At 54.9% G+C, this 118,152-nt stretch overlaps 3 protein-coding genes across 3 annotated transcripts; 2 read left to right on the top strand and 1 right to left on the bottom strand.

Annotated features, from left to right (window-relative positions):
- The first annotated feature begins 3,860 nt into the window (after positions 1-3,860).
- On the top strand, positions 3,861-4,461 carry Diras1 (DIRAS family GTPase 1). Its single transcript, XM_048342067.1, has one exon. The coding sequence runs from the start codon at positions 3,865-3,867 to the stop codon at positions 4,459-4,461; it is 597 nt and encodes a 198-aa protein (XP_048198024.1). The 5' UTR covers positions 3,861-3,864.
- Positions 4,462-11,646: 7,185 nt separating this feature from the next.
- On the top strand, positions 11,647-93,708 carry Gng7 (G protein subunit gamma 7). The gene is made up of 5 exons (XM_048342072.1): positions 11,647-11,702; positions 36,982-37,038; positions 74,235-74,284; positions 90,897-91,014; positions 93,377-93,708. Exons 4-5 carry the CDS (start codon positions 90,934-90,936, stop codon positions 93,500-93,502), a joined length of 207 nt encoding a protein of 68 aa, XP_048198029.1. The 5' UTR covers positions 11,647-11,702; positions 36,982-37,038; positions 74,235-74,284; positions 90,897-90,933; the 3' UTR covers positions 93,503-93,708.
- A 20,947-nt stretch (positions 93,709-114,655) lies between these two features.
- Gadd45b (growth arrest and DNA damage inducible beta) lies at positions 114,656-116,736 on the bottom strand. Its single transcript, XM_048342069.1, has 4 exons — positions 116,379-116,736; positions 116,179-116,280; positions 115,629-115,851; positions 114,656-115,378 (listed from the first exon to the last, which is right to left on the bottom strand). Exons 1-4 carry the CDS (start codon positions 116,420-116,422, stop codon positions 115,265-115,267), a joined length of 483 nt encoding a protein of 160 aa, XP_048198026.1. The 5' UTR covers positions 116,423-116,736; the 3' UTR covers positions 114,656-115,264.
- Positions 116,737-118,152: the final 1,416 nt, after the last annotated feature.

Below are 118,152 nucleotides of genomic sequence, written 5' to 3'. Positions count from 1 at the left end.
CAGGATGGGCCAACAACCTCCTGGTCCTCAGGGGGGAGGGGATGGGGAGTGACTTCTTGTTATCTTTCCCTCAGACACACAGTCACACAAGCATATGTGTTCCAAAGAGCAATGTTTATTCCAAACCATGCATGGTGGTATACTCCTGTAATCCCCACCATCAGGAGGCTTAGGCAGGAGGATGGTGAGTTTTGAGGCCAGCCTAGACTATCTAAAGAGACTGTCTCAAAACAAAATAAAAGGCCAGACTCCAGGGGTTCATGCCTGTCATCCTAGCTACTCTTGAGGCTGGGATCTGAGGATCGTGGTTCAAAGCCAGCAGGGCAGGAAAATCTGTGAGGCTGTTACCTCCAATCAACCACCAGTGGCTGAGAGCTAGCCTTGAACAAAAAAGCTCAGCAACAGCATCCAGGGCCTGAATTCAAGGCCCAGGACAGATACACACACACGCACACACACCTGGCACACACACACACCCTGGCACAAGACAAGACCAGCTGTGTCCTAGTAAGAACCTGCAACCCGGGTTCGCCCACTAGTCCTCACTTTGAGCAGGACTCCACCTTCTGGAGACTCCCAGAGCCCTTGGCCGCCCTCCAGTCCTGACCCTTTCCCTTGTCCCCCATGGGATGTGGGCGGGGCCTCCGGGGACCCGCCCCCAGGCCATTGATTGACGGATGGATGGATCCCCACCCTGGGATGTCCCGGGGCGTTGCCCAGTGACCCCCCCCTTCGGGCGGAGCAGGGGTCGGGGCCGTCCACCTCTTCCTCCCATCCCCGCAGTCGGGGGTCGGTGACCTTGGGAGGGGCGGGGCGGAGCGCGCCATGGGCGGGGCCTTCGGGGGCGTGGTCAGATTGGGGGCGGGGCCAGCGCGGGCGTGACGCCGACGGTAGCTGCGGCGGCGGCGGTGGCGGCGGCAGCAGCGGCGGCGGGCGGGGGGCGCCGCGGAGCCAAGTGCACACCAAACGCATTCGAGGAGGAGGAGGAGGAGCAACGGCAGCCAGGTAGGCGGCGGGGGTCCGTGCGCGGCCCCGCGCCCCGGCTTCCCGGGCCTGCCAGGGTCGCCTGTCCCCCACCCCCCATCGCCCGCCCGGCCCGCCACTCGCTGCCCGGCCCGCCCCCCCAATCGCCCGCCCGCCCCCCGCTGCTCCCTCTCTCTCCAGCCTGGCCCGTCCCCCATCGCCCGCCCGCCTCCCGCTGCGCGTCCCTCCATCGCCCGCCCGCCCCCCCCCATTGCGCCCCCATCTCCCGCACGGCCCGCCCCCCGCTGCGCTCGCCCCCAGCTGACCCGAAGCTGGATCCCCTCCTGGGGCTCCCTCCATGCTCTCTCTGCCGCTTTGCGGCTCCCCACCCTCCCGACCCCGGGCCAGCCCAGTCCCTCGCTCCGCCCAGGACCCCCTCCCTCCGCCAAGGCCCTCCTTGAATCCCCGCGGATCCCGGCCGCACCCCCTGTTCCCCCCCTAGACCGTCAGCCTTCCCTGGAGCACGCTTGTCTCCTGCAGGGAACCCTCGCTGGTCAGGGCCTCGCTGGTCAGGGACCCTGGGTCAGAACCCCCCCTCCCGTCAGGTCTCCCACCTCAGGCCCCTGCGCTCTGGCTTTTCTTGTCCCTGACTGAGGTTGCTTCTATCTCCTGGGGCTCTGCCTGGCACTCACTGGCCGGAGGAGGACTCGGGGTCCCTGCAGGCCTGCCAGGCCTGGGGTCTCAGGGTGCGCTGCCTGGCACAGGCAGAGACACCATGGTACCTGCAGGTGCACAGGATGGGATTCAAATCCTGTCCAACCTTGTCGCCTCCAGGCTCTATGACCTTGAGCCAGCCCCTACAACCCCCCCCCCCAATTCCAAGTTCAATACTCCGTGACCACTCTATCCAAATGGAGCGGGAGGCCCATGACCAGGGGGTCCCTGGGCCTGTGCATGGTGATGGTCCTCATGGTAAATCCTAGGACCCAGTGAGGGGCCCCTCCCTGAGGACACCCCACCTAATGGAGGCTGCTGCTCACAGCACCCCCAGTGAGGCTCTCCCCCCTGTCAGTCACCCAGGTCCCCAGGCTAGTAGTGACAGTTTATCTGCACACTCGTGTGCCCACTTCTGAGGTGACCCCCTGGAAAGTGCACTGTGTGCAGAGCTCGCTGACTCTCCCCACTTCCAGCCTCCTTCTGGGGTGCACAGCATGCAGCCACACACCTACCTGTCAGTCACAGAGTTAGTGTTCAGCTTCTATAACTTTGCCCTGCCTGTCTCTGGGGTGTGTGTTAGCTTGTCCCTTTCAAGCTTTGGTTTTTTTCTTTTGTGCCAGGGGTCTTGAACTTGGCCTGGTCACTATCCCTTAGCTTTTTTGCTCTAGGCTGGCGCTTTACCACTTGAGCCACAGCTCCACTTCTGGCTTGTTTGTGGCAGTTCACTGGAGATAAGAGTCTCACAGACTTCCCTGTCCAGGCTGGCTTTGAACCACAATCCTTATCTCTCAGACTCCTTCCTGAGGAGCTGGGAAGACAGGCATGAGCCACTGGTGGCAGCCCCCCCCCCTTTTTTTTTTCCTTTTCTAACATGTCTGTTGCCTTTGATCATCAGAACCCCTGGGACAACACCCTGCATCCCTACCCCCTATGGAGCCCTAGGGGTTGTAGTAATAACCCTGACTCAGTATCTGTCCCGGCTCCTCCATGTCAGGCCAGCACCCCTCTGCCTAAAGGCCCTGTCTACAGTCTGCATCGGGGCTTCCAGCCTCCTCACGAGCTGGGCGTGAGAACAAAATTGACTTGGATCTGCTTATTCTGGTTCACACGGTAGGGTCCTGCCTGATTCTGAGATCACCATTCCCACACATGCCTCAGAGCAGGAACCTGCCCACAGTGCCTGGGATGGCCGCAGGGAGGGCTTAGAAACAGATTCCTTGTCTCTGCTTTTGCCTAGACACATTTGCCTTCCTGTGCCCCTTTCCCTACAATTCTTCTCCTCCCCTCTCCAGCCCTTCAGGAATCTCTGTGCTGTGTGACCTTCTGAGATGGCCAGACCTCTCTGAGCACAGGCGAGTGGAGAGAGGCTAAGAGGACTCTCTCCCTCTCAGGGACTTCCTAACGCAAAGAGCATGTTAGAGAGCAGGTGGACAGAATGGGCCAGAGCGTGCAATGAGGGGCTTTATCTTTAGCTTCAAGTTTTGTTTTTTTTTTTTTTTGTTCTTAGGCTTGGTCTGTGAGTTTTCGTCTCCCTTGAGGGTGGAGGAGCGGGAGGCAGGTTGATGGCGCTAGAGGAGATGAAGGACGTGGTTGGCAGTCGTACAGTGCAGATGCCAAGGGCTGTGGCTCCTGATCCCGTCCTTTGGGGGAGCTAGAGCCCTGGATTTGAAACCCTCTTCCTCCCTCTCCTGAGCGGAGCTGACAGGCTCCGGATGCTGAGCGCATCAGGGTGACTTGCTGAGCTGGTGAAACCACTCGGGTGCAGTGTGCCTGGTTCTGGTCGCCAGAGAGGCGAGAGAGAGGGGTGAGTGACCCAGCTAGAGAGGGGACCCCTGCAGTCAGGGGAGGGAATCAGGTACTCAGGCACCCCCCAAGCTTCTTCCCGCTCCCAGTACCCTTGGGGAGAAGGCTCAGGCCCCAGATTTTGTTAGAGAGAAATTAAGCCACAGAAGGGGCTGGCACTCGGCCCGCCTGTGAGACAGAAGTGCTAAGTCAGCCTGGCCGGCCAGCAGGGCGTTCCAGGACACCTCCCTCTGAGGATCCCCCCCACTCCTGCACCCTGGGGCTCAGCGCTAGTCCCCTGGCAGGCTGGGTGGCCTCTGACCTTTGTCTCCACACAGGGTTCACCCAGGGTTTTAGCAGCTGCCCCCTCTTCCCCCCTGGTGTCCACTCCACCCCAGGAAGATGCCGGAGCAGAGCAATGACTACCGTGTGGTGGTGTTCGGCGCCGGCGGCGTGGGGAAGAGCTCGCTGGTCCTGCGCTTCGTGAAGGGCACGTTCCGGGACACGTACATCCCCACTATTGAGGACACCTACCGGCAGGTGATCAGCTGCGACAAGAGCGTGTGCACACTGCAGATCACAGACACCACGGGCAGCCACCAGTTCCCTGCCATGCAGCGGCTGTCCATCTCCAAGGGCCACGCCTTCATCCTGGTCTTCTCAGTGACCAGCAAGCAGTCGCTGGAGGAGCTGAGCCCCATCTACCAGCTCATCGTGCAGATCAAGGGCAGCGTGGAGGACATCCCCGTGATGCTGGTGGGGAACAAGTGCGACGAGACGCAGCGGGAGGTGGACACCCGCGAGGCCCAGGCCCTGGCCCAGCAGTGGAAGTGCGCCTTCATGGAGACGTCTGCCAAGATGAACTACAACGTGAAGGAGCTCTTCCAGGAGCTGCTCACGCTCGAGACCCGGCGCAGCATGAGCCTCAACATCGACGGCAAGCGCTCTAGCAAGCAGAAGAGGGCCGACCGCATCCGGGGCAAGTGCAGCCTTATGTGAGCCCTGAGGCCGCGCCCACCACCACCATCACCACCACCACCACCACCGTCATCATCATCTTCTCCGCCTCCTCCTCTTCATCCTCCTCGTCCTCCTCCACACCCTCTTCCTCCTTCTGGGTCCTCCCCAATCCATGTCTTCCTTCCTTCAATCCCCCCCACCTCCCAGTCTCCCTTCCTCTTCTTCAGCCTCCTCCCCTCATCCTCTTTCTCCTCCCCACGGGTCTTCATCCTCTTGCTTCCCTTCCCTTCTCTTCTCTTCTCTTCTCTTCTCTTCTCTTCTCTTCTCTTCTTTTCTTCTCTTCTGTTTTTGGTGTGCCAGTCCTAGGGCTTGAACTCAGGGCCTGGGTGCTGTCCCTGAGCTTTAGTGCTCAAGGCTAGCACTCTACCATGTTGAGCCACAGCGCCATGTCTGGCTTTTTGGTGGCTCATTGGTCTCATAGACTTTTCCTGCCCAGATCCTCAGATCTCAGCCCCGAGTAGCTAGGATTACAGGCACAAGGCACCATCGCCTGGCTTTTTCATCTTCCTCCTGAATCTATATCCTCCTCCTCCTCCTCTTCCTTTCTCCTTCCTATTTCTCTTTCCTCCTTCCTTCCTCATCCCACACCCTGACTGACCTAGGGCAGGGCTGGGGTCCCCACTTCTATCTTCCTCCTCCTCGCTAGGGTTCTCCCCTGTTCCCTTCTACTCCTCTGTCACCCCCTATTCTGCCTGTACCCCACACTCCAGTGCTGGAGCTGGGCCTGGGCCCCCTTACCCTCAGATAGGAAATGAGGAGCCAGCAAAAGGAGCTGGGACCAGAGAGAGGCCAGCCTTCCTCCAGCTCCATCCCTGTCCCTCTCTCACCCCCCCACGGGCACCATCTGCCCTCCCTCCCCCGCCCCTCCCCCACATTGGATCACTGTGACCTTGGGGGGGGGGCCGCGGGAGGTGACATGCACAGCGACCTCAGATTCTCTTTCTCCTTTCTTCTCCTCTTCACTCTGGTACGCACATCCCCCTCCATCCTTTTTGACCTCTGACCTGTGCCCACCCCCACCCCAAGTCCCAGAGCACCCCTTTCACCCCATTTGCACACTGGGGGTGGAGGAGCCCATGGGATGGGCCTCAGGCCACCAGGCAATAACCACAGGGCCTGCAGCTGCCTTGCCCAGCACCAATCCCAGCCGTGGGCCAGCGGACAGCCACCACAGGAGCCTGGGGCTGGGCAGTTCGGCTGGCTCCCCAGGGAGGCAGAGGGGGACACCCCTCCACGGACCCCTTTCCACTCAGGATCGCCCATCTGTGGACACAGAAATATTGGCCCAAGAGCAAGTCATCGCTGGACCCCTCTGTGGGGACCTCAGGAGGCTTGAGGGGGACACAGGTGTGTGTGTGCAGGGCCTGGCCAGATGTAAAGCCTGATGTATTTGGGGGGCTGAGATTGGGCCTGGCACTAGCAGACCCCAGAGGGCTCCTCTGGCCACGTGTGCTCCAGAGACAGACTGTCCCAGGCTTGAAGAGTCCCCGCAGCAGTGAGATGTGGGGTGTTTGAGTGCTCACATGAGCCCGGAGAGTGCGTCCCAGGTGTGCGAAGGTGGGTGTGAGCGTGGCGTCTCTTGCCGTGTGCATGGGTGGGTGCGTGTCTTTGTGCAGGTGTTGGTTTTTGTGCCAGTCTGCACAGAAGGAAGGTGTGGGGCATGGTGGCAAGCAGGGCTGGCGTCAGCGGGGTGGGGTGTCTGTGCCACTCTCTGTGCCCATTCCAGACTGTGGCGAGCTAACTCACAGCTGTATCAGTCAGCTTGTGCTGCCTAAGGAGTGAGAGCCAGTGTAGCACCGATATGACACCACGGGGGGTATTATCTTGCAGGTTCTGGGGGCCAAAGGCCTGGGTGGGCTGAGCTGGGCCCCTAACCTGGGTTCTTGCAGGCTGTGATCACAGTGCTGGCCAGGCTGGGGTCTCCCCTAGAGACGCAGCAGGGGAGTCTGCCTTCAGCTCGGGCCACTGTGCCTTGTGACACCCCATGGAGGGCCTCAGCCCCTTGCTGGCTGCTGTCACCTCGGGGCCTCCTGTGGTTCCTTGCCATGGGGACTTCTCCACAGGGGGCTCAAGACAGGGCAAGAGAGAGAGAAAGGACACTTACCGGGGTGAGTTGAGCCTGCCCTGGAGGGCGAAGAGGCAGCATGTGCGTGCATGGGTATGCGTGTGCCCAGTGTGGGGATGTGCCATGGCCTTACGGAGGTATAGCATTGTCTTTGAGTGTAGCTGACCCCCTTGTCTTTTAGCCAATCTGGGGTACCCAGCAGCAGGTAACCCCTCCCCCCCACAAACCCACTGCCCCTAAGTGGCTCCTGGCTGGACAGGGGCTGCAGCCCTTACTCAGGGACACACCCTGATAGCACAATCTCCGGGGGTGGGGGGGGTCCCTGGCCGCCCCAGGTCTCTCCTGTCCCAGCCTGCCAGCTCTGGGGGGAGAGGAGGGCTGTGCACAAGGAGGGCCCGGAGCCTGCCCGGCTGCTGGCCGTGCCACCTGGGCATCCCTGGTGCTGGAGACCCTGCCAGGCCACACTTGTGGTGACCCCCATCCCACTCCCTCCACCCCGCATGTGGGAGCCCCCCAACCCTGCTGTGGGGTCTGTGTAGCATTCGCTCTAGACATAGTCTTCCTGCAATAAAGACGTGGATCCTGCGTTCCCCAGCAGCGCCCTGGCCCTTCTTGTGGGAGCGGGTGGCGCAGTGGATGTGAGGCTGAGGGAGGAAGGGAGGGAGGAGAGAGGGGAGAAGGGAGAAGGTTCTCTCCAGGCAGGGTAGAGTAGAAGGCAGGCGTTCCACTGGGTTTAAGAGGCGAGGGAAACAGCACCATTGGCTCACGCCTGTCATCCTAGCTACTCAGGAGGCTGTGATCTGAGGATCGCGGTTCAAAGCCAGCCTGGGTAGGAAAGTTCATGAAACTCATCTCCAATAAACCACCAACAATGCCAGAAGTAGAACTCTGGCTTACGTTGCAGGGTGCTAGCTGTGTGCAAAAAAGCTTAGGAACAGCACATAGACTTTAAGTTCAAAACCCAGGACTGGGACACACGTACACAAAATTTCAGTTTTAAAAAAAATTGAGTTGATACTGCCCAGGCCCTGAGTTCAAGCCCCAGGACTGGCAAAAGAAACAAAAACCAACTGAGTCAGGTGCCAGTGGCTCATCCCTGTAATTCTAGTTACTCTGGGGGCTGAGATCTGAGGATCGTGGTTCAAAGCCAGCCCAGGCAGGAAAGGCTGTGAGACTCTTATCTCCAGTGAATCACAGTGGTGCTGTGGTTCATGTGGTACAGCACTAGCCTTGAGCAAAAGGAGTCCAGAGACAGTGCCCAAGCCCAGAGTTTAAGCCCCAAGCCCAGGAAAAAAAATGGTATGAGCCAAGCCTGTTTGTACACACGTGTAATCCCGGCTATTTGGGAGCTGGAGATAGCATTGTGGTTAAAGCCATCCCAGGCAAAAGTTAGTATATGTATATTTCATAAGCAAGCTGGGCATGGTAGTATGTGCTTGTGTGGTCTCAGTTATGTGGGAGATGGAGGTCGGTCTAAGGCCAGAGCAACAAAGACTTTTATTCACATATAAGTTTGTGCTTCCAGCAGATTTGTTTGTCAAAGCCCCAACTGGAAACAACAAATTTGGTCTTCATTATATAGGTGGATGTTTAAACAAACTGGTCTCTTCACACCATGGAATATTACTCAGCATTCAAAAGGAGCAGTCTAGGTACACTGCTTAGCAGTAGAATGCATACAACAAGCTCTGGGTTCAATCCTGACATGACAAAAGAAGCAAGGTGTTGATACAAGCCACAACGTGGGCACCATCTCCAGATAATTATATCAACTGGAAAAAGAAAAGCCAACAGACAAAATTTTTACACCCTTTATAACCATTGATCGTTATCTTTGGAGATAGGGTCCTTCTGCCCTCCACCCCCACCCCCTGTGGAGCCCTGGGATTACAGGTAGTTGCTTCTAGGCCTGACTGCCTGTACAGCCTTCAGGAAATGACAGACCTGTGGTTGGCCACCACTGCTGGGAAGCGACAGAACCACCAGGGGGCCCAGGGCCCCCTGGTGGTAGAAACTTGTTATTACAAGGTGGGTGTCCTGGCCATGACATTGCATGGGACAGAATTTCTCATAGCCCGGAACTGAGAGAGCAAACACAAGCTTCCTCTCTATTAATTCTGCATGACTGTGTCCTGATCTCAAGCTAAAAATAATATAATTTAAAAATAGTAGCAAGCGCCAGGCACCAGAGGCTCATGCTTGTAATCCTAGCTCTTCAGGAGGCTGAGGTCTGAGGACTGCAGTTAGAAGCCAGTCCATGAGACTCTCCAGTTAATCTCCAGTTAGCCTGCAAAAATCCGGTAGTGGAGTTGTGGCTCAAGTGGTAGAGCACCAGCCTTGAGCATACACACACACACAATAATGCGTAGACTATTTTAATCTTATAACTTGTTAAGTTGGCCTCCAGCCTAATTTATCAATTTATAAAATTAAAATTAGAAACTTGCTGGGGGCCAGTGGCTCAAGCCTGAAATCTTTGCTACTGAGGAGACTGAGATCTGAGGATTGCGGTTCAGAGCCAGTCAGGGCAAGAAAGTCCATGAGACCCTTATCTCCAATTAACCATCAGAAAACTAGAAGTGATACTGTGGCTCATGTGGTAGAGTGCTTGCTTTGAGCTGGAGTTCAGAGACAGCTCTCAGGCCCTGAGTTCAAGTCCCAGGACCAACAAAAATAAATAAATAAAACTTTAAAAATTCTGCTGGGGGGTCAATGGCTCATGCCTGTGATTCTAGTTATTCAGGTGGCTGAGATCTGAGGACTGGGGTTTGAAGCCAGCCTGGACAGGAAAGTCCATGAGACTTTTTTTTTTTTTTTTTTTGCCAGTTTTGGGGCTTGGACTCAGGACCTGAGCATTGTCCCTGAGCTTTTTTTTTTTTTTTTGCCAGTCCTGGGGCTTGGACTCAGGGCCTGAGCACTGTCCCTGGCTTCTTTTTTGCTCAAGGCTAGCACTCTGCCACTTGAGCCACAGCGCCACTTCTGGCCATTTTCTGTATATGTGGTGCTGGGGAATTGAACCCAGGGCCTCATGTATACGAGGCAAGCACTCTTGCCACTAGGCCATATCCCCAGCCCCTCTGAGCTTCTTTTTGCTCAAGGCTAGCAATCTACCTCTTGAGCCACAGCGCCACCTCTGGCTTTGTGTATATATGTGGTGCTGAGGAATTGAATCCAGGGCTTCATGCATGCTAGGCAAGCACTCTACCACTGAGCCACATTCCTAAACCTCAAGGATTCTTATCTTCAATTAAACACACACACACACACACACACACACACACACACACACACAGAAGTGGAGTTATGGCTCAAGTGGTTGATTGCTAGCATTGAGCAAAAAAAAAAAAAAAAAAAAAGCTCAGAGACTGGGCCGAGGCTCTGGGTTCAAGTCTCAGGGCTGGTACCCACCCCACCAAAAAGAAAACCAACCCTAAATTCTGGGTCTGGATGAGATGTCCACTTATCCACCTGGCCTGGCTCACTGCAGTGACTTCAGGAAAATTCTAGATGTTCAAGAACCCCTAGAGAGCAGCATTTCTTTGGGGGAAACATTCTGATTTTTTTTTTCTTTCCATTTTCTGAGCCAGCATCTCTCTGTTGTAGGCTAGGCTTGCCTAGAACTTGAGGTCTGGGAAGGCAGTGTGACCACCATGCCTGGTTCATTCACAAGGAAGTGAAAAATGGTGGACTTTTGGATTTCATTGTCAGATTTCTCTTGAAGGATTGGCGGGGGGGTGGGGGTGGGGGGGAACGACGACGACAATCCAGGGGACAGACAGGCAAGGGAGGGAAACACCCACCTCCAGGGGACCCATTTTCCCTCTGCCCAGAGGCGAGGATAGCTGGGGGCCAGCACATGGAAAGAGAGGTTCCTTCAGGGGTGACAGGCTCCCTGAGGAAACTGTCAGCTGGGATCACAGAACACCAGTGCCGGACCAAGTTCTTAATATCACCTGCTACGATGGCTGCTTTCTCCTTCCTAGCTAAGGCTCCTTTCCAGGACTGCACACTGCTTTCAGAAACACTTTAAATATCTCCCCCTACCATAGCAGGCATGGTGGGGCATGCCTGTCATCCTGGCTACTCAGGAGTTGGAGATCTGGAGGATGTAGGTTCAAGGCCAACTGGGGCAAAACCAAAAAGTAGTGAGATCTCATTTCAGTCAATAAGATGGACATGGAGATGTGTACCTTTCCAGGTAGGAGGCACTGGTAGGAAGATTGAGGTCCAGGCTGGCTCTGGATGGGAAAATAAAGCAAATAAGAGCTGAGAATGTGGCTCAAGTGGTGGAACGGTTGCCTAGCAAAAGCAAGGATTAAATTTAAACCTTGTTACGACCTTTTCTTAAAAAGTAAGTTAATATTTTCATATCCAGGCCTTATGCCGAGAGGTTCCACAAGAGGGAGCCTAAGCAGTACTCATGAAATTATCTTTTTTTTTCTCGGTCGTTGGGCTTGAACTCTGGGCCTGGGTGCAGTCCCTGAGCTCTTCAGCCCAAGGCTAGTGCTCTACCACTTGAGTCACAGCTCCACTGCAGATTTTCTGAGGGTTCTTTGGAGATAAGAGTCTCATGGACTTTCCTGCCTGGGTTGGCTTTGAACCGAGATCCTCAGATCTCAGCCTCCTGAGTAGCTAGGATGCCAGGCAAGAAATTATCTTTTATTGACATTCTCTCCACTCAAGAGAATGCTCAGAGCTAGGATTCAGGAATTGGAAGCTGTGCTCACGGCCCGGGATTCGAACTCGAGGCTTGGCTCTCTCCTCCTCGAGGTCATGCAATCCCCTGCGGAAAGCATCACCCAGCTTGCCGCGAAGTTCACCACAGAGCCCCGCTGCGTTGATTAGCATATCCCCGCCCACCCGCGCCTTTCCCGCTCGCGGGTGGCCAGGCAAGCTGCCATTCACAGCTCCGCCCTGGACCCTGGCCGCGCCCGAAGCCCCTCCCCCTATTCTCCGTGCAGCCTACCCCGCTGCCGGCCCCGCGCCCCGCCCCCGGCTCCGGCCTCCGCAGCCGTGGCTTGTGATTGGTCCCGCTGGAGTTTATTGGGGTCCGCCCCCTCCGGCAGGCCCCGCCCCGCAGAGAGGAGAGCGCCGGCGGGCCGGGGCGGCAGGTTGGGCTGCGCGGCGGGACTGAGGCGGCCGCGGCCGAGCTCAGGTAAGGTCGCCCGCCTCGCCGGGGGCTCCATCGGCCGGCCAGGGCTCGGCACCAGCTGAGGGGCTGGAGCTGGAGTTGGGGCGCGGGGATCGCTGAGGAGGGAGTGCGGCTGCGGGAGTCGAAGCTGGGTGAGCAGAGCGAGCCTGGAGCCGGGGTCCGGGATAGCGAGGGGGCTGGAGCCGGGGTCCGGGGGGTTGGAATCGGGGTCCAGGTTAGCGAGGGGGCTGGAGTCGGGGTCCAGGTTAGCAAGGGGGGCTGGAGTCGGGGTCCAGGTTAGCGAGGGGGTGGAGTTGGGGTCCTGGGTGCTGAAGTTGGGGTCCAGGTTAGTGAGGAGGATTAGAGTTGGGGGCCGGGTTAGTAAGGGAGACTGGAACTGGGGGTCCAGGTTAGTAAGGCGGCTGAAGTTGGGGTTGATGGGGGGCTGGAGTCAGGGTCCAGGTTAGCGAGGGGTTAGTGAGGGGGGCTGAAGTTGGGGTCTAGGTTAGCGAGGGGGCTGGAGTTGGGGTGGGGGGGCTGAAGTCGGGGTCCGCGTTAGCGAGGGGTGCTGGAGTTGGGATCTGGTGACTGGAGTTAGGGTCTGAGTTAGTAAGGGAGACTGGAGTTGGGGGTCCAGGTTAGTGAAGGGGGCTGGAGTTGGGGCCTTGGGGTGGAGTTGGGGTCCAGATTAGTAAGGGAGACTGGAACTGGGGGTCGGGGGTAAGTGGAGGGGGGTGTCTGGAGTTGAATCTGGGTTAGCGAGGGGGCTGGAATTGGGGTCCGGGTTAGCCAAGGGCTGGAATTGGAGTCAAGAGGAGGAGCTGGAGTTGAGGTTCAGGTGAACAAGGGGAGGCAGGAGTTGGGGTGGAGATTAGCTGGTGGGGACTGGGGCTGGAGTCTGAAATGGGGTTTTTGCATGGGGCGCAGCAGAAGCTGTTAGAGGTTGGGGGGAGTTGGGCAGGGGTGAGGGGTGTATTTTAGTCCCAGTTAGAGAGGCTGCAATTAGAGAGGAGTGGGAGGGTCCCTGGATGGGGTTTGCTGGCAAGGTCCAGCGAAGTTAGGACAGAGCTTGAGGAACAGAGGCTTTACATGGGGGTCAGGCTTGATCTGGAGGAGTGTGAGGGGTCATCAGGAGGGAGGGCTGGCCCCTGGCTGGGGTCCTCCTGAGGACCTGGGTGGGGCATGAGAGCGGAGGTGCGGCGGGGGCAAAGGCTGGGATGGCCTGGTCCAGGTGCCCGGCTGGAGGCTGACCAGTTTGGAGAATTGGGAGGGGCTGGGGTGGGCTTGGTCCTAAAGATTTGGAGAGTAATCAGGCCTTGGAGGGGAGGGGGCATTAGTGACTCGGGGTTCAGATTGAAATGGGGTGAACCCCCTAGAAGAAGGGTGCATCGACACCCCAAGGTCTCTTTCTAGGATGGAAAGGCCCTTGGAGAAACGTTGGGCTCATGGTGGGGATGGAATCTTTTAGGAATGACCTTGGGTGTTTGGGGGTGATGATACTGAAGGATGTGGGTGGCATTTCTTCCTCCGAGGTAGCAGGGAGGTTGCTGGGGTTGAAGGAGGGCAGCTGAAGATTAGCTGGTGACCCGCTGAGAGGCTGTCATGGTTGCTAGGTGTCAAACAGCCAAGGCCAAGTTCACAAACTTGGTTTTGTGCGTGCGCATGTCCATGTCCATGCGCATGAGCATGCCCTGGCACAGCTAGGGTCCAGCCAGGGTTCGGCCAGACTGTGACCCACCGCTGGGAGATGGATGAACCAGTGTTCGGAGTTTGCCTCTAGCTGATGTCACTTTCGTGTTCTTCTCTTCTCCCCCATCTAGTGGGCGTGAGAAAGACAATGGTGTAGCTGGTGGGGACGCCCCGCGCATGCGTCCCCTCCCCACGGGCGCCCCCCCAAGTCAGGGCCCCCTCCCCCAGGCTGGCAGCATGCTCTAAGCTTTGAACACATGTTCTAAATTAAGGGCTTTCTGGAGGGGGGCGCTGGGAGGAGATGGGTGGTGGGGGGAGAATGACAGGGTTGTCACAGAAGAGAGAAAAGAATTACAGCTCCAGGCCTGCCCTACCATATTGGGGTACATGGGAGAAGAACTCCAGGAGTTTCAAAAATGAATTTGCATATGGGGGACAAAAGGAAAGGAGAGAGGGAGAAAAAAGGAAGGAATGAAAATAGGCAAGCAAGCAAACATTTCCATATTATTAAAAAAGAGAGGCCAGGCACTGATGGCTCACACTTATAATCCTAGCTACCCAGGAAGCTGAGATCTGAGGATCAAGGTTCAAAGCCAGCCCAGGGAAGGAAAATCTGTATGAGTCTTATCTCCAATTAACCACCAGAAAACCAGGAGTGGGGGCTGGGAATATGGCCTAATGATAAAGTGCTTGCCTTGAATACATGAAGCCCTGGGTTCGATTCCTCAGTACCACATATATAGAAAAAGCCAGAAGTGGTGCTGTGGCTGAAGTGGTAGAGTGCTACCCTTGAGCAAAAAGAAGCCAGCGACAGTGCTCAGGCCCTGAGTTCAAGACCCAGGACTGGCAAAAAAAAAAAAAAAAGAAAAAAAGTGAAGAGAACACTAAATAGGAAGACTCTGTCTGGACCTAGCAGATAGTGGTGAAGAAGCAACATGTCTACTTAAGAGAAGGGTGCCTGATTATTCTGATTTAGGGTTAAGCCATAAGAAATCATTGCAAGCTCACGCCTGTGTGCTGGTTGCTCACGCCTATAATCCCAGTTATAGGAGGGTGAGATCTGAAGATCATGGTTCAAAGCCAGCCCAGGCAGGCTTGTCTGTGAAACTCTTTTATGTCCAATTAACCACCAAAAACCTGAAAATGGAGCTATGGCTCAAGTGGTAGAGTGCTAGCCTCAAGCATAAAAAGATCAGGGACAGCAGCACCCAGGCCCTGAGTTCAAGCCCCAGGGCGAGCACAAAAAGAAAAAGAGTATCTCCCTTGGAGAGGAGAAAGGAATCACACTGCTTCTAGCAAATTCTCCACAGAGTGACTTGGTTTTCTTTTGTGACTGATTGACCAGCAGTGGGCATGGAAAGATGGCCATGGGGACAATTTAATTTGTCTTTGGTTTTCAGTGGAGCTTGAGGGGGACGGGAAGGAAGTTTGAGGTCCCGGGGTGATTCTTGATCTTTCAGGGAACTGCATTTAGGGGGATATCTGTTGAGTAATGCTCTTATTTTCTGTCCGTGTTTCATGCTTAGTCAAGCATGGGGCCTTGTTGTTTGAATGAATAGCAAAGTACACAGAAATTATCTTCACTCATACACCTCACTGGCTTAGTGGTTACTGAATGGATTTTTTTTTGTACACTGCATAGTAACATTTTAAAAAGCTGACTTTCTATTCAAGGTGTTGTAGCAGCTTTTCTCATTTGCATTTGGAAGCAGATGGTCTTTTCAGTGATACTGACTGGGCTGAGGTGTGGCTTAGTGGCTAGCACTTCCCTAGGACCTGGGTTCTTATCCCAATACAGCAAAAATAGACCCCCAAAAGGTGTTGATGGCAGGGGTGTTGGTGGCTCACACCTGTCATCCTAGCTACTCAGGAGACCAAGATCTGAGGATCACAGGTCGAAGCCATCCCAGGCAGGAAAGTGTGAGACTCTTATCTCCAGTTAACTAGCAAAAAGCTGGAAGTGGAGCTGTGGCTCAAGTGGTAGAGTACCAGCTTTGAGTGAAAAAGCTAAAGGGTAGTGTCCAGGCCCTGAGCTTAGGACCCATTAACTGGTATATATACACACTTAACCAATAAAAGTGTTTACTAAATTTTAATTTTCAAAAAGCCTTTGTAACTCTCCCTCCCTCCCTTTCTTCCTTTTGTGCTGGAAATGGAACCCAAGGCTGTGTACATGGTAGGCAAGTTAAACTTCATACGTCTACATCTTAACCTTTGTAAATACTATTATTTATTTATTTATATTTTATTTTGTTTCTAATGTAGCCCAAGCTGCTCTTGAATTGGAGATCCTCCTACCTCAGTCTCCTGAGTGCTGGGATTACAAGTGTGTCCTACTCCACCTGATTTGAAATTTGTTTTGTGTTTGCGCCAGCACTGGGGCTTGAACTCGGGCCCTTGAGTATGCTCAGGTTGCTTGCTTGATGGAGCTCTACCACTTGAGCCACCCCTTCAGCTTGGACTTTCCTGCCTGGGCTATCTTCAAGCTTGGACCCTCAGATCTCAGCCTCCTGAGTAGCTAGGATGACAAGGGTGAGCCACCAGCACCTTGGGGGCTTGTAATTTCTTTCAAAATGGCTGTGCCTGGCATCTGAATTTGGAATTTTCTAGAGAGGGCCGTTGCTGTGGCCATCATCGCAGTGGTCAGGGTTGACAGAAAGAGAGTTTCTGCTTTGTGTTCTGGCAGCAGCCCAGTGAGTGAGTGAACGCCTGAGCTAGCTTTTCCTCGAGAGGAAGTTTTGTCACAGAGGAACCTTCTTAAGTCTCTGAGTTCAAACCAAAGTGTCTGTGCACTATCCCTGTCCCCTACGAGCTGGGGGAAAACAACAACACTGTGATGACTAAATGGGAGGCACTAAGATTTGGGGTGAGTTGTCCAGGGGCACACACCAGCCTCCACATGCTTGCTCCCCTTTTCCTGTGGGGATGGGTTCCATTCTCTCTAGGTTTCTGGGGGATCACTCATGTCTTGTCATGCCACTAGTGGGTAAGGAGCTTCTTGAAGCCATTGCAGGTTCTTCTCAAGATTTCTGCAAAGGGAGAAGTCTTATACAGCTTTTGAATTTTAAATGGATGGAGGCATAATTTGCATATCTTAAAATTCAGCTGTTTTATGCATATAATTTAGGGGGTTTTGGTAAGCTCATGCAGCCATTTCCGTACATGGATTTTGAGGGGGAGGCAGTGGTAGGGTTAGAACTCAGGGCCTCTCACTTGCTAGAGAGGTGTTCTACTACTTGAGCTACATCTCCAGCCTGTTTTGGCTTTAGTTAGTTCAGGTACGGTCTTGTGTTGTTGCTGGGGTTGACTTCAGGCCTCAGTTCTCCCGCCTATGGCGTCTGGCATATCTGGAATGTCAGGTTCATGGCATGTCTGGAATGCCCAGTTCACTGGTGTATGGGGTCTTGAGACCTTTTTATCCAAGCTAACCTCAAACCACTATCCTCCTTATCTTGCCCCCTTGAATAGCTGGGATTATAGGTGTGAGCCCCTGTTCCTGGCTCGTAAAACTGATTGTTACAACTTGCTATTACCTTGGTAAGGTCCCTTTCCCCTAAGCCTTTACCCCATCTCCTCCCCAGCCCTTGGCCCCCAGGAGTCTACTTCCTGCCTCTGGACCTGCCTGTTCTCAGGCCACACACTGTGGGTGCTGCTAGTGTCTACTTTTCTTACTGAGCATGGTTCCCTCTGGTCTCTCCACACTGTGGCATGGGTCAGAGCCTCATCCTGTTCATAGGTGGCTAGTATTCTAGCATGTGGATGGACCATGCTGTGATGTCCCTCCATTCATCCACCCACCTATCCATTCCCATATCTGTCATCCATCCATCCATCCATCCTTCCATCCATCTATCCACATATCCATCCATCTATGTACCAGTCCTGGTGCTTGAACTCAGGGCCTGGGCACTGTCCCCAAGCTTTTTTGCTCAAGGTTAATGTTCCACCACTTGAGCAACAGCTCCACTTCTGGCATTGAGTAGTTAATTGAAGCTCAAAGTCTCATAGACTTTCCTCCCTGGGCTGGTTTTGAATTGTGATCCTCAGATCTCAGACTCCTGAGTAGCTGGGATTACAGACGTGAGCCACCTTTGCCTGTCTTGGGTCACAGGACTTCTAGGGCTATACAGTAGTTTCGTCCAACCCTGTAATGGTGGATTCATGTCATTGTACATTTGTCCAAACCTATAGAATGAGCCCTACTGTCACCCACCCAGTCAACAATGGCATAACAATGGTCCCCTTGGACAGGGACTTATAGTGGCAGAGCCGGGGGGGGCAGTCTATTTTTTAAAAACTCAAATGTATCTGACTATTTTAATGCAGTCACAGAATCATAAACTCTTATTACAAATGGTTGTCCTGATGCTTCCCCCACCCCACTCTTTCTCCTCTCTCTCTTTTGGAGGTCTCCCTGTGTAATCCAGACTAGCCAGAAACTCTCCATCCCCCTGCCTCAGCCTCCCAAGTGCTGGGATTACAGGTGTATACCCACCACCATGCCCCACACTTGATGAGATGCCCAGGCCTGAGGCCCCAGATCCAAGAGCCAGTTGAGCAACTGGGCCCAGCAAACCTTTGACCACTGAAATGGCCCCTGGATTGCACCCTTACTCCCCCAAGGCATCTCACAAGCACCCCATTCACGTGGCACTCCCAGGAGTTGGCACAAGTTCTGAGGCTTAAAATAGGCATACAACGGGCCTTTGTTGAAGAGAGGAAGGAAGGAAGGGACACTCACACAGAGGAGACAGCCACAGAGGTGTCCAGGAAGCTGGGGTCAGTGCCAGGGGCGCAGCCGGGGGAGCTGGCAAAGGGGGCTCCAGCCAAGGGCGTCCTGGGAGCTCTGGTAGCACCAGGGCTGGGGAGGTGTGTGGCTGGACTCCAGCGGTGGTGACTGATGGTGAGGGCGCAGGCGCTGATGGCCAGCCTGGCTGGGATTCTGGTCACGTGGAATGGACTGCTGGGCTGGAACAGCAGAGCATGCGCAAGCTCAGAGCCCCTCTGTAACATGGGGTGCTTGCAGAAGCAAAAGCACCCCGAAACGATTACCTCAAGTACTGTTCAGTGAAACCCCAGCCCCCACCTCCTAGAACAAAGCCCCTTAAATAGCAGCACAATTCACAAAAGTCAAAAGGTAGGAACAGGGACCAATGCTGGTGGCTCATGCCTGTAATCCTAGCTCCTCTGGACTGGGAATGTGGCGTAGTGGTAGAGTGCTTGCCTAGCATGCATGAGCCCCTAGGTTTGATCAACAACACAACAACAAAATAAAATAAAAATTTAAAATTCTTTAAAAAAATAAAAAAGGACTAAGATCTGAGGATGGAGGTTCAAAGCCAGCCTAGGCAAGAAAGTCCATGAGATTCTTATCTCCAATTAACCATTAAAAAAGCTGGAAGTAGGGGACTGGGAATATGGCCTAGTGGCAAGAGTGCTTGCCTCGTATACATGAAGCCCTGGGTTCGATTCCCCAGCACCACATATATAGAAAATGGCCAGAAGTAGCACTGTGGCTCAAGTGGCAGAGTGCTAGCCTTGAGCAAAAAGAAGCCAGGGACAGTGCTCAGGCCGAGTTCAAGGCCCAGGACTGGCAAAAAATAAAAAAAATTAAAAAGCTGGAAGTAGAGCTGTGGCTCAAGTGGTAGAGTGCTAGCTAGCCTTGAGCAAAAGAAGCTCAGGGACAGTGCCCAAGCCCTGAGTTCAAACACCAGGACCAATACACATACACACACACACACACACACACACACACACACACACACACACAAATTAGAAACAAAATCCTGTGTTCCACCTGCCCATTTACCCTCCCCAGTGTATTATGTGACATAAGCTCAGCACAGTGACCTTGGGTAACCTTGGAGGGAGCTGACCCTGGCATATTTTGGAGTGGAACTCTGGGCCTCACATGCAGTAAAGTCCAGGCTCTGCCACTGAGCTACACCTCAAGCCCTCTGACAGATTCTTCTACACCCTTCACCCCCAAGAAACTGCACTACTCAAGGCAGCACAGTGAAACATTATACCTACTCTTTCTCATTTCCTTTTGGGTTTTGTTGGCTCACTCGCTTGGTCTTATGGTGATTTTGGGATTTGAACTCAGGGCCTTGCATTTGCTGGACAGATACTCTACCACCGGAGCCAAGCCTTCAGTCCTTTTGACTTCCGTTAGTTTTTCAAACAATTTTGCATGTATGACCAGATCAGCCTGAACCATGATCCTTCTATTTCTGCTTCCCACAGAGCTGAAATGACAGGTGTGTGCCATGACTGTGCCCAGCTATTAGCCGTGATGGGATGTGGGAGGTCTCACAAACCTTTTGCCTCAAATCACAACCTCCCCAGTCTCTGCCTCTTGTATAATTGGGACTATAGGCACAAGCCACATTGCCTGCCTTTAAAATTTTTTTTTCAAATTTTATCTTTGTTATTGTTACTTTTAAGGATTTGTACAAAGGGGTTACAATTTCCTAAGTCAGGTGCCTTTTTAGTTTTTGAGGCAAGGCAAGGCTTCACTCTGTACTTTAGGCCTGGAATTGAACAATCCTTTGTGATCAATTGTTTGCTTTTCTTTGAAAATGGGTTTGTAATAATTGTACATTTATCTATCTATCTATCTATCTATCTATCTATGTATCTATCTATCTATCTATCTATCTATTTATTTATTTATGCCAGTCCTGGGCCATGGACTCAGGGCCTGAGCACTGTCCCTGGCTTCTTTTTGCTCAAGGCTAGCACTCTACCACTTGAGCCACAGCATCACTTCTGGCCGTTTTCTATATATGTGGTGCTGGGGAATTGAACTCAGGGCCTCATGTATGCGAGGCGCACTCTTGCCACTAGGCCATATCCCCAGCCCTAATCGTACATATTTAATGATTATTTTTATGGTGCTGGGGATGGAACCCAGGTCTTGTGTATGTTAGATTCCTTTCTGAGCTACAGCCCAGATTGGCTATTTAAAAAAAAAAAATTGTTGTAGAAAATCTGAGCTGGGCACCTAGTGGCTCATACCTGTAATCCTAGCTACTTTGGGGGCTGAGATCTGGGACTCATGATTGAAAGCCAGCTCAGGCAGGAGTATCTGTGAGACTCTTATGTCCCATTGTGCTGTTCCTGAGCTTGTGTGCTGTTCCTGAGCTCTTTTGCTCAAAGCTAGTGCTCTACCCCTTTGAGTCACAGCTCTACTTGCCATTTTCTGGTGGTTAATTGGAGATAAAAGTCTCTTGGGCTTTACTGCCTGGGCTCGCTTTGAACCACGATCCTCAGATCTCAGCCTCCTGAGATGACAGGTGTGAGGCGCCAGTGCCAGGCTAACTTGGTACATTCTCATGAACTCCACATCCTATTCAGATTTCATCCATTTCCCCCTAATATCCTTTTCTGCCCAGAATCCCATGTGACATTTAGTGGTCCTAGATCCTTGGTCTCCTTTAGGCTGGAATATATTCTTCAGTTCCCAGTGTCTCATGATCTTGACCATCTTGATCCCTGGCTGGGGTCTTTGTGGACTGTCCTCTGGGCTAGGCTGGTAGGGTTGTAGGTTCCAGGTACCTTTTTCTGTGTGTGTTGAGCACAGGGGCTTGAACTTAGGGCCTGAGCATGAGCTGAGAGAGTGGCAGAGAGACCCAAGGCAGTCGTAGTCCCACTGGGGCCATGTCCTAAGCACCTCCACTAGGGCCCTACTTCCCTCCAGGCAAGCCACCACTTGTGCCACTCCTCTAATCTGGCTTCATTGGTTAATTAGTGATGAATCTTGAGGCCTTTTCCTCCTGAGCTGGCTTTGGAACCTTGATCCTCCAGATCTCAGCCTCAGCCTCCCTAGTGGCTGAGATTACAGGTGAGTCACCGGCACTGGCTTGTATTGAGTTCGATTGTGGCAGATTACATAGAACACAGGCCCCGTAATGAGTTGTCAGTGTCCGGCGCAGCAGCCGCCAGCCTTCTGCACAGCTGTGCCGCCCTCACCACTGTCTCCACCAGTGGGTACACCTCTTCTGGACATTACTTATCCCCGGGGTCACATCCTACTGTGTGGCCTTTTATGTGAGCTGCTTTTATCTGCACCAGGTCCTTGGTGTTCAGCTGCCTTTAGATTTTCTGGTCTAATAATCTTCCATTGTGCGAAGAGACCTCCATTGTGCCAATCCACTCAGCTGTCGTGGGACAGGGGGCTGCTGTGGACATGGGTGCCCTGTTCATTTTCGTCTCTCAGATCCACTCCACAAGGGTCACAGCTGGACCGCCATGCACTTTGCATAACCCACTGAGCACGCTCTGTGTGTGTCTTTATGCCCGCTGGGAGTTTTGTCTATTTGTATCTTCTTTATCAAGCCGAGCCTTTCCGGACTGAGTTCCTCTGGAAGCCAGCTTCTCCCCCTACCTCTGGGGTTCTGTTTTTCTCCTCACTCTTGACTTTGATGAGTTCGCCCCCCATGCTCTCCACCCACGTCTTCTCCTCATCACCCTTTAACTTTGTGCTCAGGTGACAACTCTAAAAGACACCCACCTCCCTGGTGCTGGGGGGTGGGGGCCGCCCTGTCTTCCTTTATTTTTGCCAATCCTGGGGCTTGTTGTTTTGTTTTTTTGTTTTGGCCAGTCCTGGGCCTTGGACTCAGGGCCTGAGCACTGTCCTTGGCTTCTCTTTATTCAAGGCTAGCACTCTGCCACTTGAGCCACAGCGCCACTTCTGGCCATTTTCCATATATGTGGAGCTGGGGAATTGAACCCAGGACCTCATGTATACGAGGCAAGCACTCTTGCCACTAGGCCATATCCCCAGCCACCAATCCTGGGGCTTGAACTCAGAACCTGGGTGCTGCCCCTGAGCTTCTTTTTGCTCAAGGATAGCACTCTACCACTTGAGCCACAGCGCCACTTCCGGCTTTTTCTGTGTATGTGTTGCTGAGGAATTGAACCCAGGGCTTCATGCATGCTAGGCAAGCACTCTACCACTAAGCCACACTCCCAGGCTTCCTTTGATTCTTTATGTCATGTGGGGGTGAGTCTGCCACAGAGAATGGGGCAGGGCGTTGTGTGTGTGTAGGGGGGGGGTCTGCATTCTGAGAAGAGCCTGGGACAATGAGAAGAGCAGGAGGAGGCTTTGGTAGGCTGCCAGAGTACCTGGAAATATGTCTGCCCCAGCCTGTGGCTGTCCCATCATCCACAATCCCGTCCCTCCCCATGGCAGAGGGGACCCAGCAGGTGGAATCAAGCTCAGCATCCTGGATCTGATCATCCTGGGGGACCCGGAATCACCACAGGGTCCTCATGAGAGGAGGCAGGAGGCCCAAGGCCAAGAGACTGAGAGCATGAGCTACTCTGAAGAAAGAGGAAGGGGCCGCGAGCCAAGGGCTGCGGGACCTCAGAAATGAGGCGGGCAGGATGCGCATCCTCCCTGGAGCCACGGGGGGACCAGCCCTGACACACTCAGGTTTATACTGTTGTTCTCCACACTCTCAAATGGCCAGTTTTGGTTTTGCTGGCCCTGGGGCTTGAACTCAAGGCCTAGGTGCTGTCCCTTTTTTTTTTTTTTTTGCCAGTCCTGGGCCTTGGACTCAGGGCCTGAGCACTGTCCCTGGCTTCTTCTCGCTCAAGGCTAGCACTCTGCCGCTTGAGCCACAGCACCGCTTCTGGCGGTTTTCTGTATATGTGGTGCTGGGGAATCGAATCTAGGGCCTCGTGTATCCGAGGCAGGCACTCTTGCCACTAGGCCATATCCCCAGCCCTTTTTTTTTTTCAATCAAGGCTAGCACTCTACCACTTGAGCCATAGCTCCACTTCCAGCTTTTTGGTGGTTCATTGGAGATAAGAGTCTCACGGTGGGCTGGGGATATAGCCTAGTGGCAAGAGTGCCTGCCTCGGATACACGAGGCCCTAGGTTCGATTCCCCAGCACCACATATACAGAAAACGGCCAGAAGTGGCGCTGTGGCTCAAGTGGCAGAGTGCTAGCCTTGAGCGGGAAGAAGCCAGGGACAGTGCTCAGGCCCTGAGTCCAAGGCCCAGGACTGGCCAAAAAAACAAAAAGAGTCTCACGGACTTTTTCTGCCCAAGTTGGCTTCAAACCATGATCCTCAGACCTCAGCCTCCTGAGTAATTGGGATGACGGGCGTGAGCCACCTACCACTGAGCTCTGTGCTGTTTCTTTTCTTTTCTTTTTTTGCTAGTCCCAGGGCTTGGATTCAGGGCCTGAGCACTGTCCCTTGTTTCCTTTTGCTCAAGGCTAGTACTCTACCACTTGAGCCACAGCGCCACTTCGGCTTTCTCTGTGTATTTGGTGCTGAGGATTTGAACCCATGGCTTCATGCATGCTAGGCAAGCACTCTACCGCTAAGCCACATTCCCAGGCCTCTGTGCTGTTTCTTGGGCCTTCATCCCAGGGTTAGATTCTCCTGCATTTAGAGCCTGTGTCAGCTGCTTTGAGTTCATCATTCTCTGCATTTACCTGGAGTGCAGCCCCCAGATCCCCTTCTGTGGGCCTGCATCCAGGTCAGACCACTGAGGCAGGTAAGGGAGTGAGGACAGTATTGCCTGCGGCCCAGGCCCTTTGCTCTTTCCTGGCCTGTGCTTCTCGAGGTGCTCTGGCTTCCTGGTGGCTGTGGGATTACCGCAAGGCTTCCATGTATTGCAGATGACAGGAGGTTCCAGGCCATCACGGGAGTGAGGGACCGCCTCCCTCCCACCCACATGGCTGCAGCTTCAGGCCTAGCCAGGATGTGGAGCTGTCAGCCCAGTGCAGTGCCACAGGCTGGTGGCACTTCCAGTGGTCACATGCAGAATTTCTGTCAACCTAGTTACACTGGTATGTGTGCAGCTAAGGGAAGGAAAAACCCTAGTGCAAAGCCAGTTGTGCTAAGGCCACCTGCAAGCCCAGCTCTTGGGAGGCTGAGGCAAGAGGATCAAGAGTTTGAGTCCAGGAGCTCCCTAGTTGTGACAGCCACACCTACTGCCCAATATGGCTCAGGGTTCCCTGGCTGTACACAAGGAATCAAAACACACACTTAGTGTGGTTACGCATGCCTGTGATTCCAGTCATGCTGGAGGCAAAAAGCAGGAGGCTCTTACTCCCAGCCTGGGAAAAATTGTAAGACCCTCCCTGAAGAAACACTGGAAGCAGGAGACAGCTGTGGCTTAAGGCAGAGTACCTACCTAGCTCTGGGTGAAGCTCTGGGTTCAAATCCTAGTACTGCCTAAAAACAATCCGTGTGGAGCTTTGTTGGGCTTTGTGTGGATAGACTGCAGCTGGGATAAAAGCCCCAGTGCCACCCCGCCTGCTGGGCTGTGCCTGCCCCTCTCCCCAGGGCGGTGGCCTGTAGCCCTGTTCTCTGGGAAGATTTGTCTGCAGAGCACTGGGAAGTGTAATTAAGCGGCCGCTTTTCCTCTAAGGTGGTGGCACAGATTTGTTCCTTTGCTAGATGAGCAGTATTCACGTCCCTTCAGAGCTGGGTGCAAGTCAGGCCAGGAAGCTTCCCGTGCTGAGATTGCGTGGAGATCTGAGTTTGTGCCTCACTGGGTCTCCCTGCCACCACCCACATGAAAACCAGACTGCATTCTTTTTATTTCTTTTTTTTGCCCCAGTCCTGGGGCTTGAACTCAGCCTCCTGAGTAGCTGGGATTACAGGTGCGGCCACCAGCACCCGGCATCACACACTCTATTCTTTCCAGGGGAAGTGACACAGGAATGGCTGGCCATTCTGGAGGACTGGGAGGGCCTGAAGTGGGGACTATTAGTGTGGGAGGGGTGTGTCCTTGTGGCTATAGCTGGGCCTCTGTGGAGGTGCTGTCTGGATACTTGGGGGGGGGGTGTTTATTCCATGGGACTGTGCTAGTCACTATTGCATCAGTGTGAGAAATAACTGAGTATGACTGTGACACATGCCTGTAATCCTAGCTTGGTTGCTTCTAGATTGTCAGTGGTGAGGCCAAGCCTCATGGCAGGAGGGGGAGGGGGAGTGAAGCTGCTCACCTCTTGGCCTCTGGGAAGTAGAGAGAAGTGGGGGGGGGGGCAGAGGAAGGGGCTGGGGCTAAGATAAACCTTCAGCCAGGTACTGGTGGCTCACACCTGTCATTCTAGCTACTCAGGAGGCTGAGGTCTGAGCCAGCCCAGGCAGGAAAGTCCCTGAGACTCTTAGCTTCAATTGACCACCAGAAAACCAGAAGTGGAGCTGTGGCTCAAAGTGGTCGAGCACTAGCAAAAAGAGCTCAAGGACAGTGCCCAGGCCCTGAGCTTAAGCCCCAGGACTGACTCTCTCTGTCTCTCTCTCTGTCTCATGCCCACGCACACACGCACACACACACACACACACACCCCTTTCAAAGGTCACCCTCAGTGAGTCACATCCTCCAGCCAGGTCCCACATCCTCCCTTGATGACCCCATTGGGCCCCTGGGTCCATTCAGTCTCCTCTTCTCCTGCTGGGGACCAGCCCTTCCACACTGGAGCCTGGGGGGGGGGTGCACATTATATACAAACAACGGCCTCCATGAATGGTTGGAAATGGAGGGAGAGCCTCAAGATGGCAGGGGTTTCTTCTCTTTCATTCCTGCCTCAGTGGTGAGGATTTACCCAGCATGCATAGGCTCTGGAGTTCATGCCCAGCACTGCACATACAAACGTGAGACCCCCAAAGGAACAGTGCCGGAGCCTATGAGTCTGAGATCCAGGTTCTGGCAGAGCTAGGTGTGGTCCGGAGGGGTGGGCACTGGCTCTTTTCTGTGCCAAATCTAGCTTCTGTGGCTGTGGATGTTGAAGTTGATGCTGTGTGGCCCCCATCCCTCCAGTTTCTGCCTCTGCCTTTGCGTGGCCAACCCGCTACCCCCCGTGACTGTCCAGACCCAGCTTATCTTTGAAGGGCACAGGCCACCAGCTTCTGGGCTCTGTCCTCTGTGTGCTCACTTGAATTATTAAAGTCTGTGATTTATTTCCAAATAAGGTCATATTCTGCAACATCCAAGTGAAAATCGGTTTTGTCAAATAATTAACCCAGGGTCTTCCCTTTTGTGGGCCCTGGAGGGGGCTGAGGAGTGGCTCTGGCCCCCCATCCAACTTACCCCCTGACAGCCACACATGGCCCTGGAGGCCGCCACCCCCTCCCACCCCGGGGACTTTGTCATCTATTTTCTAGTCACTAAACAGCCCAGTTGCTCTAAATGCTTCTGGCTTCTTTTCCTCTCAGTAGCCTCGCTTTTTCTTTTTCTTCTTTTTTTTCCTCTCTTGGTGGTACTGGGGTTTTGAACTCACAGCCTTGAACTTACATGCTGGCTAGCCTGGACCTTGATCCTCCTATTTACGTCTCCTGCACACCAAGACCACACAGAGACACCAGCCTGTGTGCTGTGATGAGTTCTCCTTAACACTTCGTCCAGGTTGGTCTCAAAGATCACTGTGATCCTCTCAAGGTTTGTCTTCCTCAAAGCTGGGATTGCAGGCATAAGCCACGGTACCTGGCCCTCTCTTGCTCTGTAATTGGGGGTGTTTCCTCGTCTTTGTGATTGTAGCTTTTCCATGATGACAATGGAATTGCCGAAACAGTTGAGAAAAGAATTGTTCTTGCTGGGCACAGGTGGCTCACACCTGTAATCCTAACTACTCTGGAGGCTGAGATCTGAAGACCGTGGTTCAAAGCCAGCCCGGGCAGGAAAGTTCAGGAGACTCATCTCCAATTAACCACCAGAAAATGAAAGTGTCACTGTTGCTTAAGTGGTAGACTGGTAGCATTGATCTGTAGAGCTCAGGGACAGCACCCAGGCCCTGAGTTCAAGCCCCATGACTGACCAAAAAAATAATTAAAAACAAAAACAAAAACAGGTTCTCATTGTGGAGTCTTAATTTTTTTCAAACTATTCTTTGTCAGATGTCTCAGGGGCTAAGTTAGGTGCCCTCTGCTACAGAGAGCTTTGCATTAGTGGAAGGGGGGCAGGGACAGGAAACCCTTCGCTGTACATCTGTCTGTCTGTCTCTGAACACATGATCTGCTTTGGCTCCTTTGCCAGAACCCTGACTGCTGGAAGTGGCTGGCACCCCAGAAGACACATTTGGAAAGTAAGATGCAGATTGTCGGCTGTGGGTTCTCCATGTGTTACAACATTTCCAGTCCCCCATGTGTACAATCTGGATCTCTGTCTATTCTAGTCCTAGCCAGAGGGAGAGGCGTTGGAGAAGTTCTGTTTTAAGCAAAGCATCATGGTATATATAACAATATAGCGTTCTTTCTTCATGACTGGATTCTTCCTCATGTAGAGAAACTGCCCCCTGTAGTAGCTGGTACAGAGCCCACAAGTCTGAGTTACGAGAGTTAACTAAGGATTGTTGTTTATCTGTAGGCCCCCACTGTCTGTCCCATCTCATTTTTGAAAAGGCACCTGGGAGGTGGGGGGGGAAGGGGGGTATCCTTATATTTCTCCCTCCATGCCACAGGTGTGAATAGTATATTTCCTGGGCTCAGATTGTTGTCTTTTTCAAATATTTTTCAGGTTTTTCTCTTTGGAGGGTAGATCTGATTCTTGGGGGATAGCCTGTATGAGTTAGCTAACACTGCATAATAAATACTGCTGGTGTTAATGAATTGAAACAACATCATCTCACCATGATCAGTTCTCGTGGGTCAGGAATCTGGAAGGATCTTGGGCTGGCCTTCATCCCAGGGTCTCTCATGCGCTGCAAGAGAGATGCTGGACCCGGGGCTGTGGTCTCATCTGAAGATGTATCTGGGGGAAGGATCTGCCCACGTGTTCACCCTTGTGGCTGCTGGTGGACTCTATTTTCTCATGGAGCCAACTGTGTTTATTGGCTACTAGTGCGGGAACTTCTTTAGATGGAAACTTACTTGGGAGAGTTTGCTACTTAGATGGCAGTCACACTCTAGTGTGAAATAATCATGGAACGGACAGTCCCATTCCCCCCCCCCCCCCGCATGTTGTGCTAGTTAACACGAGTCATGGGTCTCCTCACTCTCAAGGAGATCCATTATGAATGTCCTGAGGACGGAGTGGGGGCGGGGGCGGCTGTCTTTGAGTGTCTTCCATGTTGCTAGATATGACTTGGTGGAGACTGAGGTGGATGGCCCAGGGAGAACGGGGCAGATTTTGGTTGAATAAGAGGTGTTCTTGCTAGGCTGTGAATTCACTGTATTTCTTTCATTTTCCTTTATTTGTTTGTTTATTTATTATTGATTGATTAATTGATTTATTGTACTGGTCTTGGAGCTTGAACTCAGGGCCAGGTGCTGTCCCTGAGCTAGTGCTCTACCACTCGAACCACAGTGCCACTTCCAGCTTTTTGGATGTTAATTAAACATCGGGATTTCATGGACTTTTGCTGTCCCAGGCCGGCTTCACACTGTGATCCTCTGATCCCAGCCTCCTGAGTAGCTAAAATGACAGGCATTTGTGGGCCATCAGCACTCATCCACACTGACTGTATTTCTTAGGACTGTGATTTCTTTTTCCTGGTGCAGACAGCAATAGCCTCAGATGGTGGATTGCTTCAGGATAATCTGTCAAGGTACCTATTTGGGGGGGAAGGATTTCTAGAATTTTCATTGTCAGCCACTCCAATGGATCCTGACCTGCATCTCCTGTTTGTTTTGGGGAGCCAGAGATCTGAGAATGGGATGAGGGCGTGAGGTGTGGTGGGCTTAGCTGGATTGCAGTGTCTGGCCTGGTTTAGGTAGGAGACAGGGACTCTGCTTTCACCCCCCCACAGTGCTCAGGGCACACTCCCCCCCTCCCAGATGGATCCAGCCTACTGCACACAGGGCAGGCCCTGTGACGAAGGTGACCTTGACACTCAGAACATTCTGTGATCTCAGCACAGGACACAACGCTGAGCTGGGGACAGCACTGAGCTCAGGCCCTGGGAAAATGTAGCATCTGGCACCAACTCAGCAGGTCTTGTCCCCCACCTCCATATACGTCACCCACATGCCTGTGGCCAGCTGACTTTGTGGGGGTCACAGAACCGGCCCTGCAGACCCAGAGGTGGCTGCAGAGTCCCTGGCACCCCACATGACATTGCAGCCTATACAGGAGGCCCTGACAGGGTGGCCCAGTCTCCCCCCACCCCCAGGCTGGGCTATGATGGTCACCTTAGCCAGGACCAGGTGGAGCTCATTCTACTACCCAGGAAGACTTCTCTTTTTTTGTTTTTTCTTAAATCAGTTGTGGGGTTGAACACAGGGCCTGAGAGCTGTCCCTGAGCTCTTTTGCTCAAGGCTAGCTAGCATTCTACCACTTTAAGCCACAGCTCCACTTCCATTTTTATGATATTTAATTGTAGAGAAGAGTCTCATGTGACTTTTCTGCTCAGGCTGGCTTTAAACTGCGATCCTTAGATCTCAGCCTCCTAGGTAGCAAGGATTATAGCCATGAGCCAACAGTGCCTTTTTTCTTTTCTTTTCTACAACAAAATATTACCCCAGAGTTTGCAAAAGGACAGTCAGAGGTCTTAAAATGACAAAGGTAATGGTCACTACCTTTGCCCCAAAGCAGCAGAGAGCTGATAACTTTAGTTTTACTGACCAGGAGTGTCCTTGCTAAAGTCGTTCAGCTCTGCCATTGCTATGGGAAACATGGTTTGTAAAGGAACAGACATGACTGTATGAATAAAACCTTATTGATACCAGGCATTGGTGGCTCACACCTGTAATGATAGCTACTCAGGAGGCTGAGATCTGAGGACCTCAGTTCAAAGCCAGCCCCGGCAGAAAAGTTCATGAGACTCTTATCTCCAATTACCACCAGAAAACTGGAAGTGGTTCTGTGGCTCAAGTGGTAGAGTGCTTGCCTTGAGCTGAAGAGCTCAGGGACAGTGTCTGGGCCCAGAGTTCAAGCCCCACAACTGAAGAAGAAAAACAAAAAAGCTCAGGGACAGAGCCCAGGCCCTAAGTTCAAGCCCAGGACTGGACAGAGAGAGAGAGAGAGAGAGAGAGAGAGAGAGAGAGAGAGAGAGAGAGAGAGAGAGAGAGAGAGAGAGAGAGGGAGGGATTGCTGTTACTGGTGTTTCACATGTGTCACCCTTAGGTATTCAGGAGGCTGATATCCAGGGGATTGTGGTTTGAAATCAGCCTGGGTGAAAAAGTCTGAGAGACTCCACCTCCAACTAACCAGCCAAAAGCTAGCCTGGAGGCATAGCTCAAGCAGTAGAGTGCCCTCCATGCCCTATCATATCCCATGGTATTGGGGTCTGACATGGAGGTTTCCCCCTCCCCCACCTTCCCAGGAGCTGGCTCAGCCACCTGTCTCCTCTCTCCTGTTCCTCTCATGCGAGCTTGCCAATTTGCATATCCTGTTTTTAGCCCTTTTCTTTTCTCAATTTTATATAATCGCCTCATTATGAGGCTGTCACAGCCCTGGGGGCCCCTCCCTCACATCCCAAAGCATTTTCTGTGTAAGTAGCTCCTTGCCTTGTCTTGCCTGTCTTCTCTCCTCCCTGTTGCTTCTTCTTCTTCTTTCTTCAAATAAGCTCTTCATTTCAGAAGCATTTTAGATGGTTAAATCTGAATCTGCTGGGTGCAGAGGCTCCCACGCGCAGCATACCTCCCATCCCTGTGGTTAAGGACCCCATGTTCCTGCACACCAGGTGCACGCGGCACTTAGATGACCCCGCATGGAGCCCCGTGGCCTCTTTTCTGCCTCGGAATTTGATCCAGGATCCACAAGTTACTTGCTTACTGATCTATTTTCATTGGTACTGGGGTTTGAACTCGGGACCTTGAACTTGCCAGGCATGCTTCTCTACTACTTGAGCCCTGTCCCCAGCCTTGTTTCTTTATAGAGTCCTATGTTTTCGGCTAGGATTGCCCTTGACCTCTGATCCTACTACCTGTTCCACCCACATAGCTGGGGGTGACAGGAGTGAACCACCACATTCGGCTTGTTGGTTGAGATGGGGCATGGGCTCTATGACTTTTTGTTCAAGCTGGTCTTGACCTATGATCCTCCCGAGCTCTGCCTCCCAGATAGCTGGGATTATGGGCAGGAGCGACTGTGCCTGCCCTTGGAATGGTGCTGTTATCACGTTGTTCTCAGGCTTTTTCCATTGGGATTCCTTGTTCTGGCCAGTGGTATTTAAAATGTCTACCCTTGGGAGTTTATCCTTTTTCTTTCTATGGTACTGAGACTTGAACTCAGGCCCTCGTGCTTTCCAGGCAGGCTCCTTGCTAAGCGAGGCATACCTCTAGCTGGTATTTTCTTATGTTTAGATGTAATTTTCTGTGGTGGTTTTGAGGGGGAAGACTACAGAGGTAAAGCGAGTCCTTGTACTCCAACAAACCCCTCTCTGACTTATTTCTGCTGGTGGCCTAGCTGTGTTGACCCACACCTGCTGGAGGTGGGTCTGTCAGGTGTCCTGCTATAACGAGCCCCTCCCCACGCTTCCCATTCGGTTCTCCACCTCCACATGGTAGGAGCAGGTCTCTATCAGTTTCCAGGTTTGAGTGATTGGAATGAGAGTCCCATGTCCCCACCATCCCCTTCCTGCCTTTTGCTTTGAGCTCAACATTACTAGAAGCAGAGATACATAAATCAAACAGGCCGGTGTATATATCGGATATTGCTAAAATCCAGCTGGTGTGGTGCCCATCTACAATCCCAGCTACTGAGAAGGCAAAATAGGAGGATCAAAGTCGGAGGCTGGCCCTGAACAAAAGAGGGAGACTGTATCTGAAAAACAAATGAAAAGCAGAATGGTTTGGGGGTGTGGCCAACATGATAGGGGTGTGGTCAGATGCATGGGGTACTGCTTGAGTGGTAGAGGCAGAGTGGTGCACTGGGGGTGTGGCTCCAACAGCGGGGCTCTGGGGGCGTGGTTATGTGGTGGCTTCCTGCCTAGCAAAAGCACAAGGTCTTGAGTTCAGTTCCCAGTGCTTTTTTCTCCAGTGTGAGGTTTCTCCGAAATTCAGATTTAGCAATGTGTCCTTTGTTTCTCTGCCAATGGGGAGGTTTATTTCTCAGGGGAGGGACCATTAGGGGACCCAGATCTGATTTGAATGATATGAAACTATTGCTCACTAAAATTAGATATGTTGAAAACCAAGGATAGCCAACATTTTCTAACCAGTAGAAAAGGGTGAGGTAAGCCAGCTTTCATGCCTGTCAACCTAGCTACTCAGGAGGCTGAGATCTGAGGATCACAGTTCAAAGCCAGCCTGGGAAGGAAAGTCCATGAGACTCTTATCTCCAATAAACTACTCCAAAAAATCTGGAAGTGGTGCTATGGCTCAAGGTAGTACACTAGCTTTGAACAAAAGAAGCTCAAGGACAATGCCCAGGTCCCCCTCCCTGGCCTCCACCCAGCCTAGGCCAACCCCCCATTAATGACAGCCACATGTGTCCCCAGACCTGAAGGGCATGGTGTCTTCCAGCCATCAGCAGGGCAAGGGCAGCCAGGGATCCGCTGGGTGCCAGGCACTCCCCTCCCCCACCATGTGCATGGCTCCAGATCTTCCTGGGACCTGAGTGGGTGGGTGGCCCAAAAAGACTAGCACAGAAAGAAAAGAAAAGAGGGTACTGGGAATATGGCCTAGTGATGGAGTGCTCACCTCACATACATGAAGCCCTAGGTTCGATTCTCAGCACGGCATATACAGAAAAAGCCAGAAGTGGTGCTGTGGCTCAAGTGGTAGAGTGCTAGCCTTGAGCAAAAAGAAGTCAGGGACAGTGCTCAGGCCCTGAGTTCAAGCCCTGGGGCTGGCAATGAAAAAAGAAAAGAAAATGGTGAGGCATCTGCACTTGGAAGAATGAGGAGGGGCACAAAGCAACAGTCTTCAATTGAATTAAAAGGAACAAAGCCTGGGATGGTGGTACATGCCTATAATCCAAGCTACTCAGGAGATGGAGACCTGGAGGATCTTCATTTGAAGCCAATCTGGTGAGAAAAGTCTCAGAGAGTCCATTTTCAAAGAACCAGCAAAATGCCAGGCTGCAGGTGTGACTCAGGTGGTAGAGCACCAGACATGAGTGGAAAAGTCTCTTGAACTCAGAGCCCAGGCACTGCCCCTGAGCTTTTCTTGCTCAAGGGTAGTGCCCTACCACTGGAGTCACAGCTCCACTTGTGGCTTTTTTTTGGTGGCTAATGGGAGATCAGAGTCTCACAGACTTTCCTTTCCCAGGCAGGCTTTGAACCAAGATCCTCAGAGCTCAGCCTCTTGAGTAGCTAGGATGACAGGCATGAGCCATCAGTACCTGGCCAGCTCAAGCACAGTATAGGTACTCATGATTTTCATCCTCTAGACTCTGGGTCTGGCCTGGCTGGGCCCTGTCATTGGCTGATGGACCTCTCCGGGGTTGGGGTGCCTTCCCTTGCTTCTCCTGCACCCCCAGCCTGGGCGGGAGGTGGCTCTGCCACCTCTGCCTTGGCAATCAGCGCTTCTCCCGCGGTGACATATTTAGATGGTTGCCGTGGTGATGAGTGAAGGCTGAGGGTGACAGCTTCAGCTTTCTATATCTAGCCTCCTCGGTCACACGTGCTGACGTCAGCGTGGGACGTGGGGGGGGGGGCTGCCGTGGCCCACCCACCCACTCAGGTCCCAGGAGGATCTGGAGCCATGTACATGGTGGGGGGGGGGGAGTGCCTGGCAACCAGCAGATCCCTGGCTGCCCCTGCCCTGCTGATGTCTGGAAGACACTGTGCCCTTCAGGTCTAGGGACACATGTGGCTGTCATTAATGGGGGGGGGGGGGTTGGCCTTGGCCTAGGCTGGGTAGAGGCCAAGGAAGGGGACCCCCTGCTCACAATGGAGAGAAGTGGGGGCAGTGGCTTCCTTGGGGACCTTCAACATGATTTCGATCATTTAAAAATATTTATTGTTACTGTAAAAGTGATGTACAGAGGGACGAATTAGGTAAGTCAGGTAAAGAGCACATTTCTTTTTGGACAAGGTCACCCCTCCTCTGACACTCAATTTTGATCATTTTCACGATGCGGTCCTGAGGTTTGAACTCTGGGCCTGGACACTGCCCCTGAACCTCTGTGTTCAAGGTTAGCTCTCTACCACCTGAGCCACAGTGCCAATTCCAGTTTTCTGGTGGTCCATTGGAGGTGAGAGTCTCATAGACTCTTTCCTGCCCCGGCTGGCTTCGAACCACAATCCTCAGCTCTCAGCCTCCTGAGTAGCTAGGGTTGCAGGCATGAGCCACCAGTCTGGCAAAAGCAACCTTTTTTGTGTGTTTGGTTGCTCGTGGGGCTTGGACTCAGGGCTGGTGCCTTCTGTCTACTTTTTTCTGCCACATTTAAACTTGTTTCCTTTTACTTATGATGTCCGAAGTGGGGCAGACAGAGAAATGGGCTCTGGGTCCTTGCAGTGGAGGGGGCCTTGGATCTGGCTGCATACTGGACTGGGTGGGTGAGGCTGAGGTAGAGCTCAACGCAGAGCTCAATGCAGGAGTGGCAGGAGGGGAAGATGCACCTGACCCACCGGGCTTTCCTGTAGCCAGCAGCAGCTCCTGGCCCCCCATCTGTTGGCTTCCTGTGTGCCCCGAGCTGGACAGGCTGCTGGTCCTTAGGTTTGGGTGGTGACCTGGCCGTGGGGAGCCAGGCTGGCTGGCGCTGCGTGGAGTCTTGTTCTTGAGGTGCTATCGTGATGAACATGGCTACTTGGGGACACATGGAAAGTGCATTTGGCCAAGGGCAGCATCTGTCTCCAGCCAATTTTTTTATTGAGTGAATTCAGCTGGCAAAATAACCAACATGGCACCTGGGGTGAGTTCCTTTCTCCTTTCTTCCTCCCCTTCCCTTCCTCCCTCCCTCCCTCTCTCCCTCCTTACTTTTTTTTTTGCCAGTCCTGGGGCTTAAACTCAGGGCCTGAGCACTGTCCCTGGCTTCTTTTTGCTCAAGGCTCGCACTCTGCCACTTGAGCCACAGCGCAACTTCTGGCCGTTTTCTATATATGTGGTGCTGGGGAATTGAACCCAGGGCTTCATGTATATGAGGCAAGCACTCTTGCCACTAGGCCATATTCCCAGCTAGCTCCCTTCCTTTTCTTGGTGCCCAGTACTGGAGCTTGAACTCGCCAGCTCCAGCACTTCCTCTGCTTTTTGGCTCACAGCTTGCTCTATACCAGTTGAGCCACGCCCCCCAGTCTGGCATTGGTCCATGGGAGCTGGAGTCTCCAGACTTTTCTGCCCAGGCTGACCTTGAACCTCAGTCATCTGGGTCTCCATGTCCTGAGAAGCAGGGATCACAGAGGTGAGGTACTTCTTTTTTTTTTTTTTTTTTTGGCCAGTCCTGGGGCTTGAACTCAGGGCCTGAGCACTGTCCCTGGCTTCCTTTTTGCTCAAGGCCAGCACTCCGCCACTTGAGCCACAGCGCCACTTCTGGCCATTTTCTGTATATGTGGTGCTGGGGAATCGAACCCAGGGCCTCATGTATATGAAGTAGGCACTCTTGCCACTAGGCCATATCCTCAGCCCCGCGAGGTACTTCTGTCTTCTTCCCTTCTCTCTTGTGTAATGTCACGCTTGCATGTCACTGCTGGCACCACTGGCGTGGGAACCCCTGTGCCATCTCTGCAAGTTTTTGACTAATTGATTAGTCAAAAGTAACGTGTGCACTCGCAGATCCTCAAGGTAGAGGCACAGCCTCGGGCTGCTCTGGGAGCTTGCTGCGTGGCCCTTTCATCAGTTGTCCCAGTTGACAGCGTCTGCTTCGGTGGCCCCTCTTGCCTCAGGGCCTTGGAAGCTCCAGGGCCTAAGATTCTGCCAAGTCCCAGCACTGTGGTTCCCCAAGGGCGTTCAGGACATTTCTGGGGAAATGCTGCCCCCTGCAGGCAGTGCTGGGGATTTCAGGTTTCCTCCTGAACCTTGAAGGCAAATTGGCCACAGCTTGCAAAGGAATCCACAGTAAAACCTTAAAAAACAAAAAAAGTTTTGGGGGCTGGGAATGTGGCCTAGTGGTAGAGTGCTTGCCTTCATGCCCTGGGTTCTATTCCTCAGCACCACATAACCAGAAAAAGCTGGAAGTGGCGCTGTGGCTCAAGTGCTAGAATGCTACCCTTGATCAATTCTTTTGCTCAGGGACAGTGCTCAGGCCCTGAGTTCAAGGCCCAGGACCGGCAAAAAAAAGTTTTTTAACTCAGGGTTAAAAACATTTTATTTTGTTTTTCTGAGTGATTACTGGGGTTTGAACTTAGGGTCTTGTACTTGCTAGGCTAAGCCACACCCCTAGTCCTTTATGTGTTAGTTAGGTTTTTAGATAGAATTGCATGCTTTTTTTCTGGACTAGCCTCAGATTTGAATCCTCCGACCTCTACCTCCTGTGTAGCTGGGATTACAGGCGTGAACTACTGCACTCAGCCCTCTAGATGAACATCTTGCATATGCGCGTGCGCGCACGCAAACAGACACAAAAGGTCATGCTTTCCATTTATTTTCCAAATACAGGTGAGGTGCATTCAGGAAATGTCACAGATCTCTTAGGTCTTGTAAGAAGATTCCCTTTGCGTGGTTAGTGCAGCAGCCTCTGGGGCTGCACCATCCTCTGCTTGGAAGAGTGACTTTGAGGCGGGACTTGCAAAGTGATTTCTGACACCATCTTAGCCATCCATGGGGGTGAACTCCCAGCTCCGCAGCTGCTGCCTGGCAGATCCGGCTAATGTGCTGTTTCTCTTGTAGGGAAGGAGGCTTGGTGCTGGGTTCTGGAGCTGGGGACGGCAGAGAACTGTAGCACAGGTAGGCACTGTGGTGTTTTTATTTGCATTTGATGTTGAGTTGGCAGGGGGAGGCGAGCTGGGACGGGGGAAAGTATGGATTTCTGCAGAGATAGCATGTGTGGTGCCAGTGCAGAAGTGCACGCTTGTAATATTGTCCTGCGTGTCTGAGCTCCACAGCCCTTCCCTCCCTTTTCCTGGCCTCCTGGGGGCGTGGCCTGCCCTTACCCGTCACTGCAGACACACAGCGTCTGTGGCAGTAATGCATGTTTGGATGTTAAGTTGTCTGTTTTCTGTTGCTGTGAGAGAAAAAAAAAAAACCTAAGGCTGGGTGCTGTGTAAAGGTAAAAAGGTTGTTGTAGCTCACAGTCCTGGGGGCAAGGCCAGGCCATGGTGGCTGGTGAAGCTCCCTGTGGTGTCACTGCAGGAGGGATGGTGGCTCATGGGAGCTGGGAAGGCTGGGAGCACACAGAAGAGAGGCAGGCTGCAAAGAGCCAGGCTGGTTCTTTTTTTTTGTCAATCTTGGGGCTTGAACTCAGGGCCTGGGCACCGTCCCTGAGCTCTTCAGCTCAAGGGGAGCATTCTACCACTTTGAGCCACAGCACCACCTCCAGTTTTCTGGTTTTCATTGGAGATAAGAGTCTCATGGACTTTTCTGCCCAGGGCTGGCTTTGAACCACAATCCTCAGATCTCAGCCTCCTGAGTAGCTGGGATGACAGGTGTGAGCCACCGGCACCCGGCTCAGGCTGGTTCTTTTTTTTTTTTTTTTTTTTACCAGTCCTGGGGCTTGGACTCAGGGCCTGAGCACTGTCCCTGGCTTCTCTTTGCTCAAGGCTAGCACTCTACCACTTGAGCCACAGTGCCATTTCTGGCCATTTTCTATATATGTGGTGCTGAGGAATCGAACCCAGGGCTTCATGTATACAAGGCAAGCACTTGCCACTAGGCCATATCGCCAGCCCAGGCTGGTTCTTTTATGTTGAGCTTCGCCGGGGGCACCAGACCTGTATGAGGTCACCCATCCACTCTCCCCCTTCGCCTAGGTGACAGGAAATGATCTAGAATCGGACATGCTTAGAAGGCCCATGTAGAAATACGTGAACCCGGGGAAGGATGAGTGGACACCACATGCTCCGTCCACACAGTGGAGTATTAATCAGCCAGGAACAGGATGAGGCTGTGACGCACAGCCATGATGTGCAGGGACCACGAGGCCATGGCGTTCGGTGAGAGCAACACACACACACACACACACACACACACACACACACACACACACACACGCACCGGTGCATGGCTCCACTGATAGAAAACTTCCAGAACAGACAGAGGTAGAGATGAGACCTAGAATTCTGGGATGAGGAAATGTTCCAGAAGTAGCTATGGGTGATGGGTGTACAGGGTGGTTAATTGGAGAGGAGCGTCTCCTGGGCCTTTCTGCTTTGGGTTGGGTTCAAAACACGACCCTCAGATCTCAGCCTTCTGAAGAACTAGGATTGCAGGTGTGAGCCGCAGGCGCCTGGTCCCAGTGCAGGTTTCAAGCCTCTGCAGCTCTGGCCAGCGAAAGCAGTCCTTTCTTGTTGGGTTATCTCAGGGTTTCTGGGGTGAATTGCCCATGTGCTCTTTGCTGACTTGACTTTTTGTTTGGTTTTCTTTTTATTCACTTTGCTTTGCTTTTTGACACGATTTCATGACGTGACCCAGGCAGGCCTCAGATCCTCCTGCCTCTGCCTCCCCCACGCTGGGATTACAGGCATGTTCCACCATACTGGGCTCCTCTGCAGACTTTCCCATGGTGAGGGGGGTTCTGCCCCTGATTAGAGTTTGTGTGTGTGTGTGTGTGTGTGTGTGTGTGTCTTTTGGTTACATTATAGATCTTTTTCTGAGAATCTTAAATTTTTGGCTTTGCTCATAGTGTTTTTTTTTTTTTTTTTTACAGATGTGGGGCTTGAACTCAGGGCCTAGACTCTGTCCCTAAGCTTGTTTTGCTCAAGGCTAGTGCTCTACCACTTTGAAGCACAGTGCCAGTTTTCTGGTGGTTAATTAGAGATAAGAGTCTTTCATGCCTGGGCTGGGCCTTGAACTCAGATCTCAGCCTCCTGAGTCGCTAGGATGAAAGGTGTGAGCCACAGCACTGGCTTCCTAGGAGAGAGGATTTTTTACAGAGGATTTAGGATGTTGGCATATTGCGGTTCTTTGTCTTTTTGTGCCATTCTTCCAGAGTTTAACATTACTTAAACATTTCTGTATCTATTGGTTATGGTTGGGTCTTGGTCCCATCAAACGTTCAGCTCTGCTAGTTGGTTTCACTGGAGGGGCGGTCCCATCGGTCCCTCACTGTCCCAATCAGGGGACCCTTGGTAGAAAGGATACCTTTTTTGGTCCAGGAAGACAAGGACCCTGCTGAGTTCCAGTGCTCCTCAGCTAGAGAGCCCACTATTCCACCAGTGGCCACCAGGGGGCAGAGGAAGCCCACAATTTCCAAGGTTTCCACCCAGAGCTGGGTGTGTGTGTGTAGAAATGCAGATGATCAGGGAAGGATGGAGGTGGGGCAGGTTGGCCACACCTTACATCCCTGCGGCAAATCTCACACCCCTACTTTGAGAACTAGGATCAGCTGTATCAGCTGGGGACTTGGGCACTGACCTGCGGCTCCTCCCCAGGCCAGCATACACCACCCCACATGGTGGGCCCTGTTGCAAGGTGTTTGGGGAGGAGGAGGAGGGGCAAGCTCATTCTCTAGCAGCACCCCACAACCTGCCAGGGCCAGGGCATGGACACATGGCCCTCAGGGACACAGACTACCTCATCTGTAGGGTGACAAGTGGGGGTCCCTGCCCCAGGTTTTGCTGAATGTGGTCACTGGGAAGAGACCGGGGTTGGTTGTGGAGGCTAAGGTCCCCTAACTCACACTTTTGGCCCGAAAGTGTGGGTTCTGGGGTTCAAGTTCTTGGTGTGGGCAGGGAGCAGCTCAATTGCAGGAAAGCTGCTTGCTTTTCTGTCATTAGTGGCTGGACATATTCTGTAGACACAGAGGACTCCGGGGGAGGTCCAGGGACATGTGGCTGTCATGCCTGGGGAGACCCCAGCATGGGGGAGGCATGAGGGAAACTAGAGACACTGTCCAGCCCCCTGCAGGATGGGATGGCCCCAGAGAATGGCCTGCCTATTCATCATGCTGGGGGGACCCTCACCCCAACACAAGCTGTGTCCATCACTCAGAGCTTCATCTCAGCCCACAAACTATCCCTGCGACCTTTAAGTAGCTGAGTGTGTTTTCCTGAGTTCCTCATTCTCCTGGAGAGTTAGTAAAGAGACTTTTTTTTTTTTTTTTGCCAGTCCTAGGGCTTGAACTCAGGACCTGAGCATTGTCCCTGGCTTCTTTTTGCTCAAGGCTAGCACTCTACTACTTGAGCCACAGCGCCACTTCTGGCTTTTTCTGTTCATGTAGCGCTGAGAAATAGAACCCAGGGCTTCATGCATGCTAAACAAGCACTCTACCATTAAGCCATGTTCCCAGCCCCCACCCCCTACCCAATGGGAGACTTTTATCTGGAGAGTGGCGTCAAGTGGGAACAAACTCCAGCATCATCCACCAATCAGAGCTGGCCTCCAGCGTAACAGTCCTCCTATCAGAGCAGGTCTCCACTCCACTATCCACCAATCAGAGCTGGCCTCCATGCAACATTCCACCAATCAGAGCAGGCCTCGAGCTACACCATCCACCAATCAGAACAGACCTCCAGCTCCACCATCCATCAACCAGAGCTTGCCTCCAGTGCCTCATTCTACCAATCAGAGCAGGCTTTCAGCTTCATCAGCCCCCCACCCCCACCCCATCAGAGTAGACCTCCTGCCCTGCCATCCACCAAATCAGAGCAGTCTGTGCAGGCGTGTTGAAATTCATGTTATTATCAGTTCTCTCTGTGGACAAGCTGTTCTCTGCAAGATCTGCCAAGATATACAGTGGAAACCTTCGTGTTCTGCTTGGGGATGGTCACGGCTGCTGGCTGTGCCTAATTACACAGAGCACACGCATAATCACAGGGTGCGTGCTGAGACCCAACAAAGGGGCCCCCCTGCTTGCAGCGCACCATGCCTGGAACCTTCTCCCTGCCCTGTCTGCAGCTAAGCGGAAGCTAGGGTGCTTCCTAGGAAGCTCAAGCATGACACTGACTGACCACTAGAAGCTGGGGTCTCATCAGGAGGTCCTGCCCCCTGCAGAAACCCTGCAGGGCTATCAGGGGACATGTGTTGTGATCACAACTGGGGAGCTCCTGCCACGGAGCACGTGGAGGCCAGGGACTCTGATCAGCCCCTTGCAGTGCCCACGACATGCCACACAGTGAGCAACTCAGCCCTGGGTGCACAGTAGACACAGGGAAAGACTTTGCATTAATTATTGGGGACAAAATTCATTCCTCTCCCTCCTCCCAAGAAATAGCAGAACACACTGCTGGGGGAACCCAGCGTTGGGAACTGCCATCCTCTCTCCCCACTCAGTGTTGGGAGTGGCTTAGGATTCCAGCAGGGGAGATAACTATGGGTGCAGAATTTCTTTGAATCCAATTGGATCCTGAGCTCTGGGGCTCTCGAGTGGGACAATTTTTGACTCCAGATTTTTATGGGTTTTTTTTGCGGGGGGGGGGGGGGTCAATCCTGGGGCCTGAACTCAGGGCCTGGGTACTGTCCTTGAGCTTTTTTGCTCAAGGCTAATGCTCTACCACTTTGAGCCATAGCACCACTTCTGGTTTTTCTGGTGGTTAGATGGAGATAAGAGCCTCAAGGACTTTCCTGCTAGGGCTGACTTTGAACCGCAGTCCTCAGATTTTAGCCTCCTGAGTAGCTAGGATGATGGGCATGAGCCACTGGTACCCAACCAGGAGAAAGTTTTAATTGTCAGGATTTCTAGATGCTTCCTACTGGAGACCAGAAACACTGCTCAGCAGTGGACAATACACAGCATGACCGCTCAGTCAACAATGATCCTTCCCCCAGGAGCCCACGATGTTGAGGGAGAGCCCTGTCACTCCAGAACCTCACCTCACAGGGGGGCTTCAGACCTTCCTCAGCCAAGGGCATGCCTGTAACCCCAGTCCTTGGGAGGCAGACAGGAGGCTCTAGAGTTCTGCGCACAGAAAGATCTAGAGTTCCGCGGGGCTAGGTCATGACATTCCCATGGTTCCCACAGAAGCTCCGAATAGCAACCCACTCTTGAGCTTATTTTGGGCTTACGGCTGAATCAAAACTTGCTACCACCACGTTTTACATACTAAGAAACCAAAAACCAGAGAGGTTCATATCCACCATCACCAGGGTCAGGGCAGTGAGAATGGGGCTCCGGGGCCCATCACAGTGAGCCCAGCTACTATGAGGTCAGGTCCTGTTGCTAAGCAACAACTTGAACAGTCAGTCTGCCTCCCACAGAGTGGGAGTGATAGCAGCATGGTCACTGAGGATTTGTGGAACCTCAGCCTCCTTTGATTCAAAGCACTCCTGGGGGTGACAGTCACGTATGGAGATGTCTGGGGGCTGTGGGAACATGGGGAGCCCAGTGGGGGCTGGAAAGGGTTCATCAGGGGTGGGCAAAAAAAAAAAAAAAGCCTGTGTCAGGCCAGCATCCCTGCCCAGAGCTCTGCCTCCTGCCATAGGGCTCAGTATGCAGGGCCAACACAGTGTCTGCTGAGAAGTTGGGGTTCCAGTCTGTACTGGTGCCTCACTCCTGTAAGCCTATCTACTTAGGAGGCAGAGATCTGGAGGCCCAAAGTTCAAGATCAGCCTGGGAAGTCCATAAGACTCCATCTCCAATTAAGCAGCAAATAGCTGGGCTGAAGATTTGGCCCAAATGGTTGTGTACCACCATGAGGCCTTTGAGTTTGAATCTCAGTACTGACCAAATAGAAAGCTGTGGGCACTGACAAGCCCTCCTGTCCAAGCCTGAAAAGCTTAGACAGCAAAGGGTTAACTAGCTAATGCTGGCTGTTTTGCCAGATGTGTTTCTGAATTCTTTCTTAATAATGTTTTTGGTTTGGTTTGGTTTGGGTTGGGTTTTTGAGCCAAGGTTTTGCTGTGTCTCCCAGGCTGGCTTAGAACTCAAGATCCTTCTGCCTTAGCACTGGGATTATCCTGGAGAGTCTTAAAAACCTTTTCATTCTTGGCTGATGGAAAAACTGACCTGACAGTGGACGCCTGGCTTCTCTTTGCGGCAGCATTTTCCACAGCTGAGAAACCAGCTGATGACCTGGACTTCACTTCCCATCGTCCTTCCTGTCTTCACCCTGGCCCAGGAGCCGGTGGCATTGGTCATTGCATGTCCCCAGGCTCCTCTGAGCAATGACAGCTTCCCAGACACCTCTCGTGTCTGAGACCTGGAACTTGGTCATGTGGCTCGCTGGCCCCGTGTTCCTCGCGCTGACCAACCGGCCAGGATCTGTTTTCCCCTGGCAAGTTTGTGGAGCATGTCTCACACGGACAGACAAGGCGCCTTTCTCCTCTTCCCCGCGGGCAGCACGATCACGTTCAGCACCTTCTGTGATAGTCACCCTGTAGACCCGGGGCCTCTAGGTGATCCCGGGCTGGTGGGCCCATCAGCCTCCTGCTCTGCTCTTCCTAGCATCTGCTAGGCGGGACCTCCACCACGGAGCCACGCCCACAACACAAGCCACACCCTCAAGTCCCGCCCCTGCCCCGGTAGGTCCCACCCATCTCTTAAGCCACGCCCACACAGTGTAAGACACGCCTCCAGTTCCTGCTTTGGTTATTTTCCAGATAGAAGTCTCAAGCTTTTGGTCTTGGGGCCTGGACCACCGTCCCTCGCCTGCCTCCGTTGCCCTGGTAGCTGAGATGAGAGGCGTGTGCCAACACACCCAGCCTTCAGCTTGTCGGGTGTGTGTCTGTCTGTCTGCCCTCTGCGTATGTCGTTTCCAATCCTCAAGTCTCTGATCTTTGGAGAATTTCAGCATGCTGCGACGGACATTTCTCTGTTTTTCTGAATCTCCCTGACCCCATAACTGTTCCCCTCCCTCCGGAAGTCTTGACAGGACTGGGTCACCTCCTTGTCTCCAGCTGTCCCAGGAAAGCTCTACGTTGAGAACACACAGATGTCCCAGGTAGCCACTCCCCACCCCCAGGAGGGCGAGGGGCTTCCTAAGCCAGGCGCTGGTGGCTCATACCTATCATCCTAGCTACTCAGGAGGCTGAGAGTTCAAAGTCAGCCTAGGCAAGAAAGTCCATGAGACTCTTATCTCCAATTAACTCCCCCAAAAGCTGGAACTGTCAAGCGCTGAATTCCACAATCATGAGGTCATTTTGGAGGTCGTCAAAGGTCAAAAGTTTCTCTGAGGAAGCTACTTGGGCAGGCTGGCCTGGCTGGCCATGGAGGGACATGTCAGGAACACAGGCAGATGGCGACAGTGTTTGCGACAGGTGCTGTGGCTGTAATCACAGCTACTTGGGAGATCTGAGGATAAGGATTAGAGATCAACTCCATGTCAACCAACCTCTGGGCTCTGTGGTGCTCCCTGGCCATCCATCCCCAGAGAGCCAAGGGAGCTCAAGAATGAAGTGGGTCCCCTTTCCTCTCCTGACTGCCCAGCCTTCACGGGCCTCCTGAGAAAGCCAGTTGATGGTTCTCCCTCCACTTTCCTCTTCGGCGTCTTCCCTGTGCCTTCATACAGCTTGGTTCTCCATGCTGTTCATAGGCTGTTGGTCATGTGTTTGCCAAGGTGCTATCGGCCATAATGTTTTATTGTATCCCTGCTGTAGTAGGTGCAGTGCCAAGATGGCACTGTTCCAGGATGGCCTCATTTCAAGATGGCACCATTCCAGGATGGCACCCTTGGCGTCTGTGTCTTCTCTAATCCTCCACCCTTGTGTGTGTCCTTCCTGGGGTTTGTGTTATAGGCAGAAAGCCTTTTGCAGATGTAAATGAAGACACACACACAGACACACACACAGACACACACACACACACACACACACACTCCCATCCATGAACTGATACTGTCGGGGTGGCTGCAAGTTCATCCAGGGGTGTCAGATCCAGACAGGGCGCCAGGACCTGGAGCCCAGGGGATGGGGTGTCCCGGATAGCTCCATGGCCGACAGTGTGTAAGAATCCACACGTGCCATTGGGCCCAGCCCACAGCAGGGCTGAAGTGGGGAGATGTTCCCTGAGACGTGAAGAGAGAGAGGGACAGACAGACTGAGAGACAGAGACAGAGGCTCAGGCCGTGCCTAGTGCCACCTGGCAGCAGCTCATCAGACACCTTTGGTTCCCCAAGGTCAGAGCAAAGCCCTGGCAGATGTTTAGAGTGAGGGAGAGAAACCCTGCCATCCTCGCCTGACCTGCACAGGGTGACCTTGCCAGGGGCCAGCAAGCAGGGAGCTTTGAGGACTGTAACTGTGGGACCCCAAAGGAGACAGGGTCACATGCAGCGGCTGGCTGAGTCAGCTGCCGGCTGAGGCTGAGCCACGGAGCTGGGAGCCTCTGGAATGTGGCGTCCTGTCCTGTCCCTGTCCCTGTCCTGTCCGTCCTGTCCCCTGCCTGACATTCTGCTGAGTCAGGGCCATGCTGGGAATGGAGCTGTCACCCTGGAATTTGGAGCCCCAGGGAGGGAGGGAGGGAGGGGCAGGGAGAAGCTGGAATGTGAACCCTAGCAGCTTTCTGGGCCTTGAGGGGAGGCAGATAGCAATGGGGACTTGCCCTCAGCACCCCTGGAAAACCATTAACCAGGACACCCCAACTCCTGGCGCCACACTGTACAACTGCCTGCCAGCTTATCTCTGCTGGTGGGTGGGGACCGGGTTGTTCTCTGGAGATACCCTGGGCCCTGTAAAGGGCTGAGCCACCTGCTCCATGCCCAGGGCTCCCCAATCATGGTGCTCCCCCCAGGCCTGCAGGGTCACCCCCAGATCCCCAGGTGGCTGAACTATTGAAGTCAAGACTGCTTGAGGGTGAAAACCCGTGCCCCCACCTGGGGCTGTGCCACTTCCTCAAGGAAGTGGCAACTTCCTCTGTGTGTGTCTTTTGTCGGTCCTGGGGCTTGAACTCAGGGCCTGGGCACTGTCCCTGAGCTCTTTTGCTCAAGGCCAGCGCTCTACCCCTTGAGCCACAGAGCCACCTCCAGTTTTGGGGTAGTTATTTGAGATAAGAGTCTGCTGGGGACTTTCCTGCCCGGGCTGGCTTTGAACTGGAATCCTCACATCTCAGCCTCTTGAGTAGCGAGGATGATAGGTGTGAGCCACCAGCACCCAGCTGGAAGTGGCAACTTAATTCAGTGCAGTAATGAGAATGTCCTGGTCCTGACTGGGGGGTGGGGGGGACGGTTCCAGGACCTAGAAGGAGATGGGAAAATGGGAAAATGAGGCAACCTGTCAGAGACTTACTTGATCCTGTGGGTAGTAGGGAACCATGGAAGGTTCTAGCCTCATTCCTGATAGTTGGTTTGAGGCCATGTAGTGGTCCCATGTTCATTTCAACTTTTTGTTGTTGTTTTGTAAACTCAGGGCCTGGGCAGTGTCCCTGAACTTTTTCTTTTCCTCTCAAGGCTGGTGCTTTACCACCTGAACCACAGCCTTCACTTCTGGCTTTTTTGGTGCTTGATTAGAGATGCCCGGGCTGGCTTTGAATGGTGCTTCTCAGATCTTAGCCTCCTGAGTAGCTGGGATTGCGGGCGTGAGCCACCATGCCCGGCCTGCCATGGGTTTTTACAGGGCCACATTTTGTACCCTTGGTGAGCTGAAAGCTCTGCCATATGGGTCTGGACCTGACATGTGTGTGCCCCATACATGGTAAGTGCTTAGCCAACCAACACCCAAAGCAAAACAACCCCAGGAATGAAGCCTGAATGTGGGGGGCACAGCAGTTAGAGGGAGCTACTGAGACATGTGACCACCCTACTAGGGGCTTTAAATCTGGAGTACTGGGGTTTGAACTCAGGGCCTTGTGCTTGGCTAGGCAGGTGCCCTCTGCCCCTTGAGTCAACACCCCTCATGTGTTTTATTTTTGTTTTAGTTATTTTGAGGATCTCGTGGTTTAGCTTTGGCTGGCCTGGACCTCAACCCTTCTATTTATGACTCTATAGCCGGGATTATAATATAGATCATCAAGCCTGACTTGTTGGTTGAGATGAAGTCTTGGCAGACACTTTTGCCCAAGCTGACCTCTAACCACAATCTTCCCCAGCTCCACCTCCTGGGCAGCTGGGACTGAAGGCATGAGTCACCACCCCTGGCCTGATACAGGGCATGGAAAGGAATACAGTTTAGCCCCTAACAGTCTACTTTTGAGGTTCAGGTTGATGCATTTTTGGGGGGGAGGAACACTATGCAGCCCTGAAGTCAGGGTAATCTATGCTTAGCCCTCACAGGCAGCAGGGGTTATTTAGAGGGAGGGAAGAAAGGCCAGAAACTGGACATTGCTGGGGCCCATGTCTGTCTTCCCAGCACCCTGGGAGGAGAGAGTGGAGATGTTTCTGTTTATAAGCGAATCTAGAAGCTTAAAACCCCAAGAGAGGTCACGGGAGCTCCCAGCTCCACTGGGAGCCATCCCAGGTCAGCCCGCAGGTCCCCCCCCCCATCCTGGATCTTTCCAGTTTGCTTCAGCAGCCTTTGGTAGCCCCCTGGGGAGCAGGGGACCCGGGCGTGGGCCGTGCTGTGGGTGTGGATGGGGTCGTGGGTGGGGTCCCATCTCAGGGGTCTGGGGCAGGAGTGGCAGGTGTGGCAGGCAGAGATGGGAGGGGTCACCATGCCTCTGGCTTTCCACTCATCCTACAGCCTTTCCCCCTCCCTACCCCCCAAACAATCACCTCATTGGGCTCCCACCTGCAAACTCACCTCTGTGAGTTCTAGCACATTCGCAGATTGTGCTGCCATCACCACTAATGCCAGAATATTCTGTCCCCCACCCCCACCCCAAGGATCCCTGTCCTCATATCTAAAAGATGATCAGCAAAAGGACAGAGCCGGGGCACGGCTCAAGTAGTAAAGGGCCTGCCTGGCAAGCATGAGGCCTTGAGTCCAGCTCAGTGCTAAGCAAAGTGCTGGTGGCTCATGCCTGCCATCCTAGCTACTCAGGAGGCTGAGCTCTGAGGACAGTGGTTCAAAGCCAGCCAGGGCAGGAAATTCTGTGAGATTCTTATCTCCAATTGGAGATAAGCACTGAAAATGTTGGAACCTTGAGTGAAAACAGCACCCAGGCCCTGAGTTCCAGCCCCACAACCACCACCACCACCAAACCTGAGTGTGCAAGGCCCTGAGTTCAAGTCCCAGTACTGGAACAGAAGCATGCTGCCAAAAGCTCATTCTTTTTCTGATATATTATTGGATTATGCAACAGAAGCAGCTGTGGGACATCTTCCGGGTGGTGTGTAAGGCCCCTCCCCCTCCCCGCTCCCCGCAGCGCGCGCCTGCAGGCTGTGACCACCAGGTGGCAGCAGAGCCCGCCTCCGCCTGCGCCGCCACTCTGGCTCCCGGCTGCGCTTCGCGGCGTCCCCGACCCGCAGTCTAGACGCTGGCCGGCGGAATTCTTCTCTCGTGTAGTCAGCCTGCGGAGAGGAGACCGAGCCGGCGCGCTGCCATCCCCTGCCGTCATCGCTTCCCGCCATGTGTCTCCCGGGCTGTCTAGCCGGGCCCTGGATCCCGCCACAGAGAGGCTTAGTAAGGGCTGGGGTGGGGTGGAGGGGACCACTGCTGCCCAGAAAAGGGAGGCGCTGGCCTCCCACCCCAGCTGCACGGACGGGAGGGGGTCACTGAGCATGTCCGCGTCCCCGCTGCCCAGGGGCCAGCGCTGAGTTTCTGGAGCTGGGTCTCAGGTGTCTGTCTGCACCCCAGCCAGGCCCAAACCCAGCCCTGCCTGCCTGAGGACACATCCCAGGCTGCCTGGGACCAGACATAAGACATTAACTGGAAGACAGAGGATGGAGGCACCACCACTGCCTCCCCCCTAAAACCCCAACCCCCGCAGTTGGGCTTTGTAACATTCTCTTAAGTCACTGAGCTGTCCCGGGGGGGGGGGGGGGAGGGGACACCTGCCAGGTGCCCCTCCCAACCCCTGGGTTCTCCTTCCTTTCCTTTACCCAGTGGAGGGGGCCTCCACTGCCGGGCAGACCCTTGGTCGCGCCTCCCAAGCTGGATTGGAGGAGCCGATTCCCCCTGGCTCCCCCAGCAGGGGCGATGGACCACCACGATCGAACCAGTTGGCCTGGTCCACTCCTCGGTCCTCCATTGTCCCAGGGTAGCCAGGCCGTGGCTGCTCGGTGTTAAAGACAGAACTCGGCCCAGGGGATTGCTTTGCAGACTCAATGAACAGGTGCCTTGCCCAACAAAGATCCACTTCCGGTCACTTCCGGAGGCTCCAAGTCCGAGGCTCCTCGGATTCCCCCGGAGGACTCCCTCAGGCCCTCTCCCTCCCCGCCCTGGGCCTGGGCCTCTGCCTCCCCACAGTGGCCCCCAGCCCCCACCGTGCCTGTCTGTGTCAAATGTCTCCTTTTGCTCGGCACTTGTCATCTTAGTTCAAGACCAGGTCCTGCAGGCAAAATTGCAAAGACTCGGAAACTAGGGGAGCCGGATAGGGGCGTGGCTCTCGCGGTGGGGGCAAGGCTCTCCCTGTGGGGCAAGGCTCTCGCTGTGGAGGCGTGGCTCTCACGGTGGAGGCGTGGCTCTCACGGTGGAGGCGTGGCCCTCGCGGTGGGGCAGGGCTCTCACGGTGGAGGCGTGGCTCTCACGGTGGAGGCGTGGCCCTCGCGGTGGGGCAGGGCTCTCACGGTGGAGGCGTGGCTCTCACGGTGGAGGCGTGGCTCTCAGGGTGGAGGCGTGGCTCTCACGGTGGAGGCGTGGCTCTCACGGTGGAGGCGTGGCTCTCACGGTGGAGGCGTGGCTCTCAGGGTGGAGGCGTGGCCCTCACGGTGGGGCAAGGCTCTCGCTGTGGAGGCGAGGCTCTCACGGTGGAGGCGTGGCTCTCACAGTGGAGGCGTGGCTCAGGGTGGAGGCGTGGGTCTCGCTGTGGGGCAGGGCTCTAACGGTGGAGGCGTGGCCCTCGCGGTGGGGCAGGGCTCTCACGGTGGAGGCGTGGCTCTCATGGTGGAGGCGTGGCTCTCAGGGTGGAGGCGTGGCTCTCACGGTGGAGGCGTGGCCCTCGCGATGGGGCAATGCTCTCGCGGTGGCGTGGCTCTCACGGTGGAGGCGTGGCTCTCGCTGTGGGGCAGGGCTCTCACGGTGGAGGCGTGGCTCTTACGGTGGGGCGTCTTGCCCACCAAGTACAAAGCCTTGAATTCAATCCCCAGTACTGTCCGTTCCTCGCCCCCCCCCAAGAAAATCCCCTTCTCTGTTTTGGTCAGTTGTGGGGCTTGAACTCGGAACCTGGGTGCTTGTCCCTGAGCTCTTTCCCCCAAGGGGAGCGCTCTACCACTTTGAGCCACAGCACCACTTCCGGTTTTCTGGTGGTTGGTTGGAGATAATCTTATGGGCTTTCCTGCCTGGGCTGACTTTGAACTGGGATCCTCAGATCTCGGCCTCCTGAGTAGCTAGGATTACAGATGTGAGCCTCTGGGCCCGGCCCCTCTTTTCTTTAATTCTTTAATTCCAGCTAAAGCCCACCGTGCTCCAATGAGGTGTCATCCCACTCCATCAGCAACCAACCATACTGAGGTCGCGTTCTGAGGTCCTGGGCTGGAGAATTCCACAAGGATGTGGGAGTGGTGACAGAAATGAACCCATGCCACCAGAGACTGGGCTGCCGCCCTACTGGGTCTTGCTTTCTAGGAACTTCCTCCATCCCCCTTCCCCCCCCACCCCCCCCCCCCCACACACACACCGTGGGCAGAATGGAGAGGAGGAAAGTGGAGACACTGAGCTGGCCAGGGCTCCAAGAGGCCCCAGGGGCCAGGTGGGGCAGAAGCAATGTCCGCTGGTGAGATCTGCAAAACAGATAACACTGGAAGCCAGAGCTGAGCTTCCTCAAAGATCAGGGCCTCAGCAGGATAGAACATTCTGCAGTGGAGGCCCTGCTCCCTGGGGGGAGGCGAGGGGCTTCCCCACTTCTGTCCCTGCCCAGCACTGTTTCCACAAGGGACTAATGAGACGCAAGATCCTCACCCGTGTAGCCAACCTGCCTGCCACCTGCCCTGCGCCCAGCCTCATACTTAAAGTGTCCTGGGGGCCCTGGCTCTCCTGGAGCTGCTGCTGTCTGCAGGCTGGGGACACAGCACTAGGGCTGAGGACAAAGCCTGGGCACCAGCCACATCTCAATAAGGAGCCAGGCACACTGGTGTGGTCAGGGCCCAAGGCAGGAAGTCATCACCCGGTAATTCTCTAGGCTATGTGGAAACAGGCCTCCAGACAGATAATTCCCACTGCACCCAAGAGGTGGAAAGAATCCAAACAGCCACCAACAGATGAGTGGATAAACACAATGGAGTCCATGTTTGCATTGGAATATTACTCAGCCAGGAACAGGGCTGGGAAAAGTGCTGCCCTACAGAGGGGCTGAGATCAGGGACAGAAGCAGACACCCAAAGCCGGGTGCTGGTGGCTCATAGCAGTTTTGTAGCTTACACAATGAAACCTGGGGGATCAAGGTTTGAGGCTGGCCTGGGTTCCCAAGACTCCATCCCAAAAATATTTGGGTACAGTTGTGCTCATCTGTCATCCTAGTTTCTGTGAGAAACATAAATAGAAGATTGTGGTCCAAACTGGACCAGGGAACAAGTGAGAGCCTCTTTTAAAAATCACCAGAGCAGGTGGCTTAGTGGTAGAATGTTTGCCTAGCATGCACAAAGCCCTGGGTTCGATTCCTCAGCACCACATACACAGAAAAAGCCAGAAGTGGTGCTGTGGCTCAAGTGGTGGAGCACTAGCCTTGAGCTAAAGAAGCTTAGGGACAGTGTTCAGGCCCTGAGTCCAAGCCCCAGGACTGGCAAAAAAAAAAAAAGAATCACTGGAGAAACTGGGCACCAGTAGCCCATGCCTTCCATCCTAGCTAGTCAGGAGGCTGACATGTGAGGATCACAGTTCAAAACCATCCCAGACAGGGAGCCCATGAAACTTTTATTTCTGATTAACCTCCAAAAAAGCCAGAAGTGCAGCTGTAGTTCAGGTGGTAGAGCATTAACTTTGAGCAAAAAAAGCTCAGGGACAGTGCCCGGGTCCTGAGTTCAATTCCCCAGGACAGTCACCAAACAAACAAACAAATAAAGCCCCCCAGCCTGTGACTCCATCTAGGACTGGTAAATGCAGAGATAGCAGTTTCTAGAGTAAGGGACTGAGCCACCGCTCCTGGGTATGGGCGTCCTTTGGGGGGGGGGTGAGGGATAGGGTATTCTGGGATCAGAGGTGTACAGCTTTGGGAACATGCTCAGATTTACAGACTTGTTTGTTTATGTATTTATTAATTTATTAGGCCAGGACTGGGGCTTGAACTTGGCCTCATGAGCTTGCTCAGATTTTTTTTTTCTGCTCACAGCTGGTGCTTTACTACCTGGGCCATGCCTCCTGCCTCTAGGACAGCTTTTCACTAGTTAATTAATAAGACTCAAGAGGACTTTTCTGCCCAGGCTGTTCTCCCTGAGTGCTGGGGTGACAGACGTGAGCCCCCAGGGCCTGGTGGCTTGCTCACTGTTAATCTTCAATTATACAAACTTCCCTGCAAGTTTTACAGCCTGGTTAGGAGTCTAAGTTTGGGACAGATGCAGACTTCCTGTGGGCACAGGTGTGGAGGGGGGGCTTGCAAATAAGAGCCAGCCTGAAAGCCAGGTGTCCTGGCAGACACCTCTAATGTCCAAGAGCCTGAGTGGGGAGGCTCCTCTGCACCTTTCCTGGAAATGGGGTGCTGCGAGAGGATGGAGCACCTGGCCCTGGGGTGTTAGGAAGAAGCAAGCCTTCTGGCTCTCATGAGGTGCACAGGTGCACCTCCTCTTGCCCACCCCCGCTTCACTGGGGGAGTTATCAGCCAGCATCTCAGGCTGCCAGAGCACCGGCCATTGCATCTACCTCCTTTGAATGGGGACTGTGAAAGGGGGCTGTAGCTGCCCTCTGCAGGCTTTACCTGATCTGGTTTGAGCTGGCATGATGGAGTAGGGGTGGGGGGGGAGATCCTGTTGGCTTGGGGAGGGGCATCTCCCCATCTCCCAGCCACCTGCAGAGGGCTCTGACTCTGAGGTGTGGTGGCTCCTGCCCTGCCCCTCCCCCACCGGCTCCCAAGCAGCTCAGCTCAGTGACCTTTTCTCCCAAATGCCACTCTGTCTCCTCGGTTCCCTTTCAGAGGCCCACACAGGTCTGGTGACCAACACATTCTGTTGTTTGTGTTGCACCTTGGCCCTGTCTCCCCTCTGTGGTCCAGGGGTTCCCCTTCCCCAGCTGAGCCCTCAGGCCTCTTCCCCTTATAATTGGTGGCAGCCCTGCCACTAAGCTGGGAGGGGAAAGGTCGCGGGTGGGGGCCAGGCCAGGCTGAGCCCGGATTCTCAGACTGACCTGAGTACTTTTTTTTTTTTTATGTCATGGGCTTAAACTCGGATCCTGGGTGCTGTCCCTGAGCTTTTTCCCTCAGGGCTAGCACTCTATCACTTTGAGCCACAGCGCCACTTCCGGTTTTCTGGTGGTTGACTGGAGATGAGAATCTCATGGACTTTCCTGCCCAGACTGGCTTTGAACCACAATCCTCAGATCTCAGCCTCCTGAGTAGCTTGGACGACAGGTGTGAGCCACCAGCACCTGGGTCAATTGGCTATTTTCCCAGATAAGGTCTCAATTTTTTTTTGCGGGCATGGAAACCTTCTTGTACTCATTCTAGAATGAACTTTTAGTTAACAGCTAAACACCTTAAATCAAAAGGGGTAGGAGGATGGAACCCATGTGTTGCATGTGCCAGGCCAGGATTGTTGCTGAGTCCAGATTCTTTTCAGTGCCCGTTGACAGGCCGGCGGGACTGGGCCCTGCAGCGTTAGCTGCAGGCCTCTGAGCAGAGCCTCTGACACTGCCCTCAGAGACACCAGCTCTTAGTCCTTGTGATGTAGGGGAGGAGGGAGCCACGGCCCTGGCTTCCCCAGGGGGACACTAAGCATGGGGACCCCAACCGAGGGAGCTCAGAGCGCGCCCACGTGCACGCAGGTGCACAACATGGAGAAAAGCTTGCGCAGGCTGAGTAGAGGGCCTCCCGCATGCCCCCCGGTGTCTGGAGTCCCAGACACCAAGAGAGGCAGGAAGGATCCCCTAGACACGGTTGGGGGGGGGGGGGGGGGAAACGGGTGACCCTGCCCAGAACTGGATTTCAGACTTCTGTCCTCTGCAACTGAGAAAGAAGGAAAGGAATCACTGTTGTTGTATGCTATCAAAGTAATGTGATTTGTTACAGCAGCAACCAAAAGCCCATACTGACCACTAAAGGGCTTAGATGCCCATAGCTATAGCTACATAAACCATCCCAGGGCCTGTGAGGCAGAAAAGCCACACCTGGATTTTATTCTTTGCTTTTCTTTTTCTTATTTATTGTCAAAGTGATGTACAGAGAGGTTACAGTTTCATATGTTAGGACTTGGGTACATTTCTTGTACTGTTTGTTACTTCCTCCCTCGTTCCCCCCTCCCCCGTCCCTCTTTCCCTCTCCCCACATGAGTTGTTCAGTTGGTTTACACCAAATGGTTTTGCATTCTTTTTTTTGGGGGGGGGGGAATCATAAACTTGAACTCAGTCCCTGACTCATTGGCTAACGCTCTACCCACTGAGCCACACCTCCAAACACCCTAGATGTTCTTTTTTTCATCTCTGAACGCTAGAGTTGGTAGGACATTCTAAGTGCCGCCTGCCAGGGTCCTGGGGTCATAGGGAAAGCTCCCACGCTATTATTGGTAGGCAGGACGCCCAAGAGATTTCATTACACCCCTCCCTCAGGCTCAGTTTGCCCCTCTAAAATAGACCCAGCTAAGACAAATTCTCAGCTCAGGCTCTCCAAGGCTCTCAGCCTGCTTAAAACTCGATCTAGGAACTCTGACGACATGCTGCTCCTGTCAGCAGGACAGGCTGACATCCTCCACATAATTGGCTCCTAAATTTAGCCTGCTGCTCCTCAGGAGCCAGCCGGGTGTACTTTTGGTCAGTCTCCCCGTCCATCACTAGATACACAGCCCTGACTTGGCACTTCTGAGCCTGCTGTATTCCTTGAAGCTTCTTTGCCTGGCATTTCCTGCCTTCCAGGGTCCCCCAGGTCTCGCCCCACCCCTGTGCCCCCCCCTGCAGTCATTCGGGGGTTAGCGCCTTCTGTCCAGCCTGGCAGAGGCCAGTGAGATGGCTTTCTGATCATGAACTTGCTCCTTGCAAAAAAAAAGCCAGAAGTTGAGCTAGGACTCTGGTGGAAGTGTATCGGCCTGGAGCAGGAAGAAAACTAAGGGACAGCACCTAGGTGTGAGTTCAAACCCCAGGACAGGCACAGGAAAAAAATAAAAGCAAGCCAGGATCCCAGGGCTTACATCTGGCCACTCAGAAGGTTGAGCTCTAGAGGATCTCTGTCTGAAGCCAGCCTGGGCAGGAAATCTGTGAGAGTCCGTCTCCAATTCACCATCAAAAAGCCAGGCTGCAGGTGTGGCTCAAGTGGTAGAGCAACAGTCAAGGAAGCCAAATGAATGCAAGACCCTTAGTTCAAAGCCTGGTACTGGCAATAATAATAATAATAGATTAAATAAGGCAAGGAATGTGTCTTCTCTTGCAGGATGCTAGGACCTCTGGCCTCTGCTGGCTGTCCTCGTGCTTAATTTCCCTGTCCCACACCCCAGCTGTGATCAGCTTGCCCTTCCTGCTCGCCTGACCTGCTGAGTTCCTCAGACTCCTGATGGTTCAGTATTAACCTGGCTATAAAAGGCAATTGTGATCTAAGGAACATGGGAGGCTGGGAAGAGGAAGGGTGGCCTGCTGCCCAGCCCGGGGCTTGGCTCCGCTTCTGCTTCTCCGTCTGGCGTGGGGCATTCATTTCAGTTCCCAGAACACGCTCAGCCTCAGCACATGCACTGAGGATTGCGTAGTGGCGCTGCTCGTGCTCCCAGCCCTGAGCCGCCACCCCAGGCCGCCCTGCCTGCTGGCCCTGGCTGAGGATCCTCATTGCTTGGCTCTGATTGGCTCTGACTTCGGGGCCGGTGTAGCCGAGTCCCTGCGCACATGCTGTTCTTCTGGCTGAGTATTGCTTAGACCAGTGGTGCTGGGGTGGAGGGGTGCTGAGCAGAGTGAAGCCAGGCCTTCAGGCAGACGCTGGAGCTGCAGCCTGACCCGCAGGGCCTTTTTTCTCGGAATCCCTCCCACAAAACTCCTGTCCCTGGCTGCCTCCAGATTTGCTGCTTGAAACTTCTGGGAGGAGTATTAAACCTCCCCTGGAAGTCTGCCCTCATTTTCCCCTATGAGATCTTTGTGGTATGACAGGGCAGGGAGGGGAGCTTCAGGCTTCTGTGGAGCATGCGCCGTGTACCTGCAGTGCTTGGGTGCAGAACTCTGCAGGGGAGGGGGAGGGGCTGCAGCCAGGTTGCCATGGATACGGGGAGCCTGGTACCCAGTGCTGGGTAGTATTAAGAGACAGGGTGGTCAAGGCATTGACCTGAGGATACTCGAGGTCTTTGGGAAGGTCAAATATGCCATCCATCAAACCAGAAATGACATTTTGCCAAAATAGAGCCCGGTGCCGATGGCTCAGGCCTGTCATCTGAGCCACGAAGGAAGCTGAGATCTGAGGATCATGGTTCGAAGGCAGCCAGGGCAGGAAAGTCTGTGAGATGCTCATCTCTAATAAACGACCAAAAAGCTGGAAGCAGAGCTGTGGCTCAAGTGGTAGAGCACCAGCCTTGAGCAAAAGAAGCTCAAGGACAGTGCCCAAGCCCTGAGTTCAATCTCCAGGACTGGCACACACACACAAAATGAAGCCATGTCCCTGTGAGCACCATCTCATTCCCTTCTCCTGCCACAGCCCCAGGAAGTACACTTCCTGTCTCTGGATTCACCTGTTCTAGACATTTCCTATCAAGGGAGCCACTGCAGGGCCCTTTGTGTCTCCTTCTCTCAGTGAGCGTGGTGTCAGTGGGGACCTTCCACCTTGTGCATGACTGTGTGCATCACAACCTTGTCTTGTTCCTGGCTATGTGATACTCCCACAGGATGGACCCCAGTGTGTTCATCCATCACTCGGTAATTGACACAGGGCCCAGCGAAGGTCCGAGCAGGAGTTTCCATTTCTCTGAGGCAGCATTTCTAGCAGAGGAATCACAGGTCCTGGGGTAGCTCCACATCTGACTTTTTTAAGAGCCACCAGCCCATTTCCCAATCTGCTGTCTTACCTCACGGTCCCACACACCACGCCTGCGTTCTGAGCTCACATCCTGCCCCACACTGTACTTTCTTTCTTCACCAGAGTGCCCTCCCAGGCCCAACCCTGTGGTTCCAATTTGCATTTCCCTGATGACTAATGCTGGCGAGTAGCTTTTCATCTGTGTATTGATCATTTGCATATCTTTTTTGGAGAAGTTTCTATTCATAGTTCCCCCCCCCTTTTTTTTTTGCAGTGCTGGGGATGAAGCCTAGAAACTCCCATTTATTGAACAATCACTTACCACTGACCCTGTATCCTCAGAGTGGACATTTGTGTGTGTGTGTGTGTGTGTGCACCTGTGTGTATGTGTGTGTGTTGGTCCTAGGACTTCAGCTCAGGGTCTGGGTACTGTCACTGAGCTTTTTTGCTTAAAGCTGGCACTCCATCACTTGGGCCACACCTCCACTACCCGCTTTCTGGTGGTTAATTGGAAATTAGAGTCTCATGCTGGCTTCTCAGACTCAGCCTCCTGAGTACCTGGAATTACAGATGTGAGCCACCTACTGGTACCCGGCCTTGGCAATCTTTGTTTTCTCTTCTGGTGTTGGTGGGGTTTGAGTTCAGGGCCTGGAATTTGTGGTAGGCAGGTATAAAGGCATGTGCCCTGCCACTGCCGTGTAAGCCATGCCCCCCCACCTGCCCGGAGCCACACCCCCGCCATGTGGGCAATTTCTTTTTGCTTAATGTTCAGGTTGGGTACTGTGTTTTGTCCACAGTCACCCTTGGTACTAGGTGATTGTGGACAAAACACAGTACCCTACTTAATAGCCTCCTGAGTCACTGGGATTATAGGCACATGGCACCATGCCTGATAATCAACTAAAATGGGGTCTCACTAACTTTTTGCCTGCCCTCTATCTGCAATCTCTCCATCTCTTCCTCACCAGAAAGTGAGATTACAGGCATGAGCCACTGTGCTCAGCCCACGCAAGCTACTTGAGAGGGAAAAGCAGGAAGATCTTGAGTTTGAGGCCAGCCTGGGCAGTTAGCCAGACCCTGTCAGAAAGCAAAACACAAACAAAAGGGCTGGGGTGTGGTTTAAGGGATATAGCTCAAGGTCCAATTCCCAATCCAAAAATGGAGAGAAAAACTTTCCTTATATATTCTAGAGACATAAATACCTTTGGAGATCTATGATTTGCAAACCCTCTCTCCCATTTTGTGGGTTGTCTTTTCACATTTGTTCTGGTTTCCTTGGAAGCTAAAAAAATTTTTTTAAATTTGGATAAGGCTTCCTATAAATTTTTTGTTTTGCTTAACTTTTTAATCCATTCTTTATTCTTAATTTTTTATTATTATTATTATTATTATTATTATTATTATTATTATTATTATTACCAGTACTGGGGCTTGATCTCAGGGCCTGGGCGCTGTCCTTATCCTTTTCACTTGAGGTTCCTGTTCTACCACTTGAGCCACAGCTCTACTTCTGGCTTTTTGGTGGTCAATTGGAGATAGGAGTCTCACAGGCTTTCCTGCCTGGGCTGGCTTTGAGCTGCAATCCTCAGATCTCCTGAGTAGCTCCTGAGTATCTGGGATGACAGGTGTGAGTCACCAGCGCCGGGCTCTTTCATTAGTGTTCCTGGTGGCTGGGGGGAGGGGAGTGTCTCAATTTTCACAAATCTGATCCTGTTTAAAACACGTTAGAGGCACGCATGGAATGCTTAAGGAGCTGGGGTTCCCAGGGTCCCCGTGGCCTTGATGATATTCCAGATGGGATGCCCTTGTTTTTCTAGAAAGCCCCGTGGGGAGGTTTCCCGGGTGCAGACTGAAGGTGGGGAACGCGGTTTATCACTTAACATGGGTGTTAGTGGGGGCCCCCTGCATGGCCACCTTCTCTCTCTACCATTTGTTGGCTTGGGGTCCTCCCCACCCACAGCAGCAGGCACAGCATGGGCGGGGGTGGGGAGCTGGGAGGACCACATAGCCCTGCACAGTGTAGAAGCTGGGTTCTGGGTTTGTTCAGCTCCACCAGGCCCCACTGGGGGGAGGAGAGGACATGGCAGTGTTTGGGTTGCAAGTCAGCCTAGGACCCAGGCCCACTTGTGTTCCTGTGTTTGTGTTCCCGCAGGAGCTTGACGTTCCGGCAGGGGAGGGAGCCGCTCCCACAGTGGCAGGCCCTGCTGTCCCGGTTTTATTGGTTTGTTTTCGTGTTTGTGTATTTGGGATTATGGGATTTTAAACATAGGGACCTGAGCTGGCTAGGCTGGAGTTCTGTGGCTGTAGCTACAACCTCCTTGCTTTGGCACGCCCCTCCCGAGCCCCTCATGAGCCCGGACCCGGCCTGCCTGCTGCTCCTGCAGGCTAGCACTCTACCACTGGACCTACAGCTCTATTTCCAGCATTTTTTGGTCATTTACTGGAGATAAGCATTCCACAGACAGTCCTGACTAGGCTGGCTTCAAATCATGATCCTCAGATCTCAGTCACCTGACCAGCTAGGATTACAGGTGTGAGCTGCTAGCGCCTGACATTGCTTTACTTACTTTGTCCAGGGACTCTTGAACTTTTTCTCAGGCCGATCTGGACTATGATGGTTTACCTCTGCTGCCCAAGTAGCTGAGATTACTGCTGGGTACCACCACACCCGGCATTATGGACTTCTTACCTAGTGGCTTTTACCCTTCATCCTAGCATAATACAACTGTGTCCTGTCTTAGACCCCTCTTCCCCCTCCCTGAGCAGCAAAACCATAGCTGAAAACTTAGCTCTCCATTTTCAGAGATGCACATAGACCAGACTTTCTAGCTCAACTGCTTTCTAGAGCAGTTTCAATTCCATTCTTTAATTTTAAAAAAATTACAGAAGTAACTTTGATTCATTGCAAATCACCGTGGTTCCAACCTTCTTCTCTTTGAATGATAAACTCCCAATTTAAATATTATTTAATGAATTGCTCATCAAAATAATAATAACAATGTATTTGGAGACATCAGTTGATTCTTTCCACAACAGGTGCCTGCATACATTATGTGAATGTTTACATGTTGTAGAGGTATGTGTGCGTGTGCCCGTCAGTCCTAGGGCTTGATCTCAGGGCCTGGGCACTGTCCCTGAGCTTTTTGCACTCAATGCTAGCTCTCTATCACTTAGCCACAGCTATTTCTGTCTTTTTGGTAGTTAATTGGAGATAAGAACCTCACTGACTTTCTTGCCCGCGCTGGCTTTGAACCTCCATCCTCGGAGCTCAGCCTCGAGTAGCTGGGATTACAGGTTTAAACCACCAATGCCCAGCTTTAGTCTTATTTTTTTTTTGTTTTTTTTTGTTTTTGGCCAGTCCTGGGCCTTGGACTCAGGGCCTGAGCACTGTCCCTGGCTTCTTCCCGCTCAAGGCTAGCACTCTGCCACTTGAGCTACAGAGCCGCTTCTGGCCGTTTTCTGTATATGTGGTGCTGGGGAATCGAACCTAGGGCCTCGTGTATCCGAGGCAGGCACTCTTGCCACTAGGCTATATCCCCAGCCCTAGTCTTAGTTTTTGATCATGCTTTTAACAAACATCTTATTGGAAAAGCCCATTTGAATGAAAGTCTTCATCTCTTGACAAGATTGTTACCTGTTATTTATTTATTTATTTTGCCAGTCCTGGGGCTTAGACTCAGGGCCTGAGCACTGTCCCTGGCTTCTTTTTTGCTCAAGGCTAGCACTCTGCCACTTGAGCCACAGCGCCACTTATGGCTTTTTCTGTATATGTGGTGCTGAGGAATCGAACCCAGGGCTTCATGTATGCGAGGCAAGCACTCTACCACTTGGCCATATTCCCACCCCTACCTGTTATTTATTTTAAGACACCTTTATTAAGAAAAAATTTATAAGCCTGGCACTGGTGGCTCACATCTGTAATCCTAGCTACTCGGAAGGCTGAGATCCAGGGATTGAGATTCAAAGCCAGCCTGGACAAGAAAGTCCATGAGGGCTGGGAATATGGCTTAGTGGCAAGAGTGCTTGCCTCCTACACATGAAGCTCTCAGTTCGATTCCTCAGCACCACATATATGGAAAACAGCCAGAAGCGGCGCTGTGGCTCAGGTGGCAGAGTGCTAGCCTTGAGCAGGAAGAAGCCAGGGATGGTGCTCAGGCCCTGAGTCCAAGGCCCAGGACTGGCCAAAAAAAAAAAAAAAAAAAGAAAGTCCATGAGACTTTTATCTCCAATTAACCACCAAAAAGCCAGAAGTAGAGCTCATGGCTCAAGTAGTAGAATGCTAGCCTTGAACTAAAAATCTTAGGGACAGCACCCAGACTCTTGAGTTCAAGTCCCAGGACTGGCACACACATAAAAAAGAAAGGAAGGAAGGAAGGAAGTCTTGTACTCTAAAACACACCATTTCAAGTGTACAATTCAATGTTTTTAAATATATTTGCAGAATTTAGAGCCATTCCCACCATCCAGTTCCAGAATATTCCATCATCCCAAAAGAAAACCTCATGTCCATGAGCAAGGTCTGGGGGTAATTAGAGAAGGTAGCGAGACTTCACAGGAACATGTCGCACCCAAGTTGCCTCTGAGCAGCCAGCGAGCAAGATGACACCACTGGCCAGGCGAGAGCGTGGCAGGGAAGGCGACTGGGTGGGGGATGTGCGGCTGTCCTGGGTCCCAAGACCTTGAGTGCTCGTGGGGAGCTTCGCCAGGGCGACCATGACAAGCCGGTCACCCTGAACTTGGAGTTCCCACAGAGTGGCCAAGGCGGTGACGTCAGCAAGCGGTCTGAAGTGAAGGTCAGAGCAGGGTGGGTGGAGGAGAAATAAGACTGTGACCTTGAGAAAGCCACACTGGGCCCTCTTCCAGCTGGGGCCTCGCTGAGCCAGGCCTCGAGGGACTGGGCCCTCTGACCACCCGCCCAGCTCTTTGCTACTCCCCAGCTGTCGACTGGACAGAAAAACAAATGTCATGACGTGTGCAGAGGCCTGGCTTCTACCTGTCCCTCTGCAGAGGCACCTGGGGCTTATCTGGGTGCCACCAGCTAATCTGATGTCCTTAGCCTGGGTTCCCCAGGGAGCGGGCTAGAGGGCAAAGGTCAGTAGCAATTCAGCCAATTGCAACTCTGCAGTGCTGCTTCTCACTGGGGCACCAATAGCACTGTCACCTGCTTGGGCCCCGCCCGTGACCCCACTGTGCTCATGAGCCTGGTTTCTGCTCAGCACACACCCCTGCCCTTTGGGTTTCTTTTTTAATTTTTATTTATTTATTTTGTCAGTTCTGGGGCTTGAACTCGTGGCCTGACACTGTCCCTGAGTTTTTTGTGCTCAAGGCTAGCACTCTACTACTGGAGCCACAGCTTCACTTCAGGCTTTTTTGGTAGTTAGTTAGTGTCTCATGGGGACTTTTCTGTCTGGGCTGGCTTTGAACTGCAATCCTCAGATCTTAGCCCCTGGTGCCGGGCTCACCCCCCTGGGTTTCTAAGCCCTGGCCTGGGGAACAGCGAGTGCCCCCATGAGGCGCTCCACTGCAGAGCCTGCAGAAAGGAGTCCCTGTCATAATGCTAATAAGGAGTAGCTGGTCAGGGGCAAGGTCACAGGCAAGTTCATGGGCAGGAGTGGGGGCTTGAAGCTTGTGGAGAGAGCTCCTCTGGTCCCTAGAGTGTTGCTCTGGTGAGTGATCGGAGGGACCCCGTTAGTTAGCTTTTGGATGTTAAATCAGCCTTGAGTTTCTGGAAGGAGACCATGGGCCAGTGGTGTGGAGCCCTTTGCTGTGTGGCTGGATCTTGTTTGCTGATGTTTTTGTGGGAAAACATGAGGTTGACATCCCACATATGATCAACAGCAAGTGGGACTTGGTATTTCTGTTGTCTGTCTTCTTTCAGCTAAGAATGTCCTGCTGATCCACCCACGTTGTCACAAATAACAGGATTTCACTCCTCTTCTTCCTCCTCCCCCTTCTTCCTTCTCCTCCTCCTCCCTCTCCCCCTCCCCCCTTCCCTTCCCCTTCTTGTTCTTCTTGTTCTTCTTCTTGTTCTTGTTCTTCTTGTTCTTGTTCTTCTTCTTGTTCTTCTTGTTCTTGTTCTTCTTCTTCTTCTTGTTCTTCTTCTTCTTCTTCTTCTTCTTCTTCTTCTTCTTCTTCTTCTTCTTCTTCTTCTTCTTCTTCTTCTTCTTCTTCTTCTTCTCCTTCTCCTTCTTTTTGCCAGTCCTGGGGCTTGAACTCAGGGTCTGGGCACTGTTCTTGGCTTCTTTTGCTCAAGGCTAGCACTCTACCTCTTGGGCCACAGCGCCACTTCGGCTTTTTCTGTATGTGGTGCTGAGGAATCGAACCCAGGGCTTCATGCATACTAGGCAAGCTCTGCCACTTAGCCACATTCCTACCCCGACTTCACTCTCCTTTATAGCTTCCTAGTACTCCATTGGATGGATATGTGTGTATATACATACATGCATGCATACATACATGTGCACTCTCACACACCTTTTTTTTTATATTACTGTGGTTTGAACTCAGAACCTCGAACTTGTCAGACAAGTGCTCTACCATTTGAGCCACAACTCCAAACCTTACTTTGCTTTGGTTACTCTCCAGATAGCATCTAGAGTTTTTTTTTTTTTGTTGTTGTTGTTGTTGTTGAGGCAGACCTCAGACCACTCTCCTGGGACCTATGGCTCTCAGAAAGCTAGCAGTGTGGGTGTCGGTGACCGCCTCCCCCTCACTGGCTGTGATGGGGCCTCTAACTTGCAACCTGTGCCTTGATTCCTGATCCTCCCTCCTATGGCTTCCAAGTAGCCACGGTTACAGCAGTGAGCTACTGCACGCAGCCATGTGCTGTGTACTTTTTATGTCTCCATCTGATGACAGGTATTTAGGAAAGAGAGAATGCAACATCTATGTCCGCAGTGCCAAGGGGTGGGGCCTTGGTTTAATTATTTGGAAAAATATGTAGTCTGCTCCTTGCTCCCACCACACACGGGGACACACTGGCAAGAGGGCAGATTTGTGAGCCTTCACCCCGGCTCCCCCATACACTCAGTGTGTGGCTTTCAATGTGGGCAGTGTCCCGGGACCCCAGCAGGGCACCCACAGAACCCCCTGACCCTGGAGGTTTCCATGGGGGAGGGGGTGATGACTCTGTCCCCAGGGGACATGGGGCTGTCAGGACAGGGATGGGGGAGGGGGCTCCCGGCTTGAGCAGGGGGAGGCCAGGGACCTGGTAGGGCCCACAGAGAATGACCACTATTCTGGTGACCCCAGTGCTGGCTGGGGAGCCCCCTGGCCAAGGTGACCCCCCCTGTTTATTACCCTGGGGTGGAGGAGGTGGCCCAGAGGAAAAGCCACACTTCCCTGATTAGTCCCACCGTGGTCTCCAGGGAGCCAGGACCCCCTTCAGCTTCTAACAGCCTGCAAGGTGCTGGGAACCCCGTGATGGCTCTGCCGGGCCCTCCCTGCTCTGGGTCCCCCATCCCTGGGGTGAGAAGCAGCCCCAGCTCTGGCCTTTCCCAGGGCCATGTGTGAGATCTGACAGTTTTCTGGGTCCCACAGCTCTACCAGCCTCGGCAGCTGGCTTTTCCATCAAAAGGCTTGGCCACTCTGCCGAGGGGCTGTGTGTCCTTCTGCCATGGGGCGGGGCGGGGGGGAGTGTCTTGTGAGCATGTGGACTTTGTCCCCCAGTCAGAGTGGGGGCCACGGGCACACGGATGGGTCCCAGCATCCCCCTAGGGACAGGTCCCCAGGAGCAGGATGGAGCCCGCAGTGCCCTCCAGAAACACGTCTTTGTGACAAGGAGCCTTATCTAGAGGCCATTCTGCCTCCCTTCCTGCCCCCCCCAGGGGACCCTGATGATCTCTGGGGACCCCGTGGCATGTGTGGGTGGAGGCCAGGGACAGGTGCTCAGCCTTCTGCAAGGCCCAGGACACCCCCAGAGAGTGAGCCTCCATGAGGACACGTGTAAGTCAGGGCAAAGTCGTCCCTAACTGGTGCTTGTTCGGGGGTCTTCACACAGGGCTCTGGCAAGGATGACCTCAGGGGCCAACCGCCTTCTTCTTTTTTTTTGCCAGTCCTGGGGCTTGGACTCAGGGCCTGAGCACTGTCCTTGGCTTCTTTTTGCTCAAGGCTAACACTATGCCACTTGAGCCAAAGCACCACTTATGGCCTTTTCTATATATGTGGTGCTGAGGAATCGAACCCAGGGCTTCATGTATACAAGGCAAACACTCTTGCCACTAGGCCATATTCCCAGCCCTCAACTGCCTTCTTGTCCCCATCTGTCAAGGGCACATGGCATCCCCAAGAGCCATCCCTGCCATGTCGATTCTGGATCACCTAGGACAGACCACACACACAGCTTCTCCATGAAATTAGTACTGAGGCTTGAATTCAGGGCCTTGCACTATTGCTTGGCCTTTTCACTCAAGTCTGACTCTGTACCACCTGAGCCATGCCTCCAGTCCAGCATTTTGCTGGTTGATTGGCCATAAGAGTCTCACAGACTTTTCTGCTCAGACTGGCTTCAAACGGGAATCACCAGATCTCAGCATCCTAAGTAGCTAGGATTACAGGTGTGAGCCACCAGTGCCCCGCTTCATGCCTCTGTTTCAAGTGGAAGAACTCAATCTCAACTTCCCTAGGCCAGCAAGCATCAGGACAGGGGTTTGCACTCCAGTTCATCTGGGTGATGAGCGACTTGCAAGTGTCCTTTCCCTGCTGGCCCTGAGCTCTTTAGCTCAAGGCTGGTGCTCTACCACATGAAACATAGCACCACTTCCAGTTTTCTGGTGGTTCATTGGAGATAAGAGTCTCATGGACTTTCTTGCCTGGGCTGGCTTTGAACCTCAATCCTCAGAGCTCAGCCTCCGGAGTAGCTTGGATTACAGGTTTGAGATACCAATGCTGACTAAAACCAAGAGTTTTGCTTCACTTTTTTACAAACAATATAAGTTGAAGTCCTTGCTTCAAGAAACCAGACAACATAGGAAGACTTAAAGAAAGAAAACTCCTGAAAAATCACTCAACTAGGCACCTAAGAGGGTGGATGTTATAGAACATAAATGACAACCCCATTTTTTAAAAATGAAAATGTGGCTTGATTGGGAGGAAACTGCTTTACTGTGTTCCTAGATTCTAATGTCTGTCCTCACACCATTCTGATTTTCTGCAAAGTTCCAGGAATACTACAAGGGAGTCCATGATCCCTTCCCTCTCAGATAGGCCATTTGCTTTTCTCTCCCCTTTCTTACCTCTTACACCCCCCACCTGAGTCACATGTATGTGTCAGCATGTGTGTGTGTGCATGTGTCTGGCATGCGTTTGCTCTCGTGTGCACAGGGCCCCGAGGTTGTGATGGCCCTATCCCACGTGTCCACGGTCTGTAGACACTGCATGTTGAATGTTGGTCTTGGGTCCTGCATGGTGGTACACACCTGTAATCCTGGCACTTTGGAGACTGAGGCAGGAGGATTGTGGATATGAGGCCAGTGGGGTGTAGGGTGTGCACTAGCCTCTGGGGGTGTCACCTCATACGTTGCTGGGAAATCCATCTCGCGGGGCAGGGGCACTTGGGGTGTGGGGGGCACTTGGCTCTGGGCACTACCTGACTGCTCTGCTGGGAACAGCAGAAGCTCCCACGCCCCCCCCCCCTCAGCCGCAGCCTGTTCTCAGCCCCCTGCGGCTTGAGAACCTGGTAGAATTGTCACCTAGGCCAGGGGACACACGCTGACCCTGAGACCCTCCCGGTAGGGGAGGGGAGGGGCCAAGCCCAGATTGATGACCTTTCACCTTGGGGGCCAGGAGGCAGGAGAGGAGAGGAGGAGCCCCGGGGACTAGAACTGAGCCAAGGGACTCTGCAAGTGTGTATCCCATCTTTCTTGTAATGTGACATGGGGGACAGCAGGCCCTGAGAACCAGTGGAGAGCTGCAGACACATCCTGGGTGGAGGAGAGGGTGGAGGAAGGAGGGCGGAAGCCTCAGCTGCTCAGTGTGGCCTCGAACCCCTGCCCTATCTACCTGTTCCAGGACCATGAGCCCATCCCATATGTGCTGAGTGGGGGGGGAGGGTAATAAATATTTTAAGAGGTCCCAGGAGAGCTGGATTTGGTGGCTCATGCCTGTAATCACAGCTTCTCAGGAGGCAGAGGTTGGGAGGATCCTGATTAAAGGCCAATGCCAGCCTCAATGCAAATGAGATCCCATCTCAACTAACGGGCTAGTTGTCATAGTTCCTGCCTGTAACTCAGCTCCTATATCTTCTTGCATATAGGAGGGTCATGGTCCAGGCTATCCCAGGCATAAAGACAAAACCCTACTTGAGGGGCTGGGAATATGGCCTAGTGGTAAAGTGCTCATCTCGTATACATGAAGCCCTGGGTTCGATTCCTCAGCACCACATATATAGAAAAAGCCAGAAGTGGCGCTGTGGCTCAAGTGGTAGAGTGCTAGCCTTGAGCTAAAAGGGACAGCGCCCAGGCCCTGAGGTCGAGCCCCAGGACCGGCAAAAAAAAAAAAAAAGTGCCAGTGATGTGTTGTGTGTCCAAGGGGGTACAAGGCAAGGGGTGCGCTGGGAGAGAAAAGATGGATGGACCTCCTGAGGCCCCAAAGAGATGTGTGACCCCACTCTCTGTGCTGAGCTTGGCTAAGCAGCTGCAGGACTTGAACACAACCCGGCTGAGAAGCAGATGCTGCATGCTCCCTGTACTCAGACTTTGAGGATCGGTCTGTCCCCCACAATCTGTGCTTCGTTCTCCCTCCTTATCCCTGGTAAGGTAGCAGCAGTGGAGCTGCCGGCCTCGGTGGCTCATCAGAAAGTAAAGTCTCAGGGGCTGGATCCCCAGTGCGATCCTCAGACGCCAGCCTTCTGAGTAGCTAGGATGACAGGCGTGAGCCCCCAGCACCTGGATGGGGCAAATTCTTGAGGCTTCTCAGGGCCAAGCCAGTGCCATGTCCGTCCTCTGAGCCCCCCTTCCCCCCGCCCCTAGAGCCCGGGGCTGGGTCACCCAGCCAGCCCAGCCTTGACAAAGCCGTTGGGGGGGGGGGGGTGTCACTGAGTAGCTATGAGCTTGCAAACCTCAGGTGTATCCCAGCCCTCGGCCTGGCCTCTGTCTGGCTCTGTCCTGGGGGGGGGGGGGGGGGGAACCTGCAGCTGTGGACCCCACCCCAGCGGCAGGAGTGGTTCTCATTCTTGGGATGTTTTACCACTGTTCGCCACATTTGTTTTTACCATTGTCTCCCCCTCATTTCCTGGCTGCTTGCCCTCAGTGACAGAAAAGGGGCGCTGCTGGCTGTGGACCAGGTTGGTGGCTTCCACGCGGGCTCCACCCTCCCCAGCTCGGACCTACCACCAGCGCTTTGCTTTTCTTCTTGTGCTGGTCTGAGGGTTGAACTCCTGGCCTTGGCACTGTCCCTGAGCTTATTTTGCTCAAGGCAGAGCTCTACCGCTTGAACCACAACCATAGCGCCACTTCCCACTGCTCCTTCTTCTTTTTTTTAACCCCCCTGTGGTTCATTGGAGATAAGAGTCTCACAGAGTTTCCTGCCCAGGCTGGCTTTGAACCACAATCCTCAGATCTCAGCCTCCTGAGTAGCTAGGACGACGGGCGTGAGCCACTGGTGCCTGGCTTTGCCCTCGTCTTTTGACATGGGGTTGCACCCTCGGGGAGCACATGTGGCTGTGATTTGGGGCTCCTGGTGTGGGTTTGGAGGGAGAGCAGGGTTGCCCCGCAGAGAACAACCGACCTGTGTGCACCGGCTCCAGGGCGGGCAAGGTGAACAGGGCCAACAAATGACGCCGCTGTGACCTCAGGTTCTCAGGATCATGGGAGGACAAAACCTGAGGCCACCGAGCCAAGCCCTGGGCGTGCACTTCCCACAAACCCCAGAGGACGCAGCACTGCGCACGTGGCGGGAACACAGCTCTCGCTGATTTATTTACATCACAGAAAGCCTTCCGGGAGAGAGTCAGACACAGGAAAATACAGATGGCCTTAGAAAAATCCCGTCCTGGACGGCCGGGTGAGGTGGTGCACGCCTGCAGTTCCTGCGCTCGGGAAGTGGAGGCAGGAGGATCATGAATGCCAGGCCAGCCTAAGCTGCAGTGTAAGACCCTGTCTCAAAAAAAAAAAAAAAAAAAAAAAAAAAAAGGTGAAGCAAGTACTTACACCTGCAATCCCAGCTACTTGGGAGAACTGAGGGTCACAGTTCAAAGCCAGCTGGGGCTGGAAAGTGTGTGAGACTCCTATCTCCAATAAACCACCAAAAAGCTGGAAGTGGCACTGTGGCTCAAGTGGTAGAGTGCCAGCTTTGAGCAAAAGAAGCTCAGGGACAGCGCCCAGGCTGAGTTCAAGCCCCAGTTCCCCAGCACAGGAGAAAAGGGAAGGGAAGGAGAGGGAAGGAAAGAAAAGGGAAGGGAAAGGAAGGAAAGGGAAAAGTAAAGGAGGACAGACAGGAGCACATCTCAGCTGCTGCCCTCCTACCACAATCTGGGGTAACTTTGTCACCTAGTGTCAGCCTGGACCCCCTCAACACGTTGTCCTTTTTCTTTCTTCTTTATTTTGTTTTGAGAACTTGAACTTAGTACCTGAGGCTTTGCTCATTGGCTGGCGCTCTACCAGCTGAGCCAAGCCTCCAAGAGATGGGGAGCTGGCTAGGAACACTTGTAGCCACTCAAGGCTGGGAGCCGGGGGCTGGGAATATGGCCTAGTGGCAAGAGTGCTTGCCTCATATACATGAAGCCCTGGGTTCAATTCCCCAGCACCACATGTATAGAAAACGGCCAGAAGTGGCGCTGTGGCTCAAGTGGCAGAATGCTAGCCTTGAGCAAAAAGAAGCCAGGGGGCTGGGGATCTGGCTCAGTGGAAGAGCGCCTGCTTGGTGAGCACAAGGCCCTGGGTTCAGTCCCCGGTTCTGGAAAAAAAATCACAAAAACTATAAAAAAAAAAAAAAAAAAAAAAAAAGAAGCCAAGGACAGTGCTCAGGCCCTGAGTCCAAGGCCCAGGACTGGCCAAAAAAAAAAAAAAGGCTGGGAGCCGGGGGTGACTCGGAACTCTGTCCTCCATTCCTGTCACACGTGCTCAAAACCCTTCCAGCCCCTTCCTGTCTCTGTTCGTACAAGCTTGCACAAGAGCCAGGGAGGCACAGAATCCACATTTAGATCACTCTTCCTAGAGACCATGGAAGAGATAAGGCCCGAGGAGACACACCCTGGTGAGCCCCATGCCGGTCTGCCATCATTGTGCCTCCGCCCCACCTGATCACAAGGACACCCTTCTGACCTGCCACCATGCCTCCTGGGCCTTCAGTATGTGGACACTGCCTTGCTCTTGTTCACAGCTATGTAATATTCCTGTTTCAGGCTTTGCAGGAAAGTGTTAAGTCAAGGAGAAGGAAAGGGCTTCCTGAATGGAATTGCTCTTACCAATCTGGTAATGGGCCAGGCGCCGGTGACTCAAACCTGTAATCCCAGCTACTCTGTAGGCTGAGATCTGAGGATTGAGGTTCAAAGCCAGCCCTGACAGGAAAGACTCTTTATCTCCAATGAACCACCAGAAAACCAGAAGTGGCGCTGTGGCTCAAGTGGTAGAGCACTAGCCTTCAGCAAAAGAGCTCAGGGACAGCACCCAGGCCCCATGTTCAAGTCCCATGACCAACAAGAATGAAAGAAAGAGAGCATAGATGGTGTGCAAAGTAGACATCAGTAAACCTGCTTTCTTCTCCTTTCTCTTCTGAAGACCTTGTCTGATGAGCAGATTCCAGGCTGATTTCATGTCAGCCTCCTTCACAAATCCATCGGCAAAGGCTAGCATTCACACCTAGAATCCTTGCACTCAGGAGGCGGAGGTAGAGCCACCCGTGGTCATGGCCAGCCTGAGCTGCACAGCAGTACCCAATCTCAAAATGGTTTCTTGGCCTTTTTTCTGTTCTTTTTTAAGAAGCTGCAGTGGGGCCCCAGTGGCTCACGCCTGTCATCCTAGCTACTCAGGAGGCTGAGATCTGAGGAGCAAGGTTCAAAGCCAGCCTGGGCAGGAAAGTGTGTGAGACTCTTATCTCCAGTGAACCACAAAAAAGCTGGAAGTAGAGCTGTGGTTCAGGTGGTAAAGTGCCAGCCTTGAGTGAAAAAGCTTAGGGACAGTGCCAGGCTCAGAGTCCAAACCCCTGGACTGGCACAAAAGAAGAATCGTCATCATCGTGTGCGGCTGTGCTGGGCCCTCGCGGTGTGGGGTGGGGAGGGAGGCCACTGTGGGTGGAGGGCTGTGACTCAGCTCCGAGGCTAGACCAGTCCCCCTGCAGTTTCCTGCAAGCCCAAGGGGGTGTCGGGGGGCCTGTCAGCCCAGCTGGGAGGAGGCCTTTCTGAGAAAGGGGATGGGGTGGATTATCCCCTGTGGCCCACAGCCCTTCCTCTTTCTCACTTTCTGGGGGCCTGCAGGGCCTGCTCTCAAGACACCCTGAGAGCAAGAGGGGAAGGAAAGGGCCAATTTGGGGGCTCCCCCTCTAACAGGCACCACCCCTCAGGCTGTCCTAGGGGCTTCCTGGGTTCTGCGGGGGGGACCTGAGCAGTGTCTTTGGCTCCCCCCATTCCAGGCCAGGAGCCTCCCAAGCCCTGACAGCCACACAAGATTCAGGATCACATGACTCAGAGGGCTGCCAGCTCTCTACCTCCACCCATGCACACACATGCACGCATGCACCCACACACATACACACATGCGTGCGCACACACACGCACCAGGTTCAGCTGCAAGATGGGTAATGATGATCCCAGAGCCTGTGCTGGGGTTCTGGAATGTTCCTCTGCTGGGGGCATGGTGGGTAAGGACGCTACCTGTATGTCAGGAGGACCTGCCTGGCTGGGCAGGAACTGAACTTTTTTTGTTGTTGTTTGTTCTGGTCCTGGGGTTTGAACTCAGGACCTGGATGCTGTCCTTGGGTGTTTTTGCTCAAGGCTGGTGCTCCACCACTTGAGCCACAGCTCTACTTCCAGCTTTCTGGTGGTTCATTGGAGATGAGTGTCTCACGGAGTTTTCTGCTCGAGCTGGCTCAGAGTTGCCGCCTCCTGAGTAGCTGGGATTACAGGCGTGAGTCACAGGTACCGCCTGGGTGTGTGTGGCTCTGATTCTTGGCTGTAGGGAGATCCTGGTATGGGGTTTAGTACCCTTCAGGGTCTGAGACACCCCCAAAAAACAACTCAGCCGCTGTGCACAGAGCCCAGGGGCCTCTGGATTAACAGAGAGTTACCCCATCCACCCCAGCCAGGCAGCTGTCCACACACCCCCATCTCCCAGCACCCAACCCAGAGCCCAGGGGGCTGGAAACGCCCAAGGGGGGGCCGGGGGAAGGGGCCCTGCAGCCAGGCTTTCCAGCCAGGCTGGAAAAACCCCTGTTATTTTGGAGAAATACCAATGTTTGGCAAGAATGAGGGGCTGGGGCTGCCTGGCGGGCACCTCAGGGGCCATCAGGGCCAAAGAGAAGCAGCCTGGGCCTCGTGAGCCATCTGCGCGACCAGATCAGGAAGCGGGGTGCAGGCAGGGCCACGGCTCCAGGCTCGGGGATCCCCAAGAACACGACGAGGTTGGCTTAGCTGCCAGCCTGCAGCCCCCTGCATCAGGCCTCTGCCAGCCCCCTTGCACTTGGTGTGGAATTGAGGAGTGGGTGGGACCTGGCCTGAGCTGCAGAGGGGGTTTCCCTGGCCCCGTACACTGGGCTGCAGGGGGAGGTCACCCTTCCCCCTCCCCCCCAAGAACAGGCATAGGGTGCCCCATCCCACTCCATCCAGTCGCCCCAACCCCTCCCCAGGCCACTCCTCTGTTTCCTTCCTGCTGACCTTTGCCCCAGCAGGAGGCTGCTGTGTGATTTGGGGGGGACCAGGTTAATTGGTCTGCCCCCCAGCCCTGCCTTTTCCATCTCTCCCTGCTTCCTCCCACCACGAGGCTCACAGCAAACTGGAAAGCAGAGGGTGGAAAAACACCCAGCTATTCCCAATGGAGGGAGACTCAGAGCTGGAGAATCCTGTTTTTCTGCTGGGGGGGGGGGGGACATCTGATGTTGGGGACTTTGACCACGAGTTGGGGAAACCTGGTGTTCTGCAATGGAAGAATACAGATTCAAGAAGAAAAACCTGACCCCCTTCCACCCCACTTCCCCCACAGAGAGAACTTACTGTCTTTTTGGAATGGATGGGTTATAGAGAATAAAACTGAGCCAAGTGGGCCAGTAATCCCAGCTACTCTGGAGATAGTGATTGGGAAGGGCATTGTTCAAAGTTACCCTGGACAAAAGTTAGTGACCCCCATCTCAACAGAAAGTCTGGACATGGTGGCTCACATCTGTAATCCCAGCTGTGTAGGAGGCTCAGGTTCGGAACATTAAAGTCCAAGACTAGCCCTAAAAACAAAAACTTAAGATCGTACATAAAACAAAACAAGGGGGCTGGGAATATGGCCTAGCGGTAGAGTGCTTGCCTCGTATATATGAAGCCCTGAGTTCGATTCCTCAGCACCACATATATAGAAAAAGCTGGAAGTGATGCTGTGGCTCAAGTGGCAGGGTGCTAGCCTTGAGCAAAAAGAAGCCAGGGACAGTGCTCTGGCTCCACGTTCAAACCCCAGGACTGGCAAAAAAAAAAAAAAAAAAGGCCAGGCACAGCGCCCATGGCTCACACCTGTCATCCTAGCTATTCAGGAGGCTGAGTCTAAGGACCATGGTTCAAAGCCAGCCCAGCAGGGAAAGTCCTTGAGACTATTTTCTCCAATAAACCACCAGAAAGCTGGAAGTGGTGCTGTGGCTCAAGTGATAGAGCCCTAGCCTTGAGCAAAAAGAGCTGGGGACAGCACCCAGGCCCTGAGTTCAAGCCCCATGACCGACCAAAATAAAGAGATGAGTCGACTCTTGCCCAGCAAGTCTAGAGAAAATGGCCTTTCTGTATTTTCCACATGCTGGACAACCTTTGGAGCTATGTAACCATGTCTTTCTTTTTAAACAGGATTTAAAAAACACAATACAAAAAGCCTCTTCCTGGAGAAACACGTAAAGGTAGGCTGTGTTTTGTCTTCTCTTTGGGCTGTACTCTGGGCTGTCAGGCAAAAGAACAGATGTGTGTGTGTGTGTGTGTGTGTGTGTGTGTGTGTGTGTGTGTGTGTGTGTAGGGGTCCTTTTGGTTTTTGCATTGCAGGGTTTGGAACCTGGGTGTCCAGCATGCAGGCAATTGCTCGCTCCTTCCTTCTGTTGGGTTGGGCTGCTCATCTTTCTTTTCCTTTTTGTGGGACTTGAACTCAGGGCCTGGGCACTGACCCTGAGTTTTTGTACTCAAGGTTGGTCTTCTACTGCTTGAGCCACAGCCCCACTTCTGGCTTTTTGTTGGTTCATTGGAGGTGAGAGTCTCATGGACTTTCCTGCCCAGGCTCGCTTTGAACAGTGAGCCTCAGATCTCAGCCTACTGAGTAGGTGGGATTACAAGCGTGAGCTACTGGCGTCCCGTGGTTACTTGTTTTTCTCTGGTTCCTGCAGGGGTGCAGTGGGGTGAGGGTGGGGGATTTCCCTCTTTCTTCTGTGTTTTAGGTTTCCTGATGGCACAGCTTGCTGCGCATTCTCATTTTCTGGGTCAATTTCTTTCGGAAACATGGCTGTTTAAAACGGGGTTGCCCACCCCATGTACCCCGTGGTGGATTGGAAAGGAAGGAGAGATTGGGGAGCAGCCGTGGGGCTCATGGGTATGAAGAGGAGGTAGGACTGGTTTGAGAGTGAGGAGTGTCATCCCAGATCTCCACTTGCTCACCTCTGCTAACAACACCTGCCATGGAGCCTTCCATGTAATTTAGCTCAGGAACAGAGACTGGGGTTCAGAGGAAGTGGAGTACAGCTCCCTTCACCTTTTGCTTCCTGGGTCCCCTCTGGCCCCCAAGGGCAGTGGATCTCAGGCAGGACCAGGGTAGAGGGGGCAGGGCTAAAAAAGTCAGTCATGGCAGTAGGTCATTTGATGGTGCTGGGGTTTGAACTCAGGACCTCACGCTTGCTAAGCAGGTGCTCTACCCCTTGGGCCATACCTCCTGTGCTTTTTGTTTTACATATTTTTCAAGGTCTAATATATATATACATATATATATTTGATTTTTTCTTTGGGCCATGGTCTTCCTGTTGATATCTCCCAGGTGGCTAGAACTCAAGGTGTGTACCATTCAAGGTGTGCCTGACTTTTTTGTTGAGATAGGGTTTCATTAACTTTTATTGTGGGCTGGCCTGAAACTGGGCTCTGGTGGCTCACACCTGTCATCCCAGCTACTCAGGAGGCTGAGATTTGAGGATCATGGTTCAAAGCCAGCCTGAGCACAAAAGTCTATGATACTCTTTTATCTCCAGTTAACCACTAAATAGCTGGAAGTAGAGCTGTGCCTCAAGTGGTAGAGCACCAGCCCAAAGTCTACATAGGTTTTGTTGGTTTTCTTTGGGGGGGGCAGGAATGTTTCATTAACATTTGCACAATAAGTGTGCTTTATCAATGAGCAGGTTTTTGGTGTGCCCTTAAATTCTGCTTCCAAACTAGGCACTAGTGGTTCAGGCCTGTCATCACGGGTACTCCAGAGGCTGAGATCTGAGGATTGTGGTTCAAAGCCAGCCCAGGCAGAAAAATCCATGACACTTACTTCCAGCGAACCACCAAAAAGCCCAGAAATGAAGTTGTGGTTCAAGTAGTTCAATGCCAGACCAGCAAGTACAAGATCCTGAGTTCAAAGGTCCCTGGGCCATTTAATTCATCAAGCCACCAAGGAAAGCTGCCAGAAGTGGGGATACCAGGTACTGCACCCTGCCAGTCCCCCAGAAGACCTGGCCTTCCTTCAGCTGTCCCATAAGGATTCGTGGGAACCAGTCTCCACCCAGACAGCCTCTCCCTTGTCCTGTGGCTGTGTTTGGACCTTTGCAAGAAAAGGCGTAATGGAAAATGGATGGGATGTCTGCGGGAGCAAAACCACACACACACTGGTTCTCACTGTTAGAAATTCCACGAGATTCCACGAGAGTCATCAGAGGATCGAGAGGAACGCCCAGGGGTGTTGGGGGGGGCGGGGGGAGGTGCTCTTCCCACTGCACCTGCAGCCAGGCAGCGTGGCCTGTGGTCCCCACCTCTCACTGCTGCATACACTGTGGCAGATGCAGAGGGACCCACCTTCTCCAGAAGGTTACACAGGAAGACACCTTAAATTCCATATGGCGCATTGCAGTGCTAATAGTGAATGCGTTCTCTCTGGCCCACCCTCCAGATGAGACTGCAGTCCCCAGGAGGTTGCAGGCCCTCCTCCTCCCTCTTCTCCTCCTCCTCTCCGTCCCCCTTCTCCTCCTCCTCCTAGCTTCTTTCTTAAAAATTTTTGTTGTTGTCAGTCATGGGGCCTGAACTCTGTCTGGGCTTGGGCACTGTCCCTATGCCTCTTTGTGCTCTAGTGCTCTACCACTTGCACCCCAGCGCCACTTCTGGTTTTCTAGTGGTTCATTGGAGATAAGAGTCTCCTACTGGGGCTGGGAATATGGCCTAGTGGCAAGAGTGCTTGCCTCGCATACATGAAGCCCTAGGTTCGATTCTTCAGCACCACATATATAGAAAATGGCCAGAAGTGTGCTGTGGCTCAAGTGGCAGAGTGCTAGCCTTGAGCAAAAAGAAGCCAGGGACAGTGCTCAGGCCCTAAGTCCAAGGCCAAGGACTGGCAAAAAAAAAAAAAAAGAGTCTCTTACTTTCCTGCCTGGGTTGGCTTTGAATTGCGATCCTCAGATCTCATCCTCCTGAGTAGCTGGGGTGACAGACGTGAGCTACCGGCCCCTAGCTTAGCTCCTTTCTTCCTCGAGAGATGGCAATCAGGCTCTGAGCCGGCACGGCTGGGCTGATGCCAAACCAGGATGCAGTCCAGGTGTCTGGATGTTTTCCCTGGCAGCACTGGTGTCTGCATTTGGTGGCCCAGGCCTCTGTGGAGCCGAGGCTGTGACACTGAGGATTTGTGGCCTGCAAAAAGGGGGGCTATGGACACCCACGCTGCTCCAGGCCTCTCCTGTTGCCCCAGTGCAGCCAGAGCACAATGGGGACTCACAGGGAGGCTCGGCCTGGGCTGGATGGTCCCACGGCCCAGCACCCCAGCTCTGGACATTCTCTGTGGGCTTCCTGGGCCCCACAGGGGCGAGCTGCCTCCCCAGCCTCCAGTTCCCTCCATGCCAGGAGTCCCCGGGGCCTGGCAGCCACAAGTGACCCCAATGTGGCTCAGGTTCCCCTCCTCCCAAGGGCACTGCCACCCTCTGGAGGGGGCCTGCGCCCCCACACACACACTTGCGACAGCCCAACATCCTAGTGTCTCACCCTGTGGGATTCATCATGGAGCTCAGAGTTGTAATTTTCTTCTGTTGTTCTTGTTTGTTTTTATTGAGGCCTGAACTCGGGGCCCAGGCACTGTCCCCGAGCTTTCTCACTCAACGCTGGTGCTCTACTACTTGAGCCACGGCACCACTTCTGGCTTTTTTTAGTAGCTTATTGGAAATAGACTTTCCTGCCCAGGCAGGCTTTGGATCGTGATCCTCAGATCTCAGCCTCCTGAGTAGCTAGGATTATGAGTGTGAGCCACCGGAGCCCAGCCAACTGTGCTCTTCTTTTCTTCTCTTTCCTTTTTCGTCAGTCATGGGGCTTGAATTCAAGTCCTGGACACTGTCCCTGAACTCTTTTGCTCAAGCTAGGGCTCTGCCACTTTGAGCTACAGCACTGCTTTAGGTTTTCGGTTGATTAATTGGAGTATCATGGACTTTCCTGACTGGGCTGGCTTTGAACCACAATCCTCAGATCTCAGCCTCGTGAGTAGCTGGGAGGACAGGCGTGAGCCAATTGCCTCTGGCACACGTGTGTGGTTTTCAGTAGCTGGAACATTTCCCAGCCCACGGGGGACCCGCCGGGAGCTGTGGAGAAGCCCTGTGGGGAGTGAGTTTAGCACAGCTCACTGGGGCATGGTTGCTTATGGGATGCTCTGAGGGCATGACCTCTACGTGGGGCTTTCTTTGCAGGATGTATAGGAGTTTGCTCGGGTCCAGGAGCTGAGGTGAGGAGGCCCTGTTCAGCCCTGTCAGCTGTTCCCCCCCCCCAACCCTCCTCTGCTTCTCACCCTTGAGCGCTGAGCTTCCTCACGAGCCTGGCGCCACCCCCTCGCCCTGGCTCAGGGCCAGGGTGACAACATTTCCTCAGTGCCGGGAAGCTGGGGGACAGGAGCAGCACGGGACACGGTGCACGGGGCCTTTGCATCCTGGCCTGGCCTCCTCCCTGAGCTTACAAACCCTCACATGACCGCCAGCCCCCCTCACGCTGCCCCCGCTGTGGCGGGGAGACAGAACACAGCTTTCTCTCCGGCCACGGTCACCTTGGTGACCAGCCCCGCCACGCTGCTGTCACCCTGTGTCATCTGGGCTGCCTGGCAGGGGAACAAGCCCGAGCATTCTCCGGGCTTGGAGCCCCAGGCCCTGGAGAGATCCTGGCCCTCAGCTCTGTGTGCCTCTTGTCCCTTTTCTTCCTAATTATAGCCTCCCAGGACAGATTTAGCCCCACGAACAAGGGCATGGGGGGTGACTGCGAGTCACACGGTCCCTCACATCACCCCAAGCCCCCACAGTTGGGGCTGACGTGGTCACAGACTCATACCCCCACCCCGGGCATCATGTGGCTGCCTCCCCCCTCTCCCATCCCACCCTGCCACCAGAACCCTGCCACTGCAGGCAAGGGGATCCCCATCCCTGTCTCTGAGGGGGGACTGTATTGGAGCCCCTGGACCCTGGAGGATTTGGGGGAGCAGGGACATGAGTCCGGCTGATGCCCTTTGTGGGGTGTCCTGGGCCCCTGAAAGGGTTCAGCAGCATCCCTGGCCTCTGCCCACCTGGCCCAGGAGCCCCCCCCCCCCGCTGTGTCAGCCACCTGTGTAACCCCCACGGTGGGGGCTCCGGCCCTGGGCGCCTCTGCAGAATGGTGGGCAGTGTGCACATGGCCCCAATAATGGGGGGGGGCAGTCCGGGAGCCTCTGTGGGACGGGGGGCATGCGCATGTCTCCCAAGGAGTGACTGCCAGTCAGCAAAACCCCACCCCACGGCACCCCTGTTGGGCACACTGCACAACAAAGCTGGCCTCTTCCCTCCCTCCTCTCTTCCTTCTCCCTCCCTTCCTTGCTCTGGTTTTGTTTGGTTTTGGACCTTCCTCTGTCAACACAGCCGGCTCCTTTTGTATCTGAACATAGTGAACATAGTGTGCTGGCTGGCTAATGCCTCCATGTCTGGTGGGGTGGGGGGGGGGGAAGGGAGGGAGGGAGGGAGAGAGAGAGCAGGTCAGCCCCACCCTGCAGAATCCAGCTGGAGATTTTTGTTGTTTGGATGTTAGGGTATTTGGGATCTTTATATTTTTCCCCTTAGGGTTTTTGTTTTGGTTTTGTCATTCATGGGGCTTGAACTCCAGGCCTGAGCTCTTCAGCTCAAAGCTAGCGCTCTATCACGTTGAGCCACAGTGCTACTTCTGGTTTTATGGTGGTTCATTGGAGATAAGAGTCTCACAGACTTTCCTGTCCAGGCTGGCCAGGTTGAGCCACAATTCAGAGCTCAGCCTCCTGAATAGCTGGGGTGACAGGCGTGAGCCACCGGAGCCGAGCTGGCTGAGGCAGAGGAAGAAGACAGTGGGAAGGTGCTGGGCCGTGGCAGGGGGACCCCGTGTGGCCAGTGGGACTTTCTGACAGTGTGTCCGTGTGTCCGGGCTGAGCTGGCCAGCAGCAGGGCAGGCACTGCCCAGCACAGCTGCTCGGAAGACACTGGGTCTGAGCAGTGATGCGTTCAGTCTACACACACGCACTCTTGCACATGCATGCACACATGTGCACACGCACATGTACACACACATACCCTGGCCATTCAATCTACACACACACACACACACACACACACACACACACACACCGGCCATCTGAGCTCCATGCCACTGGGCAATGAGGACAAGAATGCAGGTTGAGGGTGAGCTCTGGCATTCATGCCACACTCCCCTTGGGAGGGAAGTGGCGCAGCTCACACAGGGCACACTCAGCGACATCTGACCCCCAGCAGCAGGGGCAGGAGGCCAGCAAGGCTGCCCATTCTCCTTTCAGGCCTTGTGTATCAGCTATCAGCACTGGATAACAAACTGCCTCAAACCAGCCACTTAAGACAATGCTGGAGGGCTGGGAATATGGCCTACTGGCGAGAGTGCTCACCTCATATACATGAAGCCCTGGGTTCGATTCCTCAGCACCACATATATAGAAAATGGCAAGGAGTGGTGCTGTGGCTCAGGTGGCAGAGCGCTAGCCTTGAGCAAAAAGAAGCCAGGGACAGTGCTCAGGCCCTGAGTTCAATACCCAGGACTGGCAACAAAAACAAAAAACAATGTTGGAGCTTTTGTTATCTCTCAGTTCTGGAGGTCTGGAGTCAGGGCAAGGTAAGCAGGGCTCCTCCCCTGGAAGAGGGGGTGTCTTACTCAGCTGTAGTGGAACTATGGACCAGGCAGCTGTGTTGCTTAGAGCTAGAAGTCATCTTCTAAGCTATCCAGAGGGGTGTAGACCTGGCCTTCCAGCTTAGCAATTGTACATAAAGCCTTGTGTTCAAATCCCAATATTGCCCTCCCCAAAACAGCAGGGGAGCACTGGCCCTTTTACAAGATGACCTGATTAGGTAAGGCCACCACCTGTGCCCTCTCCCTTTCTTAAAGTCAGCCCTGCCTCCTGGCCTGCTTTCCCAGCACCTCCACTTTGTGAAGGATCCATGCCTGAAATGGAAAGGTCACCCAAGGTAATGGGGGGCATGAACAACCCATTGTGTTGACCTTGGTGCAGGGGTGGTCTGGAGGTCCCTGTGGGGCAGCTGCTGCAGACACTGGGATGCCATGGCCTGCCGGGCCCAGGACACCCAACAGACAAGAATCCAAGTTGGGGGGGGGGGGGTGTTTTTGCCAGTCCTGGGGCTTGAACTCAGGGCCCAGGCACTGTCATTGAGCTTCCTTTTGCTCAAGGCCAGCACTCTACCACTTGAGCCACAGCACTGCTTCCGGCTTTTTCTATATATGTGGTGCTGAGGAATCGAACCCAGGGTTTCATGTATATGAGGCAAGCACTCTTGCCACTAGGACACATTCTCAGCCCAAGAATCTAGTTTTCAGTGGCTCAGTGCACACTCACGCTGATGGGGACCCCCTGCCCTAAGCCACCCCTTCCTGAAGGGGGCTCCCTGCCCTAAGCCACCCCTCCAGACAGGGACCCCTTGCTCTAAGCCACCCCTCCCCTGTCAACAAGCCACCGTGTAGGCCACCAGCCCCCCTGTACAGGCCAATGGGCAGGCTTTGCCCAGGGCAGCTGGCCACATAGTCCCTGGTACAGAAGGCAGCACCGCTCCCCAGGGGTACACCCAGGCCAAGCCCTCGCCGCTGGGACCTCAGGATGACCCCTTCCTCCTGAGCTTGCCAGGGGATCCCCCTTCCCCCTCCCCTCCCCCCCTTCCCCCCAGCCCTGCATTCCTCACATTCCTGTCCTTCCACCAGGCTCCCTGCTGATTCTCAGAAAGCCCGGGTTCTTTCCCGGCTGGCCGCCAGCCTGCCCTGGGCGGGGCCTCCCCAACCACGCCAGCTATGCCTGGAATTCAGGGGGACCCCGGGCCTGGCCTGTGCCTCAGTCACCTCCTGAATTCACCCACAGCATCTCTGGGGGGGGGGGCGCAGCGGCAACACGAATCACACCCCAGGCTGGGGGCTCCCCGTCCAGCCCCAGGAAAGACCGGAGCCTGGGTGGGGGCCCCAGCCTCAGAGCCCCCCAGGGCTGCTGTCTGCTCTTGGCCTCGTGCCGCTCTGTGCTGCGGTGCCCAGCCCCGCAGTCTCCCAGCTGCTGTTCCCGCTCCAGGCTGATGTCCCTCCATGTCCCGGCTACAAAGGAGGCTGGGATCTGGAGATTGTGGTTCAAAGCCAGCCCCAGCAGGGAAGGCCATGAGACTCTTATCTCTAATTAATCAGCAAAAAGCTGCAAGTGGAGGTGTGGTTCAAGTGGTAGAAGACTAGCCTTGAACAAGATAAGCTAATGGACAGCGCCCAGGCCCTGAGTTCAAGTCCCAGGACTAGCACAAAAACAACAAAAAGGCAGGGTCAGCTACCTTCAAATGCCAGCCAGGCTTCACCTCGCCCAGCCCCTGTGTGACCCCATCCACGACCCACTCCCACCAGTGCACCCCTCATCCAGCTCGCCTGGCAGGAGCTGCGGGAAAATCTGCTGGAGCTCTTTGGGGAAAATGTCCCTGGGCTGGGATGTAGCTCAGTGGCAAAGCACTTGCCTAGCAAGTGCAATGTCCTGGGTTCAATTCCCAGTACACACTAAGAAAAGACAAAAAAAAAAACAGTTAAAAAGAAATCCCTCTAGGTATGGTATGGCCTATCTGTCCAGCTACTCAGGAGGCAGCAATTTGGAAGATCACAATGGAAAGGTCCTAGAAGTTCCATCTTCAATACACCAACAAAAAGCCAGGCTGGAGGCGTGGCTCAAATGGTAGAGCACCAGCTGTGTGATCAAGAAAGCCAAGTGCTAGGCTCAAGACTTGAGCTCAAGACTTAATAAAATAGTGAAGGGAGTGGAGGGAGAGAAGGAAGGAAGGAAGGAAGGAAGGAAGGAAGGAAGGAAGGAAGGAAGGAAGGAAGGACTTATGGCAGCCTAACACATACAGGTTTCTTGCTCACCTGGTGTGTGTCTAGTGTGTGTGTGTGGCCCTGCGGCTGCCCTCAGGTATCTGGGGAATGCTCAGAGTCTCTTCAAACATGGGTCATTGTACCCGGCCTTCCTGGGATGACCCCGTACACACAAATGGAATCTGGCCAAGGATGGCCATGTGAACCCCACAGGAGGTCAGGATTACAAAGCTTGTATTTCTTTATCCAACACAAGCCCAGGATTGCTTTCATCTTTTTTGTCAGTTGTGGGGCTTGAACTTCAGACCTGGGCTGGTGCTCTACCACTTCAGCCACAGCTCTACTTCCAGTTTTTTGGTGGGTAATTGAGCATGAGAGTCCCATGACATTTCCTGCCTCCGCTGGGCTCAAACTTCCATCCTGAGATCTCACCCTAGACTATAGATGTGAACCACTGGCACCCAGATCTGCTTTTTGTCTATTTTTTTAAATCCTTGGGTGCCAGTGGCTCAGGTCTATAATATAATTCTAACTGCTAAGAGGCTAGTTCTGATGATCTCAATTCAAAGCCAGCCTGGGCAGGAAAGTCCAATAGACTGCTATAGTAGCTAGGATTACAGGTGTGAGCTGCGGCACCCAGCTCCGCTGCTTCTTTTCAACCCTTCCTTCCTAAGTTGCTGATAAATTATTCATCCAATATTTTCATCTCTTCAAATGTAAACAATACCATTAACATCTCCATCAACTCCAGCCTGTGGAACCCTTGAGGTTCAGTATGTATTGCCCATTGTCTTTGCTGCTGATGTTCATTCCTGCGGTCTGGTCACCTTGTCTGCCTGGTGATTTGTGACTCTGGGCTAGATGCAGATTTATATACAGAAGTAATTTGAAGCCTTGAATGAATACAGGTTGCCTCCATAGAAATATTTATTTCTGTCACGCATCTTGGGTTGCTAACAATCTGAGACCACCTCAATCCAGTACAGGGGTCGAAAATGTGCCCATAGCACACACCTGTAAACCTAGCTAGTCAGGAGGCTGAGATCTGAGAAATGTCGGTTCAAAGCCAGCCAGAGCAGGAAAATCTGTGTGACTCTTACAGTTCTTATCCAATTAGCCAACAAAAAGGCAAAAGTGGAGCTGTGGCTCAAGTGGTAGAGTGCCAACCTTGAGTGAAAAAGCTCAGGGACAGCGCCTAGGCCCTGAGTTCAAGCTCCAGTATTAGTGCCAAAAAAAGAAAGAAAGGAAGGAAGGAAGGAAGGAAGGAAGAAGAGATAATTCAAAATTGAGCTGCAGTTGCTGTAAGAGCCTGTGTACTTCCCTTTTGCTGTTGTTCTCAATTTGGTTGAAGGCTGTGGACTTTGGGGTGCCTGGGTTGTCCCTGCACTGTGGCTGGGGTGGGGGGTGTGGGGGAGGCCCGGCTCTGCCCACTGCCATGCAGAGAACAACCAAACCATGGCCTCAGTTTCCCTAGTGGCTAAGTTCCTTCAGGGTTTGTAAGCATCTGGACTGGACAGCTGGGAGACCTGGTGCCCAGATGGGTGCCTGCTGTCACCACTATCATCCTGCCCTTGTTCCCGCCTGGGCTGCTGGCCATCCAACCACCCACAAATGCGCTGGAAGTCTGCATCTGCTTCAAAATAAAGTGCAGCCGAGCTTGGCAGCTCACACCTGCAATTCCAGCTGCTTAGGAGGCAGAGATAGGAAGATCACACTTTGAGGCCAGTGAGGGGAAGTACAGGAGCAGAGAGTTAGTGAGGCTCCCATTTCAACCAGTCAGCTGGGCATGGTGGAGCATAACTTTAATCCAGTTGTGCAGAAGGCACAGGCAGGATGATCTGAGTCCAAGGCCAGCCCCAGACAAAAACACAGACTCTAACAATAACTGAAGGCCAGGCACTAGTGGCTCACACCTGTAATGCTAGCTAGCTACTCAGGAGGCTGAGATATAAGGATCACAGTTCAAGGAAGGCCAGGGCAGGAAAGTCCATGAGACTCTTATCTCCAATGAGCCACCAGAAAACTAGAAGCAGTGCTGTGGCTCAAAGTGGTAGAGTGCTAGCCTTAAGCTGAAGAGCTCAGAGACAGCGCCCAAGGCCTGAGTTCAAGCCCCAGGACTGGTGGTTAAAAAAAAAAACAACAAAAAGCACAGTGTGTTTGGAACCTGGGGGGGGGGGGGGAGTTTAATTTACAAAGTTATACACATGCCTGCCCTAGCAACTGAAACTAGAAACCTACCTTCTCACAAAAGTCTATACCTGAGTATTTACTCGAACTTCATTGACAATCACCAAAAACTAGAGGCAACCCAGATGTCCCTCTAGTAGTGAGTGGGTCTACAAATAATGATTTGATCCTCAGGTAGAATATTACTCAGCCATGAAAAAGAACAAGTCAGTGTTTATTGCAACAGGAATAAGTGAATTAAGTGACCATAGCATTGTGCTTGCTGGAAGAAGGCAGAGAATGGATGCTTGTGACTCTGTGCAAAAGCACAGGGACAGAGAACAGATTGGTTGTTCCTGGGGTGCTGCCTGCACAAAGAAGAAAGGGGCATTTAGTAGGATGTGTTTCCTATGCTGGGGGAGGAGGTTACACAGCCATGTGCATTTGCAAATCCTCAACCACTGTGAGCCACAAAGGTGATTTTCACTGCATGAAAATAACCGAATCCATTTCATTAAAGGAAATCATAATATTCACTGCCTTTTTTTTTTCCATCCTGGGTTTGAACCTTCAGGGCCTGAGAACTGTCCCCAAGCTTCTTTTTGCTCAAAGCTAGTGCTCTATCACTTGAGCTACTGCTCTTTCTGGCTTTTTTTTTTTTTTTGTAGTTTATTGGAGATAAGAATCTCCTGGACATTGTTGCCCAAGCTGGCTTTGAACCACAGTCCTCAGGTCTCGCCTTGTGAATAGCTAGGATTATAGGTGTGTGCCACCAGCACCTGGCTATCGTTACCTTTTTTTTTTTTTTTCCTGTCTAGAACCTGAGGCCCAGGCATTCTCCCTAAGCTCTTTTGCTCAGGGCTAGCACTCTACCACTTTTAGCCACAACACCACTTCCAGATTTCTGGTGGTTAACTGGAGAAAAGAGTCTCACAAACTTTCCTGCCCAGGCTGGCTTGGAACCGGGATCCTCAGATCTCAGCCTCCAGAGTAGCTAGGATGACTAGGCGTGAGCCACCAACGCTTGGCTCCTTCTTTTTTCATTACTTGTAACTTTGTTCTTGCTGGTAGTATTGGAATTTGAACCCAGGGCTCGTTCTCTCATTCAGCTTGCTTGCTTACGGCTGATGTTGTACCATCTGAGGCACACCTCCAGTCTGTCTTTTTTGCTGGTCAATTTGAGAAAAGCCTCAGGGATTTTTCTGCCCATGTTGACTTCAAACTGTGATCCTCTGGATCTCAGCCTCCTGAGTAGCTGGGAATACAGGTGTGAAGCCTGGCTTCCCACCACATTCTCACTTACCGTTTCTAATGGTTGCAAAACATCTCACTGGAAGAGCATTCTTTTGAATTAGCTGCCCTCTTGTTTCACAATGTGTGGTTTTGCTCGGACTTCTCGCTATTATAAATAACATCTAGGTCAGCACCTTCTATCTATAGCTTTTTATTTCTTGTAATTTTGCTCTCCTGGGGTCCAGGCCTGGAGTAAGGCATTAGAACACCGTTTGTCACTTCCAATGGCCAGATGCTCTGCTCTCTTCATGCTGGGCCACCCATCCATCCAGCTTGCTATGCGAAATCCCAGCCCACCACCTTTTCTCTTACTGGTGTGTGTGTGTGTGTGCGCGCGTGCATGCGTGCATGCATGTGTGCGAACGCTTGGCCTGGAATGCTGTCCCTGGACTTTTTCTCTCAAGACTGGGCACTCTACTATGTGAGCCACAGTGCCACTTCTGGCTTTTTGCTGGTTAAGATTTTTTTTTTTTTTTTGCCAGTCCTGGGGCTTGGACTCAGGGCCTGAGCACTGTCCCTGGCTTCTTTTTGCTCGAGGCTAACACTCTGCCACTTGAGCCACAGCGCCACTTCTGGCCATTTTCTATATATGTGGTGCTGAGGAATGGAACCCAGGGCTTCATGTACATGAAGCAAGCACTCTTGCCACTAGGCCATATTCCCAGCCTTTTTTGCTGGTTAAGTGGAGAGTCTCACCGACTTTCCAGGCCAGGGCTGGCTTCGAACTGTGATCCTCAGATCTCATCCTAAGTAGCTAGGATTCCAGGCGTGAGCCACCGGTGCCAGGCAGCTTTTAGTTTTTGTTGGTGGTGATGGTGGTAGTTTTTTGAGCTGGGGATGGAACTCAGAGCCTCTGTTCTACCAGCCAACCCACGCCCCCACCGTGCAAACCCCACCCTGCTTGTAAACCACGCCCCTCGTGCTTAAGCCACGCCCTTGCCACGAAAGTCCTTATATCATAAGCCATGCCCCACGCCAGAAGCCACGCCTCTGCAGGTAAGCCACACCCCTTTGTTTAAGTCATAAGCCAATCACGTAATTCTTACAGCGCAAGCCGTGCCCCGCCACACTGAAGCCCCGCCCGCTGCACTTCAGCCCCGCCTTTGCCCACTAGGCCCCGCCCACAGGCCTGGGTGATGGGTCCCGGACCCCGTGGGTCCAGTGCTGGTGACCCCTGCGCTCTGGGTCGGGGTGATGACCAGGTGGGGCAGTGCCCTTGCTGTGACCTTGCAGACCCTATGTCCCGTTCCCGGAGCAGCAGGGGAAGCGGGGCGCGCGTGATACGCGCCCCCCCCCCCCGCCCCCGTCTCACTCGGCTGGCAGTGGCCACTGCCGGTTATTTTTAGAGCCCGCCCCGCCGGGCGCGGGGCCTGCCAGGCCTGTCGGGGCGGCTGCCCGGGTCACGGCCTGCCCAGCCCCGGGCCTTCCTCCACCAGGCCGCACCCCTCCCCGCGTGGCCGTCCCGCCTCCAGGTCCTCCCGGCTGGGTGGGCTGAGTCAGGGCCGTCGGTGACACCCGTGACCCCGGGACGGCAGCAGGTGTCGACACTGCTGCCTGGAGCGTGAGTCACACGGTGCCCTGAACACGCGCACGTGCCAGACACACTCGTGTGCATCGAGCCAGGCTGGCCCGCATGCGCATGCGTGATACACACGCCGCCCCTTGCGGAGGTTCATACGCACACAGGCACAGATCCGCGTGTGTGTGTTTGCACCTGCATTCCTGGGGCTTGAACGCTGTTCCTGAGTTTCTCCACTCAAGACTGAGCCTCCACCTTGAGCCGCACACCACTCCTGGCCTTCCTCCTAGTTAACCAGCTACTAGAGTCTCGAGACTTTCCTGCCTGTGCTGGCTTTGAACTGCCATCTGTGGCTCTCAGCCTCCAGGGCGCTGGGATTAGAGGCTGAGCCGCCACTGACCATTGTGGGTTTTTGTTTTTTTTTTTGGGGGGGGGGTGGTGTTAGCACTTTAGATCCCTGGCAGCAGTGATCCAGTTGTAACAAAGAAGACTGAGAAACTCCTTGTGCTCTTCCCTGTGTGTGTGTGTGGGGGGGAGGTCCTCTCCCTGCAGGGGCACTGCTGTGGGGGTCTCTGCACCCCACCAGGCCTAACATCCCAGTGGGTAGTGCACATCTCCCTCTCCCCATCATGCCAGTGCTGGTCTTGTGCTCACCTCTGCCAACCACGGACTGGCCCGTGCTGTGTCCCTGTCACCCCTCTGTGTGACGCCTGGAATCCCACTGGAGCGATCAGGACCGGCCAGCACTCCACACACATCATCCCAGGGAGATTTGTACATTCCAGTTTATGACTAAGTAGGAATTTCTTGAAAATCTGAAATCTGCCTTTACATGTCTACCTAACTCTACTGACTGCAACACAGACAGAGTGCTGCTTAATTACCTGGCAGAGTGTCTGCTGGCTGGAACTGGGGGCATCCCAGGACATCTGCACATGCTTCCTAGACATGACACACACAGACACCCAACACCAACCCCCACATGCTAAATGGGGGGAGGGTGAGTGTCTCAGCCTGAATAGTGCTGGGTTGGGTGTGCGTTCACCTCTGAGGAGACGCCTGGCTTGGATCCTGCAGGGTGGGAACATGTTCCTGCCCCTCTCCCACTCCATGCCCACGCTGAGCTCTCCAGCTGCGCCAGCCACACATCCCAGACACAGCTCAGAGCCCCTGGGATGCAGGGTCGCCCTGTTGAGATGCCCAAATTGAAATTAGATGAAAGAAATCAAGCCCCAGAAAAGAGCCAAGTGCTACTGGCTCACATACCTGTCATCCTAGCTGCTCCAGAGGCTGAGATCTGAGGATCGTGGTTCAAAACCAGCCAGGACTCTGTGAGACTCTCCAATGAAGCAGCAGAAAACCAGAAATGGAGCTATGGCTCAAAGTGGTAAAGCGCTCTCCTTGAGCTGAAGAGCTCAGACAGTGTCCAGGCCCACAGTTCAAACTCTACGACTAATTTAAAAAAAAAAAAAAGATTTGAAAAACTGAACCAGAAAAATAAAAATTAACATTGCCCTTCTGTTCCTGATGAGGAGGTAAATGGAAGAGTTAAAATAAAACCCTCCACATGCATTTCCTGTCCGGGCAGTAATTATCCCCTCCCTGCTGCCCGTCCACTCCACAGGAGTGTTCATGGCACCTTTGCTCAGGTAGACTCCAACTAGAATGGGCTCAGAAGCCCTTCGGCAGGTACGGGTGCCTGAACTAACTCTGGCTCATCTATATCATGGAATACTACTCAGCAATGAAAAGAAACACAATACTGATTCATGTGAGTGGGAGGAAACCACTTCCCAAAGGTTGCACACCCTATGCCTCAAAATGGAGCCTTTGCTGCTGGCATTCACGGAGGTGACACTGAAGCAGGGCCAGCCCTGCGGTGCAGGGGCCGGGCTTCTTGTAAGAGGAATGCTGGCTGGTTGCCGCTCAGCGCTGAGCACTTGCCTAGCGTGCGCTTGGGCCGGATCCTCACAATCCAAAGTTACATTGCTGAGGTTTCCAGTTGGTCCTCGGTGGGCATTGGTTATGGCAGCCCCAGGACACAGAGCCCCCACTGTGCATGGGCCCCTCCCATCCCCAGTGACTGCTGAGTCTTGGGGTCCTGTAGTTTCTGATTCCAGTGCTCCCTACTGCCTCTTGCCCAGCCCCGCAGGAAATGAGAGGGAGGGGTTGTCACCTCAACCTTGTGGGGGGGGGGGACGGGCAGCCGGTGGTAGAAACCAAGGTCACAGCACTTGGCTGCCTGCTGGGATGGCCGACCAAGCATGGCCCCCTCAGGTCTGAGCGCTCCCTTCCCAGTGTGGACCTCCTGGGCACCTGGATGCATGGAGATCTTAGATGAATTTTCAGCCTATGTCTGGCTCACATGGTGAACAGTTGATGCTCTGGGCAGGTTGTCTGAGGGGAGGAGGGATGGAGTGGGAAGACTGATAGACAGACATAAAGGTGAGTGGATGGATGAACAGACAGAAGGATGGATGGATGGATGGATGGATGGATGGACGGGTGGATGGATGGGGGGATGGATGGGTGGGTGGGTAGATGGATGAGTGGGTGGGTGGGTGGGTGGATAGGTGAATGAATACACAAATGAATAAAAGGGTGAATGAATGAGTGCCACCCTCAGAACAGAGGACATGCGCAGGCTTTCCGGTGACCCGCCCCCATCCTCAGGCAGCAACTGTCCCCAGAGGTGGCCTGGTCCCCAGGGACCCCTGGGTCATGTCTGGGGACAGGAGTGGCTGGCATGGCTGGGCAGCTCCTGGCATGGGGTGGTGGAGAGTAGGTACACTGCTCAGCCCCCTGTGGGGCCTGGGACACCCACAGAGAACAACCCTGCCCTGAGTCCCCAGGCCTTCTGAGCCACTGTCCCTGGTCAGCGGGTGCTGACCCCCGACTATCACAGGTGGGGCGTGTGGGTCTGCAGAGTGGGCTGTGGGGCAGTGAGGGTCCCCAGCTGGCTCACGTCTGTGTGCCCTCCACAGCTTCCTGGACGTCGGGGCCCACACTGATGGCAGAACAATGTCAGCCACTAACAACGTAGCGCAGGCCCGGAAGCTGGTGGAACAACTCCGCATTGAGGCCGGCATGGAGCGCATCAAGGTGAGCCAGGTGTGGGGAGCAGCTACCAGGGCCCTAGGCAGCCGGGGCTCCCGTGCTCCTTCCCAGTGGGGCCTGGGCCTCCCCTCAACCTCCCGGAGCCCCCACACTCAGCAGAGGGGGCAGAGGAGCCAGAGCCGGAGCTGAGCCCACCCTCCTTTGTTTTCCTCTCTCTTTTTCTTTTTCCCTCCCTCCCTTCCTCTCTTCCTCCCTCCCTCTCTCTCTCTCTCTTTCTCTCTCTCTCTGCCTTTATTGACTTATTTAGACTGTACTGAAGCTTGAACGTAGGATGTCATGTTTGCTAGGCAGGCATTCTGCCATGGAAGCCATGCCCTAACACGAGTCACGCCCCAAGTTCTAAGCCACACGTGTGTGTGTGTGTGTGTGTGTGTGTGTGTGTGTGTATGTGTGCGTTGGTCCTAGGACAACTTGAACTCAGGGCCCAGCTTTTTCACTCAAGGCTGGCACTCTACCACTTGAGCCACAGCGTCATGTCCAGCTTTTTGGTGGTTCATTGGAGATAAGAGTCTACGGACTTTTCCTGCCTGGCCTGGCTTTGAACCTCGATCCTCAGAGCTCAGCCTCCTGAGTAGCTAGGATGACAAGCGTCCTGCTTAGGCTGGGTATTTTGCAGTTTTGCTTCCTGCCCTCCCGAGTGCCCGGACGTCGATCATCCTGGTTGTAACGTCCTGTCAGAGCTGGGAGGACGGGTGTGTATCACCTCACCCAGCTTCTCCCCTGAGATGGCGCCCTGCTGCCCACTGGCCTTGGCAGAGCTGGGCCCTCCGTGGACATCCGGAGCTCAGCTTCCTCCCCAGCTCTCAGGAAAGGAAGTCATGACTTCTGCAGTTTCCACTTCTGCATACAGTGGTGCCTGACTGTGTGAGTGTGTGTGTGTGCACGTGCGCGTTGAAAGGTTTAAGAGTTGGCTCCCATGGGTATGCGGCCAGCAAATCTGAAATTTGCCAGCCAGGCCGGCAGGCTGGCATCCCAGGGAAGAGTTGATGGTTTTGCCTGGAGACAAAATTCGACTCTGGGGTGGGTGGGGGAGGGGAGGGTGTCTCAGGAGCTTCCTTCAACTGGCTGACGAGGCCCACCCACACCAGAGGGCCAAACTCAGAGTTTGTGGATTTGGGTGACAATCACCTCTGAAAATCACCTTCCCAGGGCTGCTAATGTGGCTCAAGTGGCAGAGTGCTAGCCTTGAGCAAAAGAAGCCAGGAACAGTGCTCAGGCCCTGAGTTCAAGCTCCAGGATTGGCAAAAGAAAAAAAAAAAAAGCAACATTTAAAGAAGAGGGAAAAAAATCCTGCCCACAGCCCAGCCAAGTGGAGATAGGACAGGGATCCTTGGGCACTCCCAGCTAGAAGCACAGACAGACAGACAGACACACGCACACCTGCTGGGTGGGAGAAGGAGTGAGAAAGAGGATTGTTCTCAGCTGTGGGTCCTTGTGGGAGGGTGGACCTATAGCGGGGCAGGGCGCGGAGCCTCCCACGGGGTTGCCTGGTTCCTGCAGTGCCGCAGACCTGAGCAGGGAGCTCAAAGCATTCCTGGGGCTGAAGACCGCAGGGCCTGGTTGAAGTGGTTTCCCTCCACGGTGCCAGCAGGGCCAGAGACCCGGCCTCGGCTCCTCGACGCCTTTGAAGTTGAAGAGCCCCGGGGCTTTGAGTGTCTGCGGTGAGGACTCTGGGCTCCACCCTGGGTCCTGTGGCTGGAGGCAACTCCATGTGTTGGGAGTCGGGGGCACCCCCCTGGGCTTGGCAGAGTGAAGCAATAGGGGCCCAGGTTCTTGGGGCCCAGGGAGGGGACTTGGTTGATGTTTTGTTGGTCTTGGGGCTTGAACTCAGGGCCTGGGTGCCATCCCTGGGCTCAAGGCTTTTGCTCAAGGCTGGCACTCTACTACTTGAGCCACAGCTCCACTTCTGGCTATTTTGTTGGTTAACTGCAGACTGTAGTCTGTCTGTCTCTGGTGAGGCTTGAACCCCATGGGCTCTTTTGCTCAAGGCTAGTGCTCTACCACTTGAGACACAGCTCTATTTCCAGATTTTTGGTGGTTCACTGGAGTTAAGTCTCAGGGACTTTCCTGCTTGGGCTGACTTTGAACCTTGAGCCTCAGATCTCAGTCTCCTGAGTGGCTAGGATTAACCTCGAGGGGCCCTGCTCCTGAGCAGTGCCCGTCTCCTGATCCCCGTGGCGGGCGTCTCCTGCCAGTGGAGCCACACCAGGGTCAGGGAGTCAGAGCCCTGTCCTCTTCCTCGCTGAGTAATAGTCCCCTGTGCAGTGGGCCGTTTCTACTCTGTGGACTGCAGTGGACACGCATGGGCCGGCCCCTTCTGAGCCCTGCTCCCCGTCCACACACACAGGTATCCAAGGCCTCCTCCGAGCTGATGAGCTACTGCGAGCAGCATGCCAGGAGCGACCCCTTGCTGGTGGGCGTCCCCGCGTCCGAGAACCCCTTCAAGGACAAGAAGCCCTGCACCATCCTCTAGCTTCCTTTGTGCACTCGCCTCTCTCTCCTCCTCCTTCTCTCCCTTTTTTTGTTTTAGGTCCAAGACTGGGGCTTGAACTCAGTACCTGACACTTTTGCTCACTGGCTGGCGCTCAACCATCTGAGCCACGCCTCCAGCCCCCCATCTTTCAATTCTTAATTCTAGAAAAACCATCTAAGTCCGCAAAACACTGAGTTCCACAAGTCCCCCGAGTCTGTCCTCTGGGGAAGCGGGGCTCTCTCATCCAGCACCCCAATTCCTCACTGCCTCCCGGAGCCCGCCACCACGGCCTGGCCATCCAGTTCTGAGCCCGCTGACGGGAGCGGCCCAGGTGCGTGTGCACCTCTCAATTCCTGCTTGATAATCGACTCAGCCAAGAGGGAGGATAGGAGGCTCTCGGCCTCGGCAGCTCTCCGGAAATCACATATTTGGGAAAACTCTACATCGGGTGCTGGGATTTGTGTGTGTGTGTGTGTGTGTGTGTGTGTGTGTGTGTGTGTGTGTGTGTGTGCCAATACTGGGGCTTGAACTCAGGGCCTCACACTCTCACTTGGCTTTCTATTTTCCACTCAAGGCTGGCGCTCTGCCCCTTAAGCCATAGCTCCACTTCTGGCTTCTTGCTGGTTCGGCTTTCCTGCCTGGGCTGGTTTTGAACCACAGTCTTCAATCTCAGCCTCCCGAGTGGCTGGGATGACCGGCCTGAGCATCAGTGCCTGGACCTGTCTTTTTGTTTTTTAATGAGGTCCACTGGGATGGGGGTGACAGGGCCCCAATGGCCACGTTTGTATCCTGGTGAAAATCAGTCCTTGGGGGCTGAAACTGCAGCCACAACAGCCCAGCTAAGGCTGGGGAGCGAGATGGGGGGAGGGGGGTGTTAATCTGGGTGCCCACCAGAGCAGTGTCCTTTCCCATAGGACCCCATGCACCCCAGAGCCAGATACACCCATATCCAGGGGAGCAGTGGCCACTGTGGGGGGGGAATGGATGGGCTGTGACTCAGTTTCCCTGGCCTCTGTGATGGAGCTGCCTGCCCTCAGGCCGTGACTCAGTTTCCCTGGCCACCATGCTGGGGCTACCTGCCCTCAGGCTGTGGTCCAGTGCTGGGTGAAGTCACCTTGCCCTTTTGGGCACACAGAGTTGCTAAATTATCTTGAGGTGACTGGAAAGGCTGGCGGCCTGGTTCTCTCGGGCTGTACCCCATCTCTAGTCCGCCCTGATGACCCCAAGGTCAACTGTGGATATTTCTGATGAGGGCAGGCTGGGGTCTGTTTTTAGGGTGCCCAGGTCCTCTGTTAGGACAGCCCCAGAGGTGTGTGGCAGGGGGAAGCAACTGCAAGCACCCCCTCCCCAGCCCGCCCACCTCCCCTGCTGCCAGGCCTGAGTATTGGGGCACCCACCCCACCCCGGACTCGGAGCTCCCCAAGGCTTTGATGAAAGCCAGAACCTGAGGGCTGGTGCAGGGGCCCTGGACGGCTGCCAGGCCATGCACGGGGCTGCAGCAGGGCCCCCATGCATGTCCAGGAAAGTGGGGTGCGGGGAGGAGAGGTTGCAGGGGTTCACAGTGGCTCTGCTGTCCCCTCCCTGGCTGGCTCCAGGAGGGCGCATAGGGCCTGGCCTGGGATCAGCAGGGCTTGGGGAGCCCTCAGAATCTTTCCCCTCAGAAATTCTAGCCATTTTATCTTGCTCTCGGTGCCAGCCAAGCCTGGGGTAGCTGCCCCCACCCCCCTCAACTGACCCCAACAACTGAGAAGGGCCTAGAGGAATCAAAGAATGTTCTGGAAACCCAGGAAATCTCCTGGGGTGGGAATGTGGGATGAGGGATTCTAGCAGGGCAGGCCCTGGGGCCTGACAGACACTGCCGGCCCCATCCCAACCCCTGCCTTTTGGGGAGTCCCTCCGGTCCCTGTTTCTCTTTAAAAGAAGCCTTAACCTCTGCAGTGGGCCACCCATCCCTGCATGGCCGGCCCTCCTCCTCCTCCTCTGTCCTGGACACCCTGACCCCCCAAGTCTGTGAGCCACCAGGCTCCCAAGGGGATGGTGGACCCAGCTGCCCTCCTGTCACCTTCCCTGCTGGGATGCAGGGAGAGGGAGCACAGGAAGAGGGGACACAGGGAGGGGGCGCAGGTCCAGAGGGCACAGGGGGAGGGGGGCACAGAGGGAGGGGGCCACAGGGGGAGGGGGGCATAGGGGGAGGGAGTGCAGGGGGAGGGGGGCATAGGGGGAGGGGGCACAGGGTAAGGGGGTGTGGGGAGAAGGGCACACAGGGGGCGAGGGGGCCAGGGAGAGTGCGTGCAGGGGGAGGGGGCATAGATAGAGGGGGTGCAGGGGGAAGGGGACACAGGGGGAAGGGGGTTCATGGAGGGGGGGCACGGGGGAGGAGTCACAGGTTGAGGGGGGTGCAGGTTGAGAGGGGGTGCAGGCCCAGGGGGCACAGGGAGAAGAGGATACAGGTTGAGGTGGGTGCAGGTCCACGGGGGGCGCAGATGTGCCAGCCTGGCCCCAAGGCCCCGGGGGACACCCCTGGACAGATGCCAAGCCAAGGGAAAGGGGGGCAACCTGAGCTTCTAAAGTCAGCCAAATGACAGTGCTTGTTCTGTACCCCAAAATCACACCCACTTATCCTCCAGCGAGTACCCCACCCCGGCTCAGGGACCCCGGGGAAGTAGAGGGTCTTCCCCCGCCCCCTTGGGTACCTCCCCCAGCCTCACGCAGCCTGGGACCCCAGGAGTGACAGGAAGCTGGAGGGGCTCATGAGGTCCCTGCTTGAGAGCGACGCTGTCCCGTGTGGAAGCACAAACCCCCCCCCCCGGCCTCCAGGGTCCCCTCGCTCCCTCTCAGGGGCTTCGGGGGACACAAGTGTCTGTCTCCCCTGCCCCCCATATCAAGCCACACACCTGCACCCCAGCCAAGGGGGGGGGCAGGACACACAGGGTGATGGCCACAGTGGCACCCTCCCCTTCCCCTCCCCCACTTTGGGGGGTGAGGACACCCTCCACTCCATGGCCCCCAAAGTGACCGCCAGGTGCATGGACCACACCACTCCTCCAGTACGGCTGCGGAGGTCCGTGGGAGGCGCTGTCACCTGTCACGCCGTGACCCTGGGTGGCTCCGCACGGCCCGGGGCAGAAGAAAGTGATGGACTCTGGGCCTGGGCCCTGGCAGCAGCCAGGGCTGCTGGGCAGAGGACAGGGCCCTCTGACCCCCTTCTTTTGTAAAATCGCTGAAAGCCACCTTGGGGAGCTTCTGCAGACGCCCGGCCATGCCACGCCGCTGCGCCTCTCACCATCCCGGACAGCCAACCATCCCGGGACATCCCCCCCATTCCCTGCCACCCGCTGCTTCCGGCGGCTTCTCTCCCTCTGTGTATTTTGGGGTGTCTGGTGATTTTTATTTCTGATTGCTTTTTTTTATTTTATTTTAAATTTCACTTTCTCACCGTGTTTTACTATTGTGTGGGATCATTGTTACTAAAAAATGAATTCATACACAATAAAAAGGCTCCGTGGTCCTTTCTCCGTGGCCCCGACTCTTCCTTCTCTCCAGGGCGGACGCTGGCTGAGGAGCTCAGCCGGCTGTGCTCACCCCAAGCCCAGGAAAGCCCCCCCACCCCCACCCCCACACACAGAGGGGACATGCCATCCCCATGAAGATGCAAGCCTCCTCCCTCCACTTTAGTTGATTGTTCTGGGTTTGTTGCACTTTTTTTTTTTTTTGTCAGTCCTGGGTCTTGAACTCAGGGCCTGGGCGCTATCCCTGAGTCTCTTTGTGCTCAAGGCTAGTGCTCTACCACTTCAGCCACAGCACCACTTCTGGCTTTTTCTGTGATTAATTGGAAATAAGAGTCTCACTTACTTTCCTGTCCATGCTGGGTTTGAACCACAATCCTCAGATCTCAGCCTCCTGTGTAGCTGGGATGACAGGCGTGAGCCACCAGCGCCCGGCCTCCTCAGACATTCTGCACAAAAAGAAATTTAAAAAAAAAAACCCACAACACTGAAGAAATTAAAGATGGAAGTTGATCCTTACCTAAAACATCTAGAGACAGGAAGTGGGGGGGAGAGAGCTAGTGGTGAGTGGGGCTGGAGCTTCAGTTTGGAAAATGGAAGGCCCTGGAAGTGGAGGTCAGGGTTGTGCTCAAGGCCGCTGAGCTACACACCAAATACAGTTTCTGTTGTGTCTGTTTTTCCATTAAAACAAAACAACCCCACCTAAGTGACTAAAATTAACCTGCGAGGTGACTGTGTGGGAGCGATGGGTGGCGCTCTTTGGATAAAGATCCTGTGTTTCCTATCACTCAGCGCCCGCCTATTCCATGACCAGGAAACAAAAGACACCTGCCAGGAAAAGAAACCCCGGAGGAAGCTGGGCGAGGTGGTGCACACCTGTGCTCCCAGCCCAGGGACCAGGCAGGCCGATCCTGAGTTCCAGTCCAGCCCAGATGACATGGTGAGAGAGCCTGTCTCAAAACAAACCAAAAAATCCTGACGAGATGTTTCTCAGCTTTGTTCCTGAAAGTGGGAAATTTGAAGCTTTCTTAGGTATTGAGTAACAGGTGGGTGGAGAAAGAAATCAGGATTCCTTTGGGCCATGCAACACACCACAAGAAAACAAAAAGTGCATGTCTACACACACCCTCACCCCAGAACCCACCACCCCTTTTCCTCTCGCGGGTGGGAGCGATGTTCAGGTGAGGGACAGACACAGGTGGCTCACACCTGTCATCCCAGCTACTCAGAAGGCTGAGCTTTTTTTTTTTTTTTTTTTTTGTAGGCACACATATTTTTATTCTTATTTTTCTTTTTTTTTTGTTGCTTGTCTCAAATATTTTTTTTCTTTTTTTTTTTTTTATTAATTGGACATAAATTTTTTTACAAGGTGTTGTGCAAAGAGGGTGCAGTTACATAGTAGGGCAGTGTGTACATTTCTTATGATATCTTACAACCTGTTTTTCTATCCCTTGTCTAGGTCAGGTTGACATATATGCAATATACAATGTATCAAGAACATATACAGTATTCACAGACTTGGTCTCTACTGTCTCTCCGTCTCCCTTTGTTAACAGTCATATATCAGGGAGATCATGCCCCTTTGTTTTCTGTGCAGAAGGCTGAGCTTTGAGGATCATGGGTCAAAGCCAGCCAGGGCAGGAAAGTCCTTGAGTCTCTCTCTCTCTCTCTTTTTTTTTTTTTTTTGCCAGGCCTGGGCCTTGAACTCAGGGCCTGAGCACTGTCCCTGGCTTCTTTTTGCTCAAGGCTAGCACTCTGCCACCTGAGCCACAGGCGCCACTCCTGGTTGTTTTCTATATATGTGCTGCTGAGGAATAGAACGCAGGGCTTCGTGTATACAAGGCAAGCACTCTTCCACTAGGCCATATTCCCAGCCCCATCCTTGAGACTCTTATCTCCAATTAAACATAGGGAAAAAAGTAAGGGACAGTACTTTTTTTCTTTTCTTTTCTTTTTAATTTGTCCATCCTGGGGCTTGAATTCAGGGCCTGCACAATATCTCTGAGCCTCTCTATGCTCAAGGCTAGCGCTCTGCCACTTGAGCCACAGCGCCACTTCTGTTTTTTTCCAAGTAGTTTATTATTATCATTATTAGAGTCTCACAGACTGCTTGCCTGGGCTGGCTTTGAACCTCAATCCTGTCTCAGCTTCTTGAGTAGCTAGGATGACAGGTGTGAGCCACTAGTGCCCAGTGCAACTGTTGTTTGTGTGTGTGTGTGTGTGTGTGTGTGCGCGCGTTTTGGCATTGGGTCACTGGGGGCCCCTGGAGCCCAGCAGCCAATGAGGCAGAGCAGGGTGCAGCCACCGTCAATCCATCTGGGCAGCCAGGGACCGGAGAATTTGGGGGACATGTTGGGGCAGAGGTGTATAGCCCTGGCATGGGCCAGTGTGCCGCAGGTGTGTGCAGCTGACCTTACACAGGAACAGTGATGTCAGCCTCGTAGTTGACCCAAGGAATGACAGCTCGCTTCTCCTGGGTGGAGGTGGAGAAAGAAATGCACCCAGCATTCACAGCCCCAAATGTCCAGCCTGGGACTGGGAATATGGCCTAGTGGCAAGAGTGCTTGCCTCACATACATGAAGCCCTGGGTTCGATTCCCCAGCACCACATATATAGAAAAAAGCCAGAAATGGTGCTGTGGCTCAAGTGGCAGAGTGCTAGCCTTGAGCAAAAAGAAGCCAGGGACAGCACTCAGGCCCTGAGTTCAAGGCCCAGGACTGGCAAAAAAAAAACAAAAAAAAAAACAACAAATGTCCAGCCTGAGATATGGGTGGGAAGGCAGGAGCAGGTGGAGAGCCCAATTGTGGGGCCCAGACTCCCCCCTTTTAAAATTAAGGTTTGAACTCAAGGCCTTACCTTGCTAGGCGAGTGTTCTACACTGGAACCACGCCTCCAGCCTTTTTATTCCCAATCAGTTGTGGGGCTTGAACTCTGGGCCTGGGTGCTGTCCCTGAGCTCTTCAGCTCAAGGCTAGTGCTCTACCACTTGAGCCACAGAACCACTTCCGGTTTTCTGGTGGTTAGAGATAAGAGTCTCAAGGACTCTCCTGTCCCAGCTGGCTTTGAACCACAATCCTCAGATCTCAGCCTCCTGAGGAGCTAGGATGACAGGCGTGAGCCACCGGTGCCCAGCTAGCCCCCTTTTCTACAGCCTTAAATCAAGTGGGGTTATGGTAGTACAAACCTATAATCCCAGAATTTGGAAGACAGAGATAGGATTACAAATTCCAAGCCAGCCTAGCCTCAGTCCACAAAACTTGATCTCAAATTTAAAAAAAATTCAAAGGCAGGGGCTTGGCAGGATGGTGCACACCTGCAGTTCCAGTGGCTTGGGAGGTGGAGAAGATAGGAGGATCAGGGTCCGAGGTCAGCCTGAGCAAAAATCTCAATGACCTATCTGAACAATAAATGAAAAGCAGCCGAGCTATACTCCTAGCTACTTGAGAGGCAAAGGTTGGGGTGTCTTGGCTTGAGGTCATCTGGCAAAAAAAAAGTCTGGTGGGTGCTGGTGGCTCACATGTGTCATCCCAGCTACACAGGAGGCTGAGATCTGAGGATTGCGGTTCAAAGCTAGCCCTAGCAGGAAAGTCCATGAGACTCTTAACTCCAATGAACCACCAGAAAACCAAACCAGAAGTGGAGCTGCGGCTCACAGTGGTAGAGCACTAGCCTTGGGAAGAAAATCTCAGGGGCAGTGCCCAGGCCCAGAGTTTAAGCCCCATGATAAAATAAGAATAAAAGTTTATTAGATTCCATCTCAACCAAATTGCTGGGTGTGGCAGCATGTGGCCACCATCCTCAAAGACATAGGGAAACAGAGCGGAGGACAGCAGCCCTGGCTGGCCTGGACATCAAGTGAGGCCGCCCTGAAAAGTAACCAGTACCGAGAGGAGCTGAAGGCGTGGCTTAAGCGACGGGGGCGTGGCTTCAGCAGTGGGGGCGTGGTGTCAGGGGCAGACCCCTGCAGTGCAGACCGAAGGCCCTAAATCCAACCGCTCACTAAATAAATCAAGGTTTATCAGACAGGCTGGGTGCACTACAGGCTAGCTGCGGAGCATGGGGCGGTGGGGGGAAGGGGAGGACAGAAGTCTTGAGTCCAGGCCCTCCCTGGGTCACGGAACTGCTCTGCCTGCTTCTCCTGGCCACCGCTGGAGAGGAAGGTGGGAGGAGGCATAAGTGCCATCCACAGCGGCTCGCCTCCCAGCCCTGCCCAGCCTGGGCACGCTATGCCTGGGAGGGCTGCACATCACTGTCCCACAGGAGGTTCCCGGAGCACCCCAGAACCATGTCACCACCTCCAACTCATGTGTGTGCACGTGCCCACATGCACCAGTCCCAGGGCTTGAATGGAAAACCTGGGTGCTGGTCCCTATGCTTTCTCACTTGAGGCTGGTGCTCAACCTCTTGAGCCACAGCTCCACTCCCAGCTTTTTACGTGGTTCATTGGAGATAAGAGTGGCATGGATCCGACGCGGCCAGCTCACGCCTGTCATCCTAGCTACCCAGGAAGCTGAGATCTGAGGATCACAGTTCAAAGCCAGCCCAGCAGGAAAGTCTGTGAGACTCTGATCTCCAATAAGCCACCAGAAAACCAGAAGTGGTGCTGTGGCTCAAGTGGTAGAGTGCTAGCCTTGAGCTGAAGAGCTCTGGGACAGTGGCCAGGCCCAGAGTTCAAGCCCCATGACCGCCGCGAGAAAAAGTCTCATGGACTTTCCTGATCCAGCTGGCTTCCAGTGTCAGGGATCCTCAGCTCTCAGCCTCCTGAGTAGCTGGGATTACAGGTGTGTGACACACAGTCCCAGGCTGATGTTGTTTTAAGCTCATCCAATACCCAGCAAATACTCACTGGGTGAGGGAGTGAAGGCCTAGAATACCGTGTGAGTCATAGCCCCCTGTGTCAACTGCCACGAGACACTGAGCCAGTGAAACCATTCCAGGACCTGTTTCCCCTTCCACTGCCTGGAGCTGCTCCCACCAGTGGTGAGGTTTAGGAGGAGTTAGGAGGTCTCTCAAAGTATGGCATCAGCTCAGCCCACCACGATGATCCCCTCACACCCCCAGCCCCACCCAGCTCAACACCCTGCCAGGATCCAGGTTCTTCGCCCCATCCTTTTCCTAAGCACTACTTTTCTGAAAGGGCCCAGAGAGGTGAAGTAACCAATCCATGGCACCCCAGCACACAAGACATGAACAAGATTGGAAACAAAACCCATTGGGAATGAGTCTACAATAAGCTGTATTTTCTCCAGTGCTGCCCTCGACATACCTCAGTTTACACTCGTGGCTCAGTTCTTCCCTTTGGGGACACAGGAGCCCCCAGACAAGAGCTGTACCCGCGTTAAGACCTCTTTGTCAGCAAGGCAAGGGCAGTTGACAACCCAGAAAGCAGGTGAGAGGTCAGAGCCCCACCCTGTCCTGCAGGCGGGAACTCAGAGGTGGGGCATCAGAGGAATTCCCGGAGAATGTCTCCTTCACCTGGAACGAGGGCCCGCCCCTTTGCAACTTCCTCTCTGTCTCTCTCTCTCTCTCTCTCATACACAAACACACACAAATCAAGAGATAACGGGTCCCATACACACTCACACCAGAGGGCTGGGGGGCGGGGGGGGGGCTGTGTCCCTGAAGCCCCACCCCCTGCTAAGCCAGCTTGCGGGTCAGCAGGGAGGAGAGGCAGGCAAAAGGGGAGAAGGGAGGAGGGAGGGGGAGAAGGGAGGAGCTGGGTAGCCAGCCTGGGTGGAGGAATCCCCAAACCTGCTAAAAATAGCCAGGGAAATTATTCCAGCACCTTCCAAAAATAGGCACAGAGACTCAGCCCAACAAAAGGCCAGGACTGGCTGGCAGCGGGAGGGGGAGGGGAGACAGAATTAGGGGGAGGAAGGGGAAGAACCCCCTCTTGCACGACAACCAGGGAGGAAGGGGGACCCCTCCCCTCCGGCCTCCCCCCAGTACTCTCCGCAGAGCTGGTCCTGAGCAGCAAGCTGGGGGGGCTGGAGAGCCGAGCCCCCCACTTTCTTCTCTGTAAGCCACGTCCCCCGCCCGCAGCCGCTGACCTGGGAACGGGGAGGCCCCGAGTCACCCAGGGTAAAAATAGCCTCGGCTCCTCCCGGCTATATTTAGACTCGGTTCTCCCGGGCGCGGCACCAGGGCGGCGGGTGGCCCGGGCGCCCCGACGGGGCGGGCACCGCCTCCGGGCCCCGCCGCGCCGGGCCCGAGCCAATTCCTGCCGACGCCAGGTGCCGTCCACCCAGCACCCAGCACCCAGCACCCAGCGAGCAGAGGGGATCGGATAATTCCGGAAGGTTTTGGGGAAAACCAGGCCCACCACCGACCCGGTGCAAGGCGCGAATGGACCGACCGAGGGGGCGGGGCAGTGCCCTGCCTCAGTTTCCCAAGTCCTAAACAAAGCAGCAGCGCTCCGACCCCGGAGCAGCCGGACGCCCTCCCCCCCCCCATACGAAGCGCCTTGTACACCCTGGGGGCATTTAGAAAAGAAGAGTGGCGCCGGTCATCCGGGCACCTCAGGGGCTGAGGTCGGAGGACCGCGGTTCGAAACCAGCCCCGGTCAGGGAAAGTCCCTGAGACCCTCACCTCCCGTGAGCCAGCAGGGAGTGGGGCTGTGGTTCAAGCGGTAGAGCGCCAGCCTTGATAGCGGGGACAAAAAGCCCAGGGACGGCGCCAGCCCCGAGTTCAAGCCCCGGGACCCGCGCCCCCCCCCCAAAAAATAACCAATAGACGGGAGAAAATCCGCCGCGGTGCCCGTCACTTTCCTCCCCGGTTCCGCCCGCGCCGGCCGCCGTCACGGAGGGCTGACGTCACCCTCGGGCCGGGCCCGCGCGGCGGCGACGACGCACGTCACGCCGTCCCTGCGCCAGGGAACCCCGGCCTCCGCGCGCGGCCCGCGGAAACCCGTGACGCCGAACGCCGCCCGGGTCTTCCGGCTCGGGCCCTAGTCAGGGGGCGTGGCTTGAGTGCGGGAGCGGGGCCTATCATGATGGGAAGGGAGTTCCCGCCGCTGTGTGGTGGGCGGAGTCGTGGCGAGCGGGCGTGGTCACGGTGGGAGCGCGGCTCGTGCCAGGGCGCTGTGGTCGGGGTCCGGAGAGTAGGGGCGGGGTCGTGTCGCGTGGTGGGCGTGGCCTGACGCGGGGTGGACGGGGTCCGGACAGCAGCGAGGGGCGCGGGCCCGCCCACACGCTCTGGCCGCGCTCTCCCCGCACCCACGTTCGCGTCTCCCCTGCAGCCCCCAGGGTGCGTGGCAGGGTGGGGGCGCCCGGCGCCTGCAGAGTGCAAACAAATCCCTGGCTTGGTGTTCCAGGCGTAGGGGTGGGAGGGGGGCAGGGAAAGGGCTGAGGTCTGACCCCGAAGCCTGTCTCCCCCACCCTGCGTGCACATTCGCACACGCACCACACACACACACACACACACGCGGCGCAGGTGCCCGAGCCCGTGGGCGGGGGCCGCCGCGAAGGCTGGGAGACGGTTCCGTCTGGGAGCTAATTACTGCCGGGACAGACGAGTTGGCTGCGCCGCGGAGGTGAGCCCGGCGCGCTGTCTGCGGCTCGTCTGGGTCTCCAGGGCCCCGCGGCGGCGGGTCCTGGGCTGAGGCCGTGGGTGGGGCCCAGGACAGCCTGGGGCCATCGGTGTGTGCGCGGGGGAGGGTGGGGCGATCCTGCCCTGGAAGATCTGGGGAGGGCGTTGGGAGTCTTTGTGTGCCGAGAGGAAGGGGGAACGACTGGGTGTCACTAGTAACACTCACCCAGCCAGGTCAGGAGGACTCAAGAAGCCACATCTGAGCGTCACTCGGGAGAAAGTGCCACACACAGACCCGGCACTGGATATTCCGTCAGCTTCATTCTTCCCTCCACACACACAGACCAGGAACCACCCGAACACCTGCACCAGCGCTGTGCACACACGCACACGCACACGTGTGCAAGTCAGCGGTGACACAGACACCCTGCAAATACCCACGTGCACATTACACCCCTCCGCAGGCACACCCACACTTATACAAAATCATAGGCACCGACACCTACACACAACACTTCGGTCCCAGGACACACATTTCATCTGGGATGGGCCCCACTCGGGAGGTAGGGGACAGGGTGGGGGTGGGGGACTGGGTAGCACAGCTGGAGGTGGCAGCTTGTGTGTCTGCTGTGGCTGCCAGAGCTGTCTGTCTGCCTGTCTGGGAGTCTCTGCATCTTTCTCTAGGACTTACAAAGCCTCCTTCCTCCTCTCCCTCCTCCCTCTTCCTCCGTCGGCCTCCCCCTCCTCCCAGCAGGGTCCCCATCTTCCTGTCCCACCCTGCAGCTGTCGGTGGGAACCTTGGCTTTCTGGCTGCCTGAGGAGGAGCAGGCCAGATCTGGGCTGTCGCTCACACCCCTCCCTGCTCAGTTGGACAGGAAGTCCGCTAGCCCTTCTCCAACTCTGTGCCTCAGTTTCCTTCCATGTGGTGACCCAGAAGGGGGTTGCTGAGGACATCTGGAGACATCTTTTCCAAGCACCCACTCACTTTCCCTCTACACAAACCTGACCCTGCCAACCCTGGCTGTGCTTTTTTTTTTTTTTCTTTCTCTAGAGCTTTCTGCAGGTAATGGTGTAACTTCTAAGAGAATCATAAATTGTGGAAGCCTCTGCAAAGAGGAGTGTGGAGTTCACTACACCCCAGGAAGCCCCCCATTCCTAGGCCTGGATGCCCAGCAGCTTCTAATGGGGGACCCTAGGAGGGGGTGGCCAGCGATCATGGGAGGGAAGGCAATGCAGGAAACCAGGGCCATGACAGGCACCTGGCTGCAGTTTCTGTAGATGACCCTAGAGCCAACTTGCCTGCCTCCTGGGCAACACAGGTGTGCCTGGGGCGTGGGCACGTGGGAGTCTATTCCCTCCCGAGAGCAGGGACTCAGGAGGTCTGTTCCACAGACTGTGTTGTTGTTCACAGGTGTCCGCGTGCTAGGAGCATTTATTCATGCGCACATATGTCCATGTGTTCATGCACTTGTCCAAATATTTACCAAGCACCCATAAACTGTCAGGCGCTGGAGACTCAGAGAACAGAGTAGACAGAAGCCTGTCCCTGGGAACCCAAGTGGAGCCCTTGGAGGCATTGCTTGTGTTAAAGTGTAACTACAGTTGTGTGCATGCTGGAGCATGTGCATTAGTGCATTGGGGCAGCATGCATTTTGTCCTGGAACACACATGTGTGCGCATGCACGGTGTTGCATGCACCCATGGACATGGGTGCAGGCACGCACTTATGCTCACATGCACATGCACTCACAGTTCCATCCATGGCTGTCTGTCTGGGCATGTGCAGGCCAGGCCTGGCTGCTCTTTGGATGCCTGCCTGCCAGCCCTGCCCATCTTCCAGAGTGCCCGGGGCCAGGTGAGGCCGGGAGCCCGGAAACCTCTCCCAGCCGCTGTGCCCAGTTTCAGGGAAGCCAAGAACTGGCGCCATGCCCAGGGAGACTGCCTGCCTTCGCACCTGCCCGGGGGCTTCCTGGAAGGCCCAGGATCAAGGCCCGGCCCCCAACCCCAACAGGGCTTGCCTGAGCTGCTTTCCCAGACCCACAGGGCAGAGGGTAAGGAATCCCCTTCCCTGCACATGGGGGAGAGGGGGTTCAGAGCCAGAAGACAGAAGCAGAGCACTCTTTAAGTGAGCTGCAGAATGCGGGGGGCAGCTTGCAGAGGGGGGGACGTTGGGGTACATAACCAATTCTCTCCACAGCCAATTTCTCAGTACACACTGGCAGTTAAATCTAGGGCATCTGGGACAAAACCAACGCTAGCCCTGAGCTGCACCCCGGCCCCACCCCACATGGGCATTTGACTAGAGGCATGGGTCCCCTCTGACTTCCTAATCGAGGTGCACACTGTGCATGGACTGGGGACTTTACCCCCAGTGCTTTCATAGACGGTTGAAAGTGTGCAGCCTCGTCTGTCTCCACTCAGGACTATGTGAGCCCGCCAGTAAACAGGGGAGGGTGCACATCTTCTCTTCACAGACGTTTGCCCATTTGCACACAGTGGGTTTTGCACGGAGCAGGTGGGTGCCTGCACACAGTGGGCGTTGCACGGATCATGTGGGTGTTTGCACACAGTAGGCTTTGCGTGCAAGAAAAGGGCAACACGCCGCTGCATCTGCAGGTCGGCACCCAGTGGGCTCCAGGCAACTGTTCCACCCCGTGCCGCCGTGCCCGAAGCCGGACCTCGGCCCCCGGCCGGGCCTGGCAGGTCAGGCTGGGCCGGGGCTGTGGGGCGTGGAGGCTGCTGGGGCTGGCGCTGTGCCCGGGCCGAGCGCGCCAGGCCGCCGGGGGACGGCGCCGCTCACAAAAGCAGGGTCTGTGCCGCCGGCCCGCCCCGGCCCGCCCCGGCGCGCACCCCAGCCCCCCGCGGGCCGCCGCAGACACCGCGCCTGGCGGGCACCACAGGGCGGCTGGCACCGCGCGCCCCGCCCGGAGCTCCGAGAGCACAGGCTGCGCGCCCAGGGCGCACGGACTGGGCGCCGCCGAGGAGCCCCCCGAGCGTGGGGAGAGTGGGAAGTCAGCCCCCCTGCAACTGCCCGCTGGAGAGCACAGCGTCTTTCCACTCGCTTCTGTCTCCGATTATCCCGCTTAGAATGGGAAAGCCGGGGATTTTTGCCTACCGGGCGCGTGCGGAGGGCTGGGGTCTGGGTCAGCGCCCCCTGAACCCCCAGAGCGCCCGGAGAGAGGCGAGTGGAGGCCCGGCGTCTGGGGCGCTCTGACTAGGCGTTATCTGCCTGTCCCGACCTCACCTCGCCACGCGCAAGGGCCATCCATTCTACCTCCCCTTTCCTGAGTGGGGAAACTGAGTCACCCCTGCCGAGCTAGCGTGGCTAATAAACGATCTCAACCCAAAACTCGACTGGGTCCGTCCCAGTGGGGGTCTGACCTCTGCCCTTCCCCACCCCCTCTCCCCAGCTCTCCAACAGGGATTTATGGGGCGCCTGCCGGGTACTTGCCCGAGGACCCCTTCCCGCCGCCACGTGCACCCCAGGGTCTCGGCCCCACTGCCGGGCGCTCCCCTCCCCCACCAGGGCGCCGGAACCGGGGGCTTCCCGGGCAGAGGCGGGCGGAAGGCCCGGGACCGCGGAACAAAGCCCGGGAGAGCAGCAGTGGGCGGGGCGGGAGGCCGCCCCTCCTCCAGCTGGGAAATCGCCCCGGCGCGGCCGGGGGCGGCGAGGCTGCGCGGGTCCTTCTGAGCCTCTGCGGACCGAGCTGGAGTTCGGGAGCTGCTAGACCGGCGTTGCTCCCGTCCCGTGGGCCGTGACGCGACTGCACGGAGATCTAGGAGGAGCTGGGGGCAGGCACGTCCAGGGACCCCGGGGCCCACGCCTCCCAGAACAAGCCCCACCGCAGGGACCAGGCAAGCCTGGCCCAGGAAGAGGACCGGGCTGGCTCCTAGTGGTGGCTTGCTGGGGAGAGGAGAGAAGCTGGGAGAAAAGACAGAGCCTTCCCAGAAGCCAAGCTTGGGCTCCCCAGGAGGCTCCACACCCCACTGCTGCTCTCCAGGGGAGGAAGTGCGAGGCCCGCAGGGCCAGAGAGGCTGGAAGTACCCCGGGCTCCAGGGCAGGGAGCCGACCTTTGTCGGTGCGAGGCCCTGGGACCCACCTCAAGCACTGCAAAGGAAGCTCAAGCTGTAGGGGCAGGCATGGTAGCGCACACCTGTCATCCCAGTGGCTCGGGAGGCCGAGATGGGTCAATCTCTGTCCAAAGCGAGGCTGAACACAAGGGCAAGACACTGTCTGAAAAACAAGGAAAAGGTCTGGGGGGAGGGAGAGGCATGTCTCAAGCAGAGGATCTGGAGGTCCAACCCCCCAAAAACAACAACAAAAAGTGCTGACCTCTGGAACCTGGCAATGAGGCCTGATTTGGAAAGGGGTTGTGTACTTACTTAAGAGGGGTGGGGCCTAAGTCCCATGTTGCTGGCGCCCTTATAACTAGGAGACGGGTCTGCGTGCAGAGGTAAGAGCGCTCACCTCGCCTGTTCAAAGGCTGGGCTTCATCTGAAAAGGTAGGGGTGCAGAAACCCCTCAGAAACCCATATGCCTAGGCCACCCCTCGCCGCGTGCACACACGGGAGCATGCATATGCACTGGCATGTGCGCCAAGGTAGGAAGCATGTAAGGGACGCAGCTGCACAACTTCCAAAAGAATATCATCTTTTTTTTTTTTTGTCGCTGCTTTTACCTGTCCTGGGGTTTGATCTCGGGGTGCGCGTGGTGTTCCTGAGCTGTTTCACTCCAGGCTAGCATTCTGTTATTTGAGGGCACAGCTCCACTTCTGGGTGCTCTTTTGTGTTGTTTTTTTTTTGGTGGTTGATTGCAGATGACAGTCTCATAAACTTTCCTGTCTGGGCTGGTTTCAAGTCCTGATCCTCAGATCTCAGTCTCTTGAATAGCTAGGATTACAGACCTGAGCCTCCTGTGCCCGGCTGTTCTATTAGCAGCAGCAGCAGCAGCGGCAGTCCTGGGGCTTGAACTCAGGGCCTGGGCACTGTTCCTGAGCTCCTTTGGTTTAAGGATGGCACTCTACTACTTGAGCCACAGAGCCACTTCCGGCTTTTTCTGTGTATGTGGCACTGAGGAATCGAACCCAAGGCTTCATGCATGCTAGGCAAGCACTCTACCACTAAGCTGCATCACCAACCCCTATTATTATTATTCGTAGGGTTTAAACATCGGGCTTAGCACTTGTTAGGCAAAGGCTCTATCATGCAAGCCACGCCTCCTGTGCACTCAAGCCACACCCTCACAGTTAAGCCACGCCCACCACTTGGACACTACCCCTTACATCTTGAGCCACACCCACCACCACTTGGGCCACGCCCCCAGCCAAGCCTTGATCTAGTCTAATTCATTGAAGGCCTAGGCTGTGCCCAGGAGTGGGAAGCCAGGGTTACTAGAGCAGTGCCCTGCTAGTGTACTGGATGAGGAAACAGCTCAGAGGTCACGCTCCTGGCCGCCTCCATAGGGCCAGCTTCCCTGAGCCCCGCGGTGTCATCAGACATGGCCAGGATCCAACAGTCCGCAGGCCAACATGTGTCCCTAAGGGACAAAACAGCCTGTCCTGAGGCAGGACATGGAAGACCATTATCAATGCGTCAATCTCAACTTGTCTGGGGCCTGACTGACTCAATCACAGGCCTGTGGGAAGTGCCAGCCGCTGAGAGTGGGGACCCCCACCACATTCTGATGTCTGAAGGGGATAAAATGGGCCTCTCCCATCCCTCTGGGAGTCGGTAGCTAACACTGACAGCTGAAAATGGCCTTACAAAGCCTGCCGGTGAACGGAGTGTCCTGAGCTTGGGCTCGTGGGGCGTGGCCTGCACCTGCCATCCCAGCCATTCAGGAGGCTGAGATCTGAGAATCTTGGTTTGAAGCCAGCTGGAGCAGGAAGGCCTGTGAGACTCTTATCTCCAAAAATCCAGAGGTGGAGCTGTGGCTCAAATGGTAGAGAGGGAAAAAAAGAATCTCAAGGGCAGCACTCAGGCCCTAAGTTCAAGTCCCAGGACCGACACAAAAAAAACTAAATTTAGAAAACAAGCCAGGCCAGTGCTAGAGAGGGGAGGTGGGTGGAGCTGTCCTGTCTGGAGGGCTTCTTGGAGGAGGGGTACCTGAGAGGACCCCAGGTGGGAGGGCTGCAGCCTCAGACTAGAGTGGGGATGGCAGTCAAGCCGGGCCTGGAGCCGGCTGTGTCCACAGGTGTGTGAAAAACACATGGGGGCTCTCTCCCTGAAGAGGCGCTGTGGGCCTGGCCGGTCACTGGAGCGGGCCCTTGGGGACACGAGGGCCCTCGCATCCTGCTGCTCTGGCCATCCTAGGGGTGGGCCCTGCCAGTGCAAACTGAGACCCTGACCCTTGCTTAGATGCAGCAGGGCCCTGAGGCCACGCTCAGTGAGAGAGCAGCAGACACAAAAGACCCCACAGTGTGGTGTGTGGCTCCATTAATAGGAAACCATGGGAACAGGCAGACCCACACATAGGAAGAGACTTGCCAGGGGCTGGGGACAGGTTATGGTGGAGTGATGAAATGATCCGAAGGTGATGGTTGCACAACATTCTGTGTGCCCCAAATACCACTCAATTATATGTGTGTAGATTATATCTCAGCCGTATATATTTTGTACTAATGCATGATACGCATATATGTGTGTATATGTTAGAAATATATATATAAATATATTTGACTTTGACTCAGGCAGATCTTGACTCAGCCTCTCTCCAGCCGTGTGACCTTCTCTGGCCTTTCGGAACGGCCTGTTCCCTTTCTGTAAACGCATTGACAGTACCTACCTTGAAGAGTTGTTTGCAAGGATTAAAACAGATGAGGAGGCCTAGGTGAGGTCATTCCTGCCTGTCATCCCGGCGGCTCAGGAGGTGGAGGAAGAGGAATCTCTTGTCACGGGAATGACTGGAGAGAAAGAAAAGAAAAACAAAGGTGAGCAAACCTAGTCATGATAGCCATGGTGCAGTAGGTAAAAATTGATGGGCGGTGGAAAATGGAGAACTGAAGGAAGGGGCAGCATTGATCAAGAAGCATTGTACCTGACTTATGGAATTGTAACCCTTTGTATAACTACATAATAAAATGATGATGATGATGATGATGATGATGATGATGAAAAAACCAAGGGGATAGAGAGGTGGCTGAGCAGCGTGGTTGGTGCTCAGGTAGGAGGTGGTTTACCAGAGGGGCGTGGTTAAGCATTAGAGGCGTGACCGGATGCTAGGGCGTGGTTTGCCAGCGGGCATGGTTTTGGAACGGGGCGTGGCTTATCAGTAAGGACTTGGCTCAAGCTGTAGGGCAAGCAGGAGACCCTGAATTCAATCCCCAGTACCAAGCAAGGGAGAAGGCTAGAAGCTGGCAAGCAGGGAGTCCCTCTGTATTCATGCATCTGCCCACGTGCACGTGTTGGCGCGTGTGTGCATATGTGTGATTGTGTGTGCACATATGTTTATATGTGCAGAAGCTGGAAGGGGGCCTGCGTCTTGACACACCCTGAGAGTGACCGCACAGAGGCCCAACGCTTACCCAGAGAGAGCCAGGACCAAGCCGGAGCTAGACCCGCTCTGCTGGCAGCGGGCAGGGGGCGCAGGCAGGGTTGGGGAGCTGTGAACAGCTTTGGGGGTCCCCTAACTGCGTTGAGAGGGAGTGTGGGCCCACGCCTGTCTACAGCCTCTGGCTGACCTTGCCGAGTTTGTCCTGTCCCCTGTCCAGGGAACACACACACAACTCCCTTGGCACCCTGTCCCCGAGGCGTGGGCCCAGGGCACCGCTGAACCTTGGTGACTTGTGACAATTGCTCCCTGACCCAGCGTGAACCCCAGAGGAAGGAGGGACGGGCGGGCCCAGCCGCGCATGCACACCTTGCATCTCAGTGCCACGCATGGCTCTGGTACTCCCAGCCTCTGATTCCTCCTGCCCAGGCTGGGGGAGTGGGGAGTCACGCGTGAGGGTGTTGAGGCAGTGTGGAGTCCATTCCCAGCCCCCACCAGGTTTGGTCAGACCGCTGGACTGGTGGCGTGAGTAGCTGAGGGGGGAGGTGCTAGTGCAGGCTGCCCCCCTCAGGCCTGGGGGCTGGGGTGGTCAGATGTGGGGGGCACTGAGCCTCTATTTTTAACTCTAAAAGTGTCATTTCAGGCAGGGAAGTCCACGGGACTCTTATCTCCAACTAATCCCGGGGAAAGCTGGAAGTGGTGCTGTGGCTCAGTTGCATTTAAACCACATAATCTATGTGGTAGATTACAGACCCCATTTTTTCCAGTACGGGGAAACCGAGGCACAGAGTAGTTAGGCTCCCACTGACTGGGGACCCCACCCGCTCCAGGGCTCTGGGGTCCCTCCTCCCATAGACGGAGCACCCCCAATCCCAGGCCCTGTTGGTCATTTGGGGTTATGCGCACGCCCGTGGGCCTGCAGGACAGGCTACCCCAGGGCCACCTCTCTGCTGGAAGGAGCTTAGGGAGAAGCTGGAGCTTCTCCCCTAGTCCTAGTCCTAGGGGGACCCCTAGTCCTCTTCACTCCTCCCTAATCAGTCAGGAATGCATCGAACTCTGCACCCCATCCCCTTAACTAGCTCACCTCTGAGACCTCCATGTTCCCCCCACCCTCCACCTCTCTCTGGGGGGGGCTCAACACCTGATTCTCTTTTCCCCTCTCCCTGTCCCTGGACTTCCCCTTGGCTCCCCTACATTTCATTACTGCTCCCCCAAACCTGTACCCACTGATTCTCCCGGTTCGGTCCTTTGAGTCTCCCCCCTCTCTACACAGGCACCTGCACCCCCAACCCCCCCTTGGTAACTCCTCCTCTCCCCCTCCCTTCTCCAGGGTTTCCGCCCCCCCCCCCCCAGCTCAGGGTTCATGGAGGGCTTCCCTCCTTTCCCAGGGCTCCAGGCCCCCAACCCCAGGAGGGATGCCTATTCTCCCGCCCCAACCCGGGAGCTCTTCCGCCCCTCCCCCCCGTGGAGCTCCCCACCCCACCCCCCCGTGGAGCTCCCCACCCCACCCCCGGGACTCCCCTCCCACTCCCCCGCGGGACTCCCCTTCCCTCCGCCTCCCCGGTGGGGCTCCCCTCCCCCTCCCCCGGGCTCTCCCCCTCCCTCCCGCGGGACTCCCCTCCGCCTCCCCCTCCCCCAGGCTTCCCCTCCCCGGGGGTTTCCTCCGCGCCCACGCGGGCCCCTGAGTGGAAAGGTCGCGGTGGCGGCCCGGCGCGGGGCCCAGGTGCCAGGCCCCCCGGGCGGGTGCGGGGCGGAGGGCGGCGCCCGGGGCGGGGAGGCGCCGCGCCCGCGCTGGGGACCGGGGCGGCGGCCGGCCCGGCTCCCAGTTTCGGTTCAGAGCGAAACGCAGCCGGTGCCAAGCCCGGCGGCCGACGGCGCTGCCAGCCCGATGGGCGGCGCTTTTTCCCCTGCTTGCTGATTTCAGTTTGGGAAAAAAAAATGAGTGCGATTTGAGGTGGGGGTGGTGATGGGGGGTGAGGGGTGGGGGTGTGATGAGGGATGTGGGTGGATGGTGGTGATGGGTGGTGGGTAGTGGGTTGTGGGGTGCAGCCAGGCCCATTCCCTCCCCCCCCCCCCGCCCGCTCGCTGTGTGGTCCCAGGTGCCCGCGTGACCTCTCTGAGCCGGGGCTGCGGCGGCCGGAGGCGCAGGGGCTCCGCCCCCCCGGAGCGGGGAGCCCGGGGCCTGCGTCTGGCTCCAGCGCGGCCGGGCACAGCGGTGGCTGGGCGGCCGGGTTTCGTAATAAACCGGTCTCTTAATTGCTGTGGGGCAGCAGAAAGGGGCGGGGGGGGGGGTGGCAGCGATTTGGCGAGGCGGGGCGGTGGCGCCGCTGCAGCCCGAGGTGCTAATAAGGGGCTTAGGCCACACTTCCCGGGGAGGTGGGGGGCGGGGGGTGTAGGGGGTGGGAGAGGTGGGGTGCAGGGGGCAGAGGAAGGTGGGTGCAGGGGGAGATGGGTGCTGGGGCCGGGGAGTTGGGGTGCAAGGGGCAGGGGAATTGGGGTGGTGGGTGCAGGGGGAGGGGGGAGATGGGGTGCAGGCGGAGGTGGGGTGCAAGTGGCGGGGGAGGTGGGGTACAGGCGGAGTTGGGGCGCAAGGGGTGGGGGCCCGCTCCCCGAAGCACACAGGAGCCCAGACGTTATTTAGAAATTTATTAAAAGGCCCGTCCTCGGAGAAATAAAAATAAAAAATGAAAGTCGATGTCGGCGCGGCGCGAGCTCCTGTCTCCAAAGTGGTTCCGGTAGCAAAGTGCAAACAACAACGGATCGCCCACGGAACTCGCGGTCCGGCGTGAGTCAGGGGGCGGCCCGGGGGATGCGTGGCCTCCCAGGGCCAATGCTGACCAGGGTCACCGCCCAAGGTCGGCCGAGTCCAGCGGCTCGGCAGTGTAGAGTCCAGACCCTCAGGGACGGGGGGCCGCGGCCGCCCTTCCGCCCGCCCCTCAGTCCATCCGCCTCTGCCGTCATCAGGTCTGGGCTCCCGGGTCCCCTCTTGCGCTGGCCAGGGTCCCCCTCTTCTCTCTCGGTGGCCATCTGTGGCTCGCTCCCGGCTGGCCACCACTCGCTCCTGCTCTTCCTCTTCCTCCTCCTCCTCCTCCTCAGTCTCAGAGACTCGGCCCCCAATGCTCTCATGGGTTGGGTGTTTTTTTGGGGGGGTTCTTCTGGGAGGGGAGGGGGTCAAATAGGTATTTTTGTTCTGTTTTGTCTTGTTTTGGCAGATCTCATCTGACGCGGGGAAGGGGCGCCTCAGCGTTCCTGGAGCGAGATATAGGGGACCCATTGATTGTTACCCCTACTTTCTTCGCAGTAACTGGCTACCTCCACCAAGCCTTGGCTCTTCCAGGCGTCTGTGTGCGGGTTCTGTGGGAGAAAGAGAAGGAAGGGGTTCAGGGGGTGCCCCAGGAGTGGGTGGGGAACCTCCCTTCTCCAGGGGCCCCGCAGAGGAAAACAGGCAGGCTCAAAATAGCTGCCCGGGCGAGGAGGCCCTGGCCAGGCAGCCCACGGGACATGCCGGGCATGGCTGGGCGCTGAGCTGGTGCAGGACGGCCGTGCGACTCTGTGGACAAACACGAGCCCAGGTGCCTGCACAGGGCGGGGCGGACAGACTCACCGTGACCAGGAGGCAGTGCAGGTCCCGGGCCTCGGCGGTGTCCTGGGGCTCGGGGGGCTCCCCCAGCAGCTCGGCCAGCCGCTGCATGCCTGACACCCGCACGATGTCAATGTCGTTCTCGCAGCAAAAGGACTGGATGAGCGTGAAGTGGATCTGCAGGGCGATGTCGTCCTCCTCCTCCTCATCGATGGCGAGGAGGCACAAGACCACGCTGTCCGGGTCCCTGAGGGGGGGCGGAAGGAAGGGGGCAGGTCAGGTGGGGTCCAGGGAGAGACCTCCATGCACGGGGTGTGTGTGTGAGGGGGGAGGATTGCAAAGCAAAGATGCGGGGATGGGGGCTGCAGGGTGGGGGAGGGGAGGGCATAGGGGTTCAAAGCAATGGGGGCGGGGACCTTAAAAAGATAGAGTTGGCACCCCGTGCAGGCAGGGGTCAGGATGCTGCAGCCCTCCCACCTGGAGCTGAGCATGCCCTCTGCATCTTGGGAGGGGCATGCACATACAGGCAAAGGGTGGCCCCCACCCCAGGGAAACAGGGGGGGTTCTGACTCACACATTCATCAGCTTGGCCGACTCGTACACCCCCACGGTGAGGCGATCGTGGCGCTGTGCGGCCACCAGCAGCTCCTCCACCGCCGCGGTCACCGTCTGCATCCTGCGACCAGGGCGAGGGGAAAGGGGGTCAGCCTCCAGGACGGACCACCGGGCGCCCGCCCGCCGTCCAGCCCGCCCCTCCCCGACCAGGCTACTCACTTCTGCTCCGCGTTGTCGCACGCCACGACCTCTTCCAGTGTCATATTAGCCCTACGACCAAGTTCCCAAGCAGAACGTGCAGAAAATTAAAATAACAAGAGACGAGCCAGGCAACCCAACTTCTTCTTGAGCAACCGGAACTGTTCAACACTCTTCCAGGTAACAGTGAAATCTTCCCCGAAAAGGAGATTTAAAAAAAAAAAGCGGAAAAAGAAATTGCAAACTCCTCCAGTGAAATCAATCCAGAGAATCCACGACAGAGGGCTGCGTCCTGGGCTTCCGCGAACTGAGCTCGCGGACGCCCAGCGACTGCCATTTATAGGGTGCCAATTGTGGGGCGTGGCTGCACGGGGACACTCCCGCCCTCTCATTGGTGGAAAGACAAAGGCCGGGGCAGCCCGCGCCATGATTGGCCGGCGGCAGAGAGTGGGTGGAGCGCCGCCCAAGGGAGTCCCACGTGGGGGCGAGAGTCGGGAAGGGAGGGGGGCGAGGAGGGAGGACTGAAGTGCCCGGAAAAAAAAAAAAAAAGAAAGAAAGCAGAAGTGTGTGTTTTTTTTTTTTTTCCTCCTGATTCCCGGCAGACGCGCCGCGGTTCGGGGCGCGCGCGGGATTTCCAGCGCGCGAGACTGCCTGGACTTTCGGGGAGACGGGCGGAGCCTGGAATCCCCTCGCCGTCCCGAGAGAGTCCCGGTGCACCCTTCCCCAGGACTAAATCGGGGAGTTGCACGGGGAAAAAGGGAGGGGGGACCTCCCTTTACATGCAGCTTTGATCCTCCTAGGAGCCCCCCATCTCAACCTGCTCCCCAGACCCTAGGTGACTTAACTTCTCTGGGAAACGACAGCACCAGTCTTGTTGGGTTAAATAGAGCAAGAAGCAAGCATTTAATAAGTTTGCTGGCCGCCAGAGGTATCCCCCCCCCAAAAGTGAAGGCTTGCAAAAGGCAACCTCTGCCCCCCCCCCACCTGTCCTTGGCGGATGCACCCCGACCTTATTGGATTGAAGGAAGCCTTAAAATAAGTGTGTGGGGGGAGGGGAGGATACAGTAACTGCTCAATAAATGGCATCCAGGGGCCGCGATCTGGAAATGCAGGGGCTGCGGGATCCCGAGGACCACCACCCCCCCCCCCGGGACCCCGAGGCCCGGCGCCCCCGCACCGCCCCCCTTTAGTTTCAGGGTGGGGAAGGGCGGGGGCTCTGGTGGCACAACTCCCGGGGCGCCCTGCTGGCTGCCTCAGCTCAGCTCGGAACGGCCGAGTCCCCAACCTGCCAGGAGCCGTGGCCCCGGAAGCAGCGGGTGTGCATGTTTGTGCGTGACACCTGGGAGAAACTGAGGCAGGAGAGGCTTGGCTTCTACTGCCCAAAGCAGTGCCCAAAGCAGTGAAAGGAGTCAGAGCCAGGGCACTCCCCATCCCCATCCCACCCACGCGTGCACCCCGCACAGCCACCCTCGGGGACCCCCGCGCGCGCTTCTCTGCAATCCGGGGACGCACGGACTCGCGTGGGACTGTCTCCCACGGTCCATCGGGGGGCTCCCGGCTGACTCACAGCTGAGTCTCCTCCCCCGCCAGCCCGGGGCCGGGCCTCCGCCGCGCGCCTCGGTTTCCCCGGGGGCTGAGCAACCTGCGCGGCACGGCTGACGCATCGTTGCGCCTCCGCACCGCCCACCGCGGGGGAGCGAAAGGTTCCCGGCGTGCGCGGCGCCGCGCTGCCACCTGGTGGCCATCCGCTGTCACTGCACCGCCGGCTTCCGGAAGGCCTGGGAGGCCTGGGAGA

The sequence above is a fragment of the Perognathus longimembris genome, chromosome 3, assembly GCF_023159225.1.
Source record: "Perognathus longimembris pacificus isolate PPM17 chromosome 3, ASM2315922v1, whole genome shotgun sequence".
In the NCBI taxonomy this organism is placed as follows: domain Eukaryota; kingdom Metazoa; phylum Chordata; class Mammalia; order Rodentia; family Heteromyidae; genus Perognathus; species Perognathus longimembris.
The sequence above is the reverse complement of the archived record's forward strand: the minus strand, read 5'-3'. Positions and strand labels throughout refer to the sequence as shown.

Excerpts from the sequence above, each read along its gene's own strand:
- Diras1 (XM_048342067.1), top strand. The coding sequence starts at position 3,865 with ATGCCGGAGCAGAGCAATGACTACCGTGTGGTGGTGTTCGGCGCCGGC.
- Gng7 (XM_048342072.1), top strand. The coding sequence starts at position 90,934 with ATGTCAGCCACTAACAACGTAGCGCAGGCCCGGAAGCTGGTGGAACAA. Across the intron at positions 91,015-93,376 it reads CCGGCATGGAGCGCATCAAG|GTATCCAAGGCCTCCTCCGA; the intron begins GTGAGCCAGGTG and ends CCACACACACAG.
- Gadd45b (XM_048342069.1), bottom strand. The coding sequence starts at position 116,422 with ATGACACTGGAAGAGGTCGTGGCGTGCGACAACGCGGAGCAGAA. Across the intron at positions 116,281-116,378 it reads TGCGACAACGCGGAGCAGAA|GATGCAGACGGTGACCGCGG; the intron begins GTGAGTAGCCTG and ends CCCTGGTCGCAG. Across the intron at positions 115,852-116,178 it reads TCGGCCAAGCTGATGAATGT|GGACCCGGACAGCGTGGTCT; the intron begins GTGAGTCAGAAC and ends GCCCCCCCTCAG.